Source organism: Megascapheus bottae, chromosome 8 (genome assembly GCF_031878675.1).
Source record: "Megascapheus bottae isolate mThoBot1 chromosome 8, mThoBot2.hap1, whole genome shotgun sequence".
NCBI lineage: Eukaryota > Metazoa > Chordata > Mammalia > Rodentia > Geomyidae > Megascapheus > Megascapheus bottae.
In genome coordinates this window covers 5,165,761-5,306,364 of record NC_143516.1, presented here as the reverse complement: position 1 = coordinate 5,306,364, position 140,604 = coordinate 5,165,761, and the positions used below count along the sequence as shown (strand labels likewise).

General features: G+C 49.0%; 3 protein-coding genes across 3 annotated transcripts; 2 read left to right on the top strand and 1 right to left on the bottom strand.

Moving 5' to 3' along the window:
* Positions 1 to 23,117: 23,117 nt before the first annotated feature.
* Positions 23,118 to 29,264, bottom strand: LOC150059461 (uncharacterized). Its single transcript, XM_090338616.1, has 5 exons — positions 29,065 to 29,264; positions 28,533 to 28,962; positions 27,101 to 27,159; positions 24,899 to 24,923; positions 23,118 to 23,333 (listed from the first exon to the last, which is right to left on the bottom strand). Exons 1-5 carry the CDS (start codon positions 29,262 to 29,264, stop codon positions 23,265 to 23,267), a joined length of 783 nt encoding a protein of 260 aa, XP_090194742.1. The 3' UTR covers positions 23,118 to 23,264.
* Positions 29,238 to 112,459, top strand: Igf2r (insulin like growth factor 2 receptor). The gene is made up of 48 exons (XM_090337874.1): positions 29,238 to 29,429; positions 48,138 to 48,277; positions 51,674 to 51,798; positions 53,144 to 53,242; positions 59,659 to 59,791; positions 61,243 to 61,372; positions 63,204 to 63,309; positions 64,114 to 64,276; positions 64,423 to 64,585; positions 65,401 to 65,504; positions 70,125 to 70,289; positions 72,880 to 73,020; positions 73,892 to 74,035; positions 75,045 to 75,182; positions 75,696 to 75,843; positions 76,298 to 76,475; positions 77,468 to 77,583; positions 78,128 to 78,296; positions 80,725 to 80,904; positions 81,226 to 81,327; positions 82,893 to 82,994; positions 84,654 to 84,849; positions 86,178 to 86,342; positions 87,007 to 87,150; positions 87,259 to 87,434; positions 87,897 to 87,984; positions 88,375 to 88,590; positions 89,228 to 89,358; positions 89,618 to 89,715; positions 91,366 to 91,505; positions 92,488 to 92,678; positions 93,374 to 93,500; positions 93,934 to 94,053; positions 94,313 to 94,569; positions 94,824 to 95,042; positions 96,875 to 97,024; positions 97,837 to 97,998; positions 99,027 to 99,234; positions 99,518 to 99,664; positions 100,544 to 100,778; positions 101,102 to 101,238; positions 103,193 to 103,307; positions 103,799 to 103,945; positions 104,496 to 104,683; positions 106,791 to 106,977; positions 108,921 to 109,073; positions 110,072 to 110,141; positions 110,799 to 112,459. Exons 1-48 carry the CDS (start codon positions 29,263 to 29,265, stop codon positions 111,213 to 111,215), a joined length of 7,497 nt encoding a protein of 2,498 aa, XP_090194000.1. The 5' UTR covers positions 29,238 to 29,262; the 3' UTR covers positions 111,216 to 112,459.
* A 5,798-nt stretch (positions 112,460 to 118,257) lies between these two features.
* Positions 118,258 to 137,496, top strand: LOC150059459 (solute carrier family 22 member 1-like). Its single transcript, XM_090337873.1, has 11 exons — positions 118,258 to 118,792; positions 126,993 to 127,096; positions 127,417 to 127,571; positions 128,051 to 128,219; positions 128,402 to 128,516; positions 128,696 to 128,802; positions 131,362 to 131,576; positions 132,929 to 133,037; positions 134,341 to 134,453; positions 136,615 to 136,714; positions 137,178 to 137,496. The coding sequence occupies exons 1-11, from the start codon at positions 118,382 to 118,384 to the stop codon at positions 137,248 to 137,250; spliced, it is 1,671 nt and encodes a 556-aa protein (XP_090193999.1). The 5' UTR covers positions 118,258 to 118,381; the 3' UTR covers positions 137,251 to 137,496.
* The last annotated feature ends 3,108 nt before the right edge of the window (positions 137,497 to 140,604 follow it).

Genomic DNA, 140,604 nt, shown 5'->3' with positions numbered 1-140,604 from the left:
ATAATGAGTGCCTGTTCTGGAATTCCATTCCGCAGGAAGTAGGGTGAGGCTGAAGTTCAGGTGTTTGTTGTCATTTGATACTTTGTTTACTGGATGGGCTTCCCTCTAGGCCAGGAAAATCTGGCAGAAAATCTGGAAGCCTGACTGCTGCTCTTGTGTGGCAGAGCCCAGTGTGTTTTTGTGTTTGTTTATGGATTCATCCCATGGAGGGAATGCCACTCAGTAGAAAGGCACAAAGTTCTGATTCCTAACTTCTGAAGGATGCTTACATCCAGTTATTAGACAGATGATGGCTGGAAATCTGCCTGTGGTTTTCATGTTTTCTGCCTTCTGTGAGTCTGAGCAAATCCAAAGTTCCTCTCTTTGGATGGAGCTTTTGGGGTCTGTTTTTCTTATCTCTGACTCCGGTACAGGCATGGCTAGGGTGGGGAGGCAGAGGGTGGATGGAAGGAAGGGTGCTGTGCTGAGAGGGGTGGGGCTGGGGAAATGAAAACATACTCTGTTCCCTCTGTTCTGCTGTCTGGAGCCATCAGGGCCATTTTACAGCTTAAAGAAATAAACACTGCTCCCCACTCCACCCCATCAACTAGAGGCATCCCGAAGGTTGAACGCTAGTGGTCACTTTCCAGTTGGGAAGTTAATAAACAAGGAGGAAGAGTGCCTTTTGAGAACTTAGCCATGTTTTGTAGCACTTTTAGTGAATGTGCCTTAAATGGACAGTCCATTATTGTCCATAGTTATTTTAGATTTAGACATATGGGAAACTTGCACAGGTCACCTAGAAAGTTCTATAAACCCCTGTCCTGAACCTCTGTCCAACATTTGTAGATAATATGTACCCCCTAAAGTGTAAGAAGACCAGACAGCTGATGGCTCATGCCTGTAAATCCTAGCTACTCAGGTGGCTGAGATCCGAGTATAATGGTTCAAAGCCAGCCCAGGCACCAAAGTCCTTGAGACTCTTATCTCCAATTAACCACCAGAAAGTCAGAAGTGGTGCTGTGGCTCAAGGGGTAGAGCGATAGCCTTGAAGAGCTCAGGGACCAGACAGCCTGTTGTGTGTCAAAATTCAATTTATTGCATGCTAATGAGGCACCAATAAAACTCTTTAAATTAAAAAAAAATTCTCAGGGAACCACTGCTAGGAGCTTTTCCATTCAACTAACTACCAAAATCAGAGGTAAGATGGTGTGGAAAACTGCAAACAGAAAGTTTATTCCAAGCCAGAGAAGGTTTGCCAGCCTGGTGAACTCTGTGGAGGGCTTAATGCCAGGAACACAGTGAATCTTCAGACGTTATTTTATCATGCTCGCACAGGGACCCTTCTGTTCTGCTTGCTCTCAGTCCTCTGGGCTCCATGCAGCAGAGGAGGGAGAAAGAGGCTGGATGCAAGTAATCAGAAGGTGTTTGTGCACAGCTTCCATCTTCAGAGAGAGAGTCCTGGGGACCGGGGTCAGTCTCACAGGAAGTGTAAGGTCAGAAAGCGGGTCCACTCCTTAGCATGCATTCTTCTGCCGTGCTGTCAAAACCCCAAACTAGTGCTACCTCTGCTGTCTGTTTTTGCTCTGCCCTGGGCTCAATGGACCCCAGAGACAAATGCTGATAACCCAGTGTGGGAGCACCAGGGGACATGAAAATGCTGGGAACCCCCGGGGAACACTTCCAGCTAGCATCCTCTGCTTCTCCCTCCTCTAAGAGGAGGTAACTGAGGAGAAAGGAAGGGAATTTGTCTGCTGATACTCTGGAACCCCAACCCCCTGGAAGTGGTGGTGCTGGGATTAGGGAGGGGTTCTGTTCTGTCCTGTGTTCTTTTTTTCCCCCGCCTTTGGGGATTGGGTCTCATTATGTTGCTGAAACTTGTCTCCTACTGCTGGGCTCCTAGGAGACCCAAGCTGCTGAATCTGAGCCCATGTTCAGGAGTCAGATGAGCCTGGCCTGTCATCGAGCCCTTGACCAAGGTCGGCAGGCACAGCGAGTCACATCAGCTCTTCTGGTTGTACTCGGAGGGTACCTTAGTGGGTAGACTTGTGCTATCTGAGGAGACAAAGCCAACAGCAAACCATAGCCACCTTGTAGTCTTTGCCTTTGGATTCTGTCAACAGAGGACTGAGACTTGGGAGCTGTTGGTGTCACTTGGCTTCTCCACAAGGACACGGGTTCAGTCTCGTACAGTGTCTTCCTCATCCCCTATACACCTCCGTGAAGAATGGTTTATTTAAATAGGGAGACCTTTAGGATCAATGAGTTTTTCTATGTGTTTTTCTATGCCTGGAGCAATGACAGGCCTGGAGAGGGATAAAAAGGGATCGTTTTCCTCTGTGAACTTTATAGATATGCCAGAATAAGGACATTTATTTCTAAATTACAAGGCAGAAATCAGTACATGTTATATGGAGAGTTCTGGGTAAATGAGAGAGGTCAGTGGCATTGGAAACAGAGAGAAAGACCTAATGAGGGAGGGGACACGGGAGCTCCAGGGTACCACAAAAAGGTTGTGTGGCAGAAAGCCTGCTGTGCTAGTGGTGCAGTGAGGTTTATAAATTTATTTTGACCACGTAATACTAAAACCTGTGAGCATGCATCCCACAGAAGGATTTTATTTATAAAAGCATAGTGCTACAATTTAAGACAGTGAAGGGAAAAGATGAAGATAACAAAACATTAAGAATTTCTCTGGTATTTTCTTTCTGCAACCCCCCTGGACTGTCAGATGAGCCCTACATTACATCACTAGTATGGACCAGTGACAGCAGAGGATTTGGGCGTGGTGGCAGAGACCTAGTTGAGGTGGAGAGAGGGAACATGGGAAAGAGAGAGACTTGGCGGGGGGGGGGAGAACTATAGATTTCCAGAAACTTTAAGAGAAAGAACTTCACAAGGTCACTTTGAGCTTTGCACTGTGGGAAGATGGAGAGTCATTCACTGAAGGAAGACTACAGGCAAACAGGCGATTTGAGGAGAAGAGAAAGGTTTTTGCCTGTACAAGCTGGTTTTAAGTCCCAGTGAGATGTGTTTCTCTGTCCACAGGCATCTGGACATTCAGATGTTGACTTTGGAAAAAAAGAGTGGAGCAGGATCTGGGTCATCTGAATCAAAGGTGGTATCAAGCCATGGGAGCCTGGGAAGAAGTCAGAACAACAGCAGAGAGACGAATGCAGAGCTGGACAGGCATTGGTGGTGCTGTAGACATTATTGTAGCCACAGGAACACACTCTGAGAGGGGCGTTATGGCAGGAAGTACACCGGGTCACATTCTCTGGATCCACACACGGACGGAATGAAGATGCTTCCACAGTGGACTACCCCTTAACAAATGCTAAGCCCTTTAAGGCAAGACTGTGCACTGTGTACTGGTTTCTACCAGAGGTTTCCTGAGCCAGCCTCCTCATCTCTTCCCACATCCCAACTCAGTGATGTCACTTTAATCTTGAAATTGACACAGAGGAGGTATTACACACACAAAAAAAAATTACAAACCTTTGCTTATCTCCCCAGAAAACTGGTTGTTAAGTATTTATCAATATAAATGTGTATGTCCCTACAAAGGGAAGAAAACTTAGCCTTGTGACTTTGCATTAACCAGGCATTGGATGTGCCCCCTGGCCAGGGCTCCGAACTTTGACAAAGCCTAGAAAGTTACCAAGGAGGCAAGGACACCAAGGTTTAGCTGCCACCGCAGGTGCGCCACCAAGCCACCAAATTCTGTAGGACTTGACCTGGAAGCTGTGCGGCTGTACCCTCAGGAGCTACTGGACACAGCAAGGAGCTGGGCAAAGCCTCTGCCGATAAATGGGTTCTCCGACCCATGAAAAAGAGTGGGGCCAGGTGTGATGGCACTCACCTATAATTCTAGCACTTCGAGTGTAAGACAGGAGGATTATGAGTTCCAGGGTAGCCTGGGCAGTAGGGAAAGACCCTGTCCCAAAATATGAAAAGTATTGGACGCAACAGTGGTAATCCATATCTACACCAGGAAGAAGCATGGGAGGTGAACGATGTGCTGGCTGCCATGAGAAAGGCAGTCGGTGAGAAAGACTTGAGCCTCCTTACATGCTCCAGGAAGAATAAATCTCTACAGCGTGGTATGAAACTAAGAAAAGAAGCAAGGAGAATGGGAAGAGGAAGGGAGAGGAGGGTGGAGAGGGAAGAAGAGACACAAGAAGAGGTACCTGGGGTGTGTGGTCCTTGCTGCAGCGCAGAGCCTGAGGAGGAGAGGCGGGAGCTAACATTAAGACTTGTCCACACAGGGACGAGGCCCTCATCCTGCCTCAGCATAAGGCCTCTTTTCAACTTACTGTTCAAGCCTATCCAGGTAAGTGAGGTATAGCGGAGATAAAGTTCCATTTCTGTTCTTCACATAATCTAATCTTGCTTCAGAGTTTTTAGCCCCAATTTTTAAGTTATATTGGAGGGTGATAAAATCCTGAAGGGGAAGTTAATTTTAACTCACGTAGCTACCATGCAATTCAGTTATTAAGGATGGAGACCAGTTATTAAGGAGAGCAAGAAGAGGATGCTTACTGAGCATAAAAGAAGAAGAGATAAGGGCTGGGAGTGTGGCCTGGTGGTAGGGTGCTTGCCTAGCATGCAAGAAGCCTGGGTTTGTGCCCAAGGACAGTGCTCAGGCCCTGAGTTTAAGCCCTAGGACTGGCAAAAAAAAGAGTAAGATCCAATCATTTGTTGTCTACAAGAAACATAGCTCACAGGCAAAGACAAAATTGGGCTATTGGGCTTAGAATGAGAGGGGAAGATTTCCCAGGCCCCCCAAAACCATAAAAAACAAAATCAAAACCAAAAAACAACCCTAATCCTTCTCAATGCTAGGAACATTAGCCGTACTTATATCTGATTAAAGAAACTTCAAACTAAAGTAAAAAACGAGTTAAAATGGCACTTAATATTAATAAAGGGAATGATCTGTGAAGAAGACACAACATTCAGCAGTGGTTAAAGTTGTGTGCCAAGTAATAGTGAACTTAGGTTCATCAAATGAACACTTCTGGGCTCACGAGCACTGATGGAGGTCCCGGCACAACTACAATGGGAGGCTCAGCATATCCATCTCACCAACAGACAGGCCAGCTGCACAAAAACATCAACAAGAAAACACCAGAATTAAATGACACCTTAGACCCAGAGGGCTAAACAGACGGCTATAGATCTTTCACCAGACTATGGCACAATACACGTTCTCAGCAGCTCAAGGAAACATCCGTAGAATAGATCATGTTTCCTGACATAAAATGCACAAAAACTGAAATAACTCTCTGTATATTATCCAGCCACAATGGCCCTCAACAACAGAAGATAGTACAAAAATTCAGACACATGGCCACTCAACAGTGTTGAGTGGTGAAGTAACAAGGTAGGGAGGTCAATCAAAAAGTTTCAAATATCTACTGAAAATGAAATACAATCATCAGCAAAGGCAGTGCTAAGAGGAAACCTGATGGCTTTGAACACCTATATAAAAAAACAAACAAAGCCTCTCAAATTAATAGCGTAATTCTGTACCTCAAACTTCTCATCCAACAAGAACAAGCCTAACTCAAAACTAGCAGACAGAAAGAAATAATGAACAGAGACACTCATTGTTGGGTCAACTTCCTTGTCCTGACTGGAAGATTCCACTGGGCCCACTAGACCCCTAGCTGTTTCAGTCGTTCTAACCACCCTCCCTGACCTGGGTCGTCAGCATGGAGGCCTGCACAACCACCAGATGCTCTGCAGATCTCCATGGGACTCGGAGACTTGAAGATTCTGCCCAGGGAACTGGGCACAGCTTGGGTACCTGAGCTTGTGGTGCCTCGGGGTTTATGCAGTCAGTCTGGGGAGGGAAAGCAGCGTGGTGCCCTTCCTGGGATGAGGGGAAATGTAGGAGGATGTTAAACACTGATCCTGTTGAAGCTCACCTTGTCAAAGACAGACTTCACCCTTCTCTGCAATCCCACAAAGCACCTGTCTTCTCTCCTGTGTGACTTGGGAGCCTCCTGGCTCTTGACAATGGATTAGAGGCCTGACTTGCTTTAGCCTAGTTTGTATGCCTGTTTTCTCCACCCCAATCACCCCGCCTGCCCAAAGCCTAACTCTGTGCTTTTGCAATCCTTTGCTCTCCTCTTTGAGCCATCCTCCTTCTTCTGCCAGGCATGGCAGACTTTTCTCAGCTCTGGAAGCTGCGGACCTGCTCTGCTGACCTTCATGTCTCATACTGACACCAGTGGCTTTTGGGCTTAAGAACTAAACATGTGTAAACTCTGATCAGAAGTGGGTGTCATTTGCCTGCCTGCCTGCCTGCCCTTGTGTGGGGCAGGGAAAAAGGGATTTGGAGTGGGAGAGGTGATTGGAGAGCTGAACAGGAAATTCCCTGAGAAATTCTTTGAAATCCAATTCTAATGCATTGGAGCTTCCTAACCCATTCCCAGTGGCTGCATTTTCTCCTCAGGGAAAGAAGAAGGCCAGCTGGGAGGCTAAGACTGCTGGTGAGTAGCCTGCGGTGGCCTGAGGATAGAATGAACAGAACTAGGATGGCACGTGTAGAGCGAGGACTTGGTTCTGTCTAGTGGAGCACTTGGGACATTTTTGTTCTGCCAAGGGTGAGCCATCCTCTGCAAATCTTGCTAAGTGTCAAACTCCAGCTGTTTTGGTAAACATGCCCAGGATGATCTTTTCTCCTGGGGGAGGCCTCCAGGAAAAGGGCTCCATTGTAACTGATTCAACAGCTTACAAAGTCTGTTCAGTGCCAGGAAGTGTGCATTTGTTGTTCTTTCTTAAAATGTATCTTGCTTCTCTCTTTAGCTCAAAGTTCAAGTGCTGGAAAAAACCGAATCTGCTCAGCCTGAGCAGAGTTCACGCAGCCTCCACGCTTTCCTCAATTCCTGACAAGAAAGGACAGCTGGAGGGGTGCCAGGGTCAATGGGGGACTGCCCCTGGTACTCAGGGGCTTCCTGCCAAGATTTCCCGTCCCTCCGCTGGTAACTCTGTCCCTGGTATGTGAACAGCTGCGCTATCCACACAGCCTATGGGACAGAAAGCATGCAGCAATGACTCCTGTGCAACGAGTTTGCACTCAAGCCCTGCAAACCACCCCTGTTACACACAGTTGGGCAACAGGAACCCCTTTACAGAACCGCTCAGAGATTGCACCCGGCAATTTCCCCAACTCCAGAAGGCAATTGCTTAACGGAAAAGCACAGCTCTAAGATGGGAGTCGACACAGAGCCAGGCACAGAGTGGAAGCCGGGGAGTGTGCAGCCTGGACTTGTGCACACCACTTACTCGCGCAAAGTGGGGACTCGTTCTGCCAGAGAGGGGGATAAGCCTGTGGTGGCGGAAGCCCTCCCTTTTGCTTGTCTAGCCATAGTAATTCTAACAGGACTCTGGGCAGGGCTTATTTAGAGACCCATCAGGAGAATGCGTTATGAAATCAAGGGCCACTCCATTGTCTGATGGAGGGAATGAAGACTGAAGCCACAGGGGAACGTGGGTGGGATGACTTCGCACAACTCCCTGGGGAATGAAGCACAGAAGCACCTGGAATCGCAGCTCCCAAGCCTTTTTGTCTCAGGGTCCCTTGGAGTTCTTTTTGGTTTTGCTTTGTTTTAATCTATGTACCTTGCTTTTCTTCTTTGCATAACTTTTCACTGACTGCTGGTCAAATGTGTCCCACTGACCCCTGACCTCTCAGTGAGTACCTTCCAGGACTTTTCATAAAATATGAATACTATTTATTTTTTAACCATGTTTAAAGTGATTGTGGAGAAAGCATTACACTCAAACATGCATCCTTTTCACCAAGATGACATGCTTGCATGTCCAGCAAGGACACCCTGGAAAACACTACTGCAGGAGAAGGATTGGGAAGTGGCTTCCACTTCCCACAGCCCTCGCAAGGGTCTTGGGGCCAATTCTCGGACCCTGGATCACACTCTGAGAACCCCCGATGTAGAGGCATGTAAATGGCTGGTGTCCTTGCTGGATACCACTGACCACTAAGTGACTTCTGCACACAGGGGCTGTTTTTTACTTCAGACACAATAGCTCAAAGGATTTCAGCACTATAAAAGAAGAGGATTCCTATTTGCCCAGCTTAAATATATCCTCCTCAGAGCGGGTTCACAAAATGAATGCCAAGTGTATCTACTGATTGGGGGAGGGGAGGCTGGGCCATCCTGGACCGTGATCCTCCCATTTATCCCTCCTGCCATGCCTGCAATGGCGGGCACAGGCCATTATGCTGGTTTTCGACTGTTGAGGTGGGTCCATCTGGAAAACTTCCTTTCTCTTTTCTCCTGTCCCCTATCCTGTTTCCCCTCTGCTCTCTGTTCTCATTCTCTCTCTCTCTCTCTAACACACACACACACGTACGTGCACTGGGGTTTGCATTCAGGGCTTCATGTGTGCCAGGCAAGTATTTTATAGCTTGAGTAGCTCTCCATTCTTTCCAGAGCTAGACTGGAATCATGATCCTCCTCAACTCATCCTTACTTGCAGTTTCGATGACAGGTGCACACCCAGCATGGAGAAAGGGCTTGTGAATTTTTTTGTTTCTTTGTATGTTTGTCACATCTAACCTCCACCCAAGATACTCCTGAACTTAGTCTCCCAACTAGCTAGGATATAGGCATGAGTCACTGAACCTGGTTCCTGCTTCACTTTCTAACATGCATTAAGCAAATGGTTTGGTCACTGTGTTGTTCAGTTTCTTGTTGCTTGAAGAAATATATGAGAAATCAAATAGTAAATGGTAAAGGTTGTTTTTGCCTCTTGATTTCAGAAGTTCATTCCATGGTTCGTTGGCTTTGTTTATTCTTGGAGGCAGTGTTTCATGGTGTGGATTGTGGAGTGAAGTTACATCACTCACCTCGCAGCAGCCAGGAAGCAAAGAGAGACCCCCAAATTCTAATATCCCCTTCAAGGACATGCCCCCAATGACCTAACTTCCTTCCTTCTTAAAGGTTCCACCATCTCCCAGTAGCTCTGTGTGGTGGCGGCCAAACCTTTTGTATAAAAATGTTTACTGAGGGGCTGGGAGTTTGGCCTAGTGGTAGAGTGCTTGCCTAGCATGCACGAAGACCCAGGTTTGATTCCTCGGTATCACATACATAGAAAAAGCCAGAAGTGGTGTTGAGGATCAAGTGGTAGAGCTCTAGCCTTGAGAAAGCCTATGGATAGTGCTCAGGCCCTGAGTCCAAGGCCAGGACTGGCAAAAAAAAGAATGTTTAGTGAACACCGAAGACTCAAAGGGTAGAGTCTCTGCCTAGAAAGCAAACCCTAGTAGAGAGAAAGAGAGAGAGAGAGAAAGAGAGAGAGAGAGAGAGAGAGAGAGAGAGAGAGAGAGAGAGAGAGAGAGAGAGAGAGAGAGAGAAGAAATCCATAACAGTCACTGAGACCAAAAAGAACCACCATTCCCATCAACTCCCTGAGCACTAGGCAGGGGAGCTGTGTTTGCTGTGCTAGGCCTGTCACACCCATTAGTAAGCAGAGCATTCCCTCTCCAGAGATCAGGAAGTTCAGGTTAGGGAGGCTGAGTTAATCATCCACAGGCCCAGCAGGGTGTCAAACCCAGGATACTTTCTGCTCAGCTAAGTGCTTAATGCTCCAAATGCCAGGGCACCCCACAGCAATCTGTGCACTCAGGGGCCGGGGTCTTCTGGAGCTCACCCCGTGCTCCCGGTGGCCTAGGGTGCACAGCAGTGCAATACTGCCCACCACATGTCTGCACTGTTACATGACCGGCTCTGGTGCCAGGTCGTATGGAGAATTCATGGAATAGCATGTAGAAACACAGTCAAAATGAAATGTAATTCCAAGTTCAATGCACAAAAATTGCACAATGAGGGGCTGGGAGTTTGGCCTAGTGGTAGAGTGCTTGCCTAGCATGCACAAAGACCCAGGTTAAATTCCTCGGTACCACATACATAGAAAAAGCTGGAAGTGGTGCTGAGGCTCAAGTGATAGAGCTCTAGTTTTGAGAAAGCCCAAGGACAGAGCTCAGGCCCTGAGTTCAAGGCCCAGGATTGGCACAAAAAATGTGCAATGAGAATCATTCAAAGAAGTATGTATTCAAAGAAGTCCTCTATGACATGCAAGCCAGGAGTCTACTGGGACTGGGCAGAGGGCTGGTGTTGACTGAGGTACCACACAGACATATTTGAGGCTGGACTTGAAGAAAGGCAGTTGGCCAAGGTCAAGAAGATGAACATTTGAGGGTCGGGAGTTTGGCCTAGTGGTAGAGTGCTTGATTAGCATGCACGGAGACCTGGGTTCGATTCTTCGGTACCACATGCATAGAAACAGCCAGAAGTGGTGCTGTGGCTCAAGTGGTAGAGTGTCGCTGCCCGCGGCAACGACTCGTCACTTCGGAGGCGTACTGGAAATGATCACAGACTCAAATCGCTGCAAGCAGAGGTCGTTTATTTCTCTCTCTTCTTTCTCCTCTGCCTCTCTCCTGTCTCCTCTCTCTTCTCCGTCTTCTCTCTGTCCTCTCTCTCTGCTCCCCGCAAACCCCACACTATTTATATCCTTAAGCAGCCAATCACAGTAAAGGTCATCTGCAAAGCAGCAAACAAACCTGGAAGAAATCTAGCGATCCACTCTATTCACAAGCACGGAAAAAACAAATCAACAAATGCAAAGAAACTTCCTGGTCAACAAGTACTGACTCATTAGCGATCTGCCAGGTGCCAACATATAATCTTACTTCCTCAGGAAGCTGAAAGCAATGGTCTCCAACAGTAGAGCCCTAGCCTTGAGAAAAGCCTATGGATAATGCTCAGGCCCTGAGCTCAAGCTGCACGGCTGGCAAAAAAAAGAGAAGATGGAGATTTGAATCAGAAATTATGCTTCTGCTGGGATTCCTGTCCTGTCATTAATCAGACATGTGAACTTCAGTCTGGTACCAAACTTCCCTGGGTTTGAAGGCAGCTGGGATATCTCTGGTCAACTGATCTCAGCTCAGTCTGCCAGCCTCATTGACTGAGGGGCCTGGCCCTTTGTTCACTGGTGCAACATGCACCCCTCCAGTGGGCATGGCACCCAAGTGTGGGGCTCTTTGTGAACATAGCCACTGCAGGCCCTCACTTCTGCATGTCTCCTAGCCCTGAATGCAGCTCCTTGTTCTGGCCTTCTTCTATAGCCAGGGCAAGTTGTGTCTGCCTCTCAAACCTCATCACCAGTGTGATGACTGGGTGCAATCCCCACAGCCTGTCCCAAAGGTTCCCTGTCAATCCCCTGGGCTCCTTGCTATCTTTCAGGACCTGTGATTGTTTCTGGAACACTGTGCGTGTGACACAGTTGTAAGTAATCCAAGTTGCAACACATTATACTGGATTGATTTAGTTCTTTGTTTCAAATTTAAATCATCTTGGAACTGGGTCATCCTAAAAAGATAAGGAAATAGGAAAAAAAAATGCTGCTTGTGCTGGTAGGCCTCTCTCAGGAGAGGCCATAGAGAGGAAGAGAAAAAATTAGACTGTGTATTAACTAGAACTGGAAGACACATGACACTATTTTTCAGTTTGATTTTGCAGTTGTGGGGATTGAACTCAGGGCCTCAAGAGCGCTATTCCCTGAGTCATGCCCCCAGTCCCACTATTTGATTTGAATAAACAACCACAAATATCTATGGATATATATTATAGTTTGGATGTGATTTGTTTCCCTTCTGGCAATATTGATGATGAGACTTTTAAGAAGTGGAGTCACAAGAGATGTCATTGGAGTGTGGCTCTTAGAAGGAATTAACATAGTCACCTAGTTGCTGTGACCTGCTTAGTTCTTGGGAGCGTATTGTAAGAGGCAAAGGCTGGATCCTCTCCTTTGGTGATAGCATCTAACACTGGCTCCTGCCATGAAGACAGGTGGCCAGAAGCTTCAAAGAGCTGTTCCCAATGCCGTTTTATCCAAGCCTAAAAAACTGAGCAGATCAGCCTATTTATTTACACATTATATGGTCTTGAACATTTTGTTATAGATAAAAAAAAGATGGATTTTTTTTGGGAGGGGGGTCATGAGGCTTGGACTCAACCTGGGCGCTGTCCCTGAGCTCTTCGGTTCAAGGCTATCACCCTACCCTCGAGCCAAGCCCTACTTACCTGTTTTCAGGCTCTTTTTTTTTTTTTAAAGAATTTATTAACATTGATTTTTACATCATATCTTAAATGACGTGTTTAACAAACAAGTATTCAAGAAGGGAATCTCTATATACAATAACTGGGACTTAGTTTTTAGAACATAATCAAAATTTGGGTAAGGGTTTGTATATCATAGACACATATTAAATTATGTAATAAAACATTATGTCTATGTAGTTGTGTTTATCTCCAATACCATAGCATAGCATTGGGTATATAAATATTGAGGCCTCGCTCTTGTACTGTTTGGATCTCATTGCCACATATTAAGGATACCATGCGCCTTTTGTTCCTTTGGTCTTGACTTGTCTCACTCAACATGATTCACTCTAGATTCATCCATTTCCCTGCAAATGCCATTGTTTTATCTTGTCTGTTGGCTATGTAGAATTCCATTGTGTGTGTGTGTGTGTGTGTGTGTGTGTGTGTATGTGTGTATGTATGTATGTATATATATATATATATATATATATATCACATTTTCCATATCCATTCATCTGCAGTAGGGAATCTAGGTTGTTTCCATCGCCTGGCTATTGTGAATAGTGTAGAGATGAACATGGCTGAGCAGGTGTCCTTATCATATCTTGGGTTATGATGTTCAGGATAGATGCCCAGAAGTGGTATGGCGGGATCGTAGGGAAGGTCTATTTTCAGTTCTTTAAGAAATCTCCACACTGCTTTCCAGAGTGGCTGAACTTCCTTACAATCCCACCAGCAGTGCAGTAGTAGGGTTCCTTTTTCTCTACAACCCCACCAGCATCTGTCATTGTCTGAGTTCAAAATCTTGGACATTCTTGTGGGGTAAGGTGGTATCTTAGGGTTGCTTTTATTTGCATTTCCTTTATGACCATGGATGATGAACATTTTCTCCATATGCTTTTCTGCCATTTTAATCTCTTCTTTTGATAAGTCTCTCTTTAGTTCCCTTGCCCATTTAGTGAATGGTTTGTTGGGTTTGGGGGTGGGGATTAGTTTCTTGAGTTCCCTGTAGATACTGGATAGTAAGCATTTGTCATATGTATTATTGGTAAATATCTTTTCCCAGTTGGTTGGCTGTCTCTCTACTTTTGTGGCTATGCTCTATCCCTAAAATTCAGTTTCACTACTGATAGAGGTGTGTGTGTGTGTGTGTGTGTGTGTGTGTGTGTGTGTGTGTTCTTGGGTCTTTTAATTGGTGGGCACTCTTCCACTTGAGCCATGCATCCAGCCAGTTTTGCTTTTTAGTTTTTTTTTTCAGATAGGAACTCATGCTTTCCCCTACCCCCCCACCCAGGCCAGCCTCAAACCACATTCCTTCTGCCTGTGCCTTCCTCCTGTCTGGGACTACGGCTGTGCACCTCCATGCCTGACACATTTCTTTATAATATACTCTCACCTTTTCTTTCTTTTTGCTGACTGGTCTTGAACTACAATTCCCCTGATTTCTGACTCCTGGCTAGCTGGTATTGCAGGGATGAAGCCCTCTTAGTGATTGATTTTATGTGGGGAGGAAGGAAAGATCTGGGACTGTGGCTCAAATGGCAGAGCATCTGCCTAGAAGCAAGGACCTGAGTTCAAATCTCAGTATTGGGGGCGGGGAGGGGGAGGGAAGGAAGAAAGGGAAGGAGGGAGGGAGAAAGGGAAGAATAGAGACACAAACGACTTTGATCAACTCTTTACCCTCTTCTGCATAGTTATTAAATAGGCCATGCCTCATCACTTTGATAGACTAGTTATTAATGTTGCCTACTCTTTCCATTGAGGTTTTTTTTCTTATGTGGGTTGGGGATTTCAAGCCAAGAGAAGGGACAGTTTGCAATTTTTTTTTGCATCATTAAAGTGAGATGAAGGTTTCCATTTTCAAAGAAGTATGTGTGTCAAGGGCAGCTGCGTTCCAGAGGCGAGGAAGAGAGTTCTGGTGATTAGTCGAATGTTAGAATGTCCTAATTTGCATGCCTCCTTCACATACCCATATTTCCCCATTTGGTTGCAATAAGCATTCCAGAGTAAAGTCTGCACTCAGAATGCTGTTAGCCCAAATAACAGATGACCCAATTCAGAGTTAACAAAGAGAAAATGGAAGGGGTTTTAGCTCACATGCTGTCTTACAGACTTTCCTGACTGGCTGGTTTTGAACCTCAATCCTCAGTTGTTCACCTCCTGAGTAGCTAAGATTACAGGCATGAGCCACTGGCACCTGGCAGAGTTCAGCTTCTTCGGGCAGCATTTTATTAAGAGTAAGAAGCTGCTTTTCCAGAAGCCTTTCGCAATCATTTTCCCCATGTCTCTTGCATGCAGGCTTGAGCTGTCTCGTATGGCTCAGGTCATACACACCTTGCATAGCTTAGTCTAAGTCAGCTCGGGAAACAGCCCTCGACTTATGTGCACTTGGGGTTCATGTGCTCAGAGCTTGGCCAACTACAGCCTCTGGACCAAATCTGGCTGGCTGGCTGATTTCATAAGTCAAAATTTCTTGGAATAGAGCCATGTGCATATGTTTACACGTTGCTGATTGTTTATAGCTTGCTGCGGCCTGCATGCAGCGAGGATAGATTCAAACAGCTGTTTGAAGCCAGGTGGTCTGGCTGCTTACATAGTTTGCTGACCCTTGTTCTAGATGTGGAAAGTGAAGTTAAGGTGAAACAACCTGTCCAAAGTCAATGAGCTGATGGAAGGCAGAGTCTAGACTGTTCTCTGCTATTTGCTCCCTAGTAGAGTTTCTTGATGAAGGCTGGTAGGGAAGGGAAAGGAGAGAGAGAAGCCTTTTCTGCAAAGTAGCAGTAACATATGCTACAATACATCTACTCACAATGGCTGATCCAATTTTAAAGAATGACACTGTCATATGCCAAGATAGAGGAAAAAGGAAGGAGCATGAGGAAATGGAGAGAAATTTCACAATTTATCAAACATTTGACATGCCATTTAAAAAAGACACAAACACCAACTGGAGTAAGATTAGAAGATGTCAATAATCAGTGGGATAAGGTTATAGATGTTCTAAAAACAACTTCACATAGATGAAATGTTGATTCATATTTGCCTTAACAGACTTAGTACAAGGAAAGTTTTTAAAATAAAGGAAAATGAATGAGTACTTATGAATGAATGAGTACAGTACTTACGATAGTTTGATTTACCATCTTTGGCGTCATGATAGTACGAAAGCAATGTATATTTCAGTCTAAACCACACTTCAATTTTTTTCTTGAGATAGGATTTCATTATGAAGCTCAAGTTAGTTTGGAACTTTTGATCCTTCTGCCTCAGCTCCTGGTGTTGGGATTATAGGTGTGAATTATTACACCTAGCCACACTATACATACACTTGAATCTTTTCCCAGGCTAGTCAAATTGTTTCCAAATAAGTCATATTTTGAAGAATTGGGCTTTAGAATCTCAACATCTTTTGGGGCCACAATCAAACCCAGAACTTCCGGGTGAGTGTACCATTATCTAGCCAAGCCTCCTATCTTGTGTCCCTGCTCTAGAAATCTTCCCATCCACTGTTCTTCACTCAGTGTAACCTATGTACTTCTTTGTTAAGCTTGACATTTGAAATATGAAAAGATCAGTGTTAATAAGACCTTTTAATAAAAAAAGAAAATGGGTTGTGCTGTGAGTCAGCCAAAAGTATCTCGAATTTCACTTCTCTTTAACAAAGCACCAAGTTCCTAAAGGTGGCCTATCCCTTGGTCCCTGGCCCCATCCCCCACCCCGTCCACTCTCAGCCATATTTTGGCCACACCAGCCCAAGCACATTCCCACATCTCCCACAGGACAAACGTTTCTCAGTTTCATGAATTTCTTTTGGGGAAAAAAACCAACTATCAAGTTATGTTTTCCTGAGCAGCCTTTCTTCAAGACACAGCTCAAAGCCCCCTGTTTGGGACATCCTCTCTTTCCTCCAGGGGGGTTAGAACTACAGGTGATTTCTGTCTTGGTTTCTTTGTGGTCACCTTGAGCTGTCAATCTTGTTTCCTGTGAGCCCCTCCAGTGGGTGCTATGTTTTCTTTTTTTCTACATTTCCAGTGCCATGCACAGAGTCAATGAAGCATTCAGTCTTTGGCTGCTGATTCATGAATCTTTTCTCTCAGCGACGCCCTTTTGGAAGATGAAGCAGAGAAGAGAAGGGTGGTCCATTAAGGCACCTCATTCTTGTTTCTATTCTTCTTATGTAAGAGTTTCCTAGTTTTGGGGGGGAGGGTCATGAGGCTTGAACTCTGGACCTGGGCACTGTCCCTGAGCTCTTCAGGTCAAGGTTACTGCCCTACCCCAGGAGCCACAGCCCTACTTCCCATTTTCTAGAGATTAATTGGAGATAAGAATCTCTGTCGGTCTTTAGTGCCTGGGCTGGCTTTTTTTTTTTTTTTTTTTTTTTGTGGGTCTTGGGGCTTGAACTCTGCCTAGGTACTGTTCTTGTGCTCTTCAGCTCAAGGCTATCGCCATACCCCTGGGCCTGGGCATTGTCCCTGAGCTCTTCAGCTCAAGGCTACCACCCTACCCTTGAGCCAAGCCCCACTTCCCATTTTCTAGAGGTTAACTGGAGTTAAGAGTCTCAGGTCCTTTTGTGCCCGGGGTGGCTTTGAACCTTGATCCTCAGATCTCAGCCTCCTGAGTAGGTAGGATTACAGGTGTGAGCCACCACTCCCGGCTGGGCTGGCATTGAACCTCCATTCTCAGATCTCAACCTCCTGAGTAGCTAGGATTACAGGCGTGAGCCACTGCGCCTGGCTGCAGTGAAATCTTGAGAGTAAAGATCTAACAGTTTCTGTCTCCATGTGAACCTGTGATCCACTAGTCAAGAACATTACAAAATTCAGAGAACTCAGCTGTGGCTCAGTAAATGTAAGTTCAATCCTAAGACCAGAACATTACAAAATGAAGACAGCGAGGTACATGTCTTGAATCAGATAATGGTTTGGGAGTAAGTTGGGCATGGTGGCATGCCCCTGTAATCCTAGCACTCAAGAAACTGAAGAATGAGGACCATGAGCTTGAGGCCAGGCTGGATTCCATGGGGAGACATGAGGCTGAAACCCTTGGCTTACATCCTAGCCAAACAATTTAGCTTCTAGATTTCTCTAATTTGAGGGTTTTAATTTCTTTGTGGTTCTGGGGAATGACCCTCAAAATCCACGCTAGGCAAGTGCTCTGCCACTGACTCATATCTCCAGCCTGGGCTTTCCTCGGAAACCACCAACCGAAGTGGGGATAATGGACAATGTTGCTCATATCACAGCCACCACAGATTTCTTTCCCTTGGGCTTCTATTTTTACTGAAGTCTGAATAGCACGTAAGCAGTAATTCATACACTTTCTCTTCCCTCTTGGCTCCTGATTTTGAGCCAAAAATCCCCTTAGTTCTCTATGTCTCTTCTTTCTTGGCTGTACTGGAGGCTTTTTAGGCAAGTGCCCTACGATTGAACCATGTCTCTAACCTTTTTCACGCCAGTTATTTTTGGGGAAAGGGTCCCTTCCTTCTTAGGCATATGCTTGGACTGTGATCCTCCTATTTTTTGCTTCCCATCAAAGCTGGGTGGACACCATCATGCTTGGGTTCTTCTGTTGAGGACAGTCTTGTGGCCAGGTGTTAGCCAGCTGTGAACTCAGCTCTCCTAATAAAGCACCTTCCAGTCCTTCCTATAATCAGAGAGGCTTCTGAACAAAGCGATGAATCTCTCATGTATGAGTCTCTCACTGAGGAGGTGGCAATTTATGCATTACAGAGAATAACATTCACCTCCAAGCTCTGTCACTTACTAACATGAGCATGGGCACGAGCATGGGTGACACATTTCTTCATACCTGGGTCTCTCACCTTTTCAAATGAGGTAAAAAAAAATACCCCATGTAAGCCGCGCACAGTGGCTCATGACTGTAATCCTAGCTACTAAGGAGGATGCCATCTGAGGATCCTAGTTCAAAGCCAGCTTGGGCATTAAAGTCTGTGAGACTTTTATCTCCAATTAACCACCAGAATACTGGAAAGGGTGCTGTGGCTCAAGGGGTAGGATGGTATCCTTGAGCTGACAGCTCAGAGACAGCACCCAGGCTCAGAGTTGAAGCCCCATGACCAGCCTCCTCCCACCCCCACAAATACCACTTGTCACCAATGCTATGAAGGGTAAATGTATGAGCCAGGAGTGGCTCTCATGCAGATTGAGCTTCAATATATGCTGTCATCCGCTATTATTCCCGATTGTTAATATCTAATTAAATATCAGCTTATTAGAGAACTATTTAGGACCCTCCAGGAGCTGGTGAGAATACAATTTCCCCAAAGTTATATTAAATCAGCTATCTTCTAAACGGTAAGCTCTTCGAGGAAAGGATTATATTTTATAAGCTTAGGATTTAGCACTATTTTTGGCCAAAAATAGTTTCTCTCTATTCCCATGTGACTACTCAAGCCAAAGGCCTTGTACTGAAAATTTAGTACCCGAATTTTTACACCCCTGGCTTTGCACCTATCTATAACGCCATTTCTCCATATCTCCCATCACTCCTCTCCTGATCACCTCCAAATCTATCTGTTCTATGATGGAGTTTCTTCTTCAAGTTCTCATTTTGGAAAAAGAAAAGTCAAAGCTACAGAAAAGTTAAATAGAAAGAGCCCTGATATAGCTTTATTTACATTTGTTAATACGTTCTTTTCCTTTCCTTTTATTTCTTTGGCAGCACTGGGGTCTGAACTTAGGGCTTCATACTTGCCTGACAGATGCTCTTCCCTTTGAACCACATCTCCAGCCCAGTAACTGCTAATACTTTTTTTTCCTGCTGTCCTGGGCTTGAACTCAGGGACTAGGCACTGTTCTTGGAGACTTTTTTGCTCAAGTGTAGTGCTCTGCCACTTAAACCACAATGCCACATCCAGCTTTTTCTGTGTATGTGGTATGGAGGAATTGAACTCAGGGCTTTGTGCATGCTAGGCAAGCACTCTACCACTAGGCCACGCTCTAGGCCCCTAACGGCTTTTTTCCCTCCCTTGGGTTCTGCACTTGAGCTTAGGGCCTGGGCACTTCCAGGCTAGAACTCTACCACTTGAGCCTCAGCACCACTTCCGGCTTTTTTGTATGTATATGGTACTGAGGAATCAAACTCGGGTCTTTGTGCATGCTAGGCAAGCACTCTACCACTAGGCCAAACTCCTGGCCTCAGCTGCTAATATTTTAACATCTGCCTTCTATCTATACATTGTTTTCCCTGAATATTTGAACATTATCAATATATTTTATATTCAGCTCAAGAACAAAGTCGTTCTTCTACATAACCATCTGGCTCTTATCTCACTTAAGACATTCAACATCATAGTCTGGCTCTGTGGCTCACTCCTGTAATCCTAGCTACTCAGGAGACTGAGATCTGAGATTGAGGCTCAAAGTCAGCCAGGGCACTAAAGAACATAAAGAACGTGAGACTCTTATCTCTAATTAATCATTAGAAAATGGGAAGTGGGGCAGTAGCCTTGAGCTAAGAGCTCTGGGACAGTGCCCGGGCCCAAAGTTCAAGCCCCATGACCCACCCAAAAAAAGACATTTAACATTATTTACTGTGTGTGTGGGTATACTTTTCATATATATAGTATATATACACACACACATATATATATATGTATATGTACATATTGATATAGATTTAAAAAACTTACCTTAGATAAGAAATGGCCCAAAGAAAGAAATGTTTTTGGAGAGTCTTTTGGTAGAATGAGGCCCTTCTGAATGTTTTAGAACATTTTTGGGATACATGTCAGTTTCTACCTGAGTGACAGAGAGAAATTTGTATGCCAGCAGTTTGACAGCTCAGTCATGTTTGAAAAGGGACAGGTATGAGCTGTACCGGATTCGCTAGTGCTCAACCCATCCTCTTCAGCAGTAGTATGCTTCTGCCCTTAGACTGTCAGTTGAGCTTGTGTTTCTGGAATCAGGTCAAATGTCAGAAGTGTACAAAGCCAGAGCCATCCCAGTGGTGTGGTGGCAGAGACACCTGGAGTCCAGGCTGGATGGCTCCCATTGGGCAGAGCGTACATATGTATGCTAGGGCTGCTACAACTAACAATTATGTCCGTGGGTGGCTGAAGTTTACAGACACAGTTCTGGAGGCTGGTAGTCCCAAATTAAGGTTTTGGCCAGCCCACTCTCTCTTTGAAGTGGAGGGGGACATCGGTCCCATCTCTACCCTCTCTGAAGGCCCAGGTGAGCAGCTGTTCTAAGTCTTTTTCCTGGCTTCTAGTGTTGCTAATAGTTCTGAGAATCTGTGAGGGAACCCAGGTCTCTGGACAGGCTAGGCAGGCAAGCACTCTCCCACTGTGCTACGGGGCCAGCTCATTCTCCTCTTCTCACATGACCAAATTCTCCTTGAGTGGCCTCTTCCCTGCTTACGGTAGAAACATCAGTCATACTAGACTAAGTGCCAACTCTATTTCAGTCAAATCTCCTTTTAACTAATTCTGTTGGGGGCCGAGTAACGCCATGTCTAATAGCTTTCTGCTGAGACCTACAGTAGGGGTGAACAAGTGGACCTCTTTATCCTGCCCACCTGTTGTGCTGATAGGCTCCTGCACCCAATATAAGGAGGAGGGGGATTTCTATCGGAGAGAGATTCTCCTGCCTTGAAGCTGCGTGGCGTCTCTGTTCGTGCTCCAGGGAAGGAAGGCTGAGTGAGGGAGGACAGTGGGCCCTCTCCTCTTGCGGCTTGGCCTGGTTGGGGTGTGTTTTTCCCTCCTACTAGTGGAGAGGGACCAGGGACGAAGGACCCTGACATACTGGCGCCCAACGTGGGGCACGAAAGAGGCACGAAATGCGGCACGACTGCAAGTTGAGCCAAGTGAGAGATACATGGAGGAAAGACTGAAAAACCAGAGAAAACCTGAAAGGCACAAAAAGACTGAAAAACCAGAGAAACCTGAAAGGCACAAAGAAAAAGGAATTGAAAGGCAAGGGAAACCTGAAGGGAAAATGCAGGCTGAAATTGCTTACAGGGAAAAAGAAAAAGACAGGGAGAAAGACAAAGAAAAAGAAAAAAGTTGGTAAACAAGAGAAAGGGAAGCAACTATCTCAAAGAGAAGAAAAAAGGTGGTAAACAAAGCAACTATCTACAAAAGTCAAGTATTGAAAGAAAAAGGAGGGACTGAAAGGCCAGGGAAACCTGAAGGAAAATTGGAGGCTGAAATTGCTCACAGGGAAAGAGAAGACAGGAAGACAAAGACAAAGACACAGGGAGAAAGACAAAGAAAACTCAAAAGACTGAAAAACCAGTGAATGTGTGTGTGAAAGAGATATTAATTATTCCCAGATCACCTCTGAAGCGCAGGTCACTTCGGGCATGGTAGGGAGGAATCTCCCGGGAGTCTCTGGCCAGAGCAGTGTAAGGGCGAGGTGACTTTAGAATAGAACCGAACGGGTTCAAACCGGAACGACCGCGAATGTGTGTATGAAAGGGAATGAATGTGTGTAGAGGTTTTAGAATAGAACCAAATGGGTTCAGACCAGAACGACCGCAAATGTGTGTGTGAAAGGTAAATCTAAATCTGTCTACATGGGTGTAAACAGTTTAAGAACAGGTGAAAAGCACAGAGACGCTTGAAAAAATACTTGAATTAAGTGGTAGTGATTTAGAAAGCCTGTGCTCGGTTGCAGAATAGTTGAAAACAAGCTAAAGCTTTTTAGGGTCCCTGAGTCAGCTTGAAGAAGTTACAGAAAATGAATCTTCGCCCATAACCCCCTTAAAATGAAGGGACCAGAGTCATTTTTGGAAGGTGAAATAGGAAAAATTAGAGACATGGGAGACAGTAGTTTAAAACAAAAAATGGGGGGGATTAGAAGACTTCTAATTCTTCCATTGCCCTGCTATTCCCCATGGCTTGTGTGAAATGTTTCCCTGTTTTCTCTGTTGTAGTAGAGCCCCTCAGTATATACTAGTTCCTGTATAGGTGGAGGAGAATGCTTTCCCGCTCATCAGTAAAAAACTTTGGTATTTTCCTGGCTGTGGTGGTGGCCATTGTCATTGCCCTTACCCCTGCAGTTCCTAGAGAATGCTTTGAATAAGCCATTAATCAGCATGTGAGGACTGGAATTGTTATGTGCAAAAATGACGTTAATATTCTAACTTTAGGTGATTTTGGGACTTGATCAAAGATGGGCAGGATTGAGCGATTTGGATTTATTTTTTTTTTTTTAATTGAGCATGGGAAATGTATCGGTGAAGACAAACTGAAATTCTCCTAAGTTGTTGGTGGGATATAAATGTACAGCCACTTTGAAAAAAAACTGGCAGTTTCTTGTAAAATTAATACATGCTATTTTATCCAGAAATTTCACTTATGGTTTTTTTCCATATATTTTTTATTGTAATTAATAGAAGGGTCACATTACATTCACCAGATGGAAGGTGCATTACTTCACATACATTGATACCCTTTCTCATGTCTTGGTCCCCATTTCCCTCCCCCCCATCTTGTTTTCCCCAGTTTGGATTTATTTTTATGGGCTATCTATATTGTTTGCCTACAAAGTCAACTCAGAAAGTGACCACAGGCATCTGCTCCCATGGAAATAGGTGCATCCCCTCAGGTCTGATTTGCTTAAATGGACGGCTGGTAGTCAAAGACAGGCAAGTCCCAGCTGTTAGCCTATCAACCTAAGACAGGAGCCAAGTAAAAAGGACTTGGTGATCCCATGACGGGTAAGAAGACTAGTGAGCTTGGCGACACCTAAGACAGGCACAGTCGATCTGATCTGATGGTTGCCCCACATATCCTAGGTTTTTTCTTTTTCCTAAGATAAAAATGGATGAGATGTTGGGGGCTGAGTAACACCAGGTCTAATAACTTTCTGCTGAGACCTACAGTAGGGGTGAACAAGTGGACCTCTTTATCCTGCCCACCTGTTGTGCTGATAGGGGGATTTTTATTGGAGAGAGAGTTTCTTGCCTTGGAGCTGCGTGGCATCTCTGTTCGTGCTCTGGGGAAGGAAGGCTGAGTGCGGGAGGACAGTGGGCCCTCTCCTGGTCGGGGTGTGTTTTTCCCCATCCCTCCTACTAGTGGAGGGGGACCAGGGACGAAGGACCCCGACAAATTCCATATCCCCCAATACACACATGTGCAGGAATATTTGGTAGTAAGACTAAAATACACATTTTGGGGAATATAGTTTAACCCACACCAAGCGGTCTCGGGTTGTCATCTCTGAATTTCTGCTTCTTTGAAGATTTTCTGCAAAACTTAAATGAAACACAAAAAGAATTATTCCCTACAGTACTTGGCAGTAGAGCTTCTTCTGCCTTCCTCTGCCTGTCTGTCTCCTCTTTTGAGATTGGTTCTCATTATGCAGCTCAGGTGGCAATTGAACCCACGGCCCTCCCTTTTGCCTCCCAAGACCTGGAATTACAGGCATGCACTGTGCCACCAAGCCTGGCTGAATTGGTATTTTTTTTGGGCTAGTAATAGGGCTTGAACTCAGGGCCTGAGCACTATGCTTGGGCTTTTCTCAAGGCTAGCACTCTGCCACTTGAACCACGGCACCACTTCCAGCTTTTTCTATGTATGTGGTACCGAGGAATCGACCCTGGGTCTTCATGCGTGCTAGGCAAGTGCTCTTACCACTAGGTCAAACTCCTGGCCCCGAATTGGCTTTTTTTAAACAAGCTAGCAGGGGAGCCCAAACTGCTGGCTTAAGAACACATGCCCGAGAACAGTGACCTAGAAGGGAAATTGGCATTTTTTAAGCAGAGGGCTATGCCACATGGAAAAATTGTGAACTACTTCGGGCTTTTATGACTGTGGATTCTATAGTAGTTAATTAGGCCACTGTAGGCAAAACAGCCGTTGATAATTCATAAGAAAATGCTATCTTCAATAAAACTTTATTTACAAAACAGTTTCCTAAGCCAGACTGGTGGCTCATGCCCTTAATGCTAGCTACTCAGAAGTCGGAAATCTGAGGATCTTGGTTCAAAGCAAGCCCCAGCACAAAAACCAGACTCTTACCTCCAATTAACCCCCAGAAAAGGGGAAGTAAAGTGGATCGGGGCTTAAGTGGTAGTGAGATAGCCTTGAACTGAAGAACTGAGGGACAGTGTCCAGGCCCACAGTTCAAGCCCCACAACCAAAAAAACAAAAAACCAGTTTCCTAGCTTGGATAGACACATAGGGTTTTGTATGCTATCCTGATCTTCAATGATACGCTTTTTTTTTGGTAGTGATGGTGGAGTTTCTCAGACTATTGAGTTCTGGAAGTATCCAGTTCACTTTTTTAAGAGTGTCTCATTGGGATTGATTATTTTATCCCAGTTGGATTTAAGCTCTTGAAAAGAATACTAGATAAGTCTTAGTATGTATGGTAGGGAAGACTGCAAAATTCTGAAATATCGAAAATATTACCAGGTGCTAGTGGCTCACATCTATAATCCTAAACTACTTAGGAGGATGAGACCTAAAGATAGTGACTTGTAGCCGTCCAAGGCAATAATGTCCATGAGACTCTCATCTCCAATTAGACACCAGAAAGTTGGAAGTGGAGCTGTGGTTCAAGTGGTAGAGTGATAGCCTTGAGCTTGAAAGCTCAAGGATAGTGCCTAGACTCTGTGTTCATGTCCTAGGATTTGTACACACACAAAATATTGACAAGGACTGGGGATGTAACTCAGCGGTAGAGAATTTATATAGTATGTATAAGGCCCTGGGCGCAGTCCCAGCACCACAAGGTAAAAATGATAATATAACAATAATAATAAATTGGTCCACTTGAATGGAAACGTTTGAGGTTAAAATAGTCCCCTGCCCTTACCTGCAGAGCCTCGAATCCAAGATGCCTAGAACATGACAGAAGCCACACAGACAGTAAATCAGTATGTTTTCCATATATATATGTATATATATATACATATATATACATGTACATACATACACACTTATAATAGAACTTAATTTGTAAATTAGTCACAGTAAGTGGTTAACAATAATTTATGATAAGAGAACTGTTCTAAGCATTCATTGAAATAAGTTATTTTAAACTTATGAGTTGTTACGTGAGGTAAGCCAAGTTCAGAGAGACAAATGGTGTGGAAGCTAGATCTAAAATACACAGGGACATGATAAATTATACAGGTCTCTAGGCATTCACACATAGTAGACCAAAGAATACACTCCTAGAGAAGAACACAAAGACACAATGCCTATGTGCCTCTGATCATAGTAAATAAGATTTACTATGTGGGGGCTCACACCTGGAATCCTAGCACTCAGGAGGTTGAAATCTGAGGATTGTGGTTCAAAGCCAGCCCCAGCACAAAAACCCGAGACTCTTATCTCCAATTAACCTCCAGAAAAGGGGAAGGGTAGAGCCATAGCCTTGAGCTGAAGAGCTCAGGGACAGTGCCCAGGATCAGAGTCTAAGCCCCACGACCCACCAAAAAAGGAAAAAAAAAAAAAAAAGAACTTCAGGAAATGGAAACCAAAGTTTCCTTTTGCTTTTATCTTGTTTGTTCATGTATTTGTGAGGCTAAGGAGGGGACACAGAAATGGAGGGACAAAGGGTTAACAAATTCAGCAGTTGTACTTGCTAGATACTACACTGACAAGGAACTATACAACTTTGAGTGGAGATGGGAGGGGAAAATTGGGAGAGAGTGAGGGGAAAAAAGAATTGTACTCTTTACCTCACTTATGGAATTGAAACCTTTCTGTATACCACCTTTATGGTAACAATAAAAAACTTATGAATTTAATATTTTCAGACCAAAGTTGACTGTGTGAAATGCACTCTAGAAAGCAAAACCATAAACAAAGGGACAAGTGTAACCAGTTCTATGAGGTGCATGCTTTTGATTGCCTGTGGGGTGTTTCAGAACGCTGTGAAGTGTGGAGCCCAGATTATTGCTACTGATAATTATTATCAGATACACAACTGTGTGGATCTGGTATGCAGTTATCTCCTGACAATCTTCCATCAGATGTACAATCTCACTGAGGTATCCCCGCATTCTATACACCTAGTGGAGCTTTTCCGGAAATCTCCTTGGAATTAATTGCAACACATTTACTATGTTCACATTAGAAAGTTTAAGAATATCTTTACAGAGGCTGGGAATATGGCCTAGTGGTAGAGTGCTTGCCTAGCATGCACGAAGCCTGAGTTCCATTCCTCAGCACCACAACAACAAGAAATAAAGGTATAAGAGACAAAAATAAAATTTATTAAAAAAAAAGAACATCTTTGCGGGTTGAGTATGTACTTCCCTTCCGATGTACAAAGTCTTGAGTTTGGTCCCCAGAATTGCTTGGGTGGGGGAAAATTATGTGACATATGCTCATTTTGCCTTTGAGCCATGATTATATTGTCTTTTAAATATCCTTTAGCAGTGTTTTTCATTTCTTTGAAGAAGCAAAAAGAAAACAATGCTGGTCACTCACGTATAGGGGGTGGCCATGGTGGTGTCATGGGGCTTGGACTCTGGCCTGGGCACTGTCCCTGAGCTCTTCAGTTCAAGGCTACCGCTATAGCTCCACTTCTGTTTTCTAGTGATTAATTGGAGGTAAGAGTCTCATGGCTTTGTATTGCTTGGCTAGCTTTGGCTTTGAACCTTGATCCTCATATCTCAGCCTCCTGAGTTGCTAGGATTACAGGTGTGAGCCACTGCACCCTTCAGGTCTCTCTATTGTAAAGACAAATTTTCTCTTGTTGAGGAATGTTAGTCGTGTGTGTGTCTGTATGTGTGCACCACTGCTGGGGTTTGGACTCAAGGCTGGGTGTTGTGTCTGAGCTCTTTTTGCTAAAGGCTAGAACTCTACCACTAGAGCCACAGTTCCATTTTTGACTTTTTGGAAGTTTACTGATAAAGAGTCTTGCCTGGACTGGCTTCAAACCCTGATCTCAACCTTCCGAGTAGCTAGGATTACAGGTGTGAGCCACCAGTGCCCAGTGTGTTAGTCACTTTTTCATTGCTGTGATGAAATACTTGAGAAACAACTTCAGGGAGGAAGGATTTACTTTTGGCTTGTGGTTCCAGAAGTTTCCAGTCCAGGATCCTTTGGCCTCATCACTATGGGCTGTGGAGATACACAGAGGAGAGGGACCCATCACAGAGGGCAAAGTGGGACAGAGCTGCTCACCCAGGGGCACTCAGGAAATAGAACCAAGGGACCAAAGACTGGTAGCCCTCAGTAACTACTTTCAGCTAGGCCATCTCCTAACTTGCCACAGCCCCATTTCCACTTTTCTAGAGGTTAATTGGAGATGGAGTCTCAGGTCTTTAGTGCCTGGGCTGGCTCAATCCTCAGATCTCAGCCTCCTGAATAGCTAGGGTTACAGGTGTGAACCACCTTGTCAGGCCCATCTCCTCTTATCACCTCCCAATGTGTGAATCCTTAATGGATTCATCCACTGATTAGATCACAGCTCTTAGGACCCAATCCTTAATGGATTTCTCCATTGATTTGATCACAGCTCTTAGGACCCAATCAACAGCTATAAGCTGAGGACTAAGCCTTCAACATGAGACCCTTTGGGACTGTGGGGGAGAGGGAGGAGGCATCTCACAGACCTCATAAGGAAAATATACTTTAGGAATGACAATTTTTGAGACAACATTAACATTTGACACAAAGTTTACAGCAACTTTCACCTATTGGCTTGGAGAGATGACCCTTGTCTGTTTCGGTTCTAACACTGGAATTGTATAACATGGATTCTTTCTTATTTGGGGATTGTAAGGAAGGACACAGCAACTACTACATCCTTGGTCAAGAACAGTCCTTTTTTCTTAGGGTATCTCTAGGAGGGTTATAAATGGAGCAGTGGGGACAGGGGGAAGGGAAAACCTGCTTAGCCAGCTTAGTCAACCCTGGTGATCAACAGAGTGACACAAGTCACATGCAGGTCTCCCTCTGCTCCACAAACCCTTCTTGATGACCACAGTTGATGTCTCGAGTTTTAGGGCTAAACAGTCCAGCCCAATACAGTCACAGGTTCTGGGACTCTGTGACTCTGGACTGGGCATAACCCTGGCTTTGTGATCATGTGGCATCGTGATTTCTCCACATCTGTTTCCTTCTCTATGAAATGGGTGAAATAAAGGAACTTCCCTCAAAAGACCGTATTAAGGTTGAAATAGTGAAATAAAAGTGTCAACAGGACTTGGCACGCGACAACTTGCTCAACAGCTGTCAGGTATTTTGGATCACGATCATTTGTGGTTTGCATCTCAGCTCTGCCCCATCTCAGTGTCTTCGGATAGGTGACCCAACATCCCAGGGCTCAGTTCATCCCTGAAAAGGTTGCATTTCATAGGGGTTGTGAAGACTCACAGGTAAGTAGCAGTGTGTACGGTATAGGCACTTAAGAGTTTCTTTTTGTTTTTGGTGTGTGTGAGGCCACAGGCTGTGCCGAGTTTCATGCACACATGTTCGACCCCCCTGCTTACCTTCCTTCCTCTCTGGGCCAGCGCTGTCAGCGCGCTCTGCTCCCACCCGCTATCCTTCTCACGGCTCGGGAGGAAGGACTGCAGGGGTCTGGCCTCCTTCATCGTCTCACGCTCACTGGCCACCCACTGTGGACACACGAAGGTTCCAGCGCCTTCGCCTGCGGGCTGAGGCGGGCGGCCCCGGAGACCCCGCCGGCGCGGCCCGGGTGGGACGCGGCGCAGGCGGACGCCAGCGTGGCCCCTCGGGCTGCGGGGAGCCGCGCGTGGGCCAGCCCGGGCCTCGAAGGTCGAGGCCGCCCGCGGGGCCGCAGGCGCCCCGCCCCGGCCCACCGCCTCGCGGCGGCCGGGGATGCCGGGGCGGCTGCAGCCGCGGGGCCGCCGGCGCCTGGCCGACACCTGGCGCCCGCACTGGGGCCGCGCGGTTTCCGGTCTGGGGATGGGGGGGGAGGGAGGGAGGGAGAGCGCGGCGCTCACGTGACTCGAATCCGGGCGGAGCCTGGGTGGGCCTGGATCACCTGAACAAGGCAGTCACGTGAGCGGGGCGGGGCGAGCCGCAGTCACGTGACGCGGTTCCGGGGGCCGCCGTGGAGCCCAGTCGAGCCGCGCTCCCCCTCGGGCTCTGCCTTCCTCAGGCTCCGTCTCCCCCACCCCCTCCGGCTCGTCCTCCGCCCCGGCCCCCGACGCCACCGCCCGCCGCCTCACGCCCTCCGCGCCAGCCGGGCCCGTCTCCATGAGCGCCGCCGCCGGCCGGAGCGCCCACCCGGGGCCCGCGCCCGCCGGCCGCCCGCCGCGCGCCCTGCTCCTGCAGCTGCTGCTGCTGCTGCTGCTCGTCGCGGCCCCGGCGACGGCGGCGGCGGCGGCGCAGGCCCCGTTCGCCGACTTCCCCGAGCTGTGCAGGTGGGTGGCCCGCCGGGGCGCGAGCTCGGCCGGCGGGGGCGCGCGGGCGCGCGGCCGGCCGGGGCGGGGGCGCGCGGGGAGGAACTCGGCGTCCCCGCAGCCTCGGGGCCCGGCCCGGCCCCGCCCCCGAGGGAAAGTTCGCCTGCGTGACGGCCGCGGGCGGTCGGGGGCGCGGGGGGCGGAGGCCGCGCCGGCCCGGCCACTTGTGGCTGTCACTAAGCCGGGGTCGGCTTTGTGTGGGTGGCGCGCCGCCCTCGCGGCTGGGCGGCTGCGAAGTTGGACCAGGCAGGAACTCCAGCTTTGGTTACAGTGCGCGTGCCCCCCCCCCCCCCCCCGCACCCCCGAGTTCCATCCGAGGGGCCTGGCGGGCGCCCCGAGTGCGGGAGGCGCTGCTGGATTCCCCCGCGTGGGTGTCCTTTCTCTTCAGCCTTGGGGCAGTAGGGCGACGTCTCCGCTCCTTTTGATCGGGGGCTCTGGCGTGTGGGGGGCGGGCACCCTCCGTTCCCTTCTCGGAGCCAGCTTCCTGTCTGGCTTCTCCCATGATGTCATTGTCTCCGGTGGAGTCTTCTCCTCCACGATTGTGTAAGCGCTCCACCCGTGGAGGTGACTCCGCGCGGGCCTGCAGCAACTTCTGAACGGCCTTTGGACCGTTGGGGATGATGGTGGGCAAATCGAGCTCTTTGTTTTTTTTTTTTTCAGCTTTGGACAAAGTTCTGAACATTAAAAGTTCTCTCCCCCCCCCCCCCCCCTTGACAATAAGCAGGAGTCCAGGTGGAGACTACTCAAGCTGAACTTGAGAGTTCATTCTGGTTTGTGGGGATTCTTAATCTCAGAGAAAGTTCTATTCCCTTCTGTCCTTGAGAGCTTGAAGACATTATTTTGAGGGGACCTGAGACTCATGGACAGTCTTTAAAAAGGCCCATCCATGCCTTTTTTAGATTCCTTCCCTTTTTTTAGGAAGGAAGGAGAAGATTGGAGAAGGTCTGTTGACTGAGTTTATGGACGGGTTAGCCTTCACCTAAAAAGACATTGTTGCTCCTGTAAGCTGCCCACTTAAAACAAGTTCAGGCCGGGGCTGCCATTCAAAGCAGCTGTGCCCTCAGTGCACTCAGAAGAAATGGGCTCATGGCTCAGTCTTAACCTTGTGGTCTCTTAATTAAGGTTAAAGTTGACCCAGAGGGCAGACTGATACTGGCTGATTCAGGGCCCTTCACCGGTGTACTGGGTTAGTCATGAGGGCGTCCTGAGCCTATGTTCACTTTCCTCATCTCCAGGGCCCCTTGTCCTGTAGGAATGGTCTCAGTATCTATCTTCATGGTCTGGCCAGTGTCACATGTGGCTATAACTTAGAGAGGGTTCAAAAGGCTGATGTAAGATGTGCCCTCTAGAGTTGACAGGGATGTTCTGTTTTCCTTAACATAAAGCTGGTATATACAACACCCAATTTCCTCTTGAGGTGGGCTTCACCCACTCTCCCCCCACCTGTAACTCCCTGTGGATGCACCTGGAGTTTGATCCATTGCCGCGAACAATCACTACTGTAAACTCCAGTTCTGCAGAGTGAAGTTTCCATAAAGTATTGCTGATTGGCCTTTTAAAGTTCTGGAGTTCAAGGTAGGTTTCAGGCAGGCTAGGCAAATACTACTGAGCTATATAACGAGCCCCTAGCGTTTTGGGTTCCTGTGGTTTTTTTTTTAAATTTTTTCACTCAAGGGCAAGAGTTCTTTGTTCTTTTAAGTGCACATTTCTTTGACTTTTCTTCTAGTAATCTGAATATTATTATGAGATAAGATGGGCTCTAAGGTTCTTAATTCCAGCACATACATGAAGAACAGGATGTGAGGAGGTTTTTAAAATCCAGTAGAGAACATCCTACCCAGCACTGTTAGTCTTTTTTTTTTTTTGGTCGTTTCTGGGAAACCCAGCTCTAGAACCCAGGAGAGTATTTTTCATCGGGCACCACCCAAGAGGGAAGCCCGGCCTTCTTCTGGTGTGTTGGGTACGAGTGGGAACTTTGGGTTGGAGCAGAGCTTTTAGGTAAGCGTGGGCTCTCCCCATTTCTGGGGTCAGGGAAACAGTTTGGGGGAAGGCTGCGGGAAGCAGAGGAAGGGCCATGTCAGCAGCAGCTTTTAGGACGTTTTGTGCATGAAGAGGCGTGGTGGGCGGCCCCTTCCCAGGGTGGCTGGCTCAGAGCAGCACTTTAGATGAGTACTTGTTCTTAGGGATTCAATGATAGGTTTAGGAATCCAGGGGATGATGGTGGCAGACAAGCCCAGTCCCGGGGAAGAACTCAGCTAGTCTCAGGAGCTGATGCGCTGGGACAAAGCTGGTAGAAGGATCTTGTTTCCTGAAGCCAGCAGGATTGGTGGTGGGAGAGGGCAGGAAGGGAGGGTCTGAAAGTCCAGGACCAGTGGGAGCAAGAAAGGAGCCCAAGTGACAAAGGGTAGAAGTCAGGCCATGCAAAACCTCTGAAAATGACTGATGGTCTTAGCTAGCCAGTGACCTTAATTACTTTTTTTTCTTTTTTTTGGTGGGTCATGGGGCTTGAACTCGGCCTGGGTGGTGTTCCTGAGCTCTTCAGCTCAAGGCTACCGCCTTATCTTCGACTTCCCATTTCCTAGAGATTAATTGGAAATAAGACTCTTAGGTCCTTTTGTGCCTGGGCTGGCTTTGAACCTTAATCCTCAGATCTCAGCCTCCTGAGTAGCTAGGATTACAAGCATGAGCCACTGTGCCCGGTTTTTACTTTGTGTTTTAAACTGTGTAAAATACCATGGTATGTTTGTAGCATGTAAGTTTCCTCCTTTTATTTAGGTGTTAACTTTCTTACTTGGCGAAGTCTTTGTACTAATTATGAGGTCCAGCTTGATATACTTCAGAATTTATGCAGAAAAACTTTCCCCCAGATTGTTTGGGTATAAATGTTGAACACTTTTTAAAAACTATTGAAGACACGAGCAAATTATAAAGCCAGGTGGAATGTGAAATTATTTTGGTTATTATCTCTTGTATTTTTTTCTCCTGCCATTTTTTTTTTTCCCAAAAGGACAGTACTTAATGAGGCTCATTTGGGCTGCTTGCTAAGCTGGATTACATCCAGCGGGATCACACAGTTGTGTGTAGTTGTTTTACACACATCCATTTGTTTGAAAGTCTAAGGTAGTTATGATTACTTTAGATCTTAGGCCTTCCAACAGCACTCCCTGTAAGTAAATGGCTGACTGGAGTTATATCTTTTTTTTTTTTCCTTTCTTTTTTTCAGTGTGTGTGGTTTCTTTTTAAATATCAGTGTTGGTTTGGAGCCCAGGGTCTTATACATGCTAGGCCAAATGCTGTACCACTGACTTCACATCCCCAGCTGGAGAGAAGGATTTTCAGAGGAGAAAATCCTTGAGGTGTTGTCCATTTGGGGCTTGACATATATAGATGGCATTGTACTGGGCATAGAGAATTACCCATGGGGTATCACTTTGCGGGTGTTAGCTCTCCTGTAGCCCTTTTTGTCTTGGAGTGTTCCAGCTGCTGAGACCTCTTGATTATGCCCCAGCTGGTCCTGGATAGTGAATGGAAAGGTGAAAATAACTATTTGAGAGCTGGGTGCCAGTGGCTCACTCCTGTAATCCTAGCTAGGAAGTAGATTTCTGAGGCTCACAGGCACCCCAGGGAAAAAAGTTCTGGTGAGACTCTTTATCTTCAATTAACCACCAGAAAACTGGAAGTGGTGCTGTGGCTCAAAGTGATCCAGTGCTAACACTGAGAAAAAGAGCTTGGATACTGCAACCAGGCCCGTGTTCAAAACCTGTAACTGACGCCTCAAGGAAATAGCTGTTGGACTTGCCAAATTATGACTTGAATGACCCTATCATCCTGCATCCCCACAGTGAGGTTAGGGTTCGGATTGTTTTATAATCCGTCAGTACTTGGCCATACCATCTTTGTAGTTTTAGTCATTATAGTGGTTTTGGAAAGGCATCTTGGTGGGGTTTTAATGTTCATATTCTGGGTGGTTTATGATACTGAAGAGAAAAGAAAGCATTTTCTTTGTTGGTATGTATAATGACTTAGAGTATATCTTATTCATCTCATGGACATCTTCTGGGATCTTTTTTTTTTTTTGGTTCCAGTCCTGGTCTGGGCACTGTCCCTTGAGCTTCTGTTTGTTCAAGGTTAACACTCTAGCACTTGAGCCACAGCACCACTTCTGGCCTTTTCTTTTTATATGGTACTGAGGAATGGAACCCAAGGTTTCATGCATGCTAGGCAAGCACTCATTTGTGGGTTTGTTTGTTTTTTGTTGGTTGTGCTTGAACTCAAGGCTTGAGTGCTGTCCCTGAGCTTTTCTGTGTAAGGCTAGTGCTTTTCCACTTTGAACCACAGCTTTCTTTCTGGTTTTCTGGTGGTTAATTGGAGTCTTCACAGTCTTTCCTGCCTGGATGGCTTCAAACTGCAGTCCTTAGATCTCAGCCTCCTGAGTAGCAAGGACTACCGGTATGAGTCACTGGCTTCTGTAGTATCTTTTTTTTGCCAGTCCTGGGCTTGAGCTCAGGGCCTGAGCACTGCCCTTGGACTTTCTCAAGGCTAGAGCTCTACCACTTGAGCCTCACCACCACTTCTGGCTTTTTTTTTTTTTTTCTATGTATGTGGAACCGAGGAATCAAACCTGGGTCTTTGTGTGTACTAGGCAAACACTCTACCACTAAGCCAAACTCTGGCCCCTATTTTATTTTTGAATAAATTAATTCAAGGCCTTGACAAAAGCTGAGGGCAACCCTCAGATCCTTATTAATTTGTTTTACCTAGGAAATCTTTGCTTACTGCAGGATTTCAGTACTGCTGTCCCTGGTGGGGTAATGGCTTGCAGAAGGGCCGGCCTGTGCATTGGCCTGGGCCCATTAGATGCCCCACCCAGCTGACCCAAGGAAAATTGTACCCAGGGGTCAATGAAGAACCAGTACTCTTCTCCAAGGTGCAAAAGATTGTCTCGTAATGTTTGCTTCTAGACACATTACAGTTTAAGCTTTTATGTTTGGTTTTATGATCACCTTTTTGGTTTAATAGCTTATGTTCTACTAGGAGTTTGAACAATGAGCTTTTTTTGCCTGCAGGGTAAGTATTTTACCTATTGAGCCCCACCCCACCCCTGACAACTGAGTTTTAAAAATGAGATTGGGCTCTTTTTTTGTTTGCTGTGGTGTTCTTGACTGATTATATTATCAGGAATGTCTGTTTCATGAAAAACCACCCATCTAGGTGTTTGTTTGTTTTTTTTCCCACACTTCTAATACCCAGTGTGGTTTCAGTTTTTTCTGCTTGTCTTTTTTTTTTTTTTTTTGATCGGTCCTAGGGCTTGAACTCAGGGCCTGGACACTGTCCTTGAGCTTTCTCAAGGCTAATGCTCTACCACTTGAGCCACATTACCAATTATCAATTCTGGCTTTTTCTGTGTATGTGGTACTGAAGAATCTAACCCAGAGCTTCCATCCATGCTAGGTAAGCTCTCTACCTCTAGGCCATGCTCCCATCCCTTCTACATAGTCTACTTTATCTATTTTGTTTATCTACTTTGTTTCTACATTTATCTTGAGCTAAAGATAATCCGTTTCCTAAAAGATTGTCTTTGTTTCCTCATTCATATATGAATATGTAGCATTCCATGCTTTTATATTTCACAGATACCTCTGTGGGCCAAACATTTTTTCCCCTGATGTTTGTGTACTTTTTTCTTCAATTATGCTTGCCAAAGATTTGCTTCTAGTCTTTTCCAAAGAACTAATGTTTTTTTGTGTGCCTGTGTGTGTGTGTGTGTGTGTGTGTGTGTAGAGCCTTGTATTTGCCCTGCTTGCTTATTCTGCTGATCTGTACGACTTGAGCCACACCTCTAGCCCAGTGTGGTTTCTAACCAGACCTCTTATTTCTACTTGAAATCAAAAGCTTAAATCATTTTACGTATCAAGGAATACATTTAAGGCTGTATGTTTCTTTCCCTCAGACCCACAACATTCTTACAAGTTTGAAAATTCTTCATCCTTTAATTCTGTTTTCTTTTTGGGCCCGAAGCACAGTGTTTAAACTTACTGCACCCACTGAAATTTTAAAGTCTCTTATCTAGGTGCTATTGTTTGGATGTGGTGGCTGCTTGTAAGGAAGTTTAATGTGTACAGTAAGGAATTAAGAGGCTGAAAACCTGATCCGATACCAAGTTTAGTGGTGGGACATTTAGGAAGTGGTTAGGATTAGATAAGGTCCTTCGAAAAGGTCACAGGTGACTGAATACTGGTGACTTCCTGGAAAGGAGAAATCAGACTGACACAGGCACACACATACCTGGACCTACATGCATACACATATGCACACCCTCACATGCACACACCCCCCTCTGCAGCTTTTGCATGTGAAAGTTTGTACCCACTCCCTTCACCACTGTTCACCTTGGACTGTCAGAACAGTGAGCCAAAGCAATCGTCTTTACAAAGCTTTGCTGCCTCATATTGTGGTGATGTTAAATGGACTATAGCAGGAACTTGGCTTTTGCGGGGGGAGGGTTGGTGGTGGTGGCAGGGAGTATTTATTTTTTTCCATGCTGGCGAGTAAAGGTGGAATTTCCCTTGTGGCCTAGCACCTAGTCATGTAGGGAGTGTTTTGTGTATTTGGAGAAAAAAAAAGATCTGCTTGGGGTTGGAGTCGCTAATTCTGCTCAGCTTTTCTTTCTCCTGACTTATTCTTTATTTTGCTTGATGCCTTTGGGGGTGGAGTCATTAATTTTGCTCAGCTTTTCTTTCTCCTGACTTATTCTTGATTTTGCTTGATGCCTTTGTGACTTTCCTATTTTGTGGCTGGCTCTGTTTTTGGATAGCGTGGAAGGTTGTTTACCTGTTTCTTGTGTTGGAATGATGTTGCTGGTTGATGTGTACTTAGGACTGTTAATTGTGCATGCAGGTGACATAGCTTTTGGCATCTGAGTGTATTTTGATTTTGAGGATTCCTTTTTTGGTGGGGGGGTGGGGTGGGTAAGGTCTCCCTCTGTAGTACAGACTGTACCTTTACTTACCCCTACCTCAGCCGCCCAAGTGCTAGGATTGTAAGGGTGTGGCACCATGCCCAGCTGTACCATCCTCATTTCTTTTTCCTTGGGCCTATTTTCTTTGGCTTGAGTTTGTCTTGTTTTTGTGGTGTTGAGGCCTCTGGGCAGTCTGTCTCCAAGCCATTTGTTGTCTGGTGCAGCCAGACAGGCCCTGCTGAGACCTGGCTATAAATTGCTCAGGGAGGCCCCAGGGAGGCCGGCAGGCAGGCCTGTGGCCTCTTCCAGCCCCTGGCCATTTTCATCTGACTGGTTCATCCAGCGCCTTTCCTGCCATAGCAGCTGCTGACCCGTCACTGGCTGTTGGCAGAGTACTCATGTCCTGCCTGTGTCCAGACTGGAGGCCTGGGTGACGACTGAACTGTAGCAGATCACTTTTTTAGGTTTCATTTTTCTCGTCTGGTCAGGTGAGAGCCACTCTTGTTGTTGTTGTTTTTTGGGGGGGGGTGGATAGGGTGGAGGAGCATGTAGTCCCTGGCTGGCCTCCAACTTAATTCTCCTTCTTCCCCTCCAGACTACTGAGATTATAGGTAGCTATTACCATGCCTGGCAAGGAGTGACCATCCAGTGACCATCCGTCCTTGTTTTAAATCCTCCTCCTCCCTCTGCAGGCCTTGAATTCCTGAGGTCTTTTTTTCCCCGTGTGTCAGTCAGGATATTGCCCTGTTTTCATGCCTGTGTCCAAAGCCAGTGAAGCTCAATGCCTGGTTGGCCTCAGGGTCCAGAAATGGTGGTATGGGTTTTGGTTAGGTCACTTTCCCTCTGCATCCTGCTGTTCCCCCAGCCCTGTCTCAAGCAGAGTGTGGGGGTCTCACTGTGTGATTCCTTTCCGGGAAGCAGGGTTTCCGGTGTTGGAGTGTAAAGCCATTGGACTGTGTGTGGTTCTCAAGTGTGTGCATACCTAGAAGCCTGAGTCAGAGTTACGGGACCTTCAGGACTCCTTTTCAGCCCAGCTCCTGGGGCCTGGAGCCCCAAAAGAGGTGGTGGTTGGCTGGGGCAGGCCCAGGTACAGGTGCCATTGGTGTGAGTGGATCTGGTGGCCTTTCCACCAGATTGTGATGGCCTTGTCCTGAGCCGAAATCAAAATGGGTGTACAGTCCCCGCTCTTGTCTAGGGAGGAGTCTGAGGTCTGGGTGGACTTCTCCGTGGAAGTCAGCAGGAACCCACTCGGAACCGGAGGCATCTCTGTGTGTGTGTGTGGGGGGGGGGCGGTGAGTATGTGGGTTCCAGCTGTACATGGGAACAGGAGGATCCCACAGGCCAAGGATTAGTGCCTTGAGGTTTTGGGGGTGCCTGGAGGGGTGTGTCCCTGCTAACCACTGAGACAGTGTGGAGGGGCAGTGGATTGCCCCTCTGGTTCCTAGGGGCAGGAAACTTGGCCTTCAGGTCAGGAAGAGACCTTTGGCAGCCCTTTTCCTTTTCCTTCTCTGTGGTGTTAGGTCCCCTGGGGGGGACCATTGTTGAGTAAACAGAGGACTGGGAGTTCTGGGGAGGGTGAGATTGTGGAGCTGTGGGAGATTGGGAAGATTAGGGTCCTTGTGTAAATAGTGAATTGTGGCTTTGGGCATTTGGTTTGCCCCTGTGGGGCTGGGAGGAAAGACTGGAGGTTTCGGGCTTTGTAGACAGAGCCGCTGCTTTGATGGTCGGGATTCCATTCCCAGAGTGTGTGCCGGTAGACAGGGCTCATCCAGGAGTAACTTGCTCATCAGGCTGAACTGTGTGTAACATTAATTTACTGCCATTAGTTGCATGCTTGACAATGACGATTGAGTACCTCACAGGAAATCTGTCCCCCCACCCTTCCAGTTCAGGCCTGAAAGGAGAGTGTACAGTCCCTAGAGCAGAAGGGAGAGGCTGCAGAAGAGATGAGGCAGGCCCACCAATCAATCAGCCTCATCACCCCGGGGCTCCCTTCTAGCCGGGACTTGCACACGTGAAGGCAGAGACCTCGCTTCTGTCGTCCGTCCTGTCCTTTCAGAGTGGAGCTGATGGCTTGATGGAGCTTAGCATCCTCTGATACAGGCAGGAGACCTCGGGTCAGGACAGAGGAGGGCAAGAGGGTGTACTGCCCTGCTTTCTGTAAGGTGACCGTTAAGCTGAGACTGGAGGGAGGGGGAGAGGAGCTCGTGTCTTCCGGATGTGAGGTAACCAGTGGAACTGGGCCTGACTGGGAGTTAGTGGGCAGCTGAGAGAGGGAAGGTCCCATGCAGGAGAGATGGCAAGGATTGGCAGGGGTCAAGGAGGCGGGCGTTTCAGGGGCTACTGTGCTGATTTATTTGGGAACCTTTGGAGGATTTTGGGTAGGTTTATGGATATTTGTAATTTAGCTCTGTACTGCTTTTTAACTCTAGCTTTCTTGGAACTGGGGACAGTTCTGCTGTCAGGTTATGGGCGAGCTAACATATGCTCTCACAGGAGACCAGGAAAAGGCCATGGGCTGTGGTTTTGGGTCTGTAAAAGTCAGGGAGGACAGCACCCTGACAGATGGCAAGGGCTGAGAGGTGTGTTTGTGTTTGTGCACGACAAGTACAGGGTGTATCCCTGGGTTCGAGGGTCAGGTGAGGTGAGGTACAGCTGCACCTTTCGGAATGCACCAAGGCAAGAACTGACATGGCTCTCCAGCAGCAAGCATACCTGGGCGCTTTTCCCTTTCCCCAGCCCATGTGCCAGTCCGCACATGACCCCCTCATCTCCAGAGCAGGGACTTGTGTGGTGTTCCCCTAACTGGGTTTTCTGAAGCGGTAGCAACTCAGGAATGTTGCCAACTCCCTTGTTGAGTGGTCTATGTTGCAGTTCTGGCTCAACCTGCCTGTGTCTGGGATGCATGGGACCTTAGTGGCAGGGCTGAGTAGGGGACTGAGTGGCAAGTTTTGAATTCTGTGCCTGGCTGGCTTCACTTTGCAGGCTGCTGCCTTCCAGCATCCGCACCAGAGAGCAGTAAGCCTGCTTTTCTTGTATACCATGAGGAACAAAGCACACCTGCTGCGACTCAGATCTTCCTGAAATCTGGACGGAGCTGGGGTTAGCGTTGAGCCCTGGCCTGCAGCCCATGCGAAGGAGCAGGGAGCTGAGCTAACCTGCAGCAGGGGCAGCCCAGGGCAACAGGGGGAGCCCTTTTTTAGGAGCTGTGTGGTAAGGACGTTTGCCAGCATGTAGCCATGAAATTTCTTTAGGAAGCATCTCTTCTGCTGTCTCCTGGTGGCAGCAACGAGTGGGGAGATGATGTGGCTGGGAAGACCTCATGGTCAGTCTGTCCTGCACAGAAGAGTCCACATGCAGCTACTGTGTCTGTGTGTGACGAGTGGAATATGAAGTGGTGGGGTACCCCAGAAAGCTCATGAACCACTCACTGTGGGGGAGCCACAATGGAGAGGTGGTTGGGACAACGAAGGCTCTAACCTGATCAGTGGATTCAGCCCTCTCTTAGGGAGTGGCCTGGTTGGAGGGAATGGCTAAGGAGAGGTGTGTTCTTCTACTTCTCTATCACCCCAGCTCTCCTCTTCCTGGAGGCCATGATGTCTTCTGTTCACGATAGGCCACAGCAAGGGAGCCAGCGGACCATGGACTGAAACGAAGAGCCAGAGTAATCTTCCTCCTTTGGTATTGGTGTGTGCGTGCCCATTCCCACTGTTCCTCTGATTGGAGGCGCAGTTGTGGGGGGGGGCACACAGCTCCCTGCCCTCCCTTCTCTAGCTCCTTGTCAGTGCCCCATGGTGTTCCTCTCAGAGACCCCCAAGCCAACTTCTTCTTTTCTATGAAACCCAGTTTTAAAGTCTGAATCCTTGTATTGATCTGGACGGAAGCCTAAGAAGACAGCTCTCTCCCCAGGCACTGGGCCCCTGGCCCACGGTTTTTTCTGCTGTAGTGACCGCTCAGTTTGTAGACATGTACGTTGGAGCTGAGAGAGATTAAGGGCCTGCAGCCAGCGGAGGGTAAGATTCAAGCGTGGCTCAGTGGGGCTCTTCCTTCCCCACGCTGTCTTTCGGAGGAATGTCCCACCCTTCCATTGCCTCTGTCAGACTTTCCTGATGTCGGTTTAAAAATGTTCCGGGCCTTGGCTGACTGTTTTGGTCCCTTAGGTCCTGATGCTGATTTAAGAAGTTCAGACAGCACCCCTGCTCCAGTGGTTCCCACCTCTCAACTCTGTAATTCCAGAGTAACTGTCTGGGAAAACTAACGAGTAATGCCTTTCTTCCTAGTCTCTTTTTTGCCCATTTCATATCTTTATCCACAGCTTTGTGGGTTTGTTAGAAAAGGAAGTGAAGTACTTCCTCTATGAGCTTGGGTCCCGCTGTGTCAAGCTCATGTGCTCCCCAGCCTTAGGTCAGGGTAGAGTCAGCCTGCCGGACACATTTCTTCTCTTGGAGCATCAGCGGCTGGAAGTTGCCCTAGCTGTGTGTATTGTGCCCTAACTGTCCTGCTGCGGGCCCACTGGGGGCCCGCTGTCCCCTGCTTTTCCCCTCTTTGTCAGAGAAGGAAACGGGTCTGTAGTCTTGCTGGTGGGCGGATGCTGGCTCCAGCACCCTTGGTGGGTTGTGCGCGAAGCTCTCACATGGCCCCAGTCTTACTCTGGTACTCTGGACTCAGAAGTGCTTTCCTCTGGCCAGTGACCTTGGGCTGCGCCTTGCTCTGGGGCTGATGTGTATATTACTCGTTTTGCTTCTTTTCATGGAAACCAATTGCAGATTATCCTTGCTCAGTAATTTTACAACTGATGTAGTCATACCTGTTTTATTATATACTGATGACTGTAGGCCAGCAACAGTGTTTACTGACTGCATGACCGTGTCAGTAACCCTGAGATTCTCCAAAGTGTGGGATTAAAGGCCTATGCTAACATGCCAGGCCTTATAAAAATTTACGTACTTGATTTTATTGTCAGCTATTATTTATTTGCTAATATTAGTTACACAGGGGGTTTCTTTGTTACATTTCCACACAATGTCAGCTCTCTTGAAAAAGAACTTCGAAATTGTTTGAAAGGCATTGTGGTTGTGTGTATTGGTGACATGTAGGAAAGCTCCTGGAGGTGTCACGTGCATACCAGTGTCAAGATGTTTAAAAATGTTCATACAGCGCTGGGTGTCATCCTAGCTACCCAGGAGGCTGGAATCTGAGTATCTCAGTTCAAAGCCAGCCAGGGCACTAAAGACCAATTAACCCTAAAAAACCAGAAGTGGTGTTGTGGCTTGAGGGGTAGCGCAGTCGCCTTGAGCTGAAGAGCGCAGGGACAGCACCCAGGCCTAGAGTTCAAGCCCCACGACTGACAAAAAACCACCACATTCGTACAGCTGTGTTCTTGTGGCTTCTTTTTTGGAGCTTACTTGGTGGCAGGATGCAGTGGCTCTCTGGCTTCTGTGTTTCTCTTTCCCCCTCTCCCTCCCCCTTCTCCCCTCTCCCCTCTCCCTTTTTCCTTCTCCTTTTCCTTCTCTCTTCCTCCCCTTGCCCTCCCTCCTCTCCACCTCCCTTCTCCCTCTTATCTTTCCCTCTCTCTCTCTCCCTCTCCTCTTTCCCCCATTATGCTTTCTGAGCTAGAGCTGCATGCTGATGGAGGGATTTGCCCCTTGGTCTCCTGGACTTCACTGGGATGAGGCCCTTGTTGTCTGTGTGGGGAAAGTAGTGAATACCTTCCTGCCTTCAGGTTGCAGGAGGTCAGGAGAGCTGCTATAAAGCAACTGTTAAAGTAGGGCTTCGAAGTCCCCCGGAGCTGCAGCCTCAGTGTCCAGGAGCACCCAGCAGCGCCGAGGACCAGGCTTGCTTTCCAGAAGAAGGAAAGGGCTCTCGCTGCATGCGTGGCTTTTGCAGGCACGTTCATGGCCACAGACTCCACCGTCAAGTTATTGGGGATGAGTTGATTTTTGCCCCTCCCCTTTCCTGCTGAGCCTGATGTTTGCTGTTGGACTTTGCCCAGCTACGCCGTCCATTTTAAAGGCTCGTGGCTAGCGGGGACAGGAGTGTCGGTGGGATTTTTCTCAGTACATTCCAGCTACAACTTGGATAGGACTAGCACAGCAAGGGCGGTGGGAGGAACAAGTGTGCAGTGTTTGCATTCTCGTGACACCCTTGGTGTGGTGTGGGAAGTGAGGGTCTGTACAGAAGAGAAAGCAGAACCAGGTGGGGGCATGTGACCTGCTGGCATGCTGGGCAGTCAGGGCAGGGCCCCAGTCTTTCCTCAGAGGATCTGATCAGCTGGAGAGGTCTGTCTTCCTCAGCTGTCTGTGTCACCTGCACCTGCGACCTTACACTTAAAAGGGAATTGGTTCATATATCTGCTATCATTTGTCCCCATAAAAAGGAATAGCCATAATTTTTCTGCATAATTAATGTTTTACCAAGTCCTACTTACTTTTACGTGGTTGCTAGAGTAATAGAAACTTAGCTTTACACCCTGTCACCTCAGTGACATTTATTGTGCCAAAAGTGAAATCATAAAGTTTTGTACAATATTTCTCCAATTTTAGGATTATAATCAAAGCCTAAGAGTTAGGGCTGGTGATGTGGCTCAGGTGGTAGAGTGCCTGCCTAGCAATTAAAAGCTCTGGAGTTCAAACTCCAAAGCCATCAAAACAAAACCAAATATTTACTGAAAAGCTTTTTTTTTTTTTTTTTGGTCTGGCTACTGTCCCTGAGCTGCTTTTGCTCAAGGGTAGTAGTGTTCTACCGCTTTAGCCTTGAGCCATACCATAGCTCCACTTCCAGAGTTTTTTGTAATTAGAGATAGAGTCTCATGGACATGCATGGGCTGGCTTTGAACTGAGATCTCTAGGATTGTAGCCCTGAGCCACTGATGGTGAGCTAAAAGGTTTTTCTTTTTCTTTTTCTTTTTTTTTTTTTTTTTTTTTGCGCCAGTGCTGGGGCTTGAATTCAGGGCCTGAGCACTGTCCCTGGGCTTTTAAAAGCTAATGCTCTGCCACTTGAGCCGCAGCACAATTTCTGACTTTGCTATGTGTGTGGTATTTGAGGACTCAAACCCAGGTCTTTATGCATGCACTCTACCACTAGGCCAAACACCCAGCCTTTCTCCTGGCTTTGTTACTTCCCTGCTGTGTGATTTCTGAGCCTTCAGATCATTACCTGGGAAGCCTAGGAGCTTTCTATACAATCGAAGACAGTGCCAAGTACTGGTATGTGTTGCACTGAGCTTAGTTCTTGGGGAGCCTTGAGAGACACCAACTCAGTTCAGTTTCCTTCCTTCTGCAAGTAGTCGTACTGGGACCGACATCTACAGTGGCCTTGAGCTCTGTAGGGAGAAGTGATTTACAGTGACGGAGCAGTGATCTGGCCACCTCCATCCCAGAATCCTCTGGGTTGTGTCTGGAGGGCGGATGTTACAATCCCACAGTCTGCGGGGCCTGTTGGAATCTGCTGGCGCCTGGTGGTGTGTGGTGTGTGCAGCACCACAGAGCTGGTGTTGCAGCTGCAGTGCCCAGCTCATGGTCCCGAGGAGTCGCTGGCATGCTGGCTTGCTGTCTGGTGGATTTGGAGCTTCTGAGAAGGAAGAGCGAGCATTATTGGGCTAAATCTTACACAGAAGGGAAGTAGAGGATTTGCCTTGCTTTTGCTGTTTTTGATTAGGTGGCCTCCTTCTGGGGTAGTAGCTGAAGTATGCAAGGCTGGCCCATTGGGCAGGGGTCCTGGACACCCCCCATCCCCAGGCATTCCAAGGCTTCTGCCATTGTCCCGCTTCCTTGCCCCTTGCTTTCTTCCAGTGAGGTGGAATTCAGTGGTGACCTTCAGAAAACTGATCTGAAAAGAAAGATGGGTTACAAGAATACACCCACTGGGTTTTCTTTCCTCTCCTGCTGTGAAAGTTGCTGGCTCTAGCAAATTTAAAAGAATTTAGAATTCTTTGGTGTGGAGCTAGTGGAGACTGTCCACACAGCGTGCAGATGTTTTCTTCCAGAGCCTTGTTTCTGGTTGAAGTTTTAATTCTGTAGTTTAGTTTTCTTCTCGGGCTAATTTGTTGGCTTCCTTTTCTTCCCTAAGTCTTCACTGTGTGAGAGCACAAGTAATTTAGTGTAGAAGATAGATCTGGGGCACTTCACCGTGGCCTCTCTTGGCTCAGAACTTCAGTCACTGTTATGGATAGTTTTCTAATTTTGCTGTACATGTTCACTTCAGGTAGAGGATTTTATAATAAACTTTTGGGCCAAAGTGTATTATTCCTCAAGGGTATCATTACATTTTATTTAGTCTCTAACGTCTGTACTCCTAGTTCTCTAATACAATCATAGTGCTTTCGAATGTGTTAATTTAATTTTGAAGATGATTTCAGCCTACCTCATGTTGTGGTTTGACCTTCAATGAGAAATCTGCCATTGTCTGTAACAAACACGTAATTTCTTAAAAAGTGTGACCAGTGTAAAGTGGGTGGGTTTGTTTTGCTGGTACTGGGGCTTGGACTCAGTGCCTGAGTGCTTTCCTTTAGCTTTCTTGCTCAAAGCTAGTGCTCTACTATTTTAGCCACACCTCCATTTTTTTTGGCTTTTTACTGATTAATTGGAGGTAAGAGTCTCTGGATTTGTGTGTCTAGCTGACTTCGGACTACCATCCTCAGATCTCAGCCTCCTGAATTAGGTAAGATGCTGGCATGAGCCAGCGAGTCCTGGATGTTAAAATAGCTTTAGAATGCTATTTATTTACTCCTAGGAGTGGCAGCCCTTCATGTTAATTGAATCAACATGTCCTTATCCTACATAGTACATGATAGGTTTTAGAATATGTGGCCTTGGTTTCCAGAGAGGAAATTCGATGGAGAGTTTGCCCTTGTGACTCTAGTTGTGGGTGTGCTTGCTTGTTTCGGAGAGGCCGTCAAGCATGGCCACTGGAGTCCATTGCCAAGCACCTGTAGTCATCGGCAAGTACTGTGGCTGTGCAGCTAGGCACAAGCTGAAGTCCTGTGGCTAAAGAGTGCCGAGCTCCTAGTGCCTCCATCCGTGGCCCGTGAGTGGCCCGTGAGTGGCTCCACCCACCCCAAGTCAGCATGCAAGAACTTTGACAGGATTCACTTGCTATTGCCATCATCTTGTGCATCTTTGTAAATCCGGACAGAAGTAAGAGATGCAAACAGGAAAGATTGTGGTCCAATAAGCTGGTTCCTTCTTTGCAGGAACTCTTGGTTCCAGGCAACCAGGACAGTAGCCCTTACTCCATTTCTTTTCTCTCAAAACAAACCATTCGCATTTATCTTAAATATCACTATGTAGAAACAGCTGTGAGTTTCTGAAAAAGTACAGCGTCTTAGGAGCCATGTGGATTTGGCATTGACTGTGAACCTTTATGGTCCATGTTCCTCTCGCACCTGCTAGGTCTGGACAGTTCTTTGGTGCCAGGCTAAGGTTGTAAATTAGCTGTCCAGTAGCCTGGAAAAAGCAGTCATGGCTAACATTTCTATGTAATCACAACTAACGATAGAAAAGTTTGACTACTACCCCAAGTAAAAAATGGTGGCTTAAGGAAAGATGATTTGTGTTGAGGGCCCTTTCTTTGTTTCAAGGACAAGATCAGAACTGCTTTTATTGTCTGGGGTTACCAGATCTCCTCACCTCCTTGGCCTTCTGAGCTGCTGCAGTCTGTTTTGCCCATCTGGCTGCAGCCATATTGCCCTTCCTTTAAGTGTGCCAAGTTCATCCATTGCAGGACTGGACTAGTCTGTCTGCTTGGAACTGTCTTTTGCTGTATTTCCCCCAGGCTTGTTCATTTTTATCAGTCTGGTCTTGGGGCAAACACCAGCTCAGAAGACTTCCCCATGTAACGAACCCTGCAGGCATTTCCTGCCACATTCTTCTAGCTTGTCTTCGATGGTACAAGTAGCAGGGGGATCATTCCATACGTTTACTTCTTTTCTGACCTTCCCATTGGGATGTGCACTCCAATATCCCAAGAGATGTGTCTGGTTCATTGCTCTGGTCTCCTTTGCCTTCCCAAGTAAGTACATAAGAAAAGTTATAGCCAGGGGTGATGGTACATACCTGTAGCCCTGGCGCTTGGAGGCTGAGGTGGGTCTGAAAGTAGAAGGCCAGCTTGGGCTTCAAGTTGGACTGTCTCAAAAACTAAAAACCAGACAACATAAAAACAGTGTGTGAAAGCAAACACAGATTAGTGAAGGACCGAGGGAATGAACTTCTACTGGCTTTTTCTGCCCTGTAGTACTGGGTTTATGTTCTTGTGTTTAATCCTCTTGGTGCTGGGAGGTAACTAACCAGTTACTGTCGAGGCATCTGAGTCCAGCAGTCAGCATGTGAAAATTTGAGACTATGCACGGAACCCAGAGCCCACTGTTCAGGTTTGCAGCACTTCAGACACCCCCTTCCTGCCGGAGTGCTGGTGTGAGCTTACCGCACTTGGCTTCCGGACAGGTGCGTCTGATTGGTAGATTGTGGGGGATTGATTGTGGCACCTTGCCTACTGGTGATAGCAGAAGCTGTTGTGTCTGCTCCATTGTTGGTGGGGCTTCTGGAAGACAAGGAGTCATTGTCCAGATGTACAGGATGGTCACTTCTGTGAGCCACCACTTCCTACGATCAAAGATCTCCCCGAGGTGATGACTGGGGTGTGTGTGAGAGAGTGGTCTCACCCTGGCCTTCTGTACCTCCACCTCTGGGCAGGGCAGCCTCCTTAAGCACTTCTGCGATTTAGTGCCTCCTCATGTTTTATCAGTCTGTTGACTGTGTGTGTGTACACCTGTGTACGTGTGTGTACATGTGTGCGTGTGTGTGCCAGTCCTGGGGCTTGAGCTCAGGGCCTGAGCACTGTCCTTGGGCGTTCTCAAGGCTAGAGTTCTACCACTTCAGCCACAGCACCACGTCCAGCTTTTTCTGTGTATGTGGTACCGAGGAATCAAACCCAGGTCTTTGGGCATGCTAGGCAAGCACTCTACCACTAGGCCAAACTCCTGGCCAGTCTCTTGACTGTGTAGCCTTTTTCCTTTTATTCTTAAAAAAGCACAGACATGATTGCAGGAAAGAGTAGAGGATGGACACTAATTACATGGTCAGAACAAGCCAACCAACTACTGTCCACGTGTGTGGTTGGTTCATCATTAGCCGTTCGTTGACAGCTCCCTTGCCCGAGGTTGGCCTAGACCATGAAGTCTTTGCTGCATTCCGTGGTGACTCAGCCTGAAGCAGATCTCCTCTGATACTGAGTCAGACCGTTGGGTCTCTACCGCCCGCCCCGCACAGCTTTATCCTGTCAGTTCAGGTCTGAAGAGTAGCTGGAACAGGTAAAACCAGAAGCGGACTTCCTTCTCTGCCCAAACTAGTTTTTAAACAATAAAGTAATGGTTTAATCCTTTGGGTTTTCAGCAACTTGAGGGGATTGATAGGGTTACATCTTCCACAGAACATCATTTACTTACCCACGAGTTTAACAGGTTAATTAATAGAGGGGTTTTAGTATTCTGGTGGTGTTTAAGTCCCAAGGTGGCTTCAGATTAGATTTCCCTGGAGTGAGGTGGAATTTAGTGGTTTTTTTTCAACTTGCCATTCTTGACGTTGGTACTTTTGGCTGCGTGTTCCTTCTAGATTGTGGTACTTGAAGCAGATATGGCTTGAATGTAAAACTGGAGAGATGTTGAGTATTGGGAAAGCAGTGACAGTCAGTGACAAGCTGTTTTTCTTCCCTTCTAGTTACTCATGGGAGGCTGTGGACACGCAGAACAGCCGAGTGTATAAAATCAAGCTCTGTGGCGATGTGGAGACTGTCGGGTGTGAGCCTTCAAGTGCTGTTTGTATGTTTGACTTGAAAACACGCAAGTATTATTCAGTGGGTAAGTAAAACTGTTAGATTCCTGCAGGGGCAGGATGCTTCTAGGTTGAAAAATGACGTTATGCATCTAGCTATATAGACATACCTATGTACACAATTGTATATGCTTGTAATATCACCTGTTTTATAATGGTTAAAAGTGGCAACCATTTGTCTAGTGTGGGATAAAAACAAATTGCTTCTGTCCAGTGGGCAGCATATAGGAAGGAGTCATGAGGAACCATTCAGGTGGTGGCTGTTGACTAGTCTGTCCTCTTGATTCTCAGTCACACACGTCTTAAACTCTGCCTTCTCTTCTCCCTGTTTCACCTGTTTCTTTAGTGCCCTGTGCCAGTGTCCTCGACCCCTGTGCCTTGAGGCTTGCTTCTCTGGTGGTACAGGTCTCAGGCGGTAGGTCTTCACTTTCCCAGGCACTGCAGTGGTCCTGAGAACTGGCAGTCTTAGGGACAAAAGTGTCACCCTTTCTTACCTCAGATAATGCCATTTTTCCAGATGAGTTCTCCTGGGTCAGGCCCCTTTTCACTGGTGAGTAGGAGGGGTACCATGGTGACATGGAGAGGGTAAAGGCCTGTGCCTCCAGAGTGGTGCAGCAGTGTCTGTGGTGACATTTCTCTGGGACAGGTTGAGTGAGGAAGTTCAGTCATGATGGACAGGAAGGGTGGCCGGCCGTTGCACATGCCTGGGGACCAGGGTGGAGGAGAGGGTGCAGTGGCCATAGGAGGAGGCTGGCGGGTGTTTGGATTTAGAAGTGTCTCGGAAACTGCATGGAGACTCCTCAGCAACAGTTGGAAATAGGAGGTCGGAAGGAAGCACTGGATCTGGATCCTCTGGTGGGGATCGATCCAATTCTTCTCCTCTTCTGTGAAGACTGTCCGGGCTGAGAACCAGGGAGAGGATTTGAGGCCCAGGGTGGAGATGTGAGAAATCACTGGGTGTTCTGAACTATGGGTGGGCAGACTTACTCTCTGGTGATGTACTTAGACAATTTGCAGATGAGATTGCCATTGTCCTCATTACTGAGAGGCCTCTTGGCCAGGGCTCTTAAGGTTTTCAGAAAGGGGAAAAAGCAGTTTTCATCTTGATATAATACTTCAGTGTGATTTTTTTTTTTGCCTTATGTAAGAGTGTTTGTATTTTGTGACAGTACAATGTAACATAGAAACTAACACAGATGCATACAGTTCATTAGAGAATGTTTTGTGAGACTGGCCTGCCCAGACAGGACTTCAGTGACCAAGTTCTATTGGCTTTGAAAGCCAGGAAGGAAAACTGGTGTCAGGGTAAGTTGGTGACACAAACAAGCAGTATTCAGTCTGCTTTTGATTTGTGGGCATATGGTAGCTTTCTCAGGTATTCAGACTCCTCGAGTCACCTATGATTCATACTTTGAGCCCTGGAGGTATGGATGATGGCTCTGAATGTGGACTGGACATCTCAGGGCTTCCATATTTACTCAGGACTTCACTGCAAAGGTCAAGGGACACACCATACAGGTGTAGGACTAAAAAGGAATGGGACAGGATGTGTGCCTGTAAAGCTAACACCATAAAATTTCCTGTAAAGCAACAAAAGTGACGTTTCAAAACACCTACAAAATCTGGATCTTCTAGCAGGTCAGGGAGCAGACGAGCTGGCCACTGGTGGCTCACGCCTGTAAATGTGGAGTCTTGAAGTTCAAAGCCAGCCTGCATAGAAAAGTATGTGGGATTTCACCTTCAGATAACCAGCAAAAAGCAGTATTGGAGGTGTGGCTTAAGTTGTAAAACAAGTGAGCTGAGAGAGCTAAAGGCTTTGTGTTCAAGCCTAGCTACTGGCATAAAAATAAAGGGGAGAAAGGGAGATGCAGTTTATGTGGCAGAGCAGACCTTCATCCTGGGACAGTTCCCTTTCCGGGATGTGCTTTGGAGCGCTCACACTGGGCCAGCCGAGGCCTCCTCTGGGGTTGGGAGGCTTGGGCGGGGTTCCTGGCGTGGTAAGTGGCCTGTAGTCACCACCCAGCCCAGCATACCGCCTGCCACTGCCCTGGAGGCCTTCAGGGGGCACTGACCCAGAAGTCATCAACCCAGGTTTGCCCAGGGCCCACCTCTCCACCTCACCCCTATGGAGGTCATCCCTGTGAGCCTCTCTCCAGCGAGAAATCCCTCCCCTGCGAGACTCAGCCCTGAGGGGCTGTGAGACGCACCCCTGTGGCATTCCTCTGCACTCCCAGTTTACTTGGCCCAGGCCCAGCTCCAGAGCCTCCACCTCCACTCGTCCAAATTCTGTCCGGCTGCCCAGTTCTGATGCTTGTGGTCACTGGTGATGTGGCCATCTCTTCCTGTCTTGGTATTTGTGCCGTCTTTGAAATCAGAACTCACTTCAATGTGATCAGGTGTGGGGCATTCCTTTTCTTCACTCATTTTCATGATGTGTGTACTCAGTCCTGCAATTCATTGTTCGTAGCCTGGAGTTAGGAGACTGGTTTGTGATCGTGCCAGCTCTGAGTACCCCTGAGTTTATAACTTAATTTCTGTTTTCTTTAATCTTATTTATTTTTACTTATTCTTTATTGGAGCTTGAACTTGGGGCCTGGGCACTGTCCCGTAAGTTTTTAGTCAAGGCTGGCACTTTATCATTTGAGCCACAATTTCACTGCACATGTTCTTGTTCAGGCTGGCTTCATATGGTGATCCTCAGATCTCCTGAGTAGCTAGGATTACAGGCATTAGTCATCGGTGTCCAGCTAATTTATGTTTTTGTGCCGGTACTGGGGCTTGAACTCAGTGCTTAAGCACTGCCTCTGATCTTTTTTTTGCTTAATGATAGAACTTTAGCTCTTGATCCACACACACATCTACTTCTGGTGTTTTGATGGTTCATTGGAGATAAGAATCTCACTGACTTTCTTGCTGAGGCTGGCTTTGAACTGTGATCCTTAGTTCTCATCCTTCTAAGTAGTTAGGATTACAGGCAGGATCCACTGGTGCCCTGCTAATTTATCTTTATGTTATCTAGAGATAGATCCTGTTTGTGCATGGTACATGCGGGAGGGTGGTGGTAAGAGAGGCAGTGGTGGCTTGGACACCAGTTTGCAGCTGTGGCAAGACAACAGGTGAAAGTTAATGTTGTGAGTGGTAGTAGAGATGGAAGAGTGTGGATGGATTTGAATTGGAGGGACTGCGCAGCAGAACTTTCTGACGTGCTGAATGTAACAGAAAGAGAAAAGATAATGAAGTCTTGAATCTGCCTAAACAGCTAAGGGTGGGTGGGGTCACTTCCTGAGAGATGGGAAATTCTGGGGCAGTGCCTGTTTTATAGGATTATGAGCTTTGATATATATATATATAAAACATATATACATATTTATATATATATGCACACACGTCCTTCCTGTCCCTCCTCTTTCCTCTTCAAATAGGCGACTCTGTTCTGAAAAGCACGAGCAGATCCCTCCTGGAGTTCAACACGACCACGGCCTGTCAGCATTTTGGCACGGAGCACTGGGTCCAGAGCAGCATCACTTTCCTGTGTGGGAAAACCTTGGTGAGCGCCACCCTGCTTTGGGGTGCCTGTCCTCCCCACCCCAGATCCGGAGGTCATAACCCATGACCCGATGAGAGGATGAGGAAACGTGAGCTCCAGTCAAATCACCACCAAGACCAGCAAATGAAGGAACCCCAAACTGATAGTTTAAAGTGAAATTTGAAGTACAGTTGAGAGCCATTTCATGTTGAAACTCTGGGTTCTGTTTATGTCCACAGGTGTAACTTGTTTTTCTTCCTTAGATTTCTTTCTATATGGGGGCTGGGGGGGAGGCTAGGGATTGACCCCAGAGTCTCGAGCTTGCTGGCTGGACAAGTGCCCTACCACATGAATCATGTACCGAGTCCCAGTATTTCATTTTGATGGTTTTAGGGTGGAATGTTCCATTTTCTAAAGCCAAGTTCTCCCGTTCTCATTTTCATGAAAGCTGAGAGACCTCCTCTGGTCAGGAGCAGCCCCGGCCAGCCAGTGGGGGGTTCAGGACCTGATACTAGGTGGAGAATTACTGGGAGAAGTGCAGTGCTTACTCTTCCCAGGGGCATACTGTATGCCACTTGTGGGCTTTAGAAAGGGACCTGGAGTTCACAACTACTGAGTAGTTGTCGGTGTACCGGTCCTGTGAACCCTGAGTAAAGTCAGGTGGAGTGAAACTCGGGTAACGATCATGCTTCCTGGCTGTATCGTCCTAGAAAGTAGTGCTGTGAGTGTTGCATCTATTGTTTCACAATGTCTCTGTCAAGTTTGGATCAGCCTCAGTCAGACCTATATACATGGTGAGCTTGGAAGAGTGGCAGCTTGGAGCAGGAGGGGAGGGTTTGTGGGACAGGATAGGATAGCTGCTGTTGCACTTCAGTTTCCCTTAAGAACTGTGTGCTGGCCCTGAGGGAAGCGGTGGGACGGCACGTGGGAATGTGTGTCCCCAGCCTGAGTCGATGTGACAGGGGAGCTGCCTTAGGGATGGGCCTTGCTGGGTCTACAGACTCCAGATGTACGTGGCCTCCAGGGGCCACTCACAGGAAGCCTGAGGTCACGCTTGCTGGCTTTGATTTTGTTGGCAGTTGGTTCAGAGGACGTGGGAGTCTCCATTCCCACAATTGTGCATCCTGTGAGCACACTGGGCTTGCATAGCTGGGTGGTCACAAAGCTTTGGCCCGGTGGATTTGGGGATGCTTTTTTCCCTAAAGTTCTCAGTTTGGGAGGCTTTGGATCTCATCTGAGTGAAGCAGTTGTATCCCTACTCTTCCTGCTACTCTTCTGTCATTGGTCTTCGCTGTATTCTCAGTGTGGAGACAGACCTTGTGATATGTGATGTGGTAACTTATTTTAACCATTTTTGTTTTAATAGGGCACACCTGAATTTGTAACTGCCACGGAATGTGTGCATTACTTTGAATGGAGGACTACTGCGGCCTGCAGGAAGGACACATTTAAAGCTAATAAAGAGGTAACTAGGGAACTTAAGATGATATCATTAGAGTCTACTTTTAAGATTTGTAATACCAGTGTTAACCTTTTAGAGTGAAAATCTTATTTATGTTATTACTTTTTTTAATGGGGCTTGAACGTGGGCCTGGGTGCTGTCTCTGGCTTTTTTTTTTTTTTTTGCTCAAGGTTAGTACCCTGTCAATTTGAGGCAGAGCTCCACTTCCAGTTTTTAGATGAGTAATTGCAGATTAACTGTGATCCTCAAATCTCAGTCTCCTGAGTAGCTAGGATTGTAGGTATGAGATACCAGTGCCTGGCTTTATTTTAAACACTTTCTGTTTGAGTAGAGATGATATGTGACTTAACTGTTAAAACTTTTCCAGGTGGCTCTTGTTTTTAAGGCAGGGTATTTAAATATCACAAGTCGGTATGTGATGGGGTTGGGCTGAGGTTTCGATTATTCATTATTGTCTTTCTGCATCTGTCGTAGACCCCATCCTGATGCTTGTCGCCCTATTTGTTTTCCATATTGAACCGCTCGCTTCTCTTCTTTGAGTGGCTTCCAGCTGCACTGAGAATCTTGGCCAGGCATCTCTGCCGTTTACACTCTTCATAGTTTACCTTTGTGGCAACATTACTATTTCTTAATTATTCCCTCAGTTCCTCCATACTATTTCAGTGGTATTATTACAAGGTCCCTCAGCTGGGCACTGGTGGCTCACAGCTGCAATCCTAGCTACTCTGGAGGCTGAGGTCTAAGGATCACATTTTGAAGCCCGTCCAGGCAGAATAGTCCCAGTGAGACTCCAATGTCCAATTATCCATTTCCAAATTAGAAGTGCAGCTCTGACTCAAAGTGGTAGAACGTTAGCCTCAAGCAGAAGAGTTCATGGTCAGCACCCTAGCCCCACAACCGGGAAAAAATACAAGGCCACATCGTTCCCCCTCCCACACCCCCACTCATGTCCAGGATGTATGAAATATGTATGCATTGTGGAATGGTAGGATTGAGCTTATAAAAGTGGTTTACTGTGATGGGCTGTGGTTTTGAAGATACAACACATCAGTGAGTAGTTAGCATTAACTGTAGTCAAGATGCCATCCAGTGAGTCTCTTGGCCAGTCTCCCACTTCCCCCCACCCCCTCCCTGTGGGTCTGCCCTGACTCTTCCTGACTCCGGGTAACAGGGGAGGCTCCACCACTAGCCCTCCAGATCCTGGAGGCCATGTCCTGCTCAGATAAGATAACTGATTCTCCTCACTGTTGGCCTTTAGGTTCCTGTTCTTCTGGATTGTGTTCAGAGAAATTAACAAATGGTGTGGTCAGTAATGTTTACTGTTGGCCTATCTACTATGTAGCTTAAGAGGGCAAAAAAGTTTACTGTTGAAAAATCAAGTTATAAATACATTTTCACTGGTTTTTCAAGTATCTTCATCTTTTAAAGAGAAGGTAGCCTGAAGTGGAAGAGACAAAATGTTTCTTTCCAGAAAAATCCTATAAGAATGCTCAGAGAAGAAAAGCACAGACAAGACCCCCACGTGCAGGGGGGGGCAGGGTGCACCTTCCCGTGGTGTCCAGATGGCTGAGCCATTTTGTTCTCCACACCTCAGACCTTTTGAACCCCACAGGCTTTCTCTTGGGCTTGATTCTCCAGCCTGCTGATGACACTCAGGGCTTTGTTTCATCTTGAGTGTTGAAAGTGGCAGTGGTGCCTCAACAGTGCTTTCCAGAAGAAACAAGCGAAACCTGTTTTCTGTTCGAACTCCTGTCCTACTTATGACCCAGAGCTGAGAATGGTGCTTGCATTTTTACAGGACTATAAAAACACAGGCATACGTGACAGACACTTGTGTATGTCTCTGAGCCTGATTCTTTTCCATGTGGCTTTGATAGCTACGTGTGCCAAGAGGTCTTTGAGGGAGGAGCAGGGAGCCAGAGTCTATATTTTTCTCAAAGATAGATGTTTGATTTCTTTTAGAAGCCAGTCTGAAGTGGCAGGAGAGGTATCAATGGTTTGTTCCGAGTTTCTGCCTCTTTAGGTGTTTCTTTTCCCATGCTGTTTTTGTTTACCGAACCCACTGTGATAATCAAGTTTTGAGGTGGGCCCCCAGCCCAGTTGTAGTCATGATTCTCTCTGCCCCAGGGAGAGGAGTTAGGTGGAAAGGAGCAGGGAGTGCAGTGACTGTAGAATGTGGAGCATGGTCATCTCTGTGTGCACCAACAAAATCAGTTCAAAAAACATTCAACGCTTTATGTATTTAGAAGACACTCCTCATCCTCCGAAATACTTCCAGAGTCTCAGTTGGCTTAGCGCCAAGTGTTTTTCTTTTCCACACCTTCCTTTGTTTTCTTTGCCCTGTTTCTCTGTGTCCAATTTAGAATGATGGACGGAGATCATGGTAGTTCTAGACAGTGCTTTTATAATGACAGCTGTGAGGTCCAGTGGATTCTAGGAAAAGTTTTTTTTTCATATTTTTTATTGTAATTAATAAAAGGGTTACATGATATTTGCCAGATAGAAGGTGCATTAATTCACATACATTGATACCCTTTCACATGTCTTGGTACCCATTACCCTCCCCCCCACCCCCACCCCCCATCTTGGTTTTCCCCCCTTCCCTATCAAATTTCAAATAACCAAATACAAATAAATTTGATATATCAGATAACAAAGTGAAATACTGTAATAATATGAGATACCCAAGGGACAGCAAAGGAGATGAGAGATAATATAGTACATTAAGGACAACAATCATTCGTTATATGGCTTTTGTTTCAATATCCTGGAGGTCCTTTCAATTAGCTTCATACTATATGGCCTTATGTATCAAGGTTTTGCTCTATTGCAGATCACTGCTAGTAGAGCCCAAGGTTTCTACTGATTATGACAAATGAGGGAAACCATTGAGCCTAAGTTCCTTTAAGTCTGGCTTACTTCAAACTTAATATGATTTTTTCTAAGTCTTTCCTCTAGGGAAAGTTTTAAACATAATTCTTGCTTTTTTTTTTTTTCCTTTCCTCTTGGTACTGGGGTTTGAACTCAGGACCTTACATTCACTTAGCTTGCTTGCATAGCTAGCACTTTACCACCTAAACCATGACTTTCAGCCTGCCTTTTTGCTGGTTAGTTTGAATCTGGAATCTCAGACTTTTCTGCCCTTGAATTGCAGGTTTCTGGATCTCCTGATTAGCTGAGATTACAGAAGTGAGCCACCACCACTGATTGGCTCATATAATTCTTCTTTTTTTGTATATAAAATCATAATTAGTTCTTGAAAACATTTTGGTACCTGTCTTTGGTGCACATAGGGGTACTGGCATGCTTGTGGTCTTGCTGAAGTCTGGTGAGATGTAGACCAGCATCCATGTGAACACAGTGTGTGGGACATTGCTGATACTCTGCTTTCCCAGGCTGATGACTGTCTTTTTGCCCAGAACAGTGGGGCAGGAAGTGGGAGGCATTCCTTTGGTGTCCTGGACTGCTCTAGTTCTGCAGAGCACTGTGGGGTATCTTTTTTCCTACCCTGGCGTGACATGGTGGCCAGGGATGATACTGTCAGCAGGAGAGGCATAGACCCACCCCCCCCACCCCCTGCGCCCCAATCCTCTAAGTGTCCTTACATGGAACCAGGATCAAAGCAACAGATTCTTTCCAAAGTGGCCCACCTTCTATTCTTGGCCTTGTGCCGAAGTGTTTCCATTTCTGTTTCAGGCTTGTATTTTGGCTTCTTCCTAACCAGCCAGCTGACTCATTCCCCTCATGAGTGAATGACCTCCTGTGATTTTGCTGTGGATGACAAGCTTTAGATTAGTGGGATTAGGGACACATAGTATTACATTTCACTGCGCTTCAGCTAGCCTGCAGTGATAACTTCCCTTTATTTTCCCTGCCTTCTGTGGGAATGTGGCCTTTGCTGGGGTTGTGTGCCTGTGTCCTACCTTCTCTGTTATCAGGGATTCCTTAGCTTGGGGAAGCTTGTCAGTGGTGAGAAATGGCTTTATAGGTTTAGGAGTTTACAAACCCCGTGCTGAACTGTTCAGTTGTTTGATTGGCCCCCTTGGCTCTCAGAGAAATCTCTGGAATCAGGCCCGAGGAAGAGGTCAGTAAGCTAAAGCTTGCCTGAAGACTTGATAAGCATCTTTGTAAGAAAAACTTGAAAGCTAAATATTAAGCAGTTAACTTTTTGTACTTAGATTGGCTTTTGCATTGCATCAGTCCAAAAGATAAACTTGTAGAATGTTTTTCCATGGAAAGTAATGAAGTGAACTACTTTGAAATGATTGCAGGGAACATGGATTTTGAGACTGTTCCTTAGGCTATCATAAATCAGGTCATTTCATTGGTGAGCAGAGTCTATCTTGGTGAGCAGAATCTTTTTAGTTCTGGGCATATCTTTGGGCTTGAATGCTTTATTTCAGAATGAGGCAGAGGTTTTAATGCATAGAGTCTCACATCACTGTGATGAAAGTTAAATAGCCATTTGTCTATACACACATGGCATGGGCCATACATTAGAGTGAGTAAAGGTGGCTGCTGTGTTTTCTTGAGTAGATCCTAGCCAAACTCGTGCTTTGTACCTGGCATTGCCCTAAGTCTTTGTCAGGGCTCTCTCTAGGCCAGAGGCCCTGTCTTCAGGGAGGAGACGAGGCCAGACAGCCCACTCTGGTACCACAAGGCATGTCTGTTTTGTGAAGAAATGTAGTGCTGAGAAAGGCCATAAAGAGATCCTAGAAAATGCTTTACTAAGGGGAGACATTTTGCTCGAGGCCTGAAGGAAGTGAAGGAGGGGGAGCCAAGAAGCATCCAGTTCTTCTGTTTTCTTTCTTTTCTTTTCTTTCTTTCTTTCTTTCTTTTTTTTTTTTTGCCAGCCCTGGAGCTTGAACTCAAGGGCCCAATCACTGTCCTTGGGCTTCCTCAAGGCTAGAGCTCTAACACTTGAGCTGTTGCACCACTTCTGGCTTTTTTTTCCTATGTGGAATCGAACCCAGGTCTTTGCGCATGCCAGGTGAGCGCTCTACCGCTAGGCCAAACTCCCCGCCAAGCATCCAGTTCTTATTGGCAGGTGCAAGAGGCTGTGTGGGGTGATAGAAGGGTGTGGTGGAGGAGGAAGCAGGAGTATGGAAGGAGCGGAGGCGGCTTACTTTCTGTTCTGTGTGTGAGCTGATTCCCTTTGAAAGCTACTGCCTGTGGATGTAGAGATGGGTGGGCCTGGGGTACATCAAACTGCAGCAGGGGACCAGCCAAGAGACAGGTGTGAGGACTAATAGTGGGGAGAAGGGAGCTCAGGATGCAGTTTGAAGTCTTGTAAGTAAGAAGGGTCGTGCCAGGACTCCCAGTCTCTGTCTGAGCATCTGACTAAGTGATTGTCCCCTTTGGTGACATGGGTAACACTGGGGTAACAGCGTGTTTGAGGGAGAAAGTGGAGTTCCAATTTTAAATGTTAAACCTGAAATGCTTTCGTATGTCTCTGAGTGACAGTTGTGGTTGTAGCAAATAGCAGCAGAGTCTTCTATGTTGTACATAGAAGAAATGATCGAACTCATTGTCTCCCTCTGACACAGGGGAAACTGAGGCAGTTTGCTTAGACAAAGCATCAACAGTAGAACTCGAGCCTGAGTACTCTTATTTTGAGTCTGTGCTCACAAACTCAGCTGTTGTGTTGGCTCTGCCAGGCTGGAGTTGTAGGGAAAGGTGAGGGCTAGAGTCCTGTGCTGGGTCATCAGTAGGGGTTTAGGCCACATTGACCAGGGCACCAAAGGGTGAGTAGACAAAGGGGACAGGTGTCCTAGTCAGGCTGTCCGTGGAGACCTTCTGCATTTAGCTAGCTAGAAGCCTGGCTAGCTGTTGGAGAAAGAACATGCTTCCAGACACTGCTAGGTGTCTAGGAAGCAAAGGGAAGAACTGCTGTCCAAAGCTGGCTGAGTTGTGTGTCCTTCAGACCAGATAAGGCCTGGATGGCTAAAACATGACCCTCATCTGGCAGTTGTTGAAGTTCTCTGGCAGATGTAGCCTTGACAGGGGAAGAGACAGAGCCATATGTGCTAGCATTCAGATAGGAGCTGGGGAGGGAGGAAGGGGAGTTGTTGAACAGGGATGGATCGAAGAATTTGGCTGAATGTTGCAGAGATGGATGTGAGGGGAGCAGTGGGGGATTTCAAGGTAAGAGTCGTGGTAGGTATTGTACCAGAGCAGGAGAGGGGGAGAGGGAGAGGCAGGAAGAGGGGTGGTCCATTGAGAAGACAGGGCAGAAGCACAGCCTTGAGTGGGCAAGGAAAATGCTAGAAATGATAGAGGATGACATCCTTGTCCACCCTTGCCACGTGTCCTTGGTCCTTGAGGGTAGCCTGACAGGCCCAGTGTTGTGTGGTACTGGCTCAGGCTTTTCTGACCACGAGTCCTAAGGTGTGTGATGAAGGCTCACTCTTCTCTTCTAGGTGCCATGCTATGCATTTGATGCAGAGTTGAAGAAACACGATTTAAACCCACTGATCAAGCTGAGTGGAGGCTACCTGGTGGATGACTCTGATCCCGACACGTCCCTGTTCATCAACGTGTGCAGAGACATAGGTGAGTGTCGTGGGCGAGGGGCGTGAAGGCTGCTGGAAGGCTCCACCATCTTCCACTCCTGTTTTTGCTCCTGTTCGGATCTCCATGTTATTCATTGGGTTGACTAAGAACGCTTCATCTGTAAGATTGTTCTTTTTCAGACCCTCTGCTGCATTGTTTCTAAGCAGAATAATAAATACATCTACATGGCTCCCCAGACTAGCCAGAGATTAACCTCCCTTAGATTTTTTTTTTGTGGTCCCTTCATCAAGGACAGCCTTTGTCCTTTTTTTTTTATTGTAATTAGTAAAAGGGTTACATGATATTTGCCAGATAGAAGGTGCATTAATTCACATACATTGATACCCTTTCACATGTCTTGGTACCCGTATCCCTCCCCCCACCCACACCCCCAGCCTTTGTCCTTTTGAAGGAAGGCCGATTATATCTTACTTTCAGTGGATCAGACATTCGAGGTTGGTTATAAGTTGATGTCTCATGGACTGCTTTGATTTAGAAATCGGTTAGCTTTCTGGTCTTTTATCCTTCTGAGGATTATCTGAATTCACTGGCCATTGTCTTATAAAAATTATTTTTTTCTTTGCCATTAGTAGCAGTTTTGGTTGAATTTGCTGCTTTGGTTCTTAGTGTATTTTGTATTCACATGCTGTGCCCCAGAGCTCCCTGGAATGTGACCCAGCTGCTTTCCTGGACAGTCTAGATGTGTGGCCATGTGTCCACCTTGTGTTTGCAGACCTTTGCCTTTCCTTTGTCTCTGGGAACCCAGGCAGCGTGAGCAACATTAAGGGCCTAGGCCCAGCCGCCACTGGGACGGGGACCAAGGGCCCGCCCTGTGGGACTCTGAGTCTGCCATGTGTTGAGGGGCTCAAGGGCCAAAGGCTTGCTGCCCCACTTGTTGGCCAGTGACACCTCATGGCAGGACGCAGGGCCTTCCATCTCCCTTTGCCTGGGAAGGTGAAAGTTGAGGATGTTTTGAAGGTCTGGATCATATCCAGCTTGCCACTTTGAGCATGTGGTTGGGCATGGAGTGAAGCTGGCCAGGGAGCCTGTGCATTCAGGTGGAAGGGCAAGGAGAAACACAGCTGCACTTCCCACAGCTGCCTTTCGTGGTCGGAAAGGAGGTCTGGGGTTTTTTGGATGCTTTCCCGTGTTCTTCCCTCCTCCACCTGTGAAGCCACACACTGGCCACCCTTTCAGTGTAGGGCTAGACAAGGGGAGGGGAGGACGAGGGAGAGGTGAGTGTGCATGTGTAAGGGCTGATCTGTCCGCTGCGGCCTCTCACGGTCAGGTCAAGCAGCACTTCTTACTTCTCCACCTGGGCCTCAGGGTGGAAGCTGTGCGCTATGGAGACTGAAAATCTAGTCATTTGCTCGGCGAGATCCGGGGCCTCAGGATACCTGTGAGGACTGCATCTGACACTTCGCTTCACTGTCACCTGTGATTTCTTGCAGACTCCCTCCGGGACTCAAGCCCACAGCTGCGTGCCTGTCCTACTGGCACTGCTGCCTGTCTGCTGAGAGGAAACCAGGGGTTTGACGTGGGCCAGCCCAAGGATGGGCTGAAGCTGGTGAGCAAGGACAGGTCAGTATCGGTTTCTACTGTGGTTTGCAACCCAGAGGCTGATTGAGGGACGAGGAAGAGGCTGGGAGCTGGAGGATAGGAGAGGGGACTGGGGTCAGCATATGAATAGGCTTTAAATATGTTACACGCAGGTATGAAAATCTTTTTTTTTCTTTTTTTTTATTGTAATTAGTAAAAGGGTTACATGATATTTGCCAGATAGAAGGGGCTTAATTCACATACATTGATACCCTTTCACATGAGGTATGAAAATCTTATAGTGAAAACTACTGCTTGCATAATTGATACATGTGAATAGAACTGATTGAACGGACTTGTAGAGACAAGTTTGGGGGTAGATGCTTTTAAGGTCATGGATGCCAGCTGAGTCTCATGGGAATTGGCTTGTCGCTTACTTTCTGACCCTATGATGCCAGTGGCATATTACAATCTAGGTCACATCCCAGGCCTGTATTTGCTTTCAGAGGTAATACAGCCTCAGGGTGCTTCTCATAGTCCTCATTCCCATGTGCTCAGTCATGTCCTCCTTAGGAGAGCAGGAGATAGGACTGGAAATTGGCTGGCTGCCTGGTGACTTTACCCTTAGGTTCAGGGCACAGCAAGCATTCCAGTTCCCAGTGGAGAGTGATGGTTCCTTGGACAGTTTTGTGCCTCCTCTGGTGAGAAGAGGTTTCTTCTGTGATGTGTAGGTGATCACATCCTGAATGGAGATGTGCGTGCGGTCTTCCTCGGCCTCCTGGTCTGGGCCTCGCACAGGCCTGACTTTGCCTGGCTGTGTTCTGGAGTTGTCAGCGTGTTGGGGAGGTGGGAGGACCAATGTGCAGTGCAAATTGCTGTTTTGTCTGCAGAGAGCACTGTACCACGGGCTAAACTTAAAATGCTGGGATTTTCTCTATTTGCGTCTGTAGTAATTCGCTCAGGCTGACAGGACAATACTGCACACTGTGGGGCTTAAACACCAGAACTTCGTTTCCTTGCCATTGGGACACAGACGTCTGAGACAAGGTGTCCGCTGGGTGGTTTCTCCTGTGGCCTGTCTCTTGTCTTCTTTTGTGTCCTCCCATGGTCTTCCCTGTGTGTGTTCTCATGTCCTCTTCTTAGAAAGACACCAGAATTGTTGGGTTCAAGTCCACTTATCTGACCTCATTTTTACTTATTACCTCCTTAAAGTCCCTGTCTCCCCGTGGACTTGCTGCAGCATGTCGAGCATGCGGGCGTGTCTGGAGGGACAGGCCAATGACTCAGATCTGGGCAGTCGGCCAAGGCTCTAGAGAAGTGTGGGCCCGGAGCAGCCGCGTGTGTGCTTGGCAGGGCAAAGAGGCAGGTCACCTGTTTTTAGCACTCGTGTTGTGGTGCCTGGATGCTGGACACTTGCTGGCAGGGCCTCGCTCGAGGAGAGCTTACCTGGGGCTGCTAGGCTGGCAACTTGCAGCCTACGAACGAGCCTTTTGGCTTGCACAGAATTGCAGCCTTGTGGAGTCTGCCTCTCCAGTGCACTGCCACGATTTAGCTGCTTTATTTCTTGCCTTGTGCCCTTGGCCTGGCTCAGTTGTGCTCTCTTGGCTTTGTTGTCATTTATAAAAGTGTTCTTCAGAAAGCTCTTTTAAGTATTTTCAGCTTATACCCTGGTCACTTTATTTGACTTTTAATAATAGGTTGCTTTTAATTTTTTGTTTTCTGAAATGGAAATGGAAGCCACGTTATACTGTTACTTCTACGGTTTGTTTCTTTTGTCCTCTTCTGCCTCCCCATATGCTACATGGTCAGGATAGGATGCTCGTCGGAGCGTTCTCTGTGTGTTTGTGACCCTCTCTGTGTGCCGCTCCTGCAGGCTTGTCCTGAGTTATGTGAAGGAAGGGCCGGGGCAGCCAGACTTCTGTGATGGCCACAGCCCTGCGGTCACCATCACCTTTGTGTGCCCGTCGGAGCGGAGGGAGGTAAGTGCTTTCCTTAGGGAGGTGGCAAAGCTGGAGACTTAGCCCGGGTCACCCTCAAAACACCAGTGTGTTTCAGGCAGGCCTGTGGGTGCAGGGAGTGGTGGCGGTCCAGAGGGGCTGAGATCTGGTGGGAAGATGAGGCGAGCCTCCTGGAGAACTCGGGACTCACTGGGAGTTGCTTGCTTTGCACTGGGTAGAGTGTGTGTGTGTGTGTGCGTGCGTGCGTACGCGCGCGTGTGTGGTGTGTGTGTGCGTGCACACGCGCGCGCGCATTTGTATTTGTACTCAGGACAGTCTTGAACTCACAGTCATCTTGCCTTAACTCCCCAATGCTGGGATTATGTGACTCTCCTGGAGGTTGAAGAGAGAGTCGGGGAGGGTCCAGGTTCAGGAGAGGACCACAGTGGCTCCCTCAGGCTGCCTGTCAGGTCATGATTCTCTACGACCCTCACCTCAGGGTAGCTGCACTGGCTGAAGCTTGTGTTGCTCTGTAGAGGAGGTGAAAGTAAGTGGAGTTGTTCTCGGTCAATTGGAAAAAAAATAAAGTTAAAATAGGATAGCCACTTTAAATAGAATAGAAGCTAAAAGAAAAGGGAACAGTAAGTTTTTTTTCATATTTTTTATTGTAATTAATAGAAGGGTAGTAAGTTGTTTTTGTAAGTTATTTAATCAGTGTGTCAAGTGCGATTCAAATAGCAGGAACAGAAAAATCCAGTCAGTTTGTCTGCAAGCTTCCCCAAACATTGGACACCTGCATTTAAAATGTCCTTTAGAACTCATCACCTTTTGCCTTGCTGCTGGTAGGGCACCATTCCCAAACTCACTGCCAAGTCCAATTGCCGCTATGAGGTCGAGTGGATCACCGAGTACGCCTGCCATCGAGACTACCTGGAGAGCGAAACCTGCCTTCTGAGCAGCGAGCAGCACGACATCAATATGGACCTCAGGCCCCTTGCCCAGCAGAGAGGTGTGTGCCCGCTGCCCTGCCTTGCCCCTGGTGGAGGAGGCAGGACCTCACGGGGCTCCCAGACCCCAGGCAGGTTTGCCTTGAGGGCGCAGGGCAATGTGCGCCTGTCTGTGTAAACCAGCTCTTCCTGTGTCTCGCATCTCTAGGGTACTATGCTGCCGATGGAAAAGAATATATGTTTTATATGAGCGTGTGCGGAAACACTGCCATGCAGGTCTGCAGTAACAAAGAGGCTGCAGTTTGCCAAGTGAAGAAGGCCGATTCCACTCAAGTCAAAATATCAGGAAGACACCAGAACCAGACCCTCCGGTGTGTAAACGCTGCCCCATGATTGTCACGTGTGTTGGTTGTGCACCATTTCTCCTTCCACTTCCCGACACAGGGAATTCAGGGCCAGCATTCCTTCCTATGTGACAGGCTGACATTTATCCCTAACTGGTTGGACGTATTTCCTGTCTTTATAACAATGTGTCTGTGAGAGCCATTCATTTTGTAAGTCTATTGTTTGTAGGGAATTATATTGTAGGAAAGTTAGTTTACAGCTGACATACTCTTGTATTCTTCCCCCATTGGCCTGTTTACGTTTTTATTTAGTTGCTGGGACTGGGACTTAAAGTCAGGGCTTGCCACTCATGCTTATTTTTTTTTAGGCTGGTGCTTTATGATCTTGCATTTTAATGCTTATGTTTACTAGGAATTGTTACTTTTGAGAACTTGAAACCCTGTTAGCTACATATATGAGCCGAAAATAGTTCTTCAGTGCAGTTCTTGTGACCTAACTTGTTCATTCACCGTCACAGAGAGTAGTGTGAAGATTCAGTGTCATCCAGGGTCCGTTAGGAAGGAGGTGCTTTGGACAGCTGTCAGAAGGACTGTCCCACTCTTGGGCATTTATTTACTTTGCCCTCAGGCTGACCATGCTCTGCCAGCACTCCGGCAGCCCATTTTACAGTGTAGGGATGACCGTGCTGGACATGTGAGCCGTGCCTTCTTACAGTCCTTGTCCAGCTGCCTTGAGAGCTGTCCATACGCAGAAGGGTTCATGAAGCAGTTTGTAAAACATGAAGTTTCTGTTTTGGTTCAACCAACAACCCAACAACGTTTGTATGTGCACACAAATCTAGGTACTCAGACGGAGACCTCACCTTGATATATTCTGGAGGCGATGAATGCAGCTCTGGCTTTCAGCGGATGAGTGTCATAAACTTTGAGTGCAATAAGACAGCAGGTGAGTGTGTGGTGGCTCTGAACCCCGATTCTTCATGTTGAGGTGTGTGTGCGCATGCACGTGTACATGCATCTTCTTGAGAGTAGAATGCAGAGTGGAGCAGTCTGATGTCCTCCTTTGGATCTGGTGGTCTCTAGTTCCTTCACTGAGTTTTTCTGTTGGAGTAAGGTCCTGCTAGCCCTCACCCCGCCCACAGCACATCTTGTTTCCGTTCTCCTCTACTGTGTGTTTGTCTTGGGAACAGGCCCAGCCCTGCTTGCTGGGAGAGTTTCTGCCTTGAATTCTGCTGTATAACTCCAGCCAGGCAGATCTGGCAGAGGCAAATCTGCCTCTCCAGTGTACTTCCTCCATGCCACGATTTCGCTCGCTCGCTTGCTCCTTCCTTCCTTCCTTCCTTCCTTCCTTCCTTCCTTCCTTCCTTCCTTCCTTCCTACCTTCCCCCCTTCCCCCCTCCCCCCTTTCTCTTTCATTGTACAAAGTAGACATGTTTATACGGCTCTTGGTGCTGGTGGCTTTAGGTTCCATGTAGTGTGGTACCTGTGTCCCAGTGAGCGTCCGATGTGCACTGTTGATTTTCAAGCTAACCTCTTTGCAAAGTAATGGTTCTGTGGCCATATTTGGACTTGAGGATTATAAGACGTCCTGGGAAACATTTACTGAAGACATGGTGACTAGAAGTGGTCTGAGACACCAAGGTACTTGCTTGAAGATTTTGTAGACTCATGGCCACTGTAGAGAGGTGACAGCATTCCATCAGCACCGGAGACCTGCCCTGTTCCTCCTCTTCTCCCCCCCCCCCCCCCCCCCTTCCCCTCCCTTTTTCCCGTCCACTTCAGCAAGACGCTCTTTCCTCTTGGAACTTTCAACCTTGTCTGTGTTCTGCATGGCTCATGTGGCTGTTCCTCTCCTGAGGGTTTCTCTGGCGCCTCTTTGTTTGTTTTGTGTGTTTCTGCTGCTGGACTTGGACTGTTTGGCTCTTTCCTCCATGACTTACTATGATCTGGGAGAGGCCGTGTGACCACCAAGCACAGAATGGGCTGAGGTAGCTCGGCCAGAGTGGCACTTGGGCAGGACACCTGGTGGGCCGTGACCTTGCGGGCTCTGGTTGGCATTGCGGGTCTGCTGGCACTGCACAGTCCTCAGGAGAATCATGGGTCGGCTGCCCTCTGCCTTTGGATCGGATTAACTGGCTCTTATCACTCTTATCTACATTTTTTTTAGTACCTGTTGGCTAAGGCCCTGGAAGTTCTTAGGGGCTCTGGAGGCAGATGGTTCTCCAGGCATTTACTGGCTATAAACAGATGGGAGATGGGGCAGATCCCACACTTAAGGTTTGAAACAGATGCCAAAGACTCTTTAGTTTTCCTTTTCATTACCGAAGTTTCTAGTTGTACAATGGCATTTATATGACCACCTCTCTAAAGGGCATTGTTTTGTTTACTTGCTTCCTGTACACCATGTGTTAACTATGGACCATGCCGTTCCTCCAGCCCATTGTTTTCTGTGATCTTGGCACTCTTGCTGGACCTGACAAGAAATGAATGTTTTACCATGCTGTTCTCATTGTGGTTCGAATAGAGTCTTACCCAGAGAAATGTTCCTCTCAGGCAGGAGTTGATAATAGCAAATTAATCCTTACCCCTTCCTGCTCTGTTATTCAGCATTCTAAACCTCTGAACGTACCAGGTACTATAATAATATTTTACTATTTTCTTCAAGTTTAAATCGAGTACTTCCAGATAGAAGGTTTTTTTTTTTGATAGTTTGTATTTATGGTATAATTGTAATAGTTTATTAAATGTGAATGGAATCCTGGCTATGTGCTAAACGTAATTTATACTGTTGAAGTAGGATTTCCAGAATTCCTTATGCACATGAATCTCAGGCTCATACATTGCTAAGATTCAAAGGTACATTATTTTGACCTTGATAGTTTTTGCTCTTTGTTTCAGTGACCAGTCATGTAGTTTGCTGAAAAGTACAGCCTTATTTTCATGGTCCTGTCAAATAAGAACACTTGATAAATTTTGGGGAAAGGAAACTATGAGGATAGGCTAATACAAGAGACCACTCGCAGTTCTTGGCGTGGTCCGTGCCTGGTGTGGTCTGCTGGGGACAGGGTAGGTGGGCACTCTGCTCCATATGGCATTCAAGGACTCATGCCTTTTCTGTTGTACTGCTGTCCACCAAAGTCTGTCCTGAATAGGAACACCATTGTCTTTTTCTAAAAATGGGGTCAGAATTGAATCATTTGACCTTAGAGGCTGAGGAGGAAGTGGAATTTCATCGTGTACTTGGAAGGAAATGAGGTGTTTGGTAAAAAGCAGCATGGTTTTTGCCACAGAGGAATGGAGGAATGAGTGCTACCTCTGTTCCTTAGCAGAGCACTCTGTTCACTGGAAAAGTCCCCTTCTCTTGCTAGTCATGGCAGCTGGAACATAGGAGGCCACATACATGTGTTCTGTAATAAAATGGAGTCTGGGAGCCAGCCTTTGGGGCAGTGCATGAGACAGAGATGGTAAAAAGTGCCCACTAGTCATGTTGATGAATGGACAAGACCCATAGGTTCCAGGAAGACCATGCTTAAAAACAAATGTTGGTGAGAGTGGTGGCATTCCATGCTGCTCAGCTTTCTTGAAGCATAGAAAGATGGCCTATGTCCCTGCAGATGGTTTCTTTCAGGTACAAAACCAGGTAAACTGGAGGAATTCTGGAACTATTTTTTTTCTTTTAAATATTTTTTTAATAAAGAATTTAACATTGATTTTTACATCGTATTTCAAATGTCATGTTTAACAAACAAGAAGGGAATCTCTATATACAATCACTGGTACTTAGATTTTAAAACATAATTAAAAATTAAGCTCTGGAACTATTTCTACAGATTTTTTTTTTTTGGTCAGTCCTGGGCCTTGAACTCAGGACCTGAGCACTGTCCTTTGGCTGTCTAAAGGTTAGAGCTCTACCACTTGAGCCACAGCACCATTTCTGTTTTTTCTATGTATATGTGGTACTGAGGAATTGAACCCAGGTCTTCGTGCATGCTAGGCAAGCACTCTACCACTAGGCCACACTTCCAGCCCTTCTGGAGCTAGAGCTGTTTCTGGCTTCAGAACAGTTATACATGAGCTTATCTGGTAGAGAAACCCTGTGAATGCTTAGATCATAGAAATTAAGGTTTTCCATATTGTAATCTAGCTAGCTGGCTTAAGCTATGAATCCCATATTGGATTCAACCCCAGGGAAACTGAGGGAAAGTTGGAAAAAGGCCAGTGAGTTAACACAGCTACTGAGCGAGTACTGTGCAGAGATCCTACCTAGAGAGCAGTGGCTACTTAGCCATGCACTTTGCTCAGGAAAGAAAGCGAGAGTCATACTTTTCTTAAGACTGAAGGTATGAAATACAAAACCAAACCGACTAGCCAAAACAGGAAACACCTTTAAAAAAGAGAGAAAAAACTCTCTCCTTCCTCCCCTCCCCCCTCTCCCGGAGTATGGGAAAGTCTTGCCTTGTGGTTATGAGCTTGGGTCTTGGGCCAGACTATAAGGGTTTGATTCTGGCTCCCCCTCCTTTCTAGCCAGGAAAACACTGGTGAGTCACTTAACCACTCAATCCATATGGCAAGGCTAAAGTCGCCCTATGCCATTGGGCTTTGAGGATAATATGCTAATAGGTGTAAGTTTTATCATCTGTCTCCAGTGCAGCTGGCCTTGACATGGTTGAAATGTATCACTTAGTCACTGCCAGAAAAGCTATAGAACTCAGGATTGAGCAGAAGTTATAACTTTGCCCTCGGAACACAACTTTCTCCTCTCCTTAGAACATGAGATACTTAGGACATCAAACTTCAAGGAGGAAAACAGGCAAAGATGAGGAAACAGTTGAGGGTAGGAAAATGGGGAGTCCTGGGCCAGGGGCCCATCTCTGAGGCAAGGGTGGGGTGGGTTTTGAGAAGCTGCAAACCTGGCTTTGGGGAGGCCCATGGGGAGAAGGGCGGCTGCCCGCCTGGCCAGCAAGTGGGGACTCTGTGGATGGTACTAGAGGAGCAGCTGTTGATCCCAGTGACATTACAGCCACGGGTACTGATAGGTCACAGCGACAGCGGTAGCACCCAGACGTGCATGTGGCCTGGCAGGTTTGGTATAGCACCCTAGCACACTTCAGCTGGAGGTCTTTTTGTCCCTGTTGAAGACTTGAGCCCCGGGAAACTTGGTTTTACTCATGATCGTATCATTAGTCCAGCTCTCTGGGAACTGGACTTCTGTCTTGCTCAGAGTCATCAGCGAACCCCTCGCAGGCTGGAGCAGCAAAGGTTGCTGTCGGCCACGTGCTCCTTGTTCTTTCTCCATCTCCCTGGAGCACTATAAACAGCTTTCTGTGAGGTCTGCGTGGTGCCGCTGTACCAAGATGAAAGGGACCTAGGCTTGCAGGCCAGGGTTATGTGTGCGTGTTTGGAGCTTAGCGATAGACACCCTAATCCCCCATCCTAGTCTCTCAAATCTCCAGGCATGAATGTTCACGGGTCATAAGGCATTGGTCCCGGTGTCTGTTTCTTTCCTCCTCAGCCCTTCTGTTGGGTTGAGTCACACAGAAGCTTCTTTTCCTCTCCTGTTGTTCAGGTAACGAAGGGAGAGGAGAACCTGTATTCACGGGCGAGGTAGACTGCACCTACTTCTTCACATGGGACACGACGTTCGCCTGTGTCAAGGAAAAGGAAGACCTCCTCTGCGGCGCCAGTGACGGGAAGAAGCGCTACGACCTGTCTGTGCTCTCCCGCCACTCCGGTACTGTCTTACACCCTTGCTGGGGCCCCTCGCCCTTGCTCATAGGACAGCTGCCCCTGAGTAGTTTGGAGATGACTGCCACTAGTGTAGATGCCATCTAATTGTGTCATGGCCTTTTTTTCCCTGTTCTCTTATGACAGTGCACATGGAAGGAAGTACATACTGAACTGAGAGCTGTATTTGAGACCGCATTGTCGTTTTCTGGTTGAGTTACCATGACCCATCTAAGAACTTAGTGACAACTCCTGGACTCATTGTGTATCATTTCTCGTAGTTTTTGTTTAGAAACTTGATTTAGAAAACTTGCTCCGGCAGCCTTCTGGAGGACAGTATTTCTGTTTGGAAGCTGGCGGGGATGGCTCTCAGTGCATGTCTTTTGGCGTCACCCTTTTGCCTGATGTCTCACTGTCCCTTTCCTGCCTCTGGAATATGGAGCCAGTATGACACCTGCTCCCTGCGAGGGAGGGTTGTACGTGCACAACTTACGCTCAGCCTGCACTCCTGACGACCCTGCCAAGCTTGCTGAGTGCTTGTTTCATGGCAGGGAGATTGGCTGAGGACTGCTGGCATTATCTTTTCAGCAGCTGTGCACTGGCTCTGCACTGGGCTGGAGAGCTTTTCTAAGAGACAAGAGAATGGGAGATGAGTCAGTCATCAGGAGTTCTGGCGGTCTGTCCTCGCACACCCGTCTTCTCTGGAAAAAAGTACAGAGTTAGAGCGATTCCTCTTTGGTAGTGGGATCAAGAACCTTCCCTGAACATAGGGCACAGCTGCTCTACTGTAATGCCACGTTAGTGAATTGTCTCCACAGTACATGATTCTCATGCTCAAGTAATTGAACACCTGTATCCATGGGTGAATTCTGTGCCTGTACACTCACAATGATACTCAACTGCAGAGTGGAAAGAGCTCAAATCTCAGATCAGAGCCCTGGCGTATTCTGAAGACTTGGCCACTGCCAGTTCTCTGGGCCTGAGTGTCTTACAGGAAACCGAATGTATGGGAGATCCTTGCAGTTAGCATTAAAAAAAGAGTGTATTTATTTATTGAGGTCTGGGAGATGAATCCAGGGCCTCAGGAATACCAGGCACGTGCACACTCCATTATTGAACTACACCTCTAGCTCATTCTGTGCAAGACCCAACTTAGAGTCTGTGAGGGGTGCAGCGATACATTTATCCACTTAGCACACCCTTCTCAAGGAATCTGGAAGATTTTTCTTTTTTTTTTTTTTCTTTTTTTTTTGCCAGTCCTGGGCTTGAGCTCAGGGCCTGAGCACTGTCCTTGGACTTTCTCAAGGCTAGAGCTCTACCACTTGAGCCTCAGCACCATTTCCGGCTTTTGTCTATGTATGTGGTACCAAGGAATCGAACCCGGGTCTTCGTGCATGCTAGGCAAGCACTTTAACCACTAGGCCAAACTCCCGGCCAAAATTTTTCTTTTTAACTTGGACCTTGATAACCCAAAAAATACACTGTGAAGCAGGTAAGAGGTAGAGTCCTTTTCTGCTGCTTAAAAGCTCAGTTTTGGGACTTTACAGCCCATACCTACTCCAGCCAGATGTTGTTAGCCCTGAGGGAAAGCTGTTGGTGCCACATTGCCCTGAGGGACTTCATGGGAGTGGTTGTGTAGTTCTCCCAAAAGCACTGGTCAGCACTGGCCAGCTGTGGGTTTTTGCTTTCTAAATGCTCTGCCTGCAAAAGTGATCAAATAAGAATGTTCCTTCAGCCAGGCCCGGTGGCTCCCACCTGTAATCCTAGCTACTCAGGAGGCTGAGATCTGAGGATTGAGTTTCAGAGCTAGCCTAGGCATGGAAGTTCTTGAGATGCTTTTCTCCAATTAACCACCAAAAAACCGGAAGTGGCGCTGTGGCTCAAAGGGTAGGGCGGTAGCCTTGAGCTGAAGAGCTCAAGGGACTGGAGCTCAAGGGACAGTGCCCAGGCCCAGACAGCGTTCACGTCCCACAACAAATACCAGAAACTTCCTTTAGATCTGTGTCTTACTTCACTCATGTACTTCCAGCCTGGCCACACACACCTGTTTGTGGGAAGGCATTCATATTTTTATACTTCCTTGTTGTGCCTGCATGTCTTTAGCCTACAGTATGTATTCTGCTGATGCTGATCAGTATCTGTTCTCTGGTGGGCTTTGGCCCTTTGCCACACATGCCCTGCTTATTACCTTGTGTGGCTCCAAGCATGTGAAGACAGGGATTGGCTTTCTGATTTCATACTGTGGGGCTTGGGCCACATAGTAAGCCTGTTCTTAAGATGTTTCAGTAGGGGAAGGAGAAGTGGGAGAGAAATGGGGAGGAGGTAACAGTGTTGGACAAAATGTGCTCATTACCTTACTTATGTGCCTGTAACTCTATATATCACCTTTACAATAAAAAAATCGAAGAAAAAGATGTTTCAGTACAGGGCTGGCTCCTCTCGTCCTCAGTGAAGAAGCTGGGACTCTGTCTCTTTGTCTTTAGCCCTTCCAGGTTTCAGAAATGAGGATGCCAGGATTTCCTGATCGAGTCACCACTTACAGTGTGACCCACAGGGAAAGAAATCATTGTTAAAGAAGCTTTTATTTCTGCCTACAGAACCAGAGCAGAACTGGGAGGCTGTGGACGGGAGCCAGAGAGAAGCAGAAAAGAAGTACTTTTTCATTAATGTCTGTCATCGAGTGCTGCAGCAGGGCAAGGCCCGAAGCTGTCCTGAAGAAGCTGCAGTGTGCGCAGTGGGTGAGTGGTACCTGGAGGAAGATGGGAGTGACCCTGCCCCTCAGGCAGGGCGAGGTAGAGTCTGCTTTCCCCATGGAGTGACTTACGGAGCCCTCCTATGGTTCTCAGCCTTGTATTTTTGGATTCCCACAAATTGTCTGTGGCTGCTAGGTGATCCTGTGATGCTAAGGTTGATCAGAGCCATTTTGATGTTGGCTGAAGCCATAACTGGGAACAGAACCGTGCTAAAAGACACTGGGCCAGTTGCCAGTGCTTGTGTAAAGTTAGTTTTTAGCAAAACCCGTGTCACTGTTGTGTTCCTATAGCTGTCACATAGAGGCGGCTCATTCTGATGAGAGAGGTTTAGTGGCTCTATTGTTCATCGCCCTGAAGATAGCCGGTGGTGAGAGCAGTAAAAATCTATTAGAAACATTGAGAAAGAATTATGAGGCTTTGATGGGTTTGAGAAATGACCTTTGTTTTTGGAACCAGTGGTATATCTTCAAAAGCAGGTGCAGGTACGGCATGTGTTAAGAACTTGAGCAGATTTTTGAAACAACTGAGTCAAGAATTCAGTGGCCATCAGTGTGGATTGGCAGACAGGTTTAGTGAGTTTCTGCTTCATCAAGAACAAAACCTAACTTTTGTGTGCTCTCCTAAGGCTGTTATAAGGCCTAGAAAAAGGAATAGTGTTGCTTACACAGGGCACCTCAAATGTCCTTGGAGTTCTAATGTCATTGTTACTGCTCAGCTTTGTCACTCAAGAAAGAAGCAGATGTGATGTACCTGCTGAGTTTTGCCTAATTTTTAGTTCTTTGTCCATGTCCTGATGACCTTTTCACTGTGACCTCCATCTCTACCCTTCTCCCTCCCCCTTTGTTTCCATATCCAGATGAGTCTGGAAGCAAAAACCTAGGAAAATTTGTCTCTCCTCCAACAAAAGAGAAAGGAAACATTCGGCTCTCTTATTCAGATGGTGATGAGTGTGCTGCTGGCAAAAAAATAACAACCAACATCACGCTTGTGTGCAAGCCAGGTAAATGTTATAACGGTAGAACACAGTGTGATGGTGAGACTGCTGCTGCTGCTTCCTATTTCCGGGCTTCTCATGCATCCACACAGAGATGATTGCATGGGGCGGGGTGCACAGCACTTCATGCTCTAGGGTCCTTGGTGACCAGAGGCAGGTCAGTTGGACTTTTGCCCACAAATGGAAAAATCATTTGGAATCAGCAGGGAGTTAGACTTTCTTAAGCCAGTCACATATCTTGTGCACAGTGGCCTGTTCTCAGGATTGATACAGAATCAGTAATACAGGTAAGTCATAAATTATTTAAACACGTTATCCATGAATTTACCTCTGTGCTTACTTTCCCACATTTTAGTACTCAAAACGTTACTTTTCATGAGCACCATGTGCATAGCTCTATTTCTGGTTTCTAGGGATCTTCTTGTTGACATGGCATGGCTTTACTGTCTTTAAATATTTTCCCTGTTGTTGGAATGGTAACATTTCCAGGATGGGGAATTCTGACTGCGTAGCCTTTCTCCACCTCCCACTGAACTGTTTCCTTTGAATAAATTCCCAGCTGTGAGAGAAGCCAGAGGTTAGGACTACTTTTTACTTATTGTATTGTGGTTAAGTATACATAACAGAACATTTACCATTTTAATCGCTCTTTAAAATTGTGGGAAAGTACGTGTAGCAAAAGTTGTCATATTAATCCTTTCCAGACATACAGTTCTGTGGCTTTAAGTACATTATTCCCTTTCTTTTGCAGCTACCACCATCATACGTCTCTACGTCTCTACAACTTGGCTTTCCAAATTGGCTTTGTACCTATTAAACTCTCTTCCCTTTATACCCCCACTCTGGCAGCCTCCGACTGCCTTCTGTCTATGAATTCAGCCATTCTAGGTGCCTCCTTCACCGGAATGAACTGAATGACCTCATTCCTGCCATCCTCACAAGGATGTGTTTTGCAGAGCAAGTATAGGGGAAGGTTTTCAGAACAGAGGAGTGACTGCTTCTCCCTCATCTATAGGAGACCTGGAAAGTGCCCCAGTGTTGAGAGCTTCTGAGGACAACGGTTGCTTCTACGAGTTTGAGTGGTACACAGCAGCTGCCTGTGTGTTGTCGAAGACAGAAGGCGAGAACTGTACTGTCTTCGATGCCCAGGCAGGTGTGTGTCTGAGTAGCGCCCCTCTGTTGTCTAGAGTGGCTTGGGTCTGTGGAAGGCTTTTCCTAAACCCTTTCTGTGAGTGCTTTAGTGATTTCAAATTTCATTAATGCGGTTTGACCAAATTCCAAATACACAATGGGTATGGTATGAGCTATTAAAGAGCCCATCCTCAATGCATTGTAATTGGATATGCCAGAACACAACACAAGGGTTTGACTCACGTTTGGAAGGTTCTGACTCTTAGCCCAGAAGCAGCCTTTACAAGAAGGCTGTTGGGCAGTGCTCATCTGACTTACACATGGGAGAAGTTTCTATGACTTGCACTTAGGGGTTTTGAGTAGGGCTGCAGGTTCATGCAGTAATACAAGACAGTGGCGTGGACTCCCTCGTCAAGGGAAATGCTAGCCACCATGTTGGGAAATTGTTTTTTCCTTTCTGGTGTCTTCCTGCCCAGGAAGAATCGACTGTGTGTTGACTGGCCTTGTTTATATTCTTGCCTTTTTTTATTCTTAGGATTTTCTTTTGATTTGTCACCTCTCACAAAGAAAAATGATGCCTACAAAGTTGACACAGACAAATATGAGTTCTATATAAATGTATGTGGTGCGGTGCCTGTGAACTTGTGTCATTCAGACTCCGGGGCCTGCCAGGTAGCCAAAAGGCAAGTGAGTTTGGTCTTTAGCATTTTGTGCTAGCATGCGTTTCATTCATTATGGCTAACACTGAAAAGACCTGGCCAAAAAAGTTCAGGATGCCAGGAGCTCAACTTCCTGGAGAAAAGTAAATCATGTCCCAGGGAGAGAGGTGAGGTTGGGGTTCTCCACGTCTGTGTGCTTTGTGCTTTTCAGTTCTTGAATGTTCATGTCTGACATGTTCAATCTGTGTAGCATTAGCTTAATAAAGTGAGTTGTTCCTGCAGCAGCAGTGTTGAGAGTAGATTGGGGTTCTGGTGGCGGGTACAGAAAGTGGTCGTTCCCTACAGTTAACGATCTTTCTATGGGATCTCTGGCTGTGGCCATGTCTGGGCACAAACCAGCTTATGGGCCTTCTCTCTCCACATGTACCCTTGGAGAGCTTCTCATTGGGGTTTCCTGAGAGACCTCTGTGTGTTTCAGTGATCGGAAATTTTGGAACTTGGGACTGAGCAACGCTAAGCTTTCATACTATGATGGGATGATCCAGTTGAACTACAAGGACGGCACCCCCTATAACAACGAAAAGCATACACCGAGATCCACGCTGATCACTTTCCTTTGTGACCGTGATGCTGGAGTGGGCTTCCCTGAGTATCAGGTGTGGATCCGACAGCATTAAACAGGCTTATTGTAGATCCTGTGTTTAGAAGCAGAGCTGTGATGAGTCTGATTTTTTTTTTTTGAAAATTTTTTTGGCCAGTCGTGGGGCTTGAACTCAGGGCCTAAGCCCTGTCCTTGGGCATTTCTCAAGGCTAGAGCTCTACCACTTGAGCCACAGCACCACTTCTAGCTTTTTTTCTATGTGTGTTGGTACCAAGGAATCGAACCTGGGTCTTCATGCATGCTAGGCAAGCACTCTACCACTAGTCCAAACTCCCGGCCCTGATTTTTTTTTTTAAACCAAATCATTACCTTATTTATTCCATTTAGTTCTGTCTGGGTGCATGTGCAGTGCTCATTTGTTATCATTTTACTGTTTATTTAAAGGGCTGTACAAAATAAAAGGATAGAAATTATTTCCACCTAATCAAGGTCACATTTCTATCTGAATTTGTTTTCAATACAGTGAGAAGAAATGGACAAAGTAAACCCTCTGTCAAGCAGTTCTCATCTAAAATGATGTCTTTGTTATTTTTTGAATGTTTTTCTTTTTTTTTTTTTTAAAGCAGTTGCCTTTTCCCTGTGTATGCCAGCCCTCTGTCACTATTTTATATGTAACACCGCTTCTTGAGGTAACTCATACTTGGAAAGGGTTAATTTGCCCCAGTTTTGGAGGTTTCAAGCTATGATTGGCTAGCTGTGCTGCTGGGGCCTCCGGAGAGGAAGCATACCATGACAGCCTATGATGGAGTAGAATGCTGTCTTCACTGCCAGGAAATATAGCAGAGCGCGGGGAAGGGGCTCAGGCCTCACGCTATCCTTTGGAGCACAGCTCCAGTGACTTAAAGACCGCTCCCCTCTGCTCCACCTCCCAAAAGCTCTATCACCTTCCAGTAGCACTGAGCTAGAGACCAGGTCTTTACTATGTGGGCCTCTGAGAGACACTAGATCCAGACTAACCTGCTCCTGTTTCTTCCTTGTCACTGTTAGGAAGAGGATAACTCCACGTACAACTTCCGGTGGTATACCAGTTACGCCTGCCCAGAGGAGCCCCTGGAGTGTGTGGTGACTGACCCCTCCACGATGGAGCAGTATGATCTCTCCAGGTGAGCACTGTCAGCTGATCCTTGTTCTGGGTGTGGTGTGGAGGGCACACGATTGAGCTGATGTGGATGGGGGCTGCATTGGTGCTGGGAGAGCCTGGTCAGGGTGGGGAGAATCCCAGGCCTGGTGTGGCAGTGTTGGGGATAGCTACTGTATCTTACCGTGGGGAGGCCTTGTCTGTACCTTCATTTAAAATCATGCCTTGGGACCCGGAGTGTGGCCTAGTTGTAGAGTGCTCGCCTAGCATATGTGAAGCCTTGGGTTTGATCCGTCAGGACCACATACACTGAAAAAGCCGGAAGCCCAGGCCCTGAGTTGTAGCCCCAGGACTGGCAAAAAGAAAAATGCTGTGACTTGGTGCAGGGTTGGAGGGTGTGCGAAGGCCAGGTGTCCTGAGTGCCTTCCCTGTGCTTTTTCTTTAGCTCTTTATTAGCTGCCAGTGTGGAAACGTTAAAAACATATTCTACTTCGAAATGTCTGTCCATACTTGTTACAGCTAGCATTATACTAGTTGCAAAAACATATTATTTTGCTTTGAAATTTTAGTCTTGTGAAATCTGAAGGCAGCCATGTAGGGAACTGGTATGCCATGGACAACTCCCGGGAACACGTCACATGGAGGAAGTATTACATAAACGTGTGTCGGCCCCTCAATCCTGTGCCAGGCTGTGATCGCAATGCGTCGGCTTGCCAGATGAAGTATGAGAATGATCAGGTGAGTCTGCTCAGCATCTCGTCTGCCTTCCTGAGACGTGTGTGGGTGGACTGCAACCCTCTGAGCATAAGGCTTCTGGGGAACACTACCTCCCATCAGAGCAGCTGTGTATCGCTCTGGACTCTGTTCAGGTTTAGAATGTAAGGAAATAGCAATGCCAACCACTTTAAATAAAGAAGAGGGGGTTTTTAATAATTACATTATCCCAAGCTTACCTATGAGTGATAAGGCACATGGTGGTAGAAGAGCTTTTGCTTTCCACAGCTCTTGTGGATTCCTAGGGAGAGTGGGTTGGAGGATGTACTGTGGATGAGCCAGGCTTGAGTATTAATGCGTCTGGAGTGCTGAGCCATCTGATTGATCTCAGCCATAGCCAGAACTTTGCCTGTGTCCTTACAGTGCATGTCAGATCAGGGTCTCATAGATGCGTCTATGCACTGGAGCTGGCTTCTGTTAAAACCAGTGCCAGGAGTGTATTGTCTCCACACAGGTAGATGGCACATCCTGGGGGTTCTGAAATGGTTTCTCCATGTAGGTGTCCACCTGTGCATGTGCCATTCCCATTCTGTGCCTACACTCACATTTGTAGACTCTAAATCAATACCTACAGGCTGTCATAGTTATCCTTCATACGCAAAGTGACTTGACATTTTCTGCTCTTGAGTGGTCAGGATGCACATTCCTAGTTGAATCAGATGTTGATCTGCCATAAACAGAAACAACCCGAGGTTGGGATGGGGTGGGCACTTGAAGAAGCTCCACCTTTCTGGGGTCAGCTGGATTAGGGCCAGAGTCCAAAGTTACTTGTTGGTAGTACAGTCTCAGGTGAGTCACTTCTCATTTATTTTCCCTATTATAAAACAAAGGAGATGGAATCTGTTAGCATGAATCATTTTCAGGATTTAAGACTGTAATTACCTAAGCTATGTGTATATATTACATAGTTTGCTAAGGAGCACTGGTTCAGTGTCCCATAAAGCATTAATGATAACTTCATAGGATGTAATTACAAACTATAAGTTACATGAGCTGTGTCATATACTATACCATTGATGTCTGTGGATAGGAGAGCTGTTGAGGAAAAACCATGTGTCCTCAGAAACTCAGAATTCTAAATTGTTCACATTTACCTACTGCTTCTGTCTGTCTGATCAGTTATCACTTGAACTTCAGGAACTTGTACATTACTGTCACAGAATCGCTGTTGCACATACTGATACTGCTCACCAAACCTAGATCCTGGTTCTGCTGCTCCTTATCACACATATGGCAGATATCTGATTCAGGTTTCCTGTAGTAACCCTCAACATTTGCCAAATACATGATGTGATTCTTTTTTTTTTTGCCAGGCCTGGGGCTTCAACTCAGGGCCTGGGCACTGTCCTTGAGCTTTCTCAAGTCTAGCACTCTACCACTTGAGCCACAGTACGTCTTCTAGCTTTATCTGTATATATGATACTGAGGAATTGAACCCAGAGCTTCATGCCTGCTAGGCAAGCACTCTACCACTAGGCCATGCTCCTGGCCCTATGCCTATATGCTGTGATTCTACATATATTTCTTAGGCATGTTACTAGCTTTTTTGGCTAAGGAGATTTGCCATAACTCTTAGCTTTTGGGACATTACAAAATTATTTTTTTGTGAGGAAATGCAGATTTTCACAAAGTTAATAGCAGGGAAGCTCAGCAGAGCTAGTAATTTCAGCACAACTGGTGATAATGCAGAACTGGCTGAGTGTCTTCCCATAAGTGGAGTTGTGGAACAAACATGGGAATTTTAAAATTTGGGGTTTTGAGATTTCTTATTTATTAATATGAAGGTGATGTTCAGAGGAGTTAGTTACATCTGTCATGTAAAGAGTGCATGTTTTTGAACAATGGCACCCCTTCCCTTGCTCTCTCCATTGTATAGTTTATTTTTAACAGAGTACCACTGGACAAGTTGTATAGTTCATTTTCAACATAGTATCCACTGAGTACCACTGCTGCATTTATTCATCCTTTGTCCCTCCATTTCTGTGGCCACTCCCTTATCCTCCCAAAGTCAGACACATGAACAAACAAGACAAAAAGAAAAGAAAACAAAAGCAGCAACAATAACATGGTGTTCACTTTGATAAATATTATTTTATATAGTGAGATGCACACAGGCATTGCACCTTCATATTCCTCTGCTAAGAATATCCTCCACTTTTTATTTTTTTCAATTTATTTTTCAACCTCCCTTGGTCAGAGCCATGTGCAGTCTGTCTGTGAATGAGGTGAGGTCACTGTGTGTTGTAGGGGTCCCCTGGAAGCAGTGGTTCGAGGTTCCATAACTTGTGTTAGCAGTGATGTCTCAGGCTGTAACTACCCCGAATAACAAATATAATTTCCTAGTGTGGAAGCCAGCTGTTTCCAGGCAGGCCTAATACACACTGTGTTACAGGGCTCCTTGACGGAAGCTGTGTCCATCAGTAACTTGGGAGTTGCAAAGACAGGCCCCGTGGTGGAGGAGAGCGGCAGCCTCCTGTTAGAGTACGTGAACGGCTCTGCCTGCACCACCAGCGATGGTCAGCGGACCACCTACAGCACTCGGATCCATCTGGTCTGTGGCCGAGGAAGCCTGGTAAGGCAGGGGTTGGTAGGTGAAGGTCCAAGCACTTTCATTGTGTCACACTGTATAGGACAGATTGAGCATTTTTTTTGGGGGGGGGGTTGTTAGGAGCATGCTATCATGTTCAGAGCTTTTCATTAATCATCCTTCACTCAGTCCCATTTTTACAAGGTTTCTATTTAGATCATGGATTTTGAATAATTGAGATAGGTGAGCCCCAGTGGAGTTGCTAGAAAGCATAGTTGTCACGGCTGAGGTGGATGGTAGATCTCAGCCACTGTTGTCACTTTACTGGCTTTCGATTGGCTAGGTTGTTCTGCACTTACCTTTCAGAACACCCACCCCATATTCACTTTCAACTGGGAGTGTGTGGTCAGTTTCCTGTGGAACACAGAGGCTGCCTGTCCCATCCAGATGATTACAGACACCGACCAGGTACGTGTCGTCCTGGAGTTTCCACCCAGGCACCTGGCTCGCCCCTGCCCCTGCCCCTGCCATCTCCGTCAGGTGTTAACAGCATCTCCCTCCCCCAAGATGGCAGCAGCTGCCTGAAGGTCTGATACTCTGCTTCCAAGCACATTTTCTGGCCTCTCTTGTCCTTCTGTAAATTACTATTGTAACCTTTGGGGCAGCCTGGGCCCTTACCCCACTGCAGTTTCTGTCCTGCTGGTTTGTCTGGGATTCACCCCTACATGTTCTCCTGCAGGGTGGCAGCAGCCGCTCTGCCGTTTTCTGTCTGCTGCTGCAGAGCTAGCTGTGAGGTATGTGTGTAGTGGTGTATTTTTACGTGTGGTAGAGGACATGCTTCTTTCTCTACGTTTTAGATCTTTCTACCAGCCTGGAGTCTTACAACAGAGGCAGGGTAATCCATATGGATGCCCTCAGCTCAGGGTACTGGCTTATAGGCCCTCTGTGAGGGTGGAGAACAGGTACCCTGTCCAGGTTTGGAGCTTCTGGGTCTGTGGATGCTCCCGTGCCCTGTATGTGGACACAGGAGGCCTGGCGCAGTTCATCTTAAGAGGAGAGGAGCTGTCAAATTACCAGATGATATTCCCATCAACATCTTGATTTTTGCCACTCCTGGGGCTTCAATTCAGGGCCTGAGCACTGTCCTTGGGCTTTCTCAAGGCTAGTGCTGTGCCACTTGAGCCATAGCACCACTTCTGGTCTTTACTGTATATGTGTACCAAGGAATTGAACCCAGGGCTTTGTGCATGCTAGGTGCTCCCAGCCCCTACCATTAATACCTTATGTGAATAATTGAGGCAGAAAACAAAACATGAGGTTTCTTAAGATGTGTCTTTTGTTTCTAAGAGGAATTATTTCTGAATCTCACTTTTCCCCTTAGCAGTAGTTTTCTTATTACAGTAATGTAGTAGCATTAACACTCCTGAGACCATATCACAGCTTGGTGCAGGTAAAGCAGCTGTGTGTGAATAGTCTGAGACTGTTGAGGCCTACATTTCTTTCTTTTTTAAAACACTTTTTATTGTAATTAATAGGTTACATTATTTGCCAGATAGAAGGTGCATTACTTAATCACTGCTACCTACCCCTTCTTATGTTTTTGTCCCCATTTCCCTCCCCCACCTCCTCCCCTCATCTTGTTTCCCCCCTTCCCTATCCTATTTTAAATAAATAAACATATATATAATAGATCAGATAACAAGGTAAGATACTGTAACAATATGAGATAACCAAGGGACAACAAAAGAGATGAGAAATAACATAGTACATTAAGAACAACAGTCATACCATATATGGCTCTTGTTTCTATATCTCGGAGGTCCTCCTACATTTCTTCCTGATGGGGATTCTTGCTTTATTTTTCTTATGGTACTGTGAGTAGAACTGGGGTGCTCACCCCAGCCTGACAGGGACTTTTCTAGTACGTGGAAACACAGCTCTGCTTGAACACAAAGTTTCTGGAGGAACTGTGCTTATTGTGCGCCTGTGGAAATTGCTTGACTGTGTTTCCTTCCTGCTTTTGTTTCCTGCAGGCTTGTTCTATAAGGGACCCCAACAGTGGATTCGTATTTAATCTTAACCCACTCAACAATTCCCAAGGATACGTGGTCTCAGGCATTGGAAAGACCTTTGTGGTGAGAGTGATTCAGTGAATTGCATCAGGGGGTTGAAGCATCAGAGCTGTAGCTGGTGGTGTGGGGAGAAAGCTGTCTTCCACAATCCCTGAAGACCTTGACATGCAGAGGGGTTCCCAGAGGTTTCCAGTGCCACCGTTCTACCACTGTAACGCCTGATGTAGTTCAGACGCGGGGCAGGTATTCTTTGCAGCTCTGTGTCCCCAGAGCAAGGTAGAAGCTCATCACTTGAGACCTTGTTAGAAGTACAGATTCCTGGGCCCACTCCAGACATGACAAGTTAGCAGCTCTACTAGACCAGCAGTCCGATTTAGCAGGCCCTTCCTTCTGCTACCCACTAAATCAGGAGAAAATGGTGATTAGATCACCTTAGAAAAGGAAGACTACCTAAGCAGAGAACCTGTGACTCTGCTAGTGGTCCTAGCTACTTGTGAGACAAATTGAGGAGATGGAGGTTTAAAACTAGTCTGGAACAGTGCAGAGGGGCACGCAGGCCTTCTGCTTCCCAGGCAGTACTCTACCCTTTGAGCCATGTGGCCCCCTGGTCCTGGAGAAGGCTTCAGAACATCTTGGTTTTGACTCAATTCTTGTAGCAATGTCTGAATTAAAGCAATGAAATGTGAAGAACAGGAAGTTGGCAGAATATCTTCAGGTAATTCATTATAGAGGAGGGCTGTCGATGAAGCCCACAAATGGAAGGCCGCCAGGGGTCCCCTTGCCAGGAGCCCTGCGCAAGATTAGCCCTCAGCTGGCTTTTGTCCTCCTACCCCATCCTTCAGCATATGTGTCTCTAATAATGTGTGTTTAAATTACCTAAAGTGTTCAACATTAATTCTAGTAGATTTACCACATATTGCTGTGAAGCTCAGTTTATATCAAGTGGCATATGAGCAGGTGAATTATTTAGCTGCCTGCAGTACTGCATGAAAGGCACAGGTTTCAGGAACCTATAGAGAAGGGGATATCAAGGATGATCACAGCCCTACAGAGGACATTCTTAGAACAGACCTGAGAGGTCCTGTTTTGCACTGTAGCCATGGCGCCAGGATATGACAAGAACAAAGTTTAGATGGCAGAGAGTGACAGTGGGAAGCAAAAGGTGGCAGCGGTTGATCTGAAGAGTGTTCGGGTGGCTACCTCCCTCTGCATGGGCTAGGCTCAGCCCCGGGTACCCCCCGGCTCCCCATGCTGCTAGAGCTGATGTATGAAACACCTCCTTACTTGATTGCGTGCAGATGTGGGCAGCCTAGAGCCCACAAAATGGCAGGCCACAGCTGGGCTTATCCCAGCTCGGCCGTCAGATTACAGGCAAGGTCTGGAATGAAAGAGAGAAGCTGTTTCCAATCTCCATGGTACTGGTACAGGAGTTGGAACTTAGGGCCTTGTGGGCACTAAATGCAATATATCATAAATACTTGTGATACACAAATAGACACACTCACTTACGCATGTATGCACAAATGTCAGTATTCTGAACCTTAGAGGAAACTTCTGGATATTGCTGTTACTTGGATTGACTTAAGTTTTGCTTTTCTCACTGACTATAACTTAGTTTCCCAAACTTGGAGTGTTTGCAGCAATACTAGATTAACATGGCATGTCTTTTGTAAGTCATGAAATGTAAATGCACTTGTATTGGTCTTGCCCTCTGGTCACCAGTTTAATGTCTGTGGCACGATGCCTGTCTGTGGGACCGTTGGTGGAAAGCCAGCTTTTGGCTGTGAAGCTGAAACTCAGACAGAAGACTTAAAGAACCTGAAGCCGGAAAGACCAGTTGGGTTTGAGAAAAGCCTCCAGCTTTCCACCGAGGGCTTCCTAACTCTGACCTACAAAGGGTTTTCCCCCCAGGACAGAGGTGAGTACAACTCTGCCACGTGTAGCTAACAGGGCCTATTATTATTATTGTTATTTATCAGTCTATGTGCTGGTACTGAGGCTTGAACTCAGGGCGCCAAGCTCCTGCTTGGCTTTTTCACCCAGCATTGGTCCTCTTTCACTTCTTTACTTTGAAATGGAGTCTTGCTAACTTGAGTTAGCCTTGAACTGAGATCCTCCAGACTCTGCTTTCTGGGTTTATAACTGTAAGTTACCACACTTGGCTGGCAGAAATAAGTGGTGTTTTGATTCTGTTTATGTATTTTTGGTGATTTCAGGGTCTAGTGCTCGTGAAGCACTTGAGCCATAGCACTGGTCTGGGAGAAAGTGTTCTGAAGTACATTAGTTGTTGACAGTAGCCGGTTGTACATTTCAGAGAAGCTGATGTACAATTTATGTATGAGGTGATAGGTAGACTAGTTGCCCAGCCCTAATCCCTGCCTATTATTTTATTGAAATATAATAATCCAAAACTGTAGTTCCTGTGTAACAAAAATAGTTTAAAAAGAACCCAGAACATGGCTCTGTGGTATGCACACTTGGTACAGCTGCAGCTTGTGTACCCCATGCTCTGTCTGCTTACCTCGCTGCAGCAGCCTCATCTGCAGTCTCCCTTCTTTGGCCCTCTTTTTTTTTTTTGCGGGGGTGGGGGGGTGGTCATGGGGTTTGAACTTGGCGTGGGTGCTGTCCCTGAGCTCTTTAGCTCAAGGCTACCACCCTACCCCTGGGCCAAGCCCCACTTCCTGTTTTCTAGAGGTTAATTGGAGATGAGTCTCGGGTCCTTTTGTGCCCAGGCTGGCTTTGAACCTTGATCTTCAGATCTCTGCTTCCTGAGTAGCTGGGATTACAGGCGTGAGCCACCACACCTGGCTTGCTGGCTTTTGCCTTCTTACAGAACAGTGATTACTGCAGCAGGCAAGGAGACTTTTGAATGTTAGCTCAGATGAGTCACTTGGCAGCTCAGAGTCCTCTGGGATGCACTGTCACACCCAAAGTAAAAATCATTACTCCCACAGGGGCGTGGGCACCAATTTGGGTTCTGGCCTCATCTCCCATGCTCTGTCTCGTTGTCTGTACCTGGTTTCTGAGCCCAGTGCTCACTGCCCCCTCTGCCTCCAGCTCCGCAGTGGACTGGGTTGTCATTTTCTTTTACCCTTACAGGTATTTTGGTACAGTCGATGAGAATTAAGTTGTCTTCTGGTGTTTGTATGTGGGTCCCGGCACACGGCAGTTGTGTCATGGCGCTGCTGTGAGCTTGTTGGCTGAGGTACTCCGTGTCTAGGTGAGCCATGCTGCCTTGTTCCACAGGCACTGCTTTCATCATTCGTTTCATCTGCAATGACGACAAATACCCAGGAACTGCCAAATTCCTGCATCAGGACATTGACTCTGCCCGCGGGATCCGGAACACTTACTTTGAGTTTGAAACTGCCTTGGCCTGTCTTCCTTCTCTGGTGGATTGCCAAGTCACCGGTGAGGCCTGGGAATTAGACAGGAAACGACTGAGAGTGGGGTGGGTACGTGTATGTACAGGACACGTGGGTGTCTCTGTTAAGCATGTACGTGTTACAAACGTGTGAGTGTGCTGTGTTGTGTGTATTTTGTTCACGTGTAGTGTGTATAATTTACATATTTTATAGGCCACCTGACACTGGCATCACAGTAGTTAGAGATGTTTGTGATTGTGAGGTATCTTGCAACTCAGAGATGCTAGATTCATAAAATGAACGGTTTTAAGCTGTAGTTTGGAGTAGGGTGCTGCTCAAGAACAGAGAAAGGACAAAAAGAATCAAGTACACAGTTATCAGGGGTTCATTTTTGAAAAGTAGGAAAAAACCTGAGAGAGTACCCTGCGCCCTGCCTCTGAAGTGAGCAGAGTCCTTGCCCTGCACCCGGGGCCCTGCCTGGGCAATGAGTGAAATCCTGGTCCTGGGCCCTGCGTGGCAGGTGGGTGCTGGTCCTTGGGCTGTCTGCAGCCTTGGCCATGACAGTTCCTAGTGAGGGGCAGTGGAGAGGGACAAGCGGTGCATCTCTGTAGGTGAAGGCCCTGTCCACAGTTAGGTACCACGCCCACACCTCAGTGGCCTTGTCCTGGTGGAAGGTGGAAGCAGGCTTTCTAGCCCCTTCTCTGTTTCAGACCCCGCTGGAAATGAGTATGACCTGAGTGCCCTAAGTACAGTCAGGAAGCCGTGGACTGCCGTGGACACGTTGGTGGACGGGAAGAAGCGCACTTTCTACCTGAGTGTCTGCAACCCTCTCCCCTACATTCCTGGATGCCATGGTGAGTGCTGTTGATGTGTAGTTAATTCTGAATTGTGGGGACTGTTGGAGAGTGGTTCACTCAAGGCCAGCCTTTTCTCACCCACACCCCAAACTTCTGTTCTCCCAGGCAGTGCAGTAGGGTCTTGCTTAGTGTCAGAAGACAACAGCTGGAACCTGGGTGTTGTGCAGATCAGTCCACAAGCTGCTGCCAATGGGTCCTTGAGTATCCTGTATGTCAACGGTGACATGTGTGGGAACCAGCGCTACTCTACCAGGATCATGTTTGAGTGTGCTCAGACATCGGTATGTGCTTGCGTCACAGCAGATGCTGTCAGTGGACAGTTAACTCTGAGTCTTCTGCATGGTTTAGGGCTTGCCTTTGTTTTTGTGCGTGTGGCCATTGCTGGGGTTGGATTAGAATGTTCTGTTTCTTGCAGGGCATAGTTGTTTACTTTCTGCCTGGCTCCTGGTGGTGAAAGATGGGGTATTAGCTGTGGTTACCATTTAAAATAAATAGGCAAGGGCTGGGAATGTGGCTTAGTGGTAGAGTGTTTGCCTAGCATGCATGAAGTCCTGAGTTCAATTCCTCAGTACCACATAAACAGAAAAAGCTGGAAGTGGTGCCGTGGCTCAAGTGGTAGAATACTAGCTTTGAGCAAAAGAAGCTCAAGGAGAAGTATCCAGGCCCTGAGTTCAAACCTCAGGACTGGCAAAATAAATAAAAATAAGTAGGCGGGAGCACTGAGGCTGCTGTTTTCTCGACAGGGATCGCCCACCTTCCAGTTCCTGTATGACTGCGAGTACGTGTTTATCTGGAGAACGGTGGAGGCTTGTCCTGTGGTCAGAGAAGAAGGTGAGCTCCCCCCGGGGAGATCATAGAGCTCTTTGTATGGGTGGTGGCTTCTTTACTAGAGTTTTGACTCCAGCACATTTGCTAATTTTACCAAGGGCCTTTCCCTTGTGTACACGGATTGACAAATTCGTAGGTTTTCATGTTTAAAGACCGTAACATGGGGTTTGAAGGTTAGACTTGGTTGCTTGCTGAAGTTGGCCTTTAACCTCTGACGTTCCGAGCTGTTCTCTAAAGCTGTCTGCCAGTCAGTTTGTATTATATATGAACAAAATAAAATCAGACAGACGTGACTTAGTTCCTGTTTGATTAAGAATCATAAAACTCTTTTGCCTGGACTTCTGGATGTGTGTATAACAGAGCTGCCCTTGGCTATCTGTTTTGTTCTTGAAGGAGATAATTGTCAGGTGAAAGACCCCAGGCACAACAACTTATATGACCTGAAGCCCCTCAGCCTCAGTGACACCATGGTCAGCGCTGGCGAGTACACTTACTACTTCCGAGTCTGTGGGCAGCTGTCCTCCAACGTCTGCCCCAGCCACGACCCGGCCAGGGCTGTCTCCTCCTGCCAGGAAAAGAAAGGGCCGCAGGGCTTCCAGAAAGTGGCAGGTACCGTGATTCTCTTTCTACCTGAGTTGAGAAGAACAGGATTAAAACATTGAGATGTTATGCTTTTGGAAATGTCATTTCTCTGTAGTAGGAAGGAGTTACCACATGTGAATGATATACCATGTCTCCAAGGCCTCGTAATTCCCTTAGCAGAACATACACTGAGGAGTGCCTTCAGAGTGCTTCTGGCTCCAAGAGCCTGCCTCGCTGTGACTCTGTGGGGGCACACTGGTGACTGACTGTCTAGCATTGGGTGTTTTGAGGAAGTGTTACCTTCTAGGGCTGAGCTCAGTAGACTGTGTGGCTGTGCACCTGGCAGGGCAGCTAGATGAGGTGAGGAGGCTGAGGCAGAAGAATGAGGAACCTGGGCTAACTTGCACTTTCTCGAGAGTCCTCCTAGCACCCGGGCCAGATTTAGATGGAGAACTTCAGTGATGAGGCTGAGGTAGCTGTGGGTGGTGAGTCTGCGGGGGAAGCGAATCCCTGGCTTGTCCCCGCGCTGTGGCCTCTGTTCTCGGCCTCTGTTCTGGCTTCACTCTCGTGAGGAGACGTGGTCAGGACCCGGCAAGCGTGTGTGATACAATGGTTATAGTAAGGATTATGGATCTGAACCTTGCGGGGCGTGTTTTGTGAACAGGTCTCTTCACTCAGAAGCTGACTTACGAAAATGGACTGTTGAAAATGAACTTGACTGGGGGGGACACGTGCCATCGGGTGTATCAGCGCTCTACCACCATCTTCTTCTACTGTGACCGGACCACACAGAAGGTGGGCCTCTGCCAGGAGGGCCCCGGGGAACACGCCTGCCCTTCAAGCTGCGGGAACAACGCGCGCTCTCGCCTCCAAAGTCTCTCAGAAACTCAGTCTTAAGTACATTACTTAAAAAAAAAAATACAACAAAACGTAAATGCACTTGTGCAGATTTTCATGGACATGGCCCTTTGAGCCGTCTTACCCGTGTGACTCCAAGTGAGAACCTGAGAAAGCTGGGCGCTTCTTTCTCAGTCCATCCCTCTTCACTTTCCAGCCCGTGTTTCTGAAGGAGACGTCAGACTGCTCCTACTTGTTTGAGTGGCGGACCCAGTATGCCTGCCCACCCTTCAATGTGACAGAGTGTTCCTTCAAGTAAGATGTGTGCGGTTGACCTGTGGGGTATTGGGACTGGTGTGGTGTGATTTGACTGTCACAGCAAATGACCTGGGTACAGGATTAGATTAGTCTGTCCTTTCTATAACTGAAATGAGGATGGGGCTATGTGAGCATGAGTGCCTAATGATTCTGTGTCACGCATGGAGGGGACAGGAGAGGAGGATCCAGAGGTTGCATGGGCCATGATCCTGCTTCTGCCTCTTCTCCACACACTGCTTGTTTCAAGGCACTGATGAGGATGGCTTGGCCATTACAGAATGGAGGGGTGACAGAGGGACGCATGGGGGGGGGGGAGGTGGGATGTGAAGCAATGTAACGAGGACTCTGCTGTTTTTCTGGCTGTCGTTCCCTTGCTAGATTGACTTTTTTCTTCCCTGTGACTTCAGTAGCTCTGGGGGCTAGGTGAAAGTCTCTGAATAGTTGTGGATTACCTCCGAGGCCTGCGGATTCGTCCCATGGCTGGTGATCCCGGGTTTTGGTTCCGGGCGTTCTGCATCGCCAAGGGACTTGGTGGTGGTTCTGATGTAGGACACCACCTCTAATGAGCCATGTGCTCACCACATACTTTGTCAGAGTTGCTGCCTTTCTGTGGTACTGAGGTTTGAACTCAGGGCCTCCTGCGTGCTAGGCAAGAGCTCTACCTCTTGAACCACGCTCCACCCTGAATGCTACTCTCCTTATATTTTCCTTCAGCGTTCTGCGTGCGATCTGTGTTTTATGTAGTAATTGTAATACAGTTGCATACATTTGGTCATGTAACTTGAAATCATGATTTTTTTGTACTTACCTTTTCCAGCTCATATTTTATAAACATTTTCATCAAATACATAGGCTTCTCCACTGTTCCCCTGTGACCTATTCTTGGTATTCTGATTCTTGCAGCCATTTTCCTAACATCATTTGTGGCTGTCTTCAGTTTTTTGACACAAGTGTAGGAATAAGTTTTGGTTTTCTTTGTATGTGAGGCTTTGTTCCCTTGAAATATTTGTGTGCTAGGTAGAATTGAGTAAGTCAGAGGAAGATTTGATAGTAAATTCAGAGCATAGAATGACATGGAATAAATAATTTCCATCTCATTCTCTCCCTCAGCCTTTTCTCTGCCCTTCACATAGCTCCTGGTTTGTTGTTTTGTTTTTTTTCCTGGATCTTTAGAGTAATATAACCCCATTTGTCAGCCTCACCACTATTGAAGTGGGGTCTGCAGCTGCCCACCTGCCTTTGGCTGGGCCCTTGCTCACATAAGTACTGTACAGGCTCATGCTTGGTGCTCCCTAACTGTCCATGCCAGGGAGTGCTCCAGGGAGGGGCCAGGCCGGATGTGCCCTGGGTATGTCAGCTGGTGCCTCTTCTGGGCTCATGGACGGCTGTCCTCCTTGCCCTGTTCCCTGACAGCATGCCCCCTAGTTAGCTAGAGATGGTTTAGCTTTGTTCCAGTGAGGCACAAGGCTCAGGTCTGCATTGTGGTTGGTTCTGCCCGAGGTGGAGAGAGACCCGGTAAAGGGGGTCTGTCTCTGGGCAAGGTCTGACTTGGGGAATGAGGGACAAGCTACCGCACGTCAGCCTTTCCGGGTGGAGGGGAGGGGATGTCACCAGCTAACTTGGCCCGACCATGGCCTCTTCCTACAGGGATGCGGCCGGCAACTCCTTCGATCTCTCCCCACTGTCGAGGTACAGTGACAACTGGGAGGCTGTGACCAGGACAGGGGCCACTGAGCACTACCTCATCAACGTGTGCAAGTCACTGGCGCCGCAGTCCGGAGGCTCTGGTGAGACGCTCTGCGGTGTGGCCTGCGCCCAGTGCTGAGGGTGGGGGCAGCCTTGCCAGGCCGAGAAGCAGCAGGAGGAGGACTGGGACCTGGTGCAGTGCAGGCGCAGTGACTGCTGAGGGCTTTCTGGGGACTTCTGAGCATAAAATGTTGATGCAAACAGAAGTGTCAAGCGAGTGAGTAGGGAGATGGGGGGGGCATGAGACCCTAGTATGGCCTCCAAGCCTGGTGCCGAGGTGAGAAGGAGGAAGCAGGTGTGTGTGGCCCGGGGCATGCTCTGGAATGAGTGCCCTTAGAGTCCTGGGGAGGAGCTAGGTCCCTTTCCCTGGAGATGCCACGGGCCCATTGCTAACAGTTCAGCTCAGCTCTGCTTGCTGCTTTCCGTCTTCTTTCTTCATCTCCTCCCTCTTGCCTCCTTCCTCTCCTCTCTTTTCCCTCCTCCATCTCTTCCCTCCTACCCCCTCCTCCTGCGTTTCCTCCCCCCCCACTTCCACTTCTCCCTCCTCCCCCTTTTATCTCCTCTTCTCCCCCCTCCCCACGTTTGTTTGTTTTTGTTTTTTTTTTTTTTGGCCACAGAACCTGTCTTTTGTCCTTGGTGCACTTGAGGCCATGCCCCTTTCCTGGGGTTGCTGGAGGCTCTCACATTGTCCCTGCCTGGCCCTTAGCAGAGCAGATGTCTGGGTGTCTGGGGAGTATAATGTTAGCAGTTCTTGGTAACTTCTTAGAGGGAAGTAGGCCATAGACAGCACCCCACCAACAGAACGGAGGCCTGGGGGACATGAGGCCCCGCAGTGGCCCAGACAGTGGCCCAGCCGCCAGCCCCGCGTGCCCCACCTGGCCCTGAACGTTTCCACCTGTGCACTGGCTTAGGTGCCAGGCCAAGTCATGGAGGGACGTGACGTCTCACAGCCCCACTGACATTGCCTGCAGGTAGTGTCTGCCAGCCAGCCACTGCAGCTGACTGTTGTGTCTTATGTGGCAGAGCCGTGTCCTCCGGAGGCAGCTGTGTGTCTGCTGAATGGCTCCAAGCCTGTGAGCCTTGGCCGGGTCGGGGACGGCCCTCAGTGGAGCGATGGGGTGACTGTTCTGAAGTACACAGATGGCGACTTGTGTCCAGACAAGATTCGGAGAAAGTCAACTACCATTCGGTTCACCTGTAGCGAGAGCCAAGTGGTGAGTGTTGGCTCTTCCAGACAGAGCAGGTCTGAGAGCCAGCGGAACTGGTGGCCTCGTTTCCAGAGTGGCAGTGTGGCGCCCTGGGGCGAGAGGACTGGCCGGCGCCACCATGGTCTGTGCTGCTCAGTTGCTCAGCCCAGCAGTATGGGCTTAGAATCCAGATTCTCTCGAGTCAGCCTGGGATTCCCCAGAGAGCCTCCTGTCTGGAGGCAGCTGGGGGTGGAGCTCGGCAGGCAGAGCTGCTGCGTGGCTCCTGGCTTCCGAGTAGGGGCTTCTTTGTGGCGGGTGCTGAGTGTTCACGTGGTTTAGCCCTCGCCAGCCGTCTCTCCAGTGAGTGTAGAGGTGTGAGGCTAGACAGCAGGGGTCAGTGCTGGTGTGTGCCCAGGACACTCGATGGCCTCAGCCTCCCTTTGAGCTCACTCTTTTCCCTGGTTGATGTGCAGGCAGCAAGCAGATGTTGTGTGGCCTGAATGGATTCCCTGCGGCCGAGGGGCCATGTGTGCTGTGCTGTGCCGTGTGAGGGCTGCACATGCTGTTCTTGCCAGCCTTCTGGTTCTGCCAGTGTAGTCTGTGCCCCGCCTCAGGAGGCCTTTCCCCCCCGCAGGCCTCGCTGTGCTTATGGGGTTTTAAGGAGCAGCGTTGCCTCGTGGCGGTGGGCTCGTGTGACTCAGGGCGTGTCTGCTCTGTCGTAGAACTCCAGGCCCCTGTTTGTCAGCTCTGTGCAGGACTGTGAGTACACCTTCTCCTGGCCCACGGCTGCGGCCTGTCCTGTGAAGCGCAACGTGCACAATGACTGCCAGGTCACCAATCCCAGCACAGGTAGGGATGGGGCCAGCCAGGACAGTGCCGGGTGCCCCGGTCTGGAGTGCTCCGTGGGCGCAGGTCACATTGGGTCAGTTCCTGGATTGGCCCTGCTCACCCGTGCCTAGTTGTCCTTCAGTGGTGGAAGGCTGCCTTTCCAAGTGTTCATCGTGCACGCTTTCCTGACACGGGCTCAGTGCTCTCCGGAGCAGTTCCTTTCAGAGCCCGTCTGGTGGGTGGAGGAGGCTCCTGTCCTTTCCCTTGCTAGGGGCCCAGAAAGGCTCAAGTGCTGAATCCCTAGACCCACAGGAATCAGCAACTGTAGCGCAGTTGGGGGTGGGGGGCAGAGGCAAGGAGCTTGGCCTGGAGCTGGGGCCTCCACTCTGGCCAGAGACTTCCGGATCCCGAGTTCCCCAGAGTCACTCTGCTTCCCACACCTTCCTCCTTGCAGGACACCTGTTCGACCTGAGTCCCTTAAGCAGCAGAGCTGGCTTCACAGCTGCTTACAGTGAGAAGGGGCTCGTGTACATGAGTATCTGTGGGGACAATGAGAACTGTGCTCCAGGAGTGGGTGAGTGTCGTATCTGTCCTGCTCTGACTCTCCCATCCCCGGGGCTGGCCTTGCCGGAACTACTGTGGTCTGTGGCTAGATGAGGGCATCTGCCACGGTCAGGAAGTAGTGGCTGCACGAGGAAGTGTTAAGCGTGTAATGTTAGTAAATGTCACGTAGGCACTCGTGACAAGTTCTAGCTGTGCGCCTGCGGAGAGTCCTCTCTGGACATTGACGCTGAAGCCCTACCCATGGTGCCTGGTTCTCGTGTGGGCTGCAGGTGCCTGCTTTGGACAGACCAGGATCAGCGTGGGCAAGGCCAGCACGAAGCTGAGCTACGTGGATCAGGTCTTGCAGCTGGTGTATGAGGATGGATCCCCGTGCCCTTCTAAATCCGGCCTGAGCTACAAGAGTGTCATCAGTTTCGTGTGCAGGCCTGAAGCTGGACCCACCAACAGGCCTGTGCTCATCTCTCTGGACAAGCAGACGTGCACACTTTTTTTCTCCTGGCACACACCCTTGGCCTGTGAGCAAGCCGTGAGTATGGAGACCCCGCTAGGCTAGCCATGCCCAGCTCTTGCGTGCAGCGCTTCAGCAGCTCCAGCTGCTCTCAGGACCTGACTGTCGTAGAATTGATGTGGACTTCCCGAGGCTGTGGTGCCCCGTGTAGAGACCCACCCCGCAGCCTCCCTCTGGTGCTTCTGTAGAGTAGCTTTTGAGTTCTGTGGAGGGAAGATAGCTGCCGCAGTCATTAGGAAAGCACAGACTCAAATGCGATCCTTGTTTACCAGATGGAATGTTCTGTAAGGAACGGAAGCTCCGTCATTGACCTGTCCCCTCTCATCCACCGCACCGGCGGTTATGAAGCCTACGATGAGAGTGAGGATGACTCCTCTGACACCAACCCTGACTTCTACATCAACATCTGCCAGCCGCTGAATCCCATGCATGGAGTGCCCTGCCCTGCCGGCGCTGCCATCTGCAAAGTCCCCGTCAGTGGGCCCCCTCTTGTGAGTGACCTCCACTGTGCTGCTTGCCTGCCCTAGAGAACTGTGCCAGCAGAAAGGGTGGCAAGTGAGCTAGTGGGACTGGTGTGTGTTCTGGGTCCAGTAGGGGAAGATGACTGCAGAGCTTTGTGCTTCGACTACCAGCCAGTAGTGGCTGACAAAGTGCGAGCGTGCAAGGAAGAGGTCCTGTGAGGACTTCGTTAGACTCCTAGCAAGAGCAGCATCCAGATCAAGTGGCAAGGAAACACTGGCATAGCTTCTGTTTCAGTTTTTAAGAATGCCTGTGTGATTAAACCACGTGTGAAATGCACACCCTTTCTGTGGTGATGAGTCACCGCATGGGCCAGAGCAGGCGTAGTGACAGCGGAGTGTTTGGCCCCATGACTCTGTCACCTCTGTGAGGTACATTCACATGTTACGCAGTGCTCCAGGTGTTCCAGTACCTGCAGAGTATGGCAGCAGCTGGGGGTGCAGCCCTTGTTTCTCTGCTGTCCGTGCTTCAGCGGGTGAGAGCTGGCATAGGACATCTTTATGTGTCCTTTTAAAGATGGACACTGGGGCCAGGAGTTTGGCCTAGTAGTCGTAAAGTGCTTGCCTAGCACACACAAAGACCCCGTTTGATTCCTCAGTACCACATACATAGAAAAAGCTGGAAGTGGTGCTGTGGCTCAAGTGGCAGAGCTCTAGCCTTGAGGAAAGCCCAAGGACAGTGCTCGGGCCCTGAGTTCAAGCCTCAGGACTGGCAAAACTAAATAAAAATAAAGATGGACACTGTGAGGCACTGGTGCAGAGGACGCTAGGAGCAGGGGAGAAGTTATCTGAGCTGAGCACAAGAGGAACCAGGTTTGATAGGAAGCCCTTGAATAACATCCTGACAGAACAAGCGAGGGAAACTTACTTGGGTGAGTCTGGAGAGATCTTCTGCTCTGCACCCTGCCTCACTGTAAACGTTTCATATCACATTCAGACACATGGTCTGAACTTGCCCATAGTGATCAATGAGGATCCCTGCAGCCGAGAACCAATTTGCACAGCCATACATACACAATCTTGCACACATATGCATGGACACATGCTTGTGTACATTTATAGACACATTCATATATTCACACATACGTGCATTCATGCTCACAACACGTACAGCATGTACACATATACATTCACACACAAGCATACATACATGCATATGCATGCATTTGCTCATACACATAAAATACACATAGTGACTCGTATACACACACATACTCATCATAGTATACCTTTCCTGGCTATTCCTGTTCCATTTTTTGGTTTAGTTTTATTTTGGGGGGCAATGCTGGGTTTAAACTTAGGGCCTTGTACTTGTTAGGCAGGTGGTCTACCACTGCGCCCTGCCCCAAGCCATCATTTACTCATTTATTCACTGAAAGCGGCTTACCGAGAGCAGCGCCTGTATGTCACAAGCTATGCTAAGCAGAAAAATCAGAGGACAAGACCTGCCCCCTTTGAGGACACGCACACCCGGCCCTGCTGAGCTGGGCTGACACAGGCGCCTGGCAGGTTATAGGAGGCTAAAATGAGGAGTGAGCCTTAGGACTGTGGGCTGGGCCACTGCTCGTCTCCTGCCGCCCACTGTTGCAACATGGACAGTGTCATGTCCTTGAGATGAATGTAGACAGGAATTTCCGTTGCTTAAACCTTCGCCTTGAGTGTCACTCATTGACACTGATACCCCACTGGGGCGTCTCTGGCAACACAAAGGGAAGCATGACCTTTCTAATCTGAATTGTTGTTAGTACTCTAACCTTGGGAAGAGTTCATTTCCTCAACCGCTGCTTGCTTTGTCCTTTGTTTAGGACATTGGCCGGGTGACGGGCCCTCCAAAGCTCAATCCCATATCCAATGAGATTTACCTGAACTTTGAAAGTAGTACTCCTTGCTTAGCGGACAAGCATTTCAACTACACCTCACTCATTGCGTTTCACTGCAAGAGAGGCGTCAGCATGGTGAGTGATTGCCTGTCAGATCTAATCACTGCTCTGCAGGTCCGCGCGGGTGGAAGGACACGTTGGTTTGCAGGGTCTGCCTCCGGGCTGATTGGCTTTATCTATATCCATAAAGTAAGGAAGTACATTTCCCCTATCCAGGGGCTTGCGTTGATGCAAAAACAGGGACCATTTTCCTATAGAAATGTCACTTGGCACTGGCCATGACGTGTATGTGGCTCAAAACTCATCTTCTTATTCGTGTAACACATTTTCTTAGCGGTAAGTCGGACATTTAGGAACCTGCCATGGTTCACGTACAAATTGACAAGTCAGAAAAACACAAAAGACATCTGCAGGTGACATCGCTACCTTGGGACATGTGACTTCCAGAGAAGTCTTTTTTCGGCAATACTGGAATTTGGACTCAGAGCCTTGTGCTTGCTAGACAGGCCCTCTACCACCGAGTCGTGCCTCCAGTTGTTTTGTGCTTGCTGTTTTGAGATAACATGTTGCCTTTTGCCCAGGCTTGTTCCTGGGATGTGATCATCGTGTTGTATGCTTCCTGCCAGAGCTGACGTGCCAGGCATACACTACAAGCCCAGCTTTTGAACTTGTTTGCCTGAACTGGCTGAAACTATCATCCCAAGCTACCCCAGTCTCCCATATAGCTAGATGTGAACCACGGGGCTGGCTTGCTATTTGTTTTTAAAAAAAGGTCTCACTGTATAACCCAAGCTGATGTCAACTCTTGAGTCCTGCGATTACAGATGTGCATCACCAACTCCAGCTTAAACTGTGTGTTCTGAAGACTACCACTTTTCTCCACACAGGGAACTCCCAAGCTGATAAGGACCAGTGAGTGTGACTTTGTGTTTGAGTGGGAGACGCCAATTGTCTGTCCTGATGAAGTCAAAATGGAAGGCTGCTCCCTGACGGATGAGCAGCTGCTCTACAGCTTCAACTTGTCCAGCCTTTCCAAGAGCACTTTCAAGGTAAGGCTGTCCTCCCATGGCCTCAGTCCTTCACGGAGCCGCCCAGAGGGTTTGCTGCTGCTCGGTTACCTTCAGAAGCTGTACCTGGCAGCATGTAGAGGGCGGGCTCTAGTGGCAGCCAGGGTCTCTGGGCAGGGAGGTTTGTGCATCGTGGCTGAGCACAGTTAATCCTGAGGATCAGAGGAGTTCAGTACTCAGGGCTTTGTGAGGATCAGGTGAGCTGATAAGGCAGGGAGCGAAATGCTGTCGCAGAGAACAGGGAAGGCAGCTTAGGGTCATGCATGGGACCACAAACCTTTGGCTGCAGGATCAGATCTGAATAGCGCAGCCAGCAGAAGTCCACAAAAAATCCGCTCTCGCCAAGCTGGCTTTAAGATTGAGCGGCCAACCAGATGGAAGAAGGGGTGATAGGACCAGCCCCCACTCAGCAGTTCTTGCCATGTGGTTGGTGTTGTTTGAAGCCCTTTGCCTCTGCGTCTGTGGACTGTTGGCTATGAGTGAGGTGTGGTCGCGGTGCCTGAGCGCCTGGTGATGTGAGGAGTACATTCATTCATGAACACGTAGAGACTAGGCCCCCAGGCCCTGTGCCTGCCTGTAGACGAGAGCTGGTACTTGGCCACCGGTATAGACTCTGTGCTTGTGGGCAGCACCCCAGCTCCTGGGTTAGGGCCTTTCCTGCCCAGGCCCAGGGCCCTCTGCCTCATGTATGGCAGCTGTGAACCTGGGGAAGCCAAAAGTAGGTGAGAAAGCCAGGTGCACGTTCTGCTTGCTCGTTGACTTGGTCCCATGGAGCCCCTCATGGTTTGAGGTGAGGAAACACGGGCTTCAGGGAGGTGAGGTGAGCCCCTTCTTGCCAGGGCCTTGCTGGCGAGGACAGTCAGCGCAGCTCTTCTGGCAGGAGGGAGGAGGAGGTTGCTCTGGCATAGAGGTGGAGCCCCCATGGGCTGAGCCCAGTGGTCCTTGAGCCTCCGCTGTGATTCGTGGCTGTGCGGTTGCTCTGTTCATGGCCACGTGTGGTGTTTGTACAGGTGACCCGAGACTCTCGCACATACAGCGTGGGGGTGTGTGCTGCAGCCGCTGGCCCAGAGCAAGGAGGCTGCAAGGACGGTGGTGTCTGCCTGCTGTCCGGGAGCAAGGGAGTGTCCTTTGGACGACTGGCTTCGATGCAGCTGGATTACAGACACCAGGACGAAGCTGTCATTCTGAGTTACGTCAATGGCGATACTTGCCCTCCAGGTAAAGCTTCACAGCGGGAAAACGAAATTCCTGGTGAACATGAAAGTAGACGTGGCAGCGGCTTCCCATCTCTGGATGCTGAGCCTTGGCTGTTGCCTCTTTTCCCTCCTGGTGTGGGCACTGTGCATTACATGCATTGGGCTGCAGTGGGTTGGTGGAGCTGAGTTTCCGCAGGTGCATCCTGGTTGTCACATGGCCAGCTTCCTTAGGATTCCTCGCCAGGTGCCCTCGTGTGGTGAGGCCTGGCACAGCACAGCAGACGTCCGCTGACTTCCTATTGCAGAGACCGTGCACGATGAGCCCTGCGTGTTCCCCTTCGTATTCAATGGCAAGAGCTATGAGGAGTGCATCCTGGAGAGCCGGGCGAGGCTCTGGTGCAGCACAACTGCAAACTACGACCGAGACCTCGAGTGGGGCTTCTGCAAACCACGTGAGTGTGGTGCCCGGGGTCCTGGGGCAGCAGGCGGTGGCCTTCTGGTTGGGCCGGCACTGAGGCCTGTGTGGGTCAATTGAAGCAGTGGCTCTGGCGCTTGTTCCCTTTCCTCTGTGGTGCCAGGGCGCAGTGCTGCAGGCGCATTGCAGTGGAGTGGGCGCTGAGTGGCTGTTCAACCGCCACCTGTCCTGGGCTCTAGGGTATCAGGAAACGCAAGGGGTGTGTCGTGTCTGCCCTGCCATGGGGCAGGGCACACCCACCGTGATGCAGAGGGCGAGATGGGGCAGGTGCAGAGCCCATGCAATTCTCTTGAGGGATCAGAGACAGAGCGGGTGTGCGGGCAGGGGTCGGGGGACGGCCTGTTTTAGGGCTTATGTGGACAGCTTGTTACTCCTGGCTCGTTGGGCTCTGGGTTTGTTTTTTTTTTTTTTTTTCCAGTCCTGGGCTTGGGCTCAGGGCCTGAGCACTGTCCTTGGACTTTCTCAAGGCTAGAGCTCTACCACTTGAGCCTCAGCACCACTTCCAGCTGTTTTTCTGTGTATGTGGTACCGAGGAATCGAACCCAGGTCTTCGTGCATGCTAGGCAAGCACCCTACCACTAGGCCAAACTCCCGGCCATCTGGGGTTTTTTTTTTTAGTGCTTTTTTGTTAGCCTTAGTAGGCTTCAAAGACTGCATGCCTCTCTGAGCACTGTGCTCGTGCTGTGGGGTCTTGGGGCCAGTCTGTTGGAGTGAGGTTTGACAGGAATGAGGCCAGGCCAGGGCAGGCCTGGGCATGGCTGACTGGCCGTGGATGCTGGGTGGCTCAGGGAACGGGGAGGGTTGGAGGCGAGCTTGGCACAGGCTGGGCCCTCACGGTGTCCACACTGCTGCTCAGCCAACAGCCACCGGACGTCTGCTATCATATTTAAGTGTGACGAGAAGGAGGACGTTGGAAGGCCGCAGGTGCTGAGCGAAGTTCATGGGTGTGAGGTGACCTTTGAGTGGAGAACCAAGGTGGTCTGTCCTCCCGAGAAGATGGAGTGCAAGTTCATCCACAAGCACAAAACCTATGACCTGCGGCTGCTCTCCTCGCTCACGGGGTCCTGGTACTTCGTCCACGAAGGATCCTCGTGAGTACCTTGCTCGAAGCCCTGTGTTTGTGCGTAGGAATGCCAGGAGAGACAGAGCCCCTGGGAACAGAGAAGCTGGCCTGGCTGGATTGGACTAGACTTCACTGGAGTTTTGCAGGGTGTGCACGCTGTGGGCAGTTTCTAGGCAAGACTTGCAGGCTTCACCTTCATGGGGCCACTGCAGGGTACAGGGTGCCCTCTGCCGAGTTCCATAGCTGTGTGGGCTTCAGTCCAGAGCAGGGTGGGGATTGGAGCACTTGGTTATTTCAGGTGTCTCAGGGCAGACTTCACTTCCCCTCCTCACCACTCCTGTGTGTCTGCAGGTACTTCATAAACCTGTGCCAGAAAGTTTACAAGGGGCCCCTGGGCTGCTCTGAGAGAGCCAGCATTTGCAAAAAGAGCGCCTCTGGCCAAGTCCAAGTCTTGGGACTCGTGCACACACAGAAACTGGATGTTGTGGGTAAGACTTGGGGTCTTGTCACGTGGTTCCAGGAACGGGGTCTGGGTTGGGACAAGGAGGCTGCGGGTGTTCTGACGGGCGGGCCTGGGCTGTAGTCGACAACTCCAGATTGTTTTTCTCAGTGATTGTCTTTTCATGACAATAAATGCCACTTAGTGGTAGCTCTGACCACCAGTCAGGGTGTTCACAGTTGCTCTGGAAACTCTGAACCCATCACTCATACACTGGTGTTCAGGAAAGCCGGGCAATTGCCCAGTAAAGAAAACCAGGGCTACATTTTTTTTCCTTTTAGTATTAGGATTTGAACACAGGACCTGGCACTTGCTTGGCTTGCTTGCCTGGTACTTTATCCCTTGAGTCACACCTCTGTCCTTGCTTTCTTGCTTGTTAATTTGGAAAAGAATCTTGGAGATATTTTTTTCTTTTACTCAGATTGTCTTTGAACCATGGTCCTCAGATCCCCGCCTCCTGAGCAGGATGATAAGCATGAGGCACTGCTGCTTAGATTACAAATTTTTCATAGTCTTGAAAAATGTGAAGAAGAGAACCACCATTCGCTTTTACCCATCAGCCCCAAGGCCTGCTGATGCCACTGGATGGCATAAGTGGGCCTGAGATGTCTAAATGGAAAGCGCATCCTGGGGAACTACGCGAGAAACCGAGCCCAGGACCTGCAGCTGGGGAGTGGAGGGAGGGTCGCCAGGCAGCCGGCAGTGCCGGATCCCCAGCGAGTCAGCTGCTGCCGGAGAACTTTTCCAGTACGGCTGCTGCCATCTCCACCTGGCTAGAGGGCTGAGGATGGAGGGGGCCTCTAGGGATCAGTTTTCCAGCAGAAGTTTGTTTTGGTGTTTGGGGTGCCGTGGTGGATCCTTGCCTAAGTGAGCGCTCCACCTCTGAGTCTCATCTCCAGCGCAGCATGGGAAATTCAGGTCTACTCCACAAGTCAGTAGAGTCTGGTTCGCAGGGAAGGCCTCTGGGGTGTGGGCGGCGGGGTGGCTAATCCAACTAGACCTTGCATTGTTTGACCCCGTTTTGTGGCAGCTCAGATACTTTTTCTTGCAACAGCAGAAAATGTCTTTCAGAGTATTACACAGAGACCCAGTACTGAAGGCTCTCGTTTCAGCTCTTTGGGCCTGGGGCAGGGTTGAATGCCAGGAGTCTGCCCTCGCTTCCCTTGCAGCCCCTGCTCCCTTGGCCTGTGTTCTGTGCGGAACACAGGAAGACCTAGCACACCCGTGGTGGTTATCTAGCACATGGGCCGGCCAGAGTCTTTCCCGGGAGCCCGGGGGAGGAGGACTTGTGGGTGGCGGAGAGCCGCCGGGGTCTACCTACGGAGCAGTGGCTGGGTTGACACCGGCTACCACAGCCCCTGGGGTACTTCCCATTTAGCACACAAAAGCAAAGGATTTCACAAGGCAGACAGAGCTCGACTTTAAGCCACAAAGCCCCAGACACAGAAGGTGGTGTCTGTCTCTGGCGTCTCACGTTATCCTCTGACGTGTTATAAGAGGGGAGCTGGCAGGAGACTTAACTTTGAGTGGTGCCGAACTTAGATGAAGGTGGATTCCTAATGCTCCTGACCTTGATTGAAGTCTTTCCATTGCCCGCCCTCCGACATCCTGAAACTTCCAAACACCACATTGGGCGAAGGAGACTGAGACCCTCAGTCGGCATCTCCAGTCATGAAGCTCATTTTTGCTAGTGTTGTTTTAATCTTTTTAAGTTGTTAAAAATAGAAACCATTTATTTTTCCTCCTTCAATGCGGCCATTCACCTCGTCTCATAAAGCTCCCTTTCATGAGGTCCATCTCGCCTGGGCTGAGCCCGGGTTGGGCGCTGGTGGTGCTGACAGCCACTCATTCAGTCCTGGCCCTGAAGGCGGACTGTGACTTCTACCTCTGACGCTTTTATAAAGCACCGGAGATAACCTCATTCAACTGTTGGTTTGTTGCAGACGACAGAGTTCTCGTTACGTATTCCAAAGGCTACGTGTGCGGTGATAATAAGACCGCCTCTTCTGTGATAGAGCTCACCTGTGCCAAGACGGTGGGCAGGCCTGCGTTCAAGAGGTAAGGCGACAGGCCAGGTACTGTGCCTGGGAATGTTCTCTGGGAACACATGTGCCAGCAGGAGGCAGATGTGAGCTGCTCACGGTAACAGGCCATTCCTTCTGGAAGCTGAGCTGGAAAAGGGGAGTCCCAGCGGTCGTCAGAGGCCTTTCAGCTTCTGAGTTGTCAGTCGTAAGTTCATGCATCTCTAGCGTGAATCTCTCCAGCTTTAAGCATTGGACCGTGTCTAAGTGGTGCAGTGTTTCATCCCGATTCAGACTGCACCAGTGATCACCTTGCTAGTGACCTTGGGTGAATAGAGACCCCTCCTAAGTCAAAGCCCCCGGGTTCCCCCCACACCCCCGGGGGCCCTGAGGGATGCTGGGAAGGCCTCGGGACCCCGCCAGCCTGACCTGACCTGAGAGCTAGCGACTTTATTCCAGGCTAGACAAGTGTGTGTCCTGCTATCCCTTTCTGTCCGGCCGGGGGGTAACGGCCTGTGTTCCTCCTAGATTTGACATCGACAGCTGCACCTACTACTTCCGCTGGGACTCGAGGGCCGCCTGTGCCGTGCGGCCTCAGGAGGTGCGGATGGTGAATGGAACCCTCACCAACCCTGTGAACGGCAAGAGCTTCAGCCTGGGGGACATTTACTTCAAGTGAGTGAAACACTTGCCAGCATCCCACCCTCCCTGCCCGGAAGAGTTCAAGATGAGCGGGCCTGTGTATTTAAACCAAAGAGAGTATTACTCAGTGATTGAGGCTTATCAACCAAAGATGGTGCATGGGGGAGTATAAAATAGCGCCTCCATCTCCTGCATTCCTCAAGGCACGTGGGACGCAGCCCATGCTGGGAGCCAGGCAGGTGTGTCCTGGCTTGGCCTGGTTGTGGAGGTCATCCTCCCTCAGCTGTGCCCCCATCTCCTCCTCCTCCTCCCTCAGCTGTGCCCTTCAGAGCTGTCCTGAAGTGTTGTAGCAGTGGAGGTGTGCAGCGGAGCGAGAGGCGAGGGAGCTAGCTACACACAGTTCTGGGGACAGCAGCTCTAGCATTTAAGGAAGGTGTGCCAGAAAGCTGGGGGAAGCGTGATTGCTGCATGGGGTTGCTATCCTGGAGTCCCTGGGGACGCAGGAGAAAAGCCCAGGGCTCTGGAACTCTGTTGAAGCGACACATAGAACCTCCAAATCACTGTGTGCCCCCCTGCTTCTCAGGCTGTTCAGTGCCTCTGGTGACATGAGAACCAACGGTGACAGCTACCTGTACGAAATCCAGCTGTCCTCCATCACCAGCTCCACAAACCCTGCGTGCTCCGGAGCCAACATCTGCCAGGTGAAGCCCAGTGACCAGCACTTCAGCAGGAAAGTGGGCACGGCCGACAGGACCAAGTACTACGTGCAAGGTAAGGCCGCCCCTGCTGAGCATGCCCGGGGGCAGGGCGCCCACCTGTCTGCCACCAGCTCGCTTTGGCTGCTGCAGCCTCCGGTCAGTTGTGAAGCGAGCCCCTGGACTGCTGTGGTGTGCCAGTGCACACTTGGTCCCAGCTGCTCGGCCGCCTGTGAGACCCCGCAGCTCAGTGTGAGCGCCTCACAGCATGACCCATGCTGCCTCGAGGCACAGACCGGCCTCCCCCTGTGGTTCTTTTGGAGCCTCAAGTGACAGTAGGGAAGGTCAAGAGGTGGTCTGTCAAGGGTTAGAGGCAGTGCCTGAGAGTGCACAGCAGCCTTCCCGCCGGTCCTTGCCATCACATTCCCGAAAGGCATCTCAGCTCAGGCGCACTTGCTTCAAACAGCGCCATGTCGCTCTATGCTTTTTAGGTTTTAAAATTGGGGCCGGGTGGGGGCATTCAAGTGCTAGAACAAATTTACACACGCAGCGCCCTTGCTGCTATGCTGCTGGACCGTCAGGAGCACTTGGGCGTGTGTACTTCTCATGCTGTGACCTGGGATGGGGTCGGCAGGGGACAGGAGCCCAGATCCACCCTCTCCCTTCCGTAATCCCGTGTCATGGCACACACACCGCGTGTGAACTTTTCTGTCTTCTGCACACTGCAGTGACCTCTCCTTGTCTCTCATACCTCACACTCCTCAGATACCCAGTTTGGTAGGAAGTGCTAGAGTAACTTCAGGAACACTGCCGAATCCTCTCGGGTTCCCCTTTGTATGAGAAGGAAAGTCTAAGCACCTTCCACAGGGTTTGAAGGTCTTTGACAGCTGTTGGCCCTGTCTTCCAGGCTGTTGTACCTGCCAGTGTACAGTTCCAGCCACCAAATTCCTCAGGGACTCCAGGTCATCCTGGCACCTGGCGGCTTGAACAGGGTCTGCTCCACAGGCTGGCATGCCAGAGCCCACCCACCTTGCTCCTAAACCTGGACCATGGCCTCCCCCTTCAGAAGCCACCTTTTTACATAAGTGCCCACTGTTTGTATAAGTTTTTGTAAGACATCCCAGAATCCCCAGCTTCCAGGAGATGCACATGTACATGCCTCTATGCATGCGTTGGTATGTGTTTATTTTTGTTAGTTTGTTTTGGGTAACCCAGCCTGCCCTCGAAACTTCCAGGGCTCCTGTTGCCCATGTGCTTGGATTACAGCTGTGTGCCACCATGCTTGACCTGTAATCATTTTTGCTTAAGAAAACCCCCTTCAGACCATTTCGCTTGGTTCATTTCATCCACACCATGAAGAAATTTGAGTCTCCACATGTTCTAGTGGGCAAGAACGAGCCCTGCGAGGCTCCCTCTGGTAGGGAGGGTGAGGCTTCCCTCTCATCCTGGTTCCTCACCAGTGCAGCGATTCGCTGCAGAACCACCCTGGCTGATCACGAGTGGGTGTACAGGGCCCCTCCCTTCTGTGGGCACCTCCCCCTAGCATGGCACTCTCACCTCAGCCTTGCCGGCCCAGCCACCACTGAGTCAGGAAGGGACAGTCCACATGGGCTCCCTTCACTGTCTTAACCACTGGCAGGTTCTGGGGTCCCCACACCTGGCCCCCACCTGGTAACCTCACAGCGCTCACTGGCAGCTGTAGTTCGTGATTGATTGCCAGGACGCAGAGCACAATCACCTGCATGGAGGGAGGCCTGCCAAGGGCTGGGTCTAGGAGGGGTTGAGTGCACAGCTGCTGATGCTCTCCTCATGCGGGGGTCCCCACAGCCATCATTGACATGGTTACATGCAGTATTGCCCCTGCTCCTCCATTCCAGAGTTCCTGTTGGGGCGCCATTGTACGAGGGTGATGGTTAGTTGCGCATATGGTTGGTCTCAGTTTCCAGGTAGAATGACAGTAGCTGGCTAGCACCACTCCAAATTCACAGCACTGGTCAAGGACAGAGGCCAGGCTTCTTCCGGTAATACTAAATTCTGCCCCTGAACTTGGGACAGGGACTCCCTGTGTGAGGTGAGTGACTTCTGAGCTGTGAAGGAAGGCAGCATGCAGGCAGGCTTTTGGCGAGGAGCTCTGCCATCTCTGTGCAGTCTGAGCCCAGTGCTGTTCCTCTTCCTGCCGACAGATGGCGATCTGGACATCGTGTTTACGTCTTCCTCCAAGTGTGGGAAAGATAAGACCAAGTCTGTCTCTTCCACCATCTTCTTCCACTGCGACCCTCAGGTGAAGGACGGCATCCCTGAGTTCTACCATGAGACGGCCGACTGCCAGTACCTGTTCTCCTGGTACACTGCAGCCGTGTGTCCTCTCGGGTGAGTCCAGCCTTCCGGGCAGCTGGCACTCTGTGTGCGTGTTTTCCTCTTGTCTTTTTGTAAAATACCCAAGCATACACAGAAAACATAAGAGAAAACCATCACAGGGTCTCACCTGGACATCCCCTGCCCCAGTGGTGGTCAGCACACTGACAGGTTTTGGTGTAGACTGGTTCCACGGCTGTCACCCTGTGGCTGGAGTGGCTCCAGCCACAAAAACTTCCTGGTGAGCGTGGCAACAGATCTGTTCCAGTTAAGCATCAAGAAGAGGTTTCAGCCACTGCCAGCATCTTGTTAAGCCTTGTTAGAAGCCAAAAAGGCCGAGAACTAACCAGCACTCAGAATTCTAGGGTATGGAAGCTGTCAGGATTGGTTTTAATTACTAATTTGGAGAGGATAGTTTGTTTAATGCCAAGGATCAACAAAAAAAATACCTGTGGACATGTTCATGTCCCCATCTGTAAGGTTCAGGAAGTCCAAAAGGAAACAAACTAGGGGAGGTTATAGGTTGTTGTTGTTACTATTACTTTATTGTAACATGGTGTACAAAGGAAATTACAACTACATGAGTCAGGTAACAAGTACATTTCCTTTTGTATAGTGTCTTCCTTTCCCTTACTCTCTTTCCAGTGGTGTCTTCTGCCCTCTCTCACCTCTCTGTCTCCTGTCTCCTAGGGACTGGGCTGTGTGTACCTCCTCCCCGCATGCCAGCACAGTCTGTCCTAGCACTGGTTTTACGGAGCATAACTGCATTTGAACTAGAATGCAGGATTTTCTGTTGAATGAATGGGAAACTTTCTACAGACCCAACTTCGAAGAAGCTGGATCAAATTAATTTATGGAGATCTCCTTCTGGGCTCCAGCACCTGGGGCCTTCATAGAAATTCCTAGGACTTGTGTCATGTGGTGTGAGGCAGCTCAGTCAGGGGTCAAGAACAAGCAATAGACAGAAATGCAGAGGCACATTTAGAAACGACAGCGTGCTTTAATGTGACCCACAGTTTAAAGCAGAGATCAGAGGTGGAAGCTAAAGCACCCTCGGTACTCAGCAGTGATGAGTGGCAGGTGTGCCGGCATGCTCGTGGGTGCTGCTGGCTGGAGCAGGCTCTGTGGTGAGCAGCTGTCATTGTCACTTGCCCTAGTGCCCAATTAATTTGGATTCATTTCAAACCACACATATGTGTTTACTTTCCTCAATGCATGGCAGGCATCCTCTGTCCCTCCCTTCCTGTCCCGAGTGTAGCTCATGAGACGCCTCTCATGCCCTTCTCTGCCCGCTGTTTGCTATTGGGACAGCCCTGGGTGACTGGGGACCAGGAAGCTTGCATCCAGTCTTTCCACAGACTTGAGCTTCTAAGCAGAAGGACTTTCGTCTTGATTGTGTCAACCTTATGTTGTTCACTACTTCTGCCATGCAAGTGTGCTGCTTTTGCCCACAGGTCTGGTGGGTGAACTGCTGGCAGGGTTTCCTGGCAGGCCAGGCTTGAGATAAAAGGCTGCTCGTGGTCTGCTCAGCTCCGCCTTGTCTGTGCTGGCTGGAGCCCTGACCTCACTGACTTAATAAGAAAGCCTTGGTGTGCAGGGCAAAGCCCTCCTCCCCAGGGAGGGCGGGCCTGGGCCCCAAGGCGGAGCGGCCACGGGAGACACCTTTCTCTGGGTGGTTCCTCCCAGGCTAGCAGGCAGCGAGTGGGAGGTGAGGGTGGGCCCTGAATGAAGAGCTCTCTTGGCCTACTTCCAGTTGATGACGCTGGTGGTGCTGGAGCTCGCCTGTGTCTGTAGGCCTGTCCCCTGCCTCGAAGTCATGCCCAAGAACCCTTCCAGCAGCCATCCTCCCTGGGTGGGGATGAGGTGTGCGGGGCTGGGGAACCAGGGATCCCGGGCGTTGCTGTGGATACCGCACTGTGCAGTGACACGCTTCCTCTCTCCTTCCCTTGTCTTCTCAGGGTGGGCTTTGATGGCGAGAGTAGTGGCCTGGACGGGCCCGAGTACAAGGGGCTCTCGGAGAGGAGCCAGGCGGTGGGGGCCATCCTCAGCCTGCTCCTGGTGGCCCTGACCGGCTGCCTGCTGGCCCTGTTGCTCCACAAGAAGGAAAGGAGGTGAGAAGGGCACCGGGCGCACCGGTCCCAGCAAGTCCTGGGGTTCAGGGCTTCGGAGCTCATGTTGAGCCCACAGCAGCGTAGATCCTAAAGGTGCCCATTCAGAGCTCTCGGGCGGGGCAGCCGGCTCCACAGCTTTTTAAATGCCGTGTTGGGTGCTGGTGGCACACATCTCTAATCCTAGATCTGAGGTTGTGGTTCAAAGCCAGTCCAGGCAGGAAACCTGTCCATGAGACTATCTCAAGTGGACACAAAAGCTCAGGGACAGTGCCCAGGTCCTGAGTTCAAGCCCCAGGACTAGCAGACATGTGGGCACCCCTCCCTCCCACTACATTTTTAAGTGTCTGTTTGCAGGGCCCAGTGGATGATTGGCAGAGCTGTGCCCTGTCCAAGTCTGACTGGGCATCTTGTGTGGACGTGCACCATGAACTCCTGGTCTTCCTGCAGGTGTCTAGGACACTGGCTTCATCTGTCCTAAGATGGATAGCGTCGTCCACACGTTAACACGCTCCCCTTTTCTCACCTATAACATGCTGAAACTCTCTCGATGAAGATAGCTGTCGCGTGAAGGCCTACAGAGGCCTTGGGGACATGGTCCAGTACTGACTGGGTGTCCATAACCCTAAAGGCAGAGCCAGGGAGAAGGTGTCAGATGCCATCATCATGGCAGCACGAGTGTGGATCTTTTGTAGCCAAGGCAGGCAGGCTGGCAGGCTGGCTCTGTCCTGGTCACACCTTATATTCTCCACGCACAATGTCGGGTAACTTGTGACTGGAGAGATGGAACAGTTCGGGTCCTCTCTCCACTAGGCCATGACGGAGACGTGGCTTTGTAGCTGTTGTAGCAGCCTCCATCACTGGGTGGGGTGGAGGAGTGTCTGACAGCGGCTCTTGTGGCCGGGCCATCTGGAGTGGCCAAGCTGGGCTGTGGCTGCCCAGAATGGTGCCCTTGATCCCCAGTTGTTCTCCCTGGAATAACCCTTGTCTCATCCTCCCAGGGAAACGGTGATAAACAAGCTAACGAATTGCTGCCGGAGAAGCTCGAGCGTGTCCTACAAATACTCAAAGGTGTGGTCGGGGGCCCTGGCGGCGCCTCCCCGCCCAGCGCTGCTCGCCTCCCCTCCACACCTCTCCTGTGGTTGTCACTGATTTGCCTAAGAGTATTTTTCACTATGCCATTCCTAGTTCTTTGACTATGTCTGCTGAAGTCACTGTGCACGCAGTATTTGGGTGATTTCCTTCAGAAACCCTCCGGAAGGGGTCTCACCTGGGTCGGGACAGAAACATGTGGCTGGCTTTCCATACGCATTGTCAGACTGCTTCCCGGAAGTGCGCTGTGACCTGAGCCCTTCCCGTGTCTCTTCTTGCACACAGAGGTCCCCTTTCATGGGCATACATAGGGCACCTTGTTACCCGGAGGAGCCCTTCTCCCCCTGCACTGCTGAGTGACGGGGCTGCTTTGGTCGCTGCTGATTTGGTGGCCTGCCTACCTGGCTTTGAGGCCCCTGCCAGCCCTTGGCATCTTTACTCAGCAGACTTCCTGCGGTGAGGCTGCCCTCTCCCCTGCCCCTACCACATAAGCGACCTAGGCTGGAGTCAAGCAGGCCTGGTGGGGCCCTGGGACCAGAGCCTGGGATGGGTCTGGGGCAGCGGCTCAGGCTGGCAGGGGAGGCCCGGAGTGGATCAGGCATCTCCTACGCTCAGTGGCTTCTGCTCCCTCTGCAGGTGAACAAGGAAGAGGAGACCGGAGAGAACGAGACCGAGTGGCTGATGGAGGAGATCCAGCTGCCGGCTCCCAGACTGGGGAAGGAAGGGCAGGAGAATGGGCACATCACCACCAAGTCTGTGCGGGCCGAGGCGCTCTCGTCCCTGCACGGGGACGAGCAGGACAGTGAGGACGAGGTCCTGACCATCCCTGACGTGAAAGTTCATTCGGGCAGAGGAGCGGGAGCAGGAAGCTCCCAGCCGCCGAGGAACGCAGCGCGCAGAGCCTCTCGGGAAAGGGAGGACGATTGGGCGGGGCTGATCCCTGGCGAGAAGGGCAGGAAAGGGAAGTCCAGGCCGGGACAGCGGCAGGCGGCGGGCTCGTCCGCCCTGGTCTCCTTCCACGATGACAGTGACGAGGACCTCTTACACATCTAATCCGTGGTGCCTACAGGAGAGCGGGGAGCCGCGGGACAGCCAAGCACCTCCAACCAAATAAGACTTCAGCTCGATGACGCTTCTAGAATTTTGCCTTTAACAAAAACTGCTTCAAAAGGGAAGAGTTTTTGTGCTGGGGGGGAGGGTGGAGGCGAGCAGGCCCCGCTCCTTCGAGATTGTTTACAGTCCTCGGAACGCGCATGCTCGGATTGGCCACAGGGCGGCGCTCGTGCCCAGGGTTCGCCCGTCCTCGTTCACAACCTCGCTGCTGTGCACTCCTGACCGTGCCGGGCCCCTGCATCTCAGAACAGAGGGCAGTGTCTGAAAAAACCCCTTGCTGCTTTAGACCCTCCAGGGTGTTTGACCATTTATATGTTAGCATTTTAATTCTCTCCCCCTATTTATTGACTTTGACAATTACTCAGGTTTGCGAAAAAGGAAAAAAACCCAGCCCGTTTCTGCCGGCAGAGGCACAGCGCTCCAGGCATGGTGGGCAGGCGAAGCCGCGTGGCACGGCAACTTCTTGTGGGTTGGGAGCTGATCCGAGCTGGCAAACTGCAGTCTGGCTTGTCTTTTGCTTTCCGTGCTAGGCTGGGCAGGCTTGTCCACGCTCTGCCTCCGGCAGGGGTGGCTTCGGACCTTTCTCTGCCTGGCACCTCCAGTCCCGGTGTCAGCCTTGCCTTTCTGTGGCTCACGAATGCGATCAGCCCAAAGACCAGATTGCTTGGCGCGGGGTTGGAGATGGGTGTCAGAGGAAATAACCGCTTTTTAGGTTGGGCTGTAGGTCTCCTTTTTTTCAGGTTCTCATCATATGCCACCTTTACTGTGCTTATTTTTTTAAGAAAAGAAAAAAAAAACAGTGTTTATCAATCGTTCGACCTATAAGAAGCCTTAATTTGCACAGTGTGCAACTTACGGAAATTGTAAGGACCGGGGTGGGCCGGGCACCCCAGTGGTGCCAGGGGTTGGGGACAGAAGGGCAGGTCACTGGCTGGGGATTCCTTTCTCTGGGTGTTCAACGAATGACTGTCCTCGCATTGTAGAATTGTACATAGGCGCAGTGGTATTCACATACTGAAAAGCAAACCACCGGCAGAGTTCTTTGGTTTGTGCCTGATTTGGCTGGCTTATTTGATTTCAACATAAATGTATTTTTTAAAATTGATTTTTCTCTTCATTTTTCCCCAATCAACTTTACTGTAATATAAAGTATTCGACAATTTCAATAAAAGATAAATTATTAATTGGTTTTGTTTTCCCCCTCCCCTTTGGTGTTGTGAAAACATCCCTGTGCTTGTGGATCAGCTTTTCTGTTCTATTTTCAAAAAAGTTTAGGATGTGGGTTGTAATTCAGTGTCCTGCTTGACCAGTACTTTAAGCCGTGGTTTGCAGTTATAGGGATTTACCTTCAGCTCTGTCTGCAGCTGAACTTCCTGCTCTCCCAGGGTCTTCCTCTACAGTGGGCAAAACCATGGATGTGGACTCCAGTGATAGTGTCTTCCTACGCTGCAGTCCACACTAACATGAGATGTGTTCTCCTGAATAAATCCACAAGTCTGCCTTTTAAATGACTAATCAATAATTAACAGGTACCTACGTATTGACATGAAAGCAGATAGTTCCAATTAGCAAAACTCTCCCGTCCGTTCATACTAAGTTCTAGCTACCTGTGGTCACATGTGGTTCACAGGTATTAAATAGGAAATTCCCCCAACCGAGCTTACATTGAATGCCATTCTGAGCAATAGATTCTTGTGTGTCCCCTGCTTCCAGTGAGGCCTCTCTGTATTTACTCCCTTCCCACTCTTCTCGTCACTAGGACTTGACTACCTGCACTGTGTCTGTGCCTGTATCTCCCCCTTTTACTTAGTGACTTCAAAGTCAAGGAACATTGCTGGCAAGTCCCACGTGACAAAGAGAAGCCGGAAAGGACTGCTGTAGGTAATGCAAAACAAACAAAAAACAACCTATGTAGAGATGGAGGGAATTGGTTGTAAGTTATCTTTTACTGAATCTGTAAATTAAACTTGATTGTTGCTAGGTTAGTCGGGGGAGAAGCCGTGGCATTTGTATTATCCACACTGGGAGGGATCCCTAGGGCATTTGACAATGGAGGGACTCCTCGTGTGGATTGCAAGTTACTGTGCCCCTCTTGGTTCCTTGAAGGATTTTATGATCCGTCCTCTGGGGTTTTACAAAGGTTTACGTGATGCTGAAGTCTCTGATCCTCAGAGCTGGGGGCTCCAAGCCATTCCCCCTTTGGGTACGGAGGGGCTTCTGCAGGGACCAACTGCCTTGGGTAAGCTGGCAGGGAGGTGAGCTATCACTGCTTTCAGGACAGAACGTGCACAGATACGGCTGCCTCGACTGAGCCTCTACCCACAGCTTCTGAGAAATACTGAGCAGCCATCTTTTTTAAATTTTTTTTTTTTGCCAGTCCAGCGTTGAGACGCTGCCGCGATGCAGTTTGAATGGGACCCGAGGCCCTCAGGTGCCACCCTCCTTTGGAGATTGGGCCACTAGGGACCAGTATGTGGCAGGGAGGAGTCTAGATCCCAAAGTCCCTTTCTCAGCTTCTGAGGCCCCAAGGGGGCGCCCACACCTCATCCAGCTTCTCTACCTCTGGCTTTGGTTTCTTGGCTGCGGTCACTCTTGTTTGTCATTCTTTTGCTTCCCCCCCCCCTCCCTCCCTCCCTCCCTTCCTTCCTTTCTTCCTTCCTTCCTTTTTTGTTGGTCGTGGGGCTTGAACTCAGCCTGGGTGCTCTCCCTGAGCTCTTCAGCTCAAGGCTACCGCCCTACCCTTGAGCCAAGCCCCACTTCCTGTTTTTTTCTAGCGGTTAATTGGAGATAAGAGTGTCAGGTTTTTGTTGTTGTTTGCCCGTCCTGGGCTTGAGCTCAGGGCCTGAGCACTGTCCTTGGACTTTCTCAAGGCTAGAGCTCTACCACTTGAGCCTCAGCACCACTTCCAGCTTTTTTTCCCCCCTATGTATGTGGTACTGAGGAATCAAACCTGGGTCTAAGTGTATGCTAGGCAAGCACTCTACCCCTAGGCCAAACTCCTGGCACAAGAGTCTTAGGCCCTTTTGTGCCTGGGCTGGCTTTGAACCCTGGTCCTCAGATCTCAGCCTCTTGAGTAGCTAGGATTACAGGCGTGAGCCACCACGCCCAGCTTGTCATCGTTCTTTCTGTTGGAAATGAAGACCAAGTCACCAGAGCCAGTGAGAGGAGCCGGGCCACAGCACGGCATGCCCCTGAGACACCAATGGTTTTGTGTGGAAGCCCAGCAGAGGAGGGGTGGAGGTGATGAGGCCCTCAGGGTGAGTCTCCAGGTGGGGGGACTGGGCTTGTCCCAAGGGCAACGGGAGCCTTGGAGGGACCAGGGTTCACTGCTGAGGTCCCATGCCTTGGGGAGGGGGGTGGACATGGCAGTGCCATCACTGACAGGCAGACAGGAAAGGGGAGGTCAGGTTGGAAAGGGCTTCTCTGGCCACCTCGTGTTTTACGCATCCAGTAGGATTTATAATGTTCCTTCGGCGCTCCTGGTGTAGAGAGAACACACTTCGATGAATGGTTCCACCCGATGTCATCCTGGTATAAAGGGGTGACAAGGAATAAAAGTGGAAGCCTTTGGGGCCGGGAGTTTGGCCTAGTGGTTAAAGTGTTTGCCTAGCATGCATGAAGACTCGGGTTCGATTCCTCGGTACCACATATAGAAAAAAAAAAGCCGGAAGTGGTGCTGAGGCTCAAGTGGTAGAGCTCTAGCCTTGAGAAAGTCCAAGGACAGTGCTCAGGCCCTGAGCTCAAGCCCAGGACTGGCAAAAAAAAAAAAAAAAAAAAGTGGAAGCCTTTGTATCTCAACCCATGCCAGAGGAGACAGACTTGGGCCTCCCTAGTTTGGCTCACCTTTCTGTCCAGGTCAGTGTGGCCTCTGCTCCTGCCCCTGTATCTGATTCTATCCCATCTCATTGCTGGACCCAGCCAGACCTGGGTCAGCTATCCTAGGCCAGGCGAGTTCCACTTCGAATTAGTTCTAGTGGACATTTGGTGATACACAGTTTCAGGGTTTGTCACAGTGTGGGGGCTCAAGACAGTTGACTTACTGAGATTTGACCTAAAGCCAGACCCAATACCAAGGGTAGGTGACCTGCTATCTTAGTTTGCTGAAACAAAATACCAGGCTGGAAATGGTATAAAGAAAAGAGACCTCTTCGACCTTATGGCTGTAGGGCCTGGGAAGTCCAAGCCCACGATGCTGGTGAGAAGTTGTGCAATTTCTGTTTATAGCAGAAGTCGTAAGGACTGGTGAGTGGCTGCGTGTAAAAAGGTGGAGGGAACGGGTTGGGTGGGGGAAAGTGATGAGCTTTCTCTTGTCCTTACTAACCCATGCTAGTTAGCCTTAACCCCTTTGAGGGAGAGGGGCTCTTGTGACACAAACACTTCTGAATGCTTCTCCATGTCTCAGTTGCCTCATCCTGGCAGTTAAGTGTTGACATGAATTTGGCAGAACAAACCATAGCCAAATCATCGAACCCGCCTCCTCCTGGCCTTGGACTGTCACCTGGAAGGTGGTAGCTCAGGGGTTCGTCAGCTCAGGAGGCAGGTGTTCAGCAAGGACCCTCTGCTGTCCCCCTATGTGCTCAGTTCTCAGGGGGTCACAGTGCTTGGTCGCTTTCCTTCCACGCCAGTTGCCCTGGAACTCTGTACAGGTCTCTGCAGACTGGAGCCATGCACTGGGGGAACCGCTCAGGGCCAAGCAAGGCGCTTCCGTGCCTGGGGCAAGCAGTAGAAAGGCCTGGGGTCCCCCTTGAGTGAGGAGGGGCCAGGCCAGCCGCTGTCCTGAGTGGAATAAAGGAGCCAGGAGCAGCTGGTGGATGGGGGAGGGCCCCGCTGGCTACCCCGGGTGTGTTGCAAGCAAGGCCTTTGCCCCAAGCTGCTTCCTGGGCATTTGCAGTCCCTCTTCTGGGGACGTGGCATTTGGAGGTGCTGCAGAAAGGTACTGGGGCTCCCTTCAGAGCTCTCTCTCCCCACAGCAATGCCCAGATGGAGCACTGTTGCAGAAGAAAGCTTGTGGGGAGAGAGGTTTCCTGCCCCTGGAATGGGACATGTCGGTGGCTGTGGCAGCTGGTGGGACCAGAATGCTGGGTCACAGTGCCAGCCTGCATTCCACGGAGCAAAGGAGAGTCTCAGGAACAAGTGGCTTATAAATTGTCTGGATCCACCTGCCTGGGTGTACTTGTCCCTGGAAGAACCCCCCTGCGCCTTCCCAGGGCTGAAACCAGGAAGGGCAAGGTGCTTTCAGGCTGGCAGGGGTTTGATGCTTCCTTCAGTTCTAGGCCCAAGCCCCCTGAGGTGTTTCATGTATGTCCACGTGGCCCAGCCTGTGCCCAGGAGCTCAAGCCTGCGGGCACCTGGATGGGTGTTAGGTGGGTCTTGGGAAATGTGGCTTTGCTGGAGATTGCTGGGCATCTGTGTACTATTGTAGACTGATTGCACAACCTGGTCAGCCCCACATACTCATCAGGTCGTGTTGGTTAACCAGGATGGGGAGTTTCCAGAATCGAGGCCATTGGCTTGATCTGGCTCCCGTCTTTGCCCATGGTGAGCAGACTTGAGCTCTGTGTTTCCCTGGCTTAGGTGGCCCGGGATGGGCCTGGGAATGAACGGGGCTGCCTCTGACCTGAGCGGAGGTTGGGCTGGCTGCAGCTACGTGGACTGGGGCGTGGCGGGCTGGGCTCGAACCTGGACTCATCCCAACAGAGATGAAAGGCTTCTATCCCAGCAGCTATGGCACCTGGAGTCTCAGTGTCTCATCCATCAGCACCCTCGGCTACTGGCCATGGGCAAGCCCCCCCAGGACGTGTGCTTCATCTGGCCAGCGGGGGAGAGTTGCAGAGAGGAGAGGTGTCTGTGTTCCAGGACATATTGACTAGGGTGACTCCACACATTTGTCATTGCATTGTGCAAATCACAGCTCTGCACAGCACAAGGCACAAACACCAGGAGGCGGGGCCAGGGCCCCCACAGGAATCTGCTGTGCCCTGCATGGCCCCTGTTGGCTCCTGCAGCACTGGCGATGGTTCCTTTGCAAGTCTGTGAGACAAGGAGCCACGTGGAATGGGGGCCTGTCCATCCCTGTTGCCCCAGGACCGGGCAGCCAGAGGCTGAAAGAGTCAAGTGATCTTGCCAGGTGCCAGTGGCTCACATCTGTAATTCAAGCTACTCAGGAGGCTGACATCTGAGGAGCCTGGTTTGACGCCATCTTTAAGAGGCAAGAAAGTCCATGAGCCTCTTATGCCAAATGAACCACCCAAAAGCCAAAAGCAGAGCTGAAGCCCAAGTGGTAGAGTACCAACCTTGAGCAAAAAAACTAAGGAACTCGTACACACACACACACACACACACACACACACACACACGTGTGCACAAGGCCTTGAACCAGGTCATAAGAAAGTTCAAATTCAATAATGCTCTGGCTGCCAGGCATTTTGACTTCTTTCCACCTTCTCCCCCCTACTGAAGGCTGTGGTGAGAATGAGTCAGATAGCCTGTAATGTGGCCCCAGTACCACTCCGACAGGGCAGGCAGTTGCTGAGTGGCTTGGCTGTGCTCTTTCACTGCTCCTCTGCCATGAGTTGCTGGCCCTAACGTCCTTCAAGGCGTGCAGAACCGTGTTCTGGAAAACTAATAACACATCATGCCCTTGCCAGGTCTGGAGAAGGAGGGGTCTGCCCAAACCAGATGGGTAGTGCAGGGGACTCCTTGATTGGACGCTATGCAGCTACACCCAACCAGTTTGTGGCCCTTGATCTAGATGCACTGTAAAAGGCTCTTTTTATAACTAAGGAGTTGATAAGGGCCCTGAGAGATGCAGGTAAGTTTCAAGTGCTCCTGCTTACCTGCCTTCTCTTCTCACTGTGCAGGTGAGTGCCAGTGCTGGCCAGGAAAACAAACAAGGGGGCAGTGGGCCTGCCGTGTGTCTCCTCCCCTCGTCCTCATGCCCGTACCACTGGGCAAAAGGTTATTTCTAGCTGGCTACTGCCCAGATGTATCTTGCTTAGACAACAACCTGATTTCAAGCCACCCCCTTGCAGAAAACCTTTGGATGATCCACTGCATGCTGCCACAGCCCACAGTTAGGTCTCAGTTGATGCAGGCATCGCCCAGCCATGCCCAGTGTGGATGACATCTTGGACCAGGTGGGAGAGTTTGGCTGGTTCCAGAAGCAGTCCTTCCTGCTCCTATGCCTGGTCTCCGCCGCCTTAGCCCCCATCTACGTGGGCATCGTCTTCCTGGGCTTCACCCCCGAACACCACTGCCGGAGCCCCGGGGTGGCGGAGCTGAGCCAGCGATGTGGCTGGAGCCTGGCAGAGGAGCTGAACTACACGGTGCCGGGCCTGGGGGCCGCGGGCGAGGCCCATCTCCAGCAGTGCATGCAGTACGAGGTGGACTGGAACCAGAGCGCCCTCGGCTGTGTGGACCCGCTGGCCAGCCTGGCTGCCAACCGGAGCCAACTACCGCTGTGGCCCTGTCAGCATGGCTGGGTGTACGACACGCCCGGCTCCTCCATCGTCACCGAGGTAGGGATGGACTCTGCATTTGAGGGTCACTTGGGGCCTTTGAGGTGAGAAGGGAATAGGAAGCCATGCCTGCTGTCCAGTTTCACATCACCGACCTGGCAGGTGGCAGAGGAGCCAGCAGAGACCCACAGAGCTCACACCAGTCGGTGCCCCTGTTATCTGACCTCCAAGTGGAAAGTCAGCTTCCTCCCCCCTCTGCCCCCCAGGCCACGGCCCTGCTCCTCCCCAGGCTGCAGCTCTCACTCTGAGCCCTGCTTTCCCCTGCCTGGTGCTGTGGGGTCTCATGGGACTTGTCTTGGTAAAATAGCTGGTTACTAGATTTCCCCTCTTTATAGACCTTTACTCACAAAGCGGAGGGGACAGGCCTGAACATGTCACGATGCCATGCTAGCAATAGCCTGGTGCTACCAAGCTAACCTGGAACCTGAAGTGCCAGCCTCCCCTAGGCCCGCGCCTCCAGGGCTGGGCCCCCACCCTCCTTTTTCTCTTTTGTCTGTGGATTTCCACAGCACCACAGGGCTGTCCATGAAGTGAAGCCTGTGTGTGTGTGTGTATGTGTGTGTGTGTGTGTGTGTGTGTGTGTGTGTGTGTGTGAGACACTGGGCTCTCTTGCCTTTGTGCTGTTGAACACATATCTCTCTGTGATTGTTAGTAAAAGCATAGGTTATCCATCTGGTTTTGTTTTCCGTGTCTTGAGGTAGAATGGTTATGCTTCCTAGACTGGTCTTGAGTTTTGGGGTTAAAATGATTCTTATTCCTCAGCCTCTGAATAGCTGGGAGTAGAGACATTTAACACTGTGCCTGGCAATATAATATAATTTTTAAAGAGAGGTTTATGTTGAATATCTTGAATTATTATTTTTTTTTACTAGACTGAGGTTGCAAATAGAAATATTTCATGGGCTATACTTATACTAATAATTTATCTCAAATTTAATGAGCACCCTCCTTTTTTATTTGCCAAGTCTGGCAACCTTACCTTAGTGCCAAGTGAAAGGGTTGGATGGTTATTTAGGAAGAGGAACAGGATGCTTCTAGCTGGACCTGGTGAATGGTCTGAAGCAAGATGGTGGTGAGATTGGAGACTTTCCAGGAAGTGGGAGGAGCTTGAAGAGGCCTATTAAAGAGCCTGGCTGAGAAGTGTCAGTCACTGTGGTTGTCATGGTAACGACGGCATGATGTAAGAGGTACAGACTTTGCACAGGCCAGGGCCAGGGGAGGGACCCAGTTTGTCAGAGGGTTCTGGGGTGCAGACAGGGAGAGGTGCTGCACCTTGGGCTGGGCCCTTGGGCAGAAAAGGGTGACATATGGCAGCAGAGGAGGCAGAAGGGGTTTTACAAGTGTCCAGCTCTCAGGGCACTGAAGGAGGGAATTTAAGTGTGCTGGTACCTCATATCGTCAGGGTCATGAGGGAGCTTCTTTTAGTAAAAGGAGTTTGTCCCTTTTTGGCTGAGTTTGAAGGATGTGGGTTCATCTGAGATACCAATGTCCATTCGAAGGACTGGCACAGTAGGGCAGGAGGGTAATAAAAGGAGAACTGGCTAGTGTACAAGAGTTATATACCATTTTATTTCTCCCTTCTGTTTTCAAATTACCCTGGCTCTATTCTTTATCCTCAACTGAAGATTATGACTAGAAAATTCTCTGTTGTTATTCCTGTAGACTCGTTTTTTATTATTTATTTGTTTTTTTATTAAAGAATTTATTAACATTGATTTTTACCTCACATTTCAAATGATGCATTTAACAAACAAGTATTCAAGAAGGGATCTCAATATACAATCACAGGCTCTTAATTTGTAGAACATAATCAAAATTAGGCTAAGGGTTTGAATATCATAGATATGTATTAATCAATGTAATAAAACATTATGTCTATAGAGTCATAAGTTTTATGTCTATATAGTTGTGTTTATATTTCCCATACTATGTCCATATCATTGGGTACGCAAATATTGAGTCCTCACTTTTGCACTGTTTGGATCTCATAGCCACATATTAAGGATACCATGCGCCTTTTGTTCCTTTGGTCTTAACTTGTCTCACTCAACATGATTCGCTTTAGATTCATCCACTTCCCTGCGAATGCCATTATTTTATCTTGTCTGTTGGCTATGTAGAATTCCATTGTATATATATACCACATTTTCTGTATCCATTCATCTGCAGTAGGGCATCTGGATTGCTTCTGTCACCTGGCTATTGTGAATAGTGCAGAGATGAACATAGCTGAGCAGGTGTCTTTATCATATCTTGGGTTATGATGTTCAGGGTAGATGTCCAGAAGTGGTGTGGCGGGATCATAGGGAAGGTCTATTTTCAGTTCTTTAAGAATCCTCCACACTGCTTTCCAGAGTGGCTGAACTAGTTTACAATCCCACCAGCAGTGTAGAGGGTTCCTTTTTCTCCACAACCCCGCCAGCATCTGTCATTGTCTGAGTTCAAACTCTTGGCCATTCTTGTTGGGGTAAGGTGGTATTTTAGGGTTGCTTTTATTTGCATTTCCTTTATGACCATGGATGATGAACATTTTCCCATATGCTTTTCTGCCGTTTTAATCTCTTCTTCTGATAAGTCTCTCTTTAGTTCCCTTGCCCATTTAGTGAATGGTTTGTTGGGTTTGGGGGGGATTAGTTTCTTGAGTTCCCTGTAGATACTGGATATTAAGCATTTGTCAGATGTATTGTTGATGAATATCTTTTCCCAGTTGGTTGGCTGTCTTTCTATTTTAGTAGCTATACTTTTATCTGTGCAGAAACTTTTTATTTTTAGGTAGTCCCATTTATCGAGTCTCTCTCCAATCTGTTGTGACCCTGGGATTCAGTTCAGGAATCTTTTGCTTGTGCCTATGAGTTCCAGTGTCTCTCCTACTTTATCATGTAGCAGCTTCATGGTTTCTGGTCTGACACTGAGGTCTTTGATCCACTTTGAGTTAATGCTTGTGCATGGCAAAAGGCTAGGCTCAATTTTTAGTTTTCTGCATGTGGCTGCCCAGTTTTGCCAGCACCAATAATTGAATAGACTGTGTTTGTTCCACTGTATATCTTTGGCTCCTTTGTCAAATACAAGTTGCCTATAGGTATGTGGTTTTATTTCTGGGTCTTCTATTCTGTTCCACTGATCTTCTGGTCTGTTTTTGTGCCAATACCAAGCAGTTTTTGTTATTATGGCTCTATAGTAGAGTTTGAAGTCTGGTATTGTAATACCACCAGCATTGCTCTGTTTGCCTAGAATTGTTTTGGCTATTCTAGGTCTTTCCTTGTTCCATGGGAACCTTTGGATTCTATCTTCTATTTCAGTAAAGAATGTCTTTGTGATTTTGATGGGGATTGCATTGAATCTGTATATCAATTTTGGCATTATGGCTATTTTCACTATGTTGGTTCTCCCTAGCCATGAGCATGGGATGTCTTTCCATTTCCTAGTGTCCTCTTTAATTTCTTTTGTTAGGTTTTTGTAGTTTTCATTAAATAATTATTTACATCTTTGGTTAAGTTAATTCCTAAGTATTTTATTCTTTCGGGGGCTATTGCGAATGGGATCATTTTCTTGATTTGGCCTTCTGGTTCTGTATTGTTGGTGTACAAGAAAGCTACTGACTTCTGAAGATTGATTTTGTATCCTGCCACTTTGTTAAAGTGGTTTATTAATTCTAGGAGTTTGGGAGTGGCACTTATTGGGTCACTCAAGTAGAGGATCATGTCATTTGAGAATAGGGATAGTTTAATTTCTTCTTTCCCTATGTGGATCCCTTTGATGTCCTTTTCTTGCCTTATTACTCTGGCTAAGGGTTCCAGCACTATATTGAAGAGATGTGGAGAGAGTGGCATCCCTGTCTAGTTCCTGATTTTAAGGTAAATGTTTCCAGTCTTTCACCATTTAGTATAATACTGGCTGTAGGTTTGTCATATATGGCTTTATTTTAAGTAATGTACCTCTTATTCCTATTTTTTCTAGTGCTTTCAACATGAATGGATGTTGTATATTGTCGAATGCCTTCTCCGTGTCCAGGGAAATTATGATATGATTCTTATCCTTAGCTCTATTGATGTATTACATTGATTTGCAAATGTTAAACCAGCCTTGAATCTGTGGGATGAAGCCTACTTGATCGTAGTGTACAATTTTTAAAATTTGTTTCTGGATTCTGTTGGCTAGTATTTTACTGAGGAGTTTTGCATCTGTGCTCATTAGAGAGATAGGTCTGTAGTTTTCTTTTTGTGTTGGGTCTTTCCCTGGTTTAGGGATGAGAGTAATATTAGCTTCATAAAATGAGTTTGGTGTTGCTCCTTCTGTTTCTATTTCTCGGAAAAGTTTCAAGAGTATAGGTGTTATTTCATCTTTAAATGTCTTGTAGAATTCTGCAGTGAAACCATCTGGACCTGGGCTCTTTTTGGTTGGCATTTCCCCGATTGCTTCCACAATTTCATATTATGAAATTGGATTGTTCAGTTTGTTGGCCTCTTCATTGTTCAATGTGGGCAGCCTATATTTATTTAAAAAATCATCCATTTCTACTAAATTTTCTTGTTTCTTTGAATTTAGGCCCTGGTAGTACTTATTCATTATGGACTGAATTTTTTGGGAATCAGTTGTGATTGTTTCCGTGGGGTCTCTAATCTTGTTTATGTGAGTCTCCCCTCTCCTCTTTTTGATTAATCTTGCCAGGGGTCTGTCTATTCTGTTGACTCTTTCAAAGAACCAACTTTTTGATTTATTAATTTTGTGTATAGTGGATCTTATTTTGATCTCTGATATTTGATTTTATTTTTGTTATTTCTGTCCTTCTAGTTGTTTTAGAATTAACTTTTTCTTGCTCCTCTAGGTGTTTCAATTTCTTTTTTAGATTATTTACATGCTCTTCTTCTGCCATTTTAATATGTGCTCCTAGTGCGATAAATTTGCCCCTTAGAACTGACTTTGCTGTGTCCCATAAGTTCCTTTGTGAAGTCTCTTGATTGTCATTACATTCAAGAAAGTTTTGAATTTCTTCTTTGATCTGATCTGTCACCCAGGAGTTATTCAGAAGTGTGTTGTTCATCTTCCAAGTGTTTGAATGCATAGTTCAGAACTAGTCTGACTCTACTGTGATCAGATAGAATGCATGGGATTATATCAGTCCTCTTGTATCTACTTAAGTTTTCTGTATGAACTATTATATGATCTATTTTGGAGTGTGTTCCATGTGCTGCTGAGAAAAATGTATAAAGTTTTGCCGTTGGATGGAAGACTCTGTGTATATCTGTTAAGCCCAGCTGGGCTATGGTGTCGTTTAAGTCGATGGTGTCTTTGCTTAACTTTTGTTGAGTTAACCTGTCATTTGGTGAGAGTAGCCTGTTGAAGTCTCCCACTATGATTATGTTTGAGTCTATCTTGTTCTGTAATTCTAAGAGAGTTTGTTTGACGTATGTGAGTGCTCCAGTGTTGGGGGAGTAAATGTTTATAACTATAATTTTCTGTTTATAAATTGTACACTAATGTGTAGTGGCCATCTTTATCTTTATGTACTGATTTTACTGAGAAGTTAATTTTGTCAGAGATTAAGATTACAACTCCTGCCTTTTTGCATGGTGCATTGGAGTGGAAAATTCGTTTCCATCCTTTCACCTGGAGCTTGTTTCTGTCTTTGGCATTGAGGCCTGTCTCTTGGAGGCAACATATGGATGGGTCTTGTTTCTTAATCCAGGCTGCAGACTAATTTTTAACTTGGATTTCGAGACTTGCTTATGGAAGGATACAGAATGACTTTGATTAACACCAAGTTTAGCTCCTACCCCAAAGCTTTGAGATTGGAGTGACTCGGTCCCTGGGGAAAGAATAAAATGTCCCCTGGCTTTTGCCTCCAAGTTCTCCATCAGCCACAGCCTCAGCCTCCAGCCCCCTCAGTCCCAAACCCTAGCAGTCACCAGCATCCAGTATCTAGTCTCAGGCAGGGTGAGGTTAAGGTGAGACCGCCCCGGAGTGTGAGGAATTCTGCCTCTACTGAGGAAGAGTCTGAAAAAAACAGGCATTTCACCAAGGCCCCTGGCTAGTTCTAGAGATGAGGCAAGATGGCGGACATTGTTTTGTTGTTTTGTGTGCTGAGCCAGGAAGCGTTGCCCTGCCCTGGTGAAATCCCAGCAGGCACAGCCAGCTCCAGGCATCCCTGCCTTTGCCAGGTCAGTCTTTGCAGGTGCACCATGTGCCTGGGATGTTGGGGCTGGGCTAAGTGGGGAACGGAGACCTGGCAGGGCTGCCAGGCTGCAAGAGGGCTCTAGAAACCTTGGCTCAGCACAGCCCAGAGCAGCGGATCTGAAAGGCACGGTGGCTGCACTCGCACACAGTCCCAGGCAACCAGGGCCTTTACGGGCAGGAGCAAAACAATTCACAAGGATGCCACCTCACACAGCTGAGGAGGAGAGCAGAGACGCCATGCCATTTCCCTGTGCCTTCCTCTCCCTTGGGACGTGGTGACACCCAGGACATTGTTTTGGGAGATATGGGTGCAGGCTACCAAGAGAGAGCAGGCAGGTGGAGTCTAGGAGTGTGGAGAGGCCAGTTAACACCTGTGGGTGATCTGACAGATCATGAGCTCGTGGCAGAACTCGGGCAGGCAGGAGAACCAGCAACCAGTGATCAGGAGGTGGCTCTGACACGAAAGGTGACTGGCAGTGAATGCTGGGATTTGAAGAGAGATTGGGAGGAAGACTGAGCCTATCTGTGGGCTCTGGGAGCTGCCCTCTGAGGAAGACAGCAGGGTCTGGGCACGAGACAGTGGAGGGGGGTGAAGTCCGGTGGCCCTGCAGGGTCTTCCCCCTGGTTCACAGATGCAGGGTGCTCACCTCACGTGAACAGTGCTCCTCATCCCATCGGACAGCTCCAGGTCTTCCTGCTGGAGTGTTTGACCCCTGTTCCAGGACAAGACCTGGCTCACATCCACAGCAACATCCAAACCGGACGGGCGAATAGATCCTGCGTTTTAAAGGAACATGTATCTCTCTTTAGTAAAACTTTTCTCCTGTGTCTGAAGCCTCCCTGCAGCCCTCAAGTTTCAGATTAGGAAACTGAGGCCCAAAGTTGCTAAGTGACTCTCCCTGTCACCCAGGTGGTGCTCCTCAGGGTAGGTTGAGCCATAAAGCACATGGAGCAAGTCAGAGACACGGGAAGGGAGGCAGCCAGGCAGTCTGTGCCAGTAGTCTGCTCTCCTGTCCACCTCACTCAGCTCCAAAGAAGAAATGGCACAGGCCTCACCCCAGGTCCTGGCATGTGCACTGTCACCTGTGTCCTGGGTTGGGGAGAGCTCCTTCCCTACTTTTCTTCAGGCCTGGAACCACACGGGAACAGCTAGTGGCTTCCCCCAGCTGCCTGTCCTTTCCTGTGTCTCCTCCCAGGACCTCCTTATCTGGAGTGGCTGCATGTGGGACTTTGAGTCTCCTCTCTCCTCTCACACCCCCACCCTCCCCACACGATGCACCAGCCAAAGGAGGCCCTACTGTGTCACCTCTCACTCTGGCCGCTCTTCCTGCTCTTCCCGGGTGACATCAACCACTAGTTATGCCTCAGCTACTGGTGGAATTCTTTAACTGAACACAGGATCACTAATACCTTTAAAAAAAACCCCAACTCTAGAAAACATGTCTTTCTTTCATTGCATTCATAATTTGTCGCATTGCATTTCTTTTGGAAAAGTCCTTGGCCTTATTCTCCCCTACCCCATTGGCTACTGTCCCTGACTTCTTTTGCTCCAGGCTAGCACTCTACCACTTGAGCCACAGCACTACTTTTGCCTTTTCTGTGTGAGTGGTACTGAGGATTCGAACCCAGGGCTTCATGCCTGCTAGGCAAGCACTCCGCCACCAAGCTACGTTCCCAGCCCTTGACTAATTTTTTAAAGCAAGCTCTCCTGGCAGCTGTGACTGGTTTGTGGTTTCTGTTTAGCCATCCTCCCCCCCTCCTGCCCCCTCCCCACCAAGGAGGCCTTGTCCATGACACCAGCTCTCACTCTTGACACCTGGCCCCGGCTGCTTTCCTTAGCATGGGTTAGGAGTGAGTTCTGGTTTACAGAAGGGCCAGAATCGTGTCTTAGAAGGAGGTGATAGGAACAAATTATGACATGGCCAGGTGAACGAGCTGCGCACGGGGCAGGAGGGAGGACGGGGTGGGGTCCAGGCTCTCACCGCTCTCATTTACCCACTCTGTCCCCACATGGCGCGGCTGGCAGTTTAACCTGGTGTGCTCGGACGCCTGGAAGGTGGATCTCTTTCAGTCCGGTGTGAACTTGGGCTTCTTCCTGAGTTCCCTGGCCATCGGCCTCATTGCAGACAGGTGAGCTGGGGTGCTGCGAGGAGAGTGGCCCGGGCAGAGGTGGAGGGCAGGGCCGGTGGGCATCCTTCTATTGCAGGAGGCGGTGGAGATGAGATGTGGGGCGCTGGGGGGAAAGGCAGAGGGGGTGGGTGCCGGGGCAGGTAAGCAGCTCGCCCACCGGGGTGGGTGGCGAGGAGGGGACACAGCACACGTGTGCCGTGGTGGTGCAGGAAGCAAGGGTTCTGTCTTAGCTCCCTGAGTTTGGATGCTGGGGAAGCAGAGGGCACGGGGCCGGCGGGCGAGAGAGTCCTGCCCATCCTTCACTGCCTCCTTGTCCGCAGGTTTGGCCGGAAGCTGTGTTTCCTGGTCACCTCACTGGTCACTGCCGTGTCGGGCGTGCTGACCGCGGTGGCCCAGGACTACACGTCCATCCTGCTTTTCCGTCTGCTGCAGGGACTGGTCAGCAAGGGCAGCTGGATGGCCGGCTACACGCTGAGTACTTGTCCAGGGCGGGGCTGCCGAGGCCCGCCAGGCTGGGGGCGGGGAGGGAGGGGCGTGGGGAAAGGTGGGCAGTGGATTGCACTGGGGGGGGAGTGTTGAGAATCAGAGGCCTATGGCGCCCTCCAATCTGAGCAGTGCAGGTCCCCAGTAGAACCCGAAGATGGCCATTAAGTGAAGGGACACTCCTGGACCTAGAAGATTGTCCAGCTCTGCCTGGAGCTTCTGGGCAGGAGAGGTTCAGGGGGCCGGGGAGAGGATGGCCCCTGACCAAGGACCAGGGAGGCCCTGGGCTGAGCCAAAACCAGCTCACTGAGCCCGGGGCCTGAGGCAGACTGCAGGATCGCTGGGCCTAGCTGTTTGTGGTTTGGGGGACCCACGGAGAGAAGCTGAGGAGTGGACAGGGCGAGGGTAGCCTGGTGAGGAGGAGGAGAGGGGGTGGCCTCACTTCTCACTGTGACCCCCTCTCCACGGCAGTCACGGAGTTCGTGGGCTCGGGCTACAGAAGACTGGTGGGGATCCTGTATCAGATGGCGTTCACGGCCGGGCTGGTGGTGCTCACGGGCGTGGCCTACGCCATTCCACACTGGCGCTGGCTGCAGCTGGCCATGTCGCTGCCCACCTTCCTCTTCTCGCTCTACTACTGGTAATGTCCCCCCGCATCCTAGAGAGAGGCTGGCTCCTCTCCGAGTGAGTCCACACTCAGGGGGATGAAGGCGGCTGCCCCCTGGTGTCCCCAGAGGAGGGTGGGCTGCTCTGGAGTCTCCACACTGCTCCGGGAGGGGTTCACTGGGAGAAAGCGCCCCATGGCGGTGGCCGTGTCGGCAGGTGCTTGCCCGAGTCTCCTCGATGGCTGCTGTCACAGAGGAGGAATGCGCAGGCCCGGAAGATAATGGAGCACATCGCCCGGAAGAATGGCAAGCTGCCTCCGGCCGATCTGAAGGTAACTTGGCCAGGAAAGGGCCTCTGGCACCTGGGGCCTGGGGTTGGGGTAGGATCTGGAAGATGCCTCTGGAGCTGATGGCTAGTGGGGTGAGTGGGGCGTGGCCTTGTCCACGTGGGAGCCATCGCTGGGGTTCCCCGGCTCACAGCCCAGGTGAACTGACCACATGGCCCCCCCAGATGCTCTCTGTCGAGGAAGACACCACTGAGAAGCAGAGTCCTTCCTTCATAGACCTGTTCCGCACACCGAAGCTGAGGAAGCACACCTGCATCCTGATGTACCTCTGGTGAGGCCTTCCTACGTGCCCCGCGCGGGGCTGTGTGCTGGGCAAACTCAGGGAGCTGTGGGTCCAGGTCCTGCAGGAGGAGAGAAGGGGAAGGGAGCGGTTGAGCCAAAACGTTCTCAGAGAGCCCTCTGTGCCGCACCTGACTCGTGCCTGTCATTCTCGCTACTTGGGAGACAGAGCTAAGGGATGTGGTTTGAAACCTGGGCAGAAAAGTATGGGAAACTCTTATCTTCAATTAACCAGCCAAAGGCCGAAGTGGAGCTACGGCTTAAGGGGTAGAGTACCAGCACTGGGGGAAAAAACCCCATAAAACTAGGAAGAGCACCAGGCCCTGAGTTCAAGTCTCTGCGCTCTCTCTCTCTCTCTCTCTCTCTCTCTCTCTCTCTCTCTCTCTCTCTCTCTCTCTCTCTCTCTCTCTCTCTCTCACACACACACACACAAGGTCAAGAAAGGAGAAAGCTCATTCCTGTCGGAAAGGCTTGCTGAGTGAGAAGTCCGTGTTGAGTGAAGTGTGACCAATCCACACGGTGCCCCTGGGACCAGCCAGGCTTTGACTTGGTGTTAGAGGCTGGAGGGGAGCTGAGTTCCCCCTGCCCAGTTCCTTCCTCATGTGGAACAGCACCCTCGAGGGCCCCGCTGTGAGAAGTGTGAATTCTTGGTCCTGAAATTAGCAGTCTCCAAGTGCCACCACCTTCCTGCCTGGCCTGGCCTGGGTCGGCGCTCTCCCCTGGGCCATGCTCCCTGGTTTTCTCAAGATGGCGGGGGGTGGGCACACCCCTCACCTGTTACACTTGTCAAAAGTTCACCCAAGTTTGACTGAACTGGTGCGGCCTGGCCGGCTGTCAATATTTGCCTGCAAGTTGAATAATTAACCACTGTTCCCCAGAATCCATCCACGTTCTTTAGACCCTGGGCTCCGGGCCCTGGCCCCTCCCTCTGCCAGCTCTGGGGCCCTGTGCCTGGCTACACCACGAGCCTCTGCAAACCTGACGTACCGCAGTGTGGCTTTGAGGGGGTCAGCCCCCGCCTTCCCGAACAAATCGTCTGTCCCAGCTGTACCCTCAATTCTCCCCTCGGGGTTGTGTGGTCCCCTCACACGCAGCCCTCGGGTAGGTCCCACCAGCTGTCTCCTGCTGCTTCTCATCACACTCCCTCCTCAGGCTGCACCCTGCTTCTCCAGGCAGGCCGAGCCCTCAGCCCTCTGCTTCTCCTCCCTGTTAGCCTCCCCGCTACATGTGCCCTCCAGGCTCTGTGACCTGGCCCTGAGCAGCTGAGAGGCTGACAGCATCTTGCATGCTGGGATAACCAAGAAATGTCTTTCATTTTCTCCTGGAACTAGGATTTGAACTCAGGGACTTCTGTTTGCTAAGTAAGCATTTTACCTCTCGAGCCCCATCTCCAGCCTCCTGTCTCTGTGTTGGGTATTTCCCAGGTTGGGTCTTGCTTGATGCTGGGGTGATGTAGGCTTTCAGCTTCTTCTCTGCTGCCTGGTGATATTGGGGTGATGTATGTGTTCCCCTGTGTCCAGCCTTCACACTTTCCCACCGCTAGGGGAACAGCAGTGTGCCCCTGCCCCCCGCCCTTGTGGAGATGGAGTTCCGGGAGCTTTTTAATGAGCAGGCTGTCCTTGAACAATGATCCTGTTATGTCTAGTTCCCAAGTAGCTAGGATTTTAATCTTACACCATCGTAGCCTGCGATTTAAGTTATTTTGAGAGTTTTGAGAGATGATCTCACTTTTTACATAAACCAGCGAGAACCGCGATCCTCCTATGTATTCCTCCTGCCAGAACTGAGATGACAAATGCCGACCACTACACTCAGTTCTTTATTGGCTGAGATGGAGTCCTGCTAACTCTCCCCGCATCCCCCCTCGGCCACCAGCTGAACTTGAAGTGTGATTTTCCCCCACCCCATTCTTTCTCAAACACCTGTGACTGGAAGTCTGAGGTCCTGTACCCGCGTAGGAGCTCGAATGGTGACTTGAATGAGTTAGGCGGCCTGGTCACTGGGCTCTGTGCCATGTTCTGCAACCTTGCTGATTTTCTCAAGTATGGGTGGGGGGCTGTGTGGTGGATGGGAGGAAGTGACGGGATGCATGCGTAGGGTAGGGGGGACGGGCCGTGCGTGCCATGTTGGGCTTGGTCTGTCTGCTCTGGAATGCTGACCTTGGAAGGAGGCGGCCACTGGTGAAGGCAGCGATGACAATGCAGTTCACGGAGTGTGTACTGTGTGCCCGAGCTGTGCCTGGCCCTTTGTCCAGGAGCTCAGTTCTCAAGATGACCCGATGCAGTAGGTACTGCTACTGTCCTGTGCACCAGGACGAGACCAGGCCCAGAGAGCGTTGTGATGTGCGTGGGGCCACACAGCTTGCAAAGCAGCTGGACGCTGCTCCTGCTGGGTCCCCGCTGCCATCTCCCATCTGTCTCTGGGGAGCCGTTGAGGTTCCCAGCGGGTGTGGGATGCTGGCAGGAGGCAGGCTGGCACCAGGGAAGACGTTCCCCCAGGGCGCTCCGCTGGAGGGCCTGCCCGCCTTTGACGGGGCTGCCCTCTCATCCAGGTTCACCTGCTCTGTGCTGTACCAAGGCCTCATCATGCACATGGGGGCCACGAGTGGAAACCTGCACCTGGACTTCCTGTTCTCCGCGCTGGTGGAGTTCCCCGCGGCCCTCTTCCTCCTGCTCACCATCGACCGTCTGGGCCGCATCTACCCCATGGCCGTGGCCAACATGGCAGCCGGGGCGGCCAGTCTCCTCATGGTTTTCATCCCCCAGGGTGAGCAGTCCGGGCTCCGTGTCTGCCCAGACAGGGGTGGTGGGGAGAGGTTGAAATGTCCCCATCAGCTTCCGGAGCAGGAACCGAGACAGGTATGCGGCTCGAGTATGTCAAAGGCGCTTTGTTTTGTATGACTAACGACTCCGTAAATCTTTAGCCACCCAGACGCCCTGGTAGCAGAGAAAGACTCCAGGCCCCCCAGCCTTCTCCCCCGACCTGAAGTCCCGTCCGATCAGTGCCCCCTCGGGATCGCCGCCTGTGTGTGACCTCGGCCACAGAGCAGCAGGGCCACTTCTGAACCCCACGCGTGGAGCTCTGTGGAATGTACTCTTTCGTTTTGCTGGTCCCTTCTCGGTCGTCTGTGAGGATCAGCCATGTTCTCACGTGGCAGAGTGGCTTGAATGTTTGATATTTGAAACATTAGAACTCAGGGCCTTGTGCTTGTTGGCTGGGTATTCTAACCCGTGAACTATACAACCCCAGCCCTTTGTGCTTTATTTGTTTTTTTGATCAGAGTCTTACGTGTTTGCCTAGCCTGGCTTCAAGCTGAGATCCTCTACCTCTCTGACTCCTAAGCCCTGGGATTGCAGGTGCCAGCTCCTTACTGTGCAGCCTCCCCTCGTCTAAACACCATACCGCACGCCTGTCCACCGTTGATTGTCACATGCTGTTCCATTCTTCCATTGCCCTTCCGCTGTGGTGACCATACTCTTGAGTTCTTGTGTTGTCAGTTCTCTTGGGGACCCAGCTGTGAGCCATCTCCCCGGGGGTACAGTTACAGGTGTAGTTTCAGTCTACACCGCCCGACAGCTTTCTAAAAAAAAAAATAGGACATTTTATACAGCTTCCCTCTCCCTAAGATGCAAGAGGATTCTAGGTATTCCCCCACTCTGTCCCCCCATGAACTTGATCTTACACTGTAAGATCTCTCTCTCTCTGTCTCTGTCTCTGTCTCTCTCTGTCTCTGTCTCTGTCTCTCTGTCTCTGTCTCTCTCTCTCTCTCTCTCTCTCTCTCTCTCTCTCTCTCTCTCTCTGTCTCTCTCTCTCTCATCTTTTCACTGGGTACTGGTGCTTTACCACTCAAGCTATAATAACTCTTGACTTTTTAAACTTGTAATTGCAGGATATCAACTGCCTTTCACAAACTCTGCCTTTGCGATTGTTCGGTAAACACCCAGGCAGAGGTGCCCTTTTCCTCTTTATTGCTTGTGTTCTGTGCTGTTGGCTTTGTGAGTCACTTGGGCAGAATCCTGGCAGGGTACTGGGCCCAAGATCTTGTGAAGTCACCTCTTGAGCATCCGGGCTGGACAGGTGAGTGACAAGGGGGTCCTTCTCTCTGTGTTCCTCTGCAGAGCTGCACTGGCTGAGCACCGCGGCGGCCTGTGTTGCCCGGATGGGGGTCACTATTGTGTTACAGATAATCTGCCTGGTGAATGCCGAGCTGTACCCCACATTCATCAGGTAGGGCACCCAAGGGACTGCCTGCCAGACAGGCTGGGTTAGGCAATGGGGATATTGGGGGGTGCTGTGAGAAGCTCATCTAATCCTGTAGGAACCCACTTATTCATAAGTGAGTCCTCCAGTGTTAGCCGTTTTGTTCGGCTTATTAACCTTATCAAATCACCTGGAGGGCCATTGCTTTGGAGCATGTAACAGAAATCACCCCTTTGAAGTCAGAATAATATTCCAGTGTATGTCCCTTTTTAGGTATTTGTCATTGTTGTTACAAAGGTGATGTACAGAAGGATTACAGTTACATGTTGGGGACTGAGCACATTTCTTTTTGGACAATGTCACCCTTTAGATTCGTGATTTGATGGCATTATTGGGAGCTGGTGGGACTCGGATCTGGGCCTGGTTTGAGAAAGTGGGTCACTGCAGGGTGGAGGTGGGGAGGGGGCCGAAAGTGGCTTCCTTAGCCTGTCTCTCTCTCTCTGCCTCCACCCCCACCTCCAGCCACATCTCTGCTTCCAAATGCTATCCCTCTGCCTCCACTCGCCTGCCCTTTTGTCTGTCTGTCTGCCTGTGTCTCTATCTCTCTGGCTGCTATGAGGTGGGCAGCTTTGTTCGGTTATGGCCTCTCTGTCACGAAATCTTGCACACAGTGGTGAGTACGTGACCACCAATGGAGACCTCTGAATCCGAGAACGGAACACATCTTTTCTCTCCTAAGTTGTTTCAATTAGGCCTTTTTGTCACCATGCTGCAGAAGCTGTGGGCCCACTGTCCTCCCCTCTACCTCCCCCCTCCTCCACAGATCACTGCTGGCTAGCCGGGCAATGCCTTGGTTGTTCAGAGACTCTGGTGCAGATCAGTCAGACCTGGTTTGACTCCGCTCCCAGGGTCCTAGGACTGTTATGAGCCTGGGTCTCAGCAGACTCCTGTTGTGGGTTTTTTCCCCCCTATGGGACAGCAGACCTCAACCCTGGGCCAGAGTGGGACAGAGTTGAGGGTTAGAACAGGGATGTGCTGTGCACATCAAGCTTCCAGCGATTCTAGAACTGCACACCTAAGGCTAAATATCCTTAGAAGAGGCAGACTCTGTCTTTCAGATGCGTGGACAATGGGCAGCTCGTGCCTCCACCCACGTTAGCCCAGCCTAGGTCTGCGTGGCTCCTCGGATCCCTGCTGAGCTCCGTGCACCACCCGCTCACCCCGCGTGCTGGCGTCGCATGTCCCATGGGTCAACATGGCTCGGGGTCTGGCTGACATTTGCGAGACGGAGTGACAGAACGTCATCTTCCATGTCTCCCTGCTTCCCCAGGAACCTCGGGATGATGGTGTGCTCTGCCCTGAGTGACGTGGGTGGCATCTTCGCCCCCTTCCTGGTGTTCAGGCTGATGGAGGCGTGGGAGGCCTTGCCCCTCGTTTTGTTTGGTAAGACTCCACGAGTGTTTCTCGCTCCTGCACCCCAGCCTGCAGACGGGCCTGGAATGAATGAATGCTCAGCAGCTGAGTGTGGAAGGGACTGGAGGATGGCGCTTGCTTGGTGGTTGTCCTCCGACTCCTCTGCCTTGCTTCTTGGGAAAGTTTAGGTGATCTCACTAGGATGTGGGCGGAGATTAATTCATTATTTACTTATTTAACTTTACCAGTCCTGGGGACTGAACTCAGGGCCTATGCATTGTTCTTGGGCTTTCCTCAAGACTAGAGCTCTACTACTTGAGCTAGGGCACCACTTTTGGCTTTTCTATGTTTGTGGTACCGAGGAATCGAACCTGGGTCTTTGTGCATGCTAGGCAAGCACTCTACCACCAGGCCAAACTGCAGGCCCCTGTGGCCAGAGATTTATATCCTTTGGCTCAGAACCAACCACTCATCCGATAGGACAAAGGCTGACAGACTTGTGCATTTACACTGTATGTACAGCCATTCTGAGCTTCCCCAACTAGAACCCACACGAAAACCTCAACACTACTGACAAAACAATTACTGCTGCTCACCAAAAATGGGATGTTGGTTCAAGCTACTCTGAATCTTAAAGTCTGTGTATGCTTGATTAAGTTTTCCCGCAGTGCCATCCAACTTCTACCGAATACAAGTCTTCCAACAGAGCCAGAATTGTCACTTTATTGCTTTACATTAGCTTTTTACCCTGATTTTTGGATGCCATTTGCTTTCTGAGACACATATTTTTTGCCAGTCCTGGAACTTGAACTCAGGGCCTTGGCACTGTCCTTGGACACTTTTTGCTCAAGGTTAGTGCTCTGCCACTTGAGTCACAGTGCCACTTCTGGTCTTTTCTGTGTATGTGGTACCAAAGAATCTAATCCAGGGCTTTGTGCATGCTAGCCAAGAACTCTACCACGAGGCCACACTCCTGGCCCAATGAAACACATTTTTATAAGATTAAAGACAAGATGATACTGAGCAGATCACAACAATGATGATAATGCAGGACTAAGGGTCTCATGTCCACTGTGCTGTGTCACGCATGAGGGGATTTAAAATGTTGGGTTTTGAAACTTCTTTCTTTTCTTTTTCTTTCCTTTTCTCTTTTGTGGGTCATGGAGCTTGAACTCGGCCTGGGTACTGTCCCTGAGCTCTTCAGTTCAAGGCTATTGCCCTACCTCTGGGCCTGGGCATTGTCCCTGAGCTCTTTAGCTCAAGGCTACCCTTGAGCCAAGCCTCACTTTCTGTTTTCTAGAGGTTAATTGGAGTTGAGAGTCCTCAGGTCCTTTTGTGCCTGAGCTGGCTTTGAACCTTGATCTTCAGATCTCAGCCTCCTGAGTAGCAAGGATTATAGGCATGAGCCATCACACCCGGCTGGAATTTCTCTTTCATTGGTCTATTTAGGCTATTTCTGGTCAAAACTGTGATGATGATAGATTCACAAATAAGGTAGACCTATTGTACTCAGTTCCTAACTCTTCTGCATTCAGTTGCTGGAAATGATGCTGAATTTGACTTCTGGATCTTAGAAATGGAAGGAGAGGTGGTGTGATGGGGCATGCCTCTAACCCCAGCCCTTGGGAGGTGGGGTGTGTGAACCACACAGTAAGACCCCATCTAAAGGAAAAATAGAGAATAGATTCCAGGAGACAAAGGGTAATTGAAGTTGTATGTCAGCTTACTAGTGAAAAAGACCTGTGAAAGACCAGAGGACTCTGACTCCTTCTCCTGAACCTGACTGAGCACGTGCTTTCATAGCCTGCTTACATACTTGGTAGAGAGTGGGATAGCTGGGCATTTACAGAGAATGGTCTGGCACCCTGACATGGGTGAATGCAAGGGAAAAAAACAGGGGAGGGAGGAAGGGAGAGGGAGGACGATGGGAAAAGAGAGTAAGAGAGAGGGGACAGGAAGAGTCGTAAGAAGAGGCACTCACTGCGCCATCCACCAGCCAATCCATTATCTATGTAGTTAAGATTGACTTTCATATCACCCTTGCACATCACTGTCATGCTTCTGTGGTAGAAGCAATGTTTCCTTTTGCATGCTGCTGCCAACCATCTTTTCAGGAAGTGGTGCCCCCATGTCCTGTCTGGGTGGGGTGTGTACTGTGGTCACCTCCACTTGGCATGGCTTTCCTTTGCAGGTGTGTTAGGCCTGACTGCGGGAACAATGACACTGCTTCTTCCTGAGACCAAGGGGGTATCGCTGCCCGAGACAGTGGAAGATGCTGAGAACCTGGGGAGGTGAAGCCCTGCAGGGCTGGCGTGGGAGGGCTTGGTTCCTGCCCTCTGAAAAGGGTCATAATTCCATCCGGCACTCCCTCTGCTCATCTTCATGGTTCTGAGAGTGTCCAGACATTTGTATGACTTGATGCTGCCTCCAGAGATGCCACAGACCCAAGCATGACTCAGTGACCATTGATGACAGGAGGGAGGGGGAGGAAGAGAGGGGAAGGGAGAGAGAGAGAGAGAGAGAGAGAGAGAGAGAGAGAGAGAGAGAGAGAGAGAGAGAGAGAGAGAGAGAGAGAGAGAGGGGGGGGGGGGGGTACGTGAGTGCACGCATTTCAAATGGGGCAGTGCCCAGCTGGTTTTTGTTCTCTTCACTGTCCAGATATTCCACAACTTAGTTTAATTTAATCCAGAGGTTGATTTGGTTTTGGGTTTTTTCCTCATCTTGACATTTATCTTTCATTTCTGCTTGCTACAGGAAAGCCAAGACCAAAGGCCAGGAGAACAAGACTTACCTGCAGGTGCGGATGTCCCAACACACAGGGGCCTGAAAGGCCCCCTGGGAGCTGAGCAACCCAGCCCAAGAGGGTTGTGCTGTGGAAGACATGCCCAACGTGCTCGGAGCTCTCCTGTTCCTGTCCTCTTCCTCATACTTGCCCCTCCCCCAGCAAACATCCATTCTAAAGAGTGCCTGAGTGTACTTGTCTGACTGTCTTCTTTCTTTTAAATCCTGTGGAGTTCTGGTCAAACTTTTGTCCATTTATTTTTCTGTCTAGTAAAGAACCATTGGTCCTGTTGGTCCTGCCCTTTTAATTCCTTAAAACATTGTGACGATGCAATTGAATTTAAATATTGATATAAGAACGAAAAAGCCTTGGTGATTGTTTTTCTGGAATAACTATTGTTTGAACCCCCTGTGTGCGTGTGCAGGTGTCTGTGTGGACAGAAGTGCAGGTGTGTGTAGGTCACTTCTGTGGTCCTTGGTTTTCCAACATGGTGCCTCTTCTGGGGACACATAACACAGTGTGTGATGGAGAAAACACGCTTTGCCTTTAAAGACCACTTGAGTCTGACCACTTTAGGAAGGAAGTTTCTCCCACCCGTGCTCCAGGAATATGTTGATCTGTCACCCTAGCTTTTGGTCCTTGTTGGTGATTCTAGGAGGTGGACTCGACCACCTGGGAGCTGTCACCATCAACATCTCCAAAGAGTTACTTGGTCAGGAACTATGAATGTCTTGAATGTTGTGCAGTGATTTCCCCGGAAGACACCATAATCTTCACCTCCACATGTCTCTACTGGTGAGACCACCGCAAAGGCCTCAGGCGAGTCCCCCGAGCATGCTGGGAAGCAGCTGGTGCAAACTGGAGGTCTGCTGGGGTTCATGTGCTTCTGTTACCTGACTACCTGAGATACATGCTGCCATCCCTGTGGGGACGTGAGGACATGGAGGCTGGCACCCGGGAGCTCTCAGAGCCACCTTTGACAGTGGACAGAGCCAGGGTGAGGCTCGGGGCTCGGGGCATGGCACTGCCAGAGATGGAGATGGAGATGGAGATAGAGACTTATAGATGATAGCTGGAGAGACAGTGTGTGTGCGCATGGAAGAGGGAGGTATAGAGAGGAAGAAGAGAAACACTGTGACATGGGAATATAAAGGTTTGCTTTTAGTCCGAGGGGAAAGGAGTTCCAATCCTCCTAATTCCAACACACGAGAGGGCATGGCTTCATTTCTCCCAGTCTACAGTGAAGTCTTTACCTTTCCTAACACTTTCTGACCTTAATGATGCTATCTTTTTTTTTTTTAACTACTCCACTGGTTAGAAATAGCTATATTGTAATCATTGAACATTGTTTTCCAAATATAGATGAAATTTGCCCTCTCTAATCTTTGGTTAGAGACCTACGGCAGAAGCTCTGAGAAAGACTTTAAAGCGAGAAGCGTCATCTTGAAAACTCGCAGCACGCCCTGTGGCGTCCTCGCTGCTCCGTGGATCTGTGGGGCAGAGCGGATGCAGCACCCGATAGCATCCTTGCACTCACGAGCACAGAAGGGCCCGGAGGAACAGCTTTCTTCTGTGTGTATCTGAGGAGGAGGCTCGTTCTGGGACCAGCCTTGAAGGAGAAATAAGATGATCTTAAGCTTTCCTGATAGGGTAGAGTTGGCACTGGGGATCCCTCTCCTCTTGACTTCCTCATTGCCAAGGTCAACCTAGGCAGGAGTGGGTGGGGAGGTCACCTTGCCATGCCGAGGCGGAGATGCGGTTGTGATGATGAACACTGGGAGACAGGGTGGCTGTGGCTTGGGCACTGGGAAGCAGTCAAAGCTCCTGGCAGGGGAATTGCCAGAGGTGCCTGAGATTCTCCCTAGGGCACTGCAGGTCAGCTAGTCATTCAGCAAGCACAAGCTGTGGATCCCAGAGTCTCCACCTGCTCTGGCACTCTGAACTTTCTAAAGACAGCTCTGGCATGAGCTACAAGCAGGCACTGGCCAAGTTCTCCACCACCACCATGGGGCATCTGGGAGGTCATGGGGTCAACAAGAGGAGCGGCCCATCTCCCCAGGCCCAGGGGGGAAGGTGGAGGAGGGGTGGACACTCTGCAGCCTTCTCCTTCCTCAGACATTGCCTTCATAGCCAGAACTCAACCTCTAGAGATGTCTTCCTGTGTGACTTGCTAGATGGAAGAAGCGAGGCCCCGCTCAATCAGCTAACCGTGAGGGTGGCACCATGGCCAGGGAAGGGAAGGATGGGCCAGCAGCCAGGGTAGTCTAGGGCTGTGTCTGAACAGGGGGCTGAGATGGACCAGGAAACCTGCAGCTGCACACTGTGGACAGGCTGATGATGTGATGTCTCAGAAAGAATCCCTGTTGGCTGGATGTGGCCATCCTTCGGCTTCCATGTCTGTATGCTTCCCGTGTCTGTAGTTTCCGGTGGACACGGCATCACCAGTGGAGACAAGCGGGCATCCAGGGATGCTTGCTCGTGATGCATGGGTCCATGGGTTGCTAGGGGCAACGCGTCATCCTGCCGCCCACCTGCATCTCTTTCTTGCCGGTGGAAGTGGGCTGCTAAGTGTTTTGGGTTATCAACAGAATGGGCCAATTAGAGACGCATTTGACAGTAAAAAAATGTCTCCTTAAAAATTATTTTAAAACATTAATATTTGCCAGGCACGGTGGCTCCCGCCTGTCATCCTAGCTACTCTGGAGGCTGAGATCTGAGGATTAAGGTTCAAAGCCAGCAAGGGCACAAAAGGACCTGAGACTCTTATCTCCAATGGGAAGTAGGGCTTGGCTCAAGGGTAGGGCCGTAGCCTTGAGCTGAAGAGCTCAGGGACAGCACCCAGGCCAAGCTCAAGCCCCATCACACACACACACACACACACACACACACACACACACACACACACACACACACACACAAATATGAACACATGTGGCCATCATCTGTGGAAGCAGGCATTGTCTGTGTTCAACATCCAGAAGAGACTGGATGACCACAGAGGGAGTGGGCCTTGAATTTAGACTTTCTGGACTACGCTACAGGAGAAACACAGGTTTAGAAATCAATCAAGAAGAAGGGATGGAGGGAGCAGTGCTAGCGCCCTGTGGGCTCTTGTGGCTGAGCCGCTTGGCTCCTAGTACTTTTTCTTTCTCCACTAGTGGCACTGGACCACACCTCCGGCCTTGTTGTTGCTGGTTTTATTTGAGACGGGGTCTTGCTTCCTGCGTGGGCATGTTGACCGGTGTTAGGCTTCCCATCCAGCTCGGATGATAGGCACCTCCTGCTGTGCCCGGCTGTGCGATAAAGGAGATCAAGAACTTTCCTTTCTGCCCCTTTCCAGGTATCTTGTGTGAAGTCCGCACTCTCAGGCACATGGCGTGGTGTTCGACTTTCCTCTGG

Bases quoted from the DNA above. Each gene is read 5' to 3' on its own strand.
- Igf2r (XM_090337874.1), top strand. From the start codon at position 29,263: ATGAGCGCCGCCGCCGGCCGGAGCGCCCACCCGGGGCCCGCGCCCGCC. The intron at 89,716-91,365 runs GTAAGATGTGTG...CTCTTCCTACAG, and splicing joins GTGACAGAGTGTTCCTTCAA to GGATGCGGCCGGCAACTCCT. The intron at 101,239-103,192 runs GTAAGACTTGGG...GGTTTGTTGCAG, and splicing joins ACAGAAACTGGATGTTGTGG to ACGACAGAGTTCTCGTTACG.
- LOC150059461 (XM_090338616.1), bottom strand. From the start codon at position 29,264: ATGGAGACGGGCCCGGCTGGCGCGGAGGGCGTGAGGCGGCGGGCGGTG. The intron at 28,963-29,064 runs GTGACTGCCTTG...CCCCATCCCCAG, and splicing joins GCTCGCCCCGCCCCGCTCAC to ACCGGAAACCGCGCGGCCCC. The intron at 27,160-28,532 runs GTAAGCAGGGGG...GTATCTCCACAG, and splicing joins TGGCCCAGAGAGGAAGGAAG to CCCATAGTGATGAGGCCAAA.
- LOC150059459 (XM_090337873.1), top strand. From the start codon at position 118,382: ATGCCCAGTGTGGATGACATCTTGGACCAGGTGGGAGAGTTTGGCTGG. The intron at 127,572-128,050 runs GTACTTGTCCAG...TCTCCACGGCAG, and splicing joins GATGGCCGGCTACACGCTGA to TCACGGAGTTCGTGGGCTCG. The intron at 128,220-128,401 runs GTAATGTCCCCC...CCGTGTCGGCAG, and splicing joins CTCTTCTCGCTCTACTACTG to GTGCTTGCCCGAGTCTCCTC.